Source organism: Gymnogyps californianus, chromosome 1 (genome assembly GCF_018139145.2).
Source record: "Gymnogyps californianus isolate 813 chromosome 1, ASM1813914v2, whole genome shotgun sequence".
In the NCBI taxonomy this organism is placed as follows: Eukaryota; Metazoa; Chordata; class Aves; order Accipitriformes; family Cathartidae; genus Gymnogyps; species Gymnogyps californianus.
Genome location: NC_059471.1, coordinates 105,178,905 through 105,323,083, shown reverse-complemented (window position 1 = coordinate 105,323,083; position 144,179 = coordinate 105,178,905). Strand labels below are relative to the sequence as shown.

Below are 144,179 nucleotides of genomic sequence, written 5' to 3'. Positions count from 1 at the left end.
GGAGAGAAGTTCCCGCACTATTTTGGCAACCTTTTTAAACACTAAATTTACTTTCAAATATTTCCCTGCCCCTCACTCCCAAAGAAAATGTCAGCTGAGAAGAAAAAAAAAAGTCTCATCCCAAACTGCTAGTAGTCAGGAAGTGTAAAAGTGACAGTGATGACTCATATCACGTACATCAGGCACACTGAAAACAGAAGATAGGAACAGCAAAATAGGAAGATGAGTGTCTTGTGGCCTATTTGAAGTGCTTTAAATCTGCAGTTTATAAAACAGCAGGTGGGAACAGGTGTCTAGAAATAACTAGCCAATGGATAAAATGCCGAGGGATATCTCCCCCAAATCATATATTGTTTCAAGGATAAAATACAGCTATTTTGGTACAGAGGTCCACAAAAACCACAAATAAAAAAGTTCCAAACCTCAAACCATTAAAAACATAAACAGGCTGCCACCTTTCTCCTGGACATTGAAAGTTTTTCTTCTCCAGGCAAATACAAAACTGCTTGTCTACCACAGGGCAATATTTTTTTCTCATACAAATGCCCACAACAGTGGTATTTATACCACTTTTGTCCTGACAAAGAATGGCAGATCTAGGTTTTGGGGCAGGTCCTAGAGAAATATGCATTGGCCAGTGAAAGAGTAGACAGAACTCTGGGGGCGATGGTAAACCACAGGAAAATAGCATCTGAAGCAACACTAAGGCTGTCCAGCTTGTCTGCTCTTACCACCTCAGATTAAAGAGAAAATACCATTATTTACTGATGCTTTTTACACCTAAGAGTCAGTCCCAGGAGTAGTAACTCAGCTGACAGGAGTAATACTAACTTAGGACAGAATTTTCCAGCCTGGTCCTACGCCACTTCCTTTCTGCTATGGTACAGATGAAGTCAGCACGTTATTGAATCCACATTTACACTCTGTCAAGCACTATTCCGAAATAAGTGCTCCTTACAAGCATGGAGAGCTAGCACATTCACTGTGCCTTATATCTGCTTGTGTTCAACCCTACCTTTTCTGTGAATCCCCAAATGAAAATAACCATAGAAGAATTTACGCTGGAAGGGACATGTTGAGCACACACTCAGTCGAATTGTCCACATTGTAAATAAAGCCATTAACAGTCTTGGCCGTGGTATTGATCCCTGAGGCATGCCACTAGTAATCAGCTGCCAGCTGGACTTTGTACTGCTGATCACCACCCTTTGAGCCCAGTGGTCCAGCCAAATTTCCACCCACCTTATTGTCCACTTATTCAATCCAGATCTCACCAATTTGGCAGCAGGAATACTGCAAGAAACAGCGTCAAAGGCATCGCTAAAGTCAAGGTATACAACACCCACTGCTCTCTCTTTCATCGCGCAGCCAGTGATCGTGTCATAGAGAGCAGGCAGGCTGGTCAGGCATAATAACAAAATATTTCTTCTTCAAATAATCTTTGCTTCCTCTCTTCTTCTGGGGTGTAAACTAAACAGAAAAACATGCAAATCCCAGATGTAAATTTGCCCAGTAAATGTGCATGCAATGCATTATTACAGGCATACATTACTGTAACACCAAAAGTCTCAAATTCAAACCCAGGGTGCTATTACAGAGAGATGAAGAAATCTTTGCTCAAAGAGAATATACAGTCAAGGACCAAACCTTAACATAAATGACTTGTGATTTCCTTTTACCAGTGTAATACTATTCCTCTTGGGAATGATTGTGCAAAGTATTGCTTGCTAAAGTAGGTAGTTGTTTAAGGTTAAGTTGCTAAAAGGTAGTTGTTTAAGAGTCAGCTTACAGTTTTGTTAATCTAAGAATTCACACAGCTAATAACCTTAGAAAGAATTATCAAATGCTACATTTCCACTGTGTATTACAATCAAGGGTACAGTGTTACACATTTTTGCATACCTATCCAGTAAACGTTGTTAGGCAACTGAAACTTGTGTTTGAGGGACTAAGGCTTATGCTTCAGCTAGAGATGCTTGCCCAAGCTTTCCAAAACACAGAATCTTCAACAATCTTTTTCACACCTACAAGCAATGTTTTAGAGAAGAACAGATTGTTTATCTGTATGATAGACATGTTATGCCCTCTGAGGCACACAAATCATTACCATTACTAATCAAGGATGATCTCCAGGGTACAGGTAGTGATTTCTTTCTGCAGAGGTTTTTGTTGGCTCCATTGGCTTATAGGGAACTCAGCAGCTACACGAGTGCTGAGAATCCACTGCAAATCCATCATAGTTGTAAAACTCATTGTAAGATAGCAATAAACCCAAAAAAAGTTATTTCCTTCTTTCTCTCCCAACTCAGTCAGAGAACATCCAAAATACAGCAAACCCTGTAGAGAAAATGAGATAAATTGGTTTCAGATGACTTGTCCCTATAAATCAACTTGGACCTCAACAACAGAAGTGGACATGAAAATCTTTCTGAGTTTTCATGGACACTAAAGTACTGCAAAGAAATTTCATGTCCAATTTCAGCAGAAATGTTTCTTCGTCTGTTTTGTCCAGATAATTCCTTATTCACAGAAGTTTGGCTAAGTCAAAGGTAAATGACTTTCAACCATGTCTGATTCTACCTTAAATGTTTCATACGGTTTCTGTTGCCAGAGCTCAGGAGATGCATCACGTAGAGTCATCTGCCAGGATGGACTGACAGCGATCTGAATCCATTCATAAGTCCTGACTCATTTAGGCACAAGCAAAATAGGCCAAACTCCAGCGCGTTCTTAAAACTGAGACGTTCAGTATTCTTGGTGCATCCCAGCTCTCTGTCATGCAGCCTGGACAGACAAGGCATAGCACTGGCCTCCACATAATATAACCACCTACCATGTTCTAGTTTTAAACCTTTCTTGGAGATGGGAGCAGGCGTTGTGTCTGAGCTGCAGCCAGAGGAACGGTAGACAGGGCCTGGCAGGTGCCTGCCCAGCTCAGGCTCCTCCAATGTGCAGGGTGAACACGGCGGTGATATTGCACACAACTTCCCAGCCTCCTCCTTTTAAACACGGTGACGGCACTGGACTGCTTGCAGAGCTGAATCCAGAGCTTTGCCAAACGGAGACAGCCTCATTAGCCATCCCCCTGGAGGGGTTTCTGCGCTGGTTTGAGTGGGAACTGGATTGAAGCCTTTTTAGTTTTCAAAAAGAGTAAGGGACAAGTGACTGTGCTACGATAAGGGAGCAGTGACAGATTAGGTCATCAGTTTTCCTTCTAAAGTTTTGGAAATTCAGTTTGCAAAATCATAGTCTAGAAGTACACATCAAGCAAGTCCAGTTCTTCTGTAGACAAAACTGAAGTAGCAGGACATACTGAATCAGGCCTTTGCCTGGGTTATACCTGAAATAAAGTGCTTATAAGCCTGTTGTAATAGGGGGGAACAGGAAAGATTATTCACTGTCAACAAAGGCTAGAAACAAAACACTGCAAGAACAGCGCAGATGGTTAAATAAGGGTTTCTCATGTAATGTTGCCTTATGTAAAAGTGTCCTCCTCTGTCCTCCAATGTCAACAGGAAACAGTTGCCTGTCCTTCAGCATGGCTTGAATACATTTTTATAGTACTATCCTGTGTTGGTGCGTTTAGATTTAAATCATATGCAAAGCTGAGTGCTTTACAATGATTAGGAGAATTTTCTTTTGAATTTGTAGGTTCACTTCATTCCAGAACAGGAAGCAGTTTTATTTACTTGCTTAATACAGCATCAGCATGATGAGCAGCATAGCTTTCTAGCTGCAAATGAAAAGGTTCGGAGATTAGCACTTTCCCCCAGTGGATGTTATGGCTCATATACCAAACAGCCCTGAATGGAGATGCTGGAGATGTTTCAGACCTTAAAACTGTAAAACTGTGTGTTAACTCAGATGAGTCTCGTATTTTATTACTACAGATAAAACATACAATTTAATTAAACGTGCACCTATAAAATGTAAGGTTCAGTTAACTCTCAGCTTTGTTTTAATACAACCTACATAGGTAACTAATGGTAATGTTATGTAAAGAATGAATAGCTTTTCAAGTCATAAAATGCCTCGGAGCTATGTTGTTTTCTCAATTTATAACAGCTCCAATTTCGAGCTCAGTTTCTGCTCACATCATCACTTAACCCTTCATCTTCTATGCTCTTCCTCACTTGTCTATACAGTTTATCTTTAGACACTATGATAAATCCATTACCACAGCTGTTTTCTGCATCATAAATGTAAATGAATTGCAACCTGTACGCATGCAAACCCAAGGCTGAATTTTAAATAGGGGAGATACAATATTTAAAAGAATGCATATATAGTGTTACAGTCAGAACATCAAGAGCAGCAGAGCCAATGAAAGTAAATTTGGGTATGCTCTTTACCTGGGTGCATATTTGAAAGTCAAAGGAATTGAGTCACAGGATGTTATTTTCTTATGTGTAACCAGATGCCTCAAGGATTCATCTTTTACTTTGGTACCCAGTGAAAGTTTTTTTTGTTTTGATCAACAAGCCTGAGTAGGGTGCTTTTCATCCTGATGCTGATATGACTTATAACTTTTGCTGTCAAAATAAAGTCTAAAGCATTGCTGCTGTGCAAACATATATTCGTATCCACTTAGCAAGGTCAAGAGACCTGATCTTCAGCTGGGATAAACAGAAGAAAATGAAAACGCTATAGTTGTTCTGAATTAAATCAACTGATGAGCCATCCAAGATCTCCTTACACCAAGTACCTGTACTATTACCCATCTACCATACATTTAAAATACCTTTCCTGAAAACAAGAAGCATAGGCCTCCTTTCTCCAAGACATTGTTTTTCTTTGCTAAGGCAGCCTTAGAATATCGCCTTTTCAGATGCTCATTCTTCAGCCATTTCTCCTCAGAAGAGCGATATTTCAACTTCAATAAATAATATTGGAGGGTTTTTTTAAGAAAATAACAGCCCAAATTCTCCCAAATTCAGTTGGGCATACTGAACACCATGTTTTCTGTAAAACAGGAGCAAAACAAAAGCAACTGTACTCTTTGAGGCAGTGAGTAGTACATTGGATGACCAGAGCAGTTTATGCTATAGATACTTTTGTCTGATTTAGGATTCTTCCTTAGCACATTCAGTAGGCAGCATCTCTGAAGCACACCTTTCTTCCTTCACTTCTCTCATCAGTGCTTCCTCCCTCATGCCTGGCTGGTTTGCAGAAACCCTCAGCACGCAGATGATCAGCAAAGAGATGCAAGTGCCAAGAGCAACAGAAAGTTCAGGTAGCACAGTACAAAACACCAGGCTTGGGGAGAAGAAAGCAAGGGCAAGTCAGAGAACATGGTGCCCTGCCTCTCCGGGGTTTGGGGTACTAATACTCCCCCTTCTTGCTCAGGACCAGGTCAGGCAACTCCACCTCACACATCATTACAGAGCACCAGCGTAACACCAGGGGCCTTAGTGCCCAGAGGAAAGCTCAGTGCCGGGTCTCTACGTTCCCTTCAGAGGAGTTTTTGCTGGCCAAACACGTGCATGGTACAAATCGTCTCCTGCACTGCTTGGAGCTCATGCCCTGAGAGAGTTGGTGTTATCCTCACACCCCTGCCTTCTTAATTTGCTCTGTTTTAGGGAAGTTATTCTGACACGTAGCAGGGTTGCCTAAAGCTATGTCTCTCCCTTTGTGTCATACAGAGGTGAGCCATAGTAGAGACCTAAGGCAGTTGTGGAACTGGCCTTTTGTCCAGATTTATTAACTGTAATTACAACAACATCCGTTCCTTTGGCTTTTATATATTAGTTTCTTGCTGGTTTACAACCTTTTTTGCCAATGAAATAATGCTGATTGACTCAAAGGACGGCTCATCAAATAATATTTTTCTCATCTGCAGCCCCTCAGATTTCTAGTTAATGAACATATTTAATTAAATTAATCAGAAGTAGACTTAATACAGTTTACATGATAAAAGAGATATTACTGCATTAATGAAAACATTTTAATTGGCATTTGGCAGATGTTAAAGGAAATGCATTCCAAGGCTATACTGACTGCATTATTTTTTCTATCCTGTAGAAAGGCCAGTCATCTAATTATCTGCCTTGTGACAGCAACAAAAATCTGCATCTTTACAATATGGGAATTCATCATTCCTTAACTGCTACCCTGAAGGCACATCAAAATCTTTCCCAATCAAAATCATTAGTCAATTTTGAAAGTCAAGTCTAGAACCATAAAGAAATAAAAAAACCTCAAACTTTTGTTGTAAGCTGAAAAAAGTCTCATGAAAATTTCCACTGAATTTTGGTTAGTGAAAAAATGTAAAGACAAAACCTGCTTTCTATCACTGCTTTATAAATGTTTAATTTCAAACTTGTGAGAACAGCTTTTATTGATTTATCTTCCTTCTGGTGTGCCTTCCAAACCAACCATCGACACACATGCACAGGGTTAGGGAAACAATTGGAGCGTTGGATAAAATCAGTGTTTTCCTTTCCCTCTGCTTCCTGTTCCTCACCAGGCCCTCCCTATCTGCCTCTTTCCTAGCAGCAGGTGATGGGGGAATTAAAACCAACTGGAATGAAGGGCAGACAGATTTTTCCACCCAAACTGAAAACAGTTTGTTAGAATGATCCCAAAGGAGAAAAGAAATCCATGTGAAAAGCAATCTTTTCTCCCTTGATGTTTCACATGGAGAAACAACATTTTCAGCCAGTTCAGTCCTAGCATGTTTGTCTGTGTATATTTAGAAATATACTCAACATTTGTTCTCCTGCTGCCACCTGCTCTCCAGAGCTTCAGGTTTAGGTTAGAGAAGTAGTAAGGCACAATACCTAGGAAAAGATAGTACCTGTAATGATCATAACCATTTATTTAAGTGAAAAGGAACATTTTATGCTGTGTTTAAATGGGATGGCACAATTTTTACTCCTAAATGTGGCTTAGGCTTTAGTTTGAATGTCAATAATACTCTAAAGTTATTCACTTTTACCACTATTTGGTGGTTTAGTTTTTATAACTGCAGTTATAGTTCTCTAGATCTTTGCTTTACAGGAATGAAAATCTTCCACAGTACATTTAATTTCATTCAAAGCATGCCACTTGACTCCGTTTCAATCCCTAGACAGCCGAGGATGGTACCGCTGACTCTATATTACCGAGAAGCACAGGGTTAGAGCATTCAGAGGGCAATTTGAGGCACTGGGGGGAAAGGCAACACTACTATTCCCCTCAGGTCTGTGAATTTAGTTCCTCAGTTTTCCATTTCTACCCCTCCCTCCTTCCGCCCTCCCTAAGCAAACTATTTTGATTTGGCCGTAATACACAGCTCATTTGGGATAACAAAAAACAGGTATTTCACCAGATTTATTCTTCACTGGAAAACATTCAGCATCTCCTGGGGACCAGTGTGCCAAGAGGGGCCTCCTTGTCGGACTCAGCATGGTATGCTCAGATACAGAAGTAAAAGTACTAAATGCCCTGATTTTATGGCTACGGGTCAGGTTAAGGATCAGGAGATAGCAGATGCAGCATATGCCTCAGTTTGTATTCCCAATACTGGCTAAAATAATTAAAAAAAAAAAGCGAGTGTGGTGGCTGTGCGGCAGCCAGCCTGCCAGCCAGTGCAAATGGGCTGATTCATCCAGGCCGAGACTCTCGCCAGGAGAAAGAAACAGCACAAATTTATGCACATGGGACGAATGGCAATCCCCTGCCCGGGGGGGGCATAACTGCTCGTGTAGCAAAACTCATCTTCTCTCACACGACCCGTAGACTTTTAAGGAGGCTCACGATATTTTCACTGCGGGACTGCGATTCAGACAGGAGTTTCCCCCCGGAGCTCAATGCAGTCTTTCTGGAAACAGTCTGCACAGTAAGGGCGAACGCTGCCTGCAGGGCTGTTGGGCAGCTCCACCTTCACCATTTCTGAACATCCCTCCCCAGGGCACTCCTGCCTGCCCCACCTCGTTCCTGCTTGCCATCTGGGCCCAGCAGAGAACAGACGTGGCAGCTCTAGGCTTCTCCCTGGCCTAGAGCCTGGGTCTCCCCTCCACCCCACAGTGTGGCACTGGCAGAGGTGGGCATCCTGCTTGGATGGAGATATAGGACCTCAACACCCTCAGTGGCAGCACAGCCCAGCAACCCCAGGGCTGTGCCATGCTGGAGGGGGAACCATACTCACCACAGGGGTAGCCTCAGGAGAGGCTTTCCTGGTCCTGCCTGGTATCCTTTCTGATACCCGTCCTGGTGGATATGAGGCTTTAAATGGCCCATGAGCCGGCACATGGCACGGACCACAGTCTGTGCAAAGGCAGGAGCAGGCTCTCCTCAGGACCCGGGTCTCTGCTTGGGGGCCAACCAGAGTGTCTCAGCTTTGAAGGACTGAGTATCTACTTTTTCATAGGGATCCCAGCTGTTTAGGACAGGTGGCCGCCAGCACAGGACACACACCACAGCAAGGCCCTGGGCACTGCTCCCCCCACCACCGCTTGGAGGTGGGGAGGGAGGGCAGGAAAGGTTTGTGGTGGGTGGGCAGCGGGGTACAGCCAGGTCCCAGGGGGCCCTCGCTGTGGGGCTGCAAGGCTGGGGGGAAGGTGCAAACCCAAGAGCAGCAGTGCAGGGCGGGGGGTGCTGCCTGGAGGTAACTGTGGGGGCTTTGGGGCAGGGGTGGTGACCGGGGACACTTTGCTGGGGTGCACCTGGTGCTTCCTGGAGGCTGTGTGATAGACACCCAGAGCGCCTAAGCCGAGGCAGCCCTTAATAATTTAATAGAACAGCAAAGATGTTATCAAAACTATCTTTCTAAATCCATCATTCCCTGCTTTTCACTCTTTGGGTATGTATCTAAGTATACATCACGCTACCAGTAATCACAAAGCGATTAGTATCTGCCCATCAATATTAGCAACACACCTGCATGTAACAGCACTTATCTCTTGTCTATGAGACATCTCAAATGATTACCTGCCTAGAATGCTTTGCCGAGTAAGTCTATGAAATAAATGTCCTGGCTAAGGTTTTCTAGATGAGACACACTAATCTTCCATTACTTTTCACGGAAAATGTATGGCATACCTAGTCTGAAAACCCAAACCCCTGTGGCAGCAGTTTTGAACTTCGGTGGAGTGCTGACAGTAAATAGAAAGTTACTTACAAGACCTGAGCAGCAGCTGCAATATTGTAAAGGCAGGCTTCAATTCATTAAAACAAAATTTTAAGTAGAAAAGTAAATTTTGCAGCTGCTAACTAGCACAGAATTTTCCAAAACTTTTTCTTAGGTTGAGAATTAAAAAGTACATAAGAACAGAAGTCAATAGTCACATTTTTCTTAATTTCATATACCAGTGCATTTATATAAACGACTGAGTCATTCCTTTCTCTTGTAGGCACTATGAAATTCATTAATTTACTCTTTTCATAGAATCATAGAATGGTTTGGGTTGGAAGGGACCTTTAAAGATCATCTAGTTCCAACCCCCCTGCCATGGGCAAGGACACCTTCCATTAGATCAGGTTGCTCAAAGTCCCGTCCAACCTGACTTTGAACACTTCCAATGATGGGGCATCCACAACTTCTCTGGGCAACCTGTTCCAGTGTCTCACCACCCTCATTCTAAAAAATTCGTTCCTTCTATCTGATCTGAATCAACCCTCTTTTAGTTTAAAACCGTTACGCCTTATCCTGTCACTACAGGACCTGGTAAAAAGTCTCTCTCAGTCTTTCTTATAAGCCCCCTTTATATATTGAAAGACCACAATAAGGTCTCCCTGGAGCCTTCTCTTCTCCAGACTGAACAATCCCAACTCTCTCAGCCCTTCTTACTAGGAGAGGTGTTCCATCCCTCTGACTATCTTTATGGCCCTCCTCTGGACCCGCTCCAACAGGTCCATGTCTATCTTGTGCTGGGGACCCCAGAGCTGCAGTACTGCAGGTGGGGTCTCACAAGAGTGGAGTGGAGGGGGAGAATCATCTCCCTCGACCTGCTGGCCGTGCTTCTTTTTATGCAGTTTTTTTCAGCTCCTCCTTGTTATGTGACAATAGCCCAAGAACATCACTTTTCCCTTTTATCATCTCACATTGTACTGAACAAGTGTCCACAGCAAAATAAGAACAAGAGAAATTTCAGGGTTGTTTCTCTTTTGCTTGCAAGCTTCTTCCAGAATCCTCCATTATCCCTTTTTAAGTAGATTTCTAAGTTTTATAAAAACAAAACTAAGGATATTAAATCTTTACCAGACTACCTCTAGAAAAATACCAATGTTATTTTTACAGCATTCATGACAAATACTTGGTGCATCTCAGCACACAAGTGCTCCTGCTGCAAGCACTCGTCAGCTTTCACTGGGAATATCAACATGGGGACTATCAAATCCAAAAGCTTATTTGGGTCCCTGGAAAGTATTTTCACAAAAGATGTTAAGGCAGTTTTGGGCTCTAATGGTTAAAACAGATTTAACCATGTCATAAATCCCTTGAGGCAAACTATACTGGCCACAGAGCAGGGACAATGATTGCTAACAAGACAAAACACAAAAGAAAGTAACATTTACCTTTTTTTCTGAATAATATTGTGAAATTTAAGAAAATTCTTACTCAGAAGATTGAAGATAATGTACTGCCTATGGGTTATAATCAGGGCCTTATGGTAATTAGGGTGTTTATTAGGATGTGGTAAACAAACCATCCTCAAGCCCATGAAGACAAATACCCATGTATCTATAATACCAAATAGGAATGTTACCACCTGATAAGTTGTAAGGAAAAAGATTAAAGAAAAAAGTGCATGTAGGAGAAAATAAAACAGTCTACTGCTTTAAAACTCACTGGATCAAATGCATTACTGATATAAGTTTATCGAGATCAATTGAGTCATATGATGAATGGAGTGGTTAATTGAACAGAGATGATGAGGAAAAATTAGGTGTCTCTGTTTTTTTAACAAAAGGAAAAAGCAGGCTATCCTAAGTAAAGAATAAACAGAATAAAGAGTTTAAGAGTGGGAAAAGCTTATTCCTTCTTTTTTATTGAATGAATAGGAAAACAGATTAATTCTGGGAGCTGGTCATGATACAACCTGCTTGCTTACACTTCATAAACCCTGCATCCACAGGATCCTTGATGACCTCTTATTAGGCAGCTTCTCCACTCCAATGTATTCCATAAGCAAAGCAAAACAGAGGTGGTTGCTTGGAGTCTAGCTGCACTGAAGCTACTCAACTAGAAACCACCCTCCTATTGTAAAAGGTTATAATCCATAATGAATCACTTCATTAATGCAATCAATGAGTTACTGATCATGAGTTACATCATAATAATTCTATGCCCAACATCTTAAAACTTAGGCCATGAGAAAATGAAGTAAAAGTAAAGTGGAAGAGGCAGGAGCTGAGCAGTTACTCGGACTCACTTTCTTAAAGCAAAACCAAACAGCTTCGTGGATGTTGGAAAGATGTAGCATAAAAAAGCTATTGTATGACTCATTGTATCATGCTCATCACAAGTATGAATAATTTCTTAATAAGCAGTGAGAAATCAGAGCAATACTAGTAAGAATCCAACAGCTGCACCAAGCATAAAATTTCTGTACCTTGCACGGCATACAATTCAGCAGAACAAACAGATTCTGACGTATACAGTCCTTAAATCTATTATGTCTCAACCCATCTGCTAGTGCAAGAGCATACATGGGGGCCTGAGGTATTTTTCTTCTCCTTCAGCATACTGGTTACTCATATAGATGGTAGGACACATGGTAGGTAGGAGGCTCTTCCGAGCTGTTTCATTCCTGTCCTGCACAGATAGAGTACACACGAGTCAGAGATTATCATAAGCCCTGCGCTGATCCAAATCTTGAGCAATGGGAAGATAAGGGCAAGCTGGGAAAATCACGTTGCACAGGTGGTAGCATCGTTCCAACAGACCTCCAGTCTTCAATTCCTAAACTATTAATATTAAAGATTTATAAGTGTGTAACAAATGAAATTGTTATTTGCAAAGTCTTTTTTCCAGTTAAGCAATTTAATACACCAATGAATTAGCAAACAGAAGGAAACAGAAAATAAATTAGAACATCATACTTGTGTTTACATTAAATGGTCACTTGTATTAATGCTTATAGCTGGTTTATCTAAGGGCAACATCCTATGATTCATTATTCATCAATATTAATGAACCTTTTGTCCTTTAATTTTGATAAAGAGTTTTGCCCACTACGTAACTTGAGTACAATTTTTGAAGGATGTTTTGAGAACGTCAAGGAGCTGAAACAGAAGACGACCATTGACAAGGGAAGACTATGTTACAGAGAAGATGTGTCCCTTTGTTTGTAAATAAAAACACACAGTTAAATACCAATAGAAGTTATTTTATCTACTGCCATTAGATCAACCATAAAGTCAATCCTTACTTGCACCTCCTGAAACCCATACTCCAGTAGACACTCTCAGAAGGCTCCTGACAACCACTGGCAGATCTGGATGTGTTAAGAGAATAGTAGTGGCTGCAGGCTTGGTAGAAAAAGTGGATGCTGCTACTACCCTTTGTTATATAAAATATCAAAACTCCCATTCTGCTAGGGCCTGTTCAGCCTCTTTACTTCAAGAGAATGGTCTGATCACCAGGATAATGGCTGTCATCCATGGGAGAAGAAAGGAAAAGAAACCTCCATCCATGGGGATTTTCAAGACCTGCCTGCAGAAAGCCCTGAGCAGCCTGGCCTGATCCCAGAGCTGGTCCTGCTTTGGGCAGAAGGTTGAACCAGAGACCTCCTGGGGGCCCTTCCCACCCAAGGGATTCCATGAAAAAGGAAGCATAGGAATAAGGAGCTGTAATCCCTATCCCTTTTGCTGGAACTGTGAAAGATCTGAGAAAGCAAATAATTTGAGTACCTATATGTCCAAAATAGTCATCTCATAGAAAATGAGAAGGACCCATGTTCCAGTGTATATTACCAAAGACTTTGCACACTCGGCAGTTAAAACTTGCAACTGGATACACAAAAACTTTTATTGAGTGATGTTTTAAAAGAGAAAACAATCCTTTCTCTATTCTTGCAAGGAAACAAAGAAAACTACTATTAAACACAGGTATTGGACTTGGGATCCTAACTGGAGGAAGACATGGAGCCACAAGTAAACTCCAGAGCCCTAGAGGCAGAATTCATGAGATGCCCTTATCCTCATTTTCTTTAAGATTACATCTAGACAGAATACAGACTGAGGAGCTGTATAGTTTTTGGATCCCTCCCGTGGTCCCAGCTCTTCCTATTGCAGCACATGAGAAGCCAGCACATACCACTACTCCACTGAGGCCAAGTGCCTAGAAATTCACTGTGGCAGTATCCAAATTGTGGGGACACTGCAGTCTCAGTGCTTGACAACAAAACAAAGATCAAATTAAAGAAAAAGCTGTGTTCCTTCCTCTCACTTGCAAAACTCAGCTCTTTTGTGCAAAACAGCTTTCATGTCTAGTCTGCATAGGTAAATAGGAACAGGAGCTTCATAATCCCAGTTTTAGGTTGCATAGAATAGCTTTTAGGTAGCTAAATTACATTCTGAAGTGCTAAACATTGCTATATTTTTCTTATACAGAGGCTGTTTAATTGGATTCCCTGTACCACAGTAGCCTAGCTCTGGAGTCAGAGGTGTCTGCTGTTAGAACATCAGAAGGTAAAGCAGTTTTTCTATATAATATATAGTACCTCAGTGATCTTTTTGGTGGAATGAGATACAAAAAGACCTATTTAACTGACTCGTATGATGCCTGATAGCTGAAGCTAGAGAAATTCAGGCAAAAAATCACATCTCACTAGATGAAGGGTATTTATTCTCTATCCAAGCAAATCTGTAAATCAACATTAAATGCTTAGAAGATAGGTTCAGGCAGAAGGTAAGGGTTTGATGCAAAAAACATTTGGTAAAGTTATGGACTGAGCTCCGCAAGACAGCAAATTATTCCAGTAATGCCTTCAGGGCATTAGTCATTTTGCTAGCAGCAGTGTTACCACCACCAGGCCACTACCGTTAAAACCTGCATGAAACAGAACTTCAACTAGAAACCAATAATCAGGCCTTTTCTTCACAGACTGATCTATTTTTCAGAACCTAATCTGTGAAACAAATAGATCAAATCCCCTCTTGTTTGATCCTTTCTAAAGCCTCTTTTCCTCATAAGGGGTCCATTCCCATTCACTCCGTGAACATCTCCAAATAGATCTCATAGTCAAGGAGCACAAATATCCCTCCTCTGCTCTTTTTGTCTTCTCTTTTATGGGGCTCTGCGCTGGCTTTTTAATTGCGATCCAGGCTCCCTGCAGACTGCCACCTTGTTCCATAAACGTTTGTCTGGGCAGCCTCTCATTATTCACAGCTTGGGTAAGTCCATGTCCATTAGTGGATATTAAGCCACAATCAGGAACTTTAACAACTGTTGTATGGGTTCTGTGTCTCTAAAATAGTCTTTAAGCATATTTTGGCACTTTTTTGGTGCTCTTTGTGCACTAAGATTAAATTCTGACTTTGGGACAGAATTCTGTCCTTGCCTGCCCTGTTGTAGAGAATTTTGATTGTGCTTGATATTTTTGTAAAACAATCACTGTGTAAGTACCAAAGATATCAAACCTATCAGTCCTGTTTTGACTCAGGGTGACACCATTGCTCTCTGAAAGCTTTCCTATGCTAGGACGAGACATTATGACAGTAAGAAAATGTCTTTAAAATTATCACACCATTGGGCCTCATAGAAATCATTCATTTGTACTTAACTCTGAAGAACTTAGCCTGTTTGCCTCTGTTTCCTAATGTAAAAATAGGAGATACTTGGCACAGACTTTCATATTCTGTTACAAAAGGCAGTCTGCAATATTTCACTTCATTCTTTTATGTTCCCACTTTCTTCAAGAGTACTTCTTGCTGTCCCATTTCTTCTGAATATAGAAGAGCTGTAATTCCAACTCAGTGGCCATGCTTCAAGTTTCCTAGTTCATACAGCATAAGGTAAAAGTTAGAGACCTTGTGGATATGCTTTGGTTAAAACTGTTAACATTATAGGTCCTAGACAATATGCAATTTTAGAATAAAAGACCACAGTAGAGATTTCTCAGGATGTAGATATATACACATATATTTTCTTCAGTAGTATAGTGTACTGAGGTGGCCTCAAGTTTTCACATCTCCACTATCAGTTCCTGTTCATGCATCATGATTTATCACCATCTCAGATATACCTATGCAATATGAGATCATGTTGTAATCCTGATAAGCACAGCAATCCACTTTTTATGGAAAAAAAGCCCTTTCTGGTGCTGGTCTGCAACCAGTTGCAATTGCATGCCTGAAAGGGCTGTCAACTTCAAGAGAGCACACAGGGCAAGGAAGGGCTTAAGCCTCTTAAAACTGCTTTGCCTCTAGAGAAAAATGTAATTTTAAAAGATGTGATTAAATCTGAATACCTCACATATGGTGTCTCCAATACTATGATTCAGCTGAAAACATTTAAAGTAGGAAGGTAAAAATTTGAGTTTAGAAATGTCCAGTTCAATAATGGTGTTTACAGTAGATGCAAGCCACTGCCTTTATCCCCATTTCTGTGTACCAGTATAGCTGCTGATTTAGCAAAGTAATTAAACCATGCCTAATTTTAAGCATGTGAGGAGTCCCATTGGGTTCAAAGAGATTATTCATATGCTTAAGTACATTGCTGAATCAGTGCTGAAATGAAAATAGTTACATAATTACAGGATTATATGAACATAGAGTTGCAAATGTGATGTTTAAAAGAGAAAGGCTAATTTACAGGATGATAGGAACATTTAATTGCAGTTTAGAGATGGAAGGAAATCCACAACCATAAATGATGATACAAAACACAGCATGTCTTTTACAATCACTGTGGCATCTTTAACTTTGAAAGCTTAAACTGAGAACCCAAGCAGGTGTGTGAACAGCACAGTGCTGCAAACAAATTTTCACATACAGCCATTGTATATTCCATTCTGTACCTGTACACTTCTATATAAAAATATCTGCTTTTCAACATTCTTGGGTTTTTACTCTAACCCAACACCAGTTTCGCTGCACTGTAATACTCAGGTTGTAACTCAATAATTTCACAAGCCATTCCATTATCACAGCTATAGGAGCAGAAATCTCTTAACAGACTACTGGGCTATATTGCTTTTTTCTTTTTTTTTAATCATCTGTCACTGATTAAACCCAGCATCTGTGGCCATACCCACAGATTTTAGGGACTTATTATCCAGAGTAGGATCCAGAGCTAAGCACCAAGTCTACCAATAGTAGAAGGCAGCCCTGCCTTGCAAGTAGGGACTATCTCATGTTGCAATGGTGGGTGACATGGGTGCCACCCTGCTGCCCACAACACCCTTCTTGTATAGTTTTCCACTTTTTGTTCCTACAGGGAAGGACAAGTTGCTCATGAAGCCTCTGAGCTTTCTCTACTGCAGATGGCAACACAATGTGTTCAGACAAAACCTTCACATGAACCGCTTCAGGCCTGCACAGCCTCCGTGAAGTGAGGGTAGACGCATCATCTGCTGACCAAATATAAGTTGCCCTGTTTGCAATTCAGAGCCTTCAAAGGTGGTCTAAAGATCAGAACAGAAAACCTTTGTGTGCCTGAGTCCTGTCCCCCTCTGGATTTCACATCCCTGAATTGTGCCTACAGAGAGGTTTCTCCCTCTCTTCTGTTTATAACCCACAAGCAGCTTCTGAAGGGAGAGGTCTACAATTACCCGTTGAAAGAATGGGCATGGCCTATCTTCACAGTCATCTAGCTGGCCACATGCTGTTCTCAGTCATATCTAGTTAAGTCACTGAGGTTGCCTCAACGTAAGCCTACAATTTGACCTCGGCTGTGCTGTTGTGCACGCCTAGCTTCCTCAGTTGAATAGCTGGTGACTGTAGAGGAGATCAGCAATGTCTAACAATATTAATGAAACTGGAAGCTGTAACTATATATAACAAGTTTGTAAGGCTTTGTTTGCATGGCTGTTTCCTTCCTCTTTAAATTTCTCACCACTGCGTAACACTGACACCATTCTATCAGATACAGCAATTTTTCAAGGGGTGGCAGTTCAAATGTGGACAGGTCACTGCTCTGCTTTGCAAATCAATACAGTTTGGAATAAATCTCAATAAACCATGTCTGTGTGAGGGTAGAATAAGATAGGCAAAGCCCACAAGAAAATCTAGTGCATTAAGAGGAAGTAATTGAGACACTCCTTTGTTTGTTTGGTTAGCAGGCAGAACAAGTTTTGGGTGGTTTTATGAGAACGCCTGACGTGTGATACTTATTTTTATTTGCTCTTCAATTCCATTGAGTGCTTGCTCTAAAAGAGCACAAGGCTATCAAAGCAGCCCAAAACAGTAAACCAGTAAAAACTTCACAACAAAGAGTTAAAAACCACGTCAATGTGAAATATATTTGCAGAAAATCTTGGTAGTGTTAAGCTGTATCATGCCTCACAAAATGGTTTCCCAAACATATAAACTTGCAGAAATATTAGCAAAGATCACCAAGATCAACTGAAGTTGAGACAACTGTTTTCTGTGGTAAAACAGAAATACCCAAAGCTTGCTGACAGATACAGTATATTGTGCTTTATGCTTTACCTGTTAGAAGAGCATAGTGTCGATTTTCCACCATTTAAATCAAAGTTTTTGAAGGACAAAAGCCTGTTCTTAGAAGACAGAAACAAGTTACTAAGTTTCAGAGTACAAACCTGGCACTGAAAGCTGCGCTTTCATAGTCCTTGTTACACTATTGTGACTTCAGTACTTGGTATCCTCTGTTCCTGAGATGAAGGATCACATTCATGTCTGGGAGTTTCTGGAATTACAGACTCATGACTGTGCTGTAAGAGTAAATCCCTGTGCTTGATACTCTGTCTTTCACCTCACTGCGTCATGTAAGAATAGATGATTGAGGGTGCATTTAATCTAGTCAATGTAATCCCAGTAGCAGGAATAGTTGTGGGCACTTATCTCTGCTGAAGAGTATTTTTGCTCAGGTAGGTTTGCCAGCTTTTTGTGGTGGACTTTAACTCCTGAGAAATTAGCTAGGTCTGAGAATGCGTATAGGTGACTTTTTGCTGTTTCTCTCCTCCTGAGTTACCTCCTCTAAACAGTGCAAAGTGGTCAGTTTTGTTATGAATAAATTGCTGATTATGCTTGCAAAAAAATCAAAGCCAGACTCAAGCAGCAGGGGTTTCTCATCAGGGGAGGACCGTAGCTGTGGGGGGCCACTCAGCCCAGGCCTCCTGCCAGAACCCCACAGCAGCTCCCTGAAACAGCCAGGGATTTCTCTGGGCACCCATGCACACATACAAAGATCTTTATCTGAATGTGACAAGATACATTTTAAACTTGCACCCGTACCAAGAAGTCTTAAAGCAGCCTGACCTGCACAGAAGCAAGACCTGGGGGAGTTCAAAGGAAGTGATTTTCAATTTTAAAAGAATTCCTAATCATCTGATACTCTCCCCAACAGAAACACAGCAGCAGCACCCTCGTCGTGATTGCAGGAATTACTACCCAAGCAGCTGGCAAAAGAAACAAAATGGCATTGTCTCGTCAGTCAGGAAACAAGAGGAAAGTTTTGAGATCAATCACAGCTAACTTCCACAGCTCAAGTTTAAAGCACCAAATAACAATCCCTTGCACCCTGAGGTCTGTAAGCACTGAATAGAATTAAAAAATGAAAAATAGTTCACTTGAATTCATTCAAGCAAGCAGTTTCTTTTAAACAAAGACATAATGCTTATGTTTCATGAAAAAAGAGGAAAAATACAATTTAATGAGCTTCACTTATGAAGTAAGTGTGATTTTCACATCGTGAAGCCAAGTGTCACACTGTGAAGCCAAGTGTACTATGTCCTCACAGGTGGGCTCTGATGTCAAATATTCCCTTAGGCCAGTGTCACTGTTCTGCTGCCCCAGAAACATTCATCCCAATAAGAACCTTAGCAGCTTGGTGTTTTAAAGGCAAGTTGCAAAGGTTTTTTGATTTTTTTTTCCCCCTAATTATTTTCTAAAAGTTAAAAACATATGCTAGGTCTTTATGCAGTAAGAAAACACACCCTTTTAATCTTTCAATTTTTTTTCTAGTGCTACTGTTTTTTTTAAAATTTGAAAGTGATTAAAGCAGTGGTTTTAATAAAAATTGGCAAATTACAAACAAATCTCTCAAAGCTACATCTGTTAAGCCAAGAATATGTACAAACATCATAATCTTGCAATTCTTTGGTTTATTTCAGTAAACTCTGATTAAAAGCTTCTTACATGGTTTAAATAATTGGCTAAAGTAGTTGTGGCACAGTCCTAGTTCCTCGCAGTCAGATATACCAGAATTCAGTTCTATGACAAAAGTGTTAGCTGAAGGAAGAAAAGGAAATTCATCACGAAATTTTCTTGCTCTAACTTGGAAATACCCTTGGTACATAACCCCATCATCAAATATCAACGATCTGATTACTGAACATCAAAAGTTCAACATAAATTACCTTCCTTCTGCATAAGAGTTAAGTTTTCTGCTCTGGGATTAGGATAAATTGTTTTTAGAAAAAAGAACAAATAAGCTTTGCAAAAAGTCTGGTATTTCCATTTTTAGTGAGCTTTCCTCAACCTCATGAGAATAAGTCTGCAGAACACCAACTGACTGCAAAAGCATTTAACTGATTATCAGTGAAACCCTTCTAACTTTGCAATTACCTTTGATTAGCAAAGAGCACTTAAGGAAACATGATCACCAACTTTGCCTAGAAATTTTCCTCTAGATTTCAGCATGAGAGAAGTGAGCAGTGCACCAGGAGCTGAAGGGTAGCAAGGGAAAGCACTGATAAAAAACATCATAGAATGGTTTGGGTTGGAAGGGACCTTTAAAGATCACCTAAGTTCCAACCCCAATGCCATGGACAGGGACACCTTCCACTAGACCAGGCTGCTCAAAGCCCCATCCAACCTGGCCTTGAACACCTCCAGGGAGGGGGCATCCACAGCCTCTATGAGCAACCTGTTCCAGTGTCTCACCACCCTCACAGTGAAGAACTTCTTCCTTACATCTAGTCTAAATCTACCCTCTTTCAGTTTAAAGCCATTACCCCTTGTGCTATCACTACATGCCCTTGTAAAAAGTCCCTCTCCAGCCTTCTCTTGTAGGCCCCCTTTAGGTACTGGAAGGCTGCTATAAGGTCTCTCCGGAGCCTTCTCTTCTCCAGGCTGAACAACCCCAACTCTCTCAGCCTGTCTTCATAGGAGAGATGCTCCAGCTCTCTGATCACCTCTGTGGCCCTCCTCTGGACTCACTCCAACAAGTCCATGTCCTTCTTAGGTTGGGGGCCCCAGAGCTGAACGCAGTACTCCAGGTGGGGTCTCACAAGAGTGGAGTAGAGCGGGAGAATCACCTCCCTTGACCTGCTGGCCATGCTTCTTTTGATGCAGCCCAGGATATGGTTGGCTTTCTGGGCTGCAAGTGCACATTGCTGGGTCATGTTGAGCTTCTCATCAACCAACACCCCCAAGTCCTTCTCCGCCCAGCCTGTATTTGTGCTCAGGATTGGCCCAACCCATGTGCAGGACCTTGCACTTGGCCTTGTTGAATTTCATGAGGTTCACACAGTCCCACTCCTCAAGCCTGTCAAGGTCCCTCTGGATGCCATCCCTTCCCTCCAGTGTGTGGACCACACTACACAGCTTGGTGTCATCGGCAAAGTTGCTGAGGGTGCACTCAATCCCACTGTCCATGTCACCGACAAAGATGTTAAACAGTGCTGGTCCCAATACCGACCCCTGAGGAACACCACTCATCACTGGTCTCCACTTGGACATCGAGCCATTGACCGCAACTCTTTGAGTGTGACCATCCAGCCAATTCCTTATCCACTGAGTGGTCCATCTGTCAAATCCCTGTCTCTCCAGTTTAGAGACAAGGATGTCGTGCGGGACAGTGTCAAATGCTTTGCACAAGTCCAGGTAGATGACATCAGTTGCTCTTCCCTTATCCACCAACACTGTAACTGTCGTAGAAGGCTACCAAATTTGTCAGGCATGTTTTGCCATTAGTGAAGCCATGTTGGCTGTCACCAATCACCTCCTTATTTTCCATGTGCCTTAGCATAGTTTCCAGGAGGATCCGCTCCATGATCTTGCTGGGCACAGAGGTGAGACTGACTGGCCTGTAGCTCCCCAGGTCTTCCTTTTTTCCCTTTTTAAAAATGGGGGTTATGTTTCCCCTTTTCCAGTCAGTGGGAACTTCACCAGACTGCCACGACTTCTCAAATATGATGGATAGTGGCTTAGCCACTTCATCTGCCAGTTCCATCAGGACCCGTGGATGCATCTCATCAGGTTCCATGGACTTGTGCACCTTCAGGTTCCTTAGATGGTCTTGAACCTGATCTTCTCCTACAGTGGGCAGTTCTTCATTCTCCCAGTCCCTGCCTTTGCCTTCCGTGACTTGGGTGGTGTGGCTGGAGCACTTGCTGGTGAAGACTGAGGCGAAAAAGTCGTTGAGTACCTCAGCCTGCTCCATATCCTGGGTAACCAGGTCTCCCGCTTCCTTCTGGAGAGGGCCCACATTTTCCCTAGTCTCCCTTTTATCACTGATGTACCTATAGAAGCTTTTCTTGTTGCCCTTGACATCCCTGGCCAGATCGAATTCTATCAGGGCTTTAGCTTTCCTAACCTGATCCCTGGCTGCTCGGACAATTTCTCTGTATTCCTCCCAGGCTGCCTGTCCTTGCTTCTACCCTCTGTAGGCTTCCTTTTTGTGTTTGAGTTTGTCCAGGAGCTCCTTGGTCATCCATGCAGGCCTCCTGGCATTTTCACCTGACTTCCTCTTTGTTGGGATGCATCACTCCTGAGCTTGGAGAAGGTGATCCTTGAATATTAACCAGCTTTCCTGGGCTCCTCTTCCCTCCAGGGCCGTATCCCATGGTACTCTACCAAGCAGATCCCTGAAGAGGCCAAAGTCTGCTCTCCTGAAGTCCAGGGTAGTGAGCTTGCTGTGCGCCCTCCTCGCTGCCCTAAGGGTCTTGAACTCCACCATTTCATGGCCACTGCAGCCAAGGCTGCCCTTGAGCTTCACATTCCCCACCAACCCGTCTTTGTTGGCTCCTCTGTCACTTGGAGAAGGGAGTTATCATCAATGCATTCCAGGAACCTCCTGGATTGCTTATGCCCTGCTGTGTTGTCCCTCCAACAGATATCGGGGTGGTTGAAGTCCCCCATGAGGACCAGGGCTTGTGAACGTGAGGCTGCTCCTATCTGTCTATAGAGGGCCTCATCCGCTTGGTCTTCCTGGTCGGGTGGCCTGTAGCAGACCCCCACTATAATGTCACCTGTCCCTCCCCTCCCTTTAATCCTGACCCATAAGCTCTCCATTGGCTCCTCATCCATCCCCAGGTGGAGCTCCATGCACTCCAGCTGGTTATTGATATAGAGGGCAACACCCCCTCCTCATCTCCCCTGCCTGTCCTTCCTAAAGAGCCTGTATCCTTCCATTGCAACACTCCAGTCATAGGAGCCATCCCACCACGTCTCCATGATACCAGTAAGATCATAGCCCTGTTAGTCCTCATTGTTATGTTAATGTAACGTTAGTCCTTCATCCTGATTTCTGCTGGGATAGAGTTAACTTTCTTCCTAGTAGCTGGTATAGTGCAGTGTTTTGGATTTAGTAGGAAAATAATGTTGATAACACACTGATGTTTTTAGTTGTTGCTAAGTCGTGTTTATACTTAGTCAAGGATTTTTCAGCTTCTCATGCCCAGCCAGCAAGAAGGCTGGAGGGGCACAAGAAGCTGGGAGGGGACACAGCCAGGACAGCTGACCCAAACTGGCCAAAGGGATATTCCATACCATATGACATCATACCCAGTATATAAACCAGGGGGAGCTGGCCGGGAGGGGCGGATCACTGCTTGGGAACTAACTGGGCATCAGTTGGCGAGCAGTGAGCAATTGCATTGTGCGTCACTTGTTTTGTATAGTCTAATTCTTTTAGTATTATTATTGTCATTATTTTTCCTCCTTTTCTGTCCTATTAAACTGTCTTTATCTCAACCCACGATGGTATTTTTTTTTTTTGCTTTGGGGTTCCCCCCTGCCCACCCCGATTCTCTCCCCCATCCCACTGGATCGGGGGAGTGAGCGAGCAGCTGTGTGGTGCTTAGTTGCCGGCTGGGGTTAAACCACAACATCCTTATAGTACTTTTAAATTTGTAGGCTGGTTTTCTCCATTTTTGTATATCTATTTTAAGAGAAGATTAAAATCTTCATGAAGTAAGACCTGATGAGAAGTAAATAAAGCCCTTTATCATCTCTGGCTACATCCTGTCTCCTTAATCATACTTCCATTTCCCATACACATCTGTCAAAGATCAGCTGCTATCACAGCAGATAGGAAAAACAGGCTTCCAAAGCCAACACAGAGGGGCTGATCATGCAGGTTCTCTGTATTTGTGGGCTCCAGTGAGTTTTCATCTCCAGCTTCAAGCGATGGATTAACCGTTGTTGCTGCAGGGCAGTGGCAGACCAGGCATCAACAGCCAGCAACATCCCAGAGCGATATCCCAGCACAAGTGTAACCTGAGCATTTCCCAGGAAGAACAGATGAAGCTTGTGACAAAGTTCCCCTCAGCAAGATACATCTCAGCAGCCAGCAGCTCTCCCTCCGGCAATTCACAGAGTCCATCCTCCCTCGTTTTTGACAAGCTATCAGCATTCTTCTGGCCTTGCATTATATTTGGCTGCGTGGCAGCATCTTTGGGAGTTACAGTGAAGCTCTGAGCACATCTAGTCAGGAAATAAATGGTGCATAAAATGCCATAAAATCTGTTATGAACACACTGATGGGCCATGCAGCAGGTCCATCTCAGCAGCAGGCGAGAGCCATGAAGGCTCTTGGTATTCTAGCTGGAGACTGACCAACAAAGTTATTCCCTTCAGTCTGCAGATCTCCGGGTGTCAGAGGAAGCCGAGGCTCTGCAGGGGCAAGGGAAATGCTGGAGCTTCTTCTAGCTGTCCCTGACTGCACTTCAGGGACACTGTTCACATCTTTGTCTTTCAGGACAAGTGATATAATTTATAGGTAAAAGAATATAGTATATGAGCAGGGTAGAGATTACACACTGCTATAATACACTTCTGTTCTAGGTCAGCTCTATGATGTGCTTTGGGCTCTCCTCCCCAGCCCCCACCCCAAAGCCCAAATTGAGATTCCTCCTCTGAAGTTTTCATGATTCTCTCCTCATTTCTTTCTTCTGTCAGGCCACACGTTGAAGCAGCTTTGCTTATCAGCAGAAAGTAGCATTCCTCAATAATCCATTTTACTTTGGATTTCATTTAGGTAGATCTTCCACCAGCTCCAAAGAGCTCACCCTTGTAAGAGACAGCTCTGTCTCAAAATTTGAGTGAGGTCTGCTACTCCATCAAGTTTTCTTGAAAAATTACAGCATGATTTGTAGTTAAGTTTTTTAATGACTACTGTTTCTTAGGCATGGGAGAAATTACAGAATTAGAGAGATGTGAGCAATGTTTCCTTGGCTATAATGGTGACAAAAAAACTACGTAGGCTGAATACTTATATATCACAGAACATTGTAGATTCCATACTGATTTACAATACAGTAAATCAAGATTATCTAATCATTATTGCTACTTAGAACACCTATGGATTTTGGAAGCTTTATGCCCCTCACTATATCGTGCAAGGAACTAGAGTATTTGTGTGTGAAACAACTGACTCCAGCAAAGTCAGTGACGGTTTTGGAATGGAGTAGGAGTTTTTTGGGCAGCCAAGATTTCACCCCACTTTGTACTCCCATTAGTATAGCCTAGGACAGCATCAAAGCCAACCTAACTCCACACTTGTATTAATACAGGGCTGTCCTATGAAAGCATCACACAAATAGGAACATCCCGCAGAACTGGCCAGAAAGAAAAAATATTGTACTGAAGTGCCACAAAGTCCCTGAAGTAGCGCTCACAAAAGGTCAGTGAGGTTTCTCTTAAGGTACAGGATTACAAGTCTGGAAATACTCCTTTTGATGGCTGACTAGTACAGATTTCCAGGAACATTAAGTCACATATCCTCTTGGTTCTTCAGCGTTCCTCACTACAAGCTGTCAAGAATCCCCACCTCACAAGCACACTGAGAAACTAAATTGATTTTTTCAGGCATGTGCTGGTCACGGAACAGAAGGTACGCATGCATAGCGAGTTACTTCATGCAAGCTGAAATGGGTAGCATGACTTTTTCCTCCCTCAAAAGTACCCAGCAACTGTACTTAGCTTTTGTCAACCCTAATTCTGTGCAGATCAGATTTTTCTTTGTTGCAGCTTGTAAAGAGTTAATAGTTAAGCCAAAAGAAACAAACACTAAGAAAGAATAACACTATTATGGCTACATTACATCCTTTAACATACTCTTTTAGAAGGCTGAGTATACATATTTGAAGGAATACTTTTCAGACCATTAAGTACAATGCCTTCCCAAAGAAAACATTCGTGCCTGATCACTTCTAGAAATAGCTGGTATCTGAGGCTATGAGAGCAAATTGCCATGGATCAGGTTAAAGTAGGATTTGAAACCAGTCCAGCTAGGCTAGTGAAAAGGCTATATATTCACCCTCATTCTGAATTAAAGTGGATTTTTTTTTTTAACAACATAATGGGTTGAAAAGTCTTTGCTCCTTAGCAAGGAGGTATCAACAAATCAGAAACGTTAAATGCAAAACATTTCCTTGAATTTATAAAGTAGATTTTCTGTGCAACACATTAGGTGTAAAGCGGTATATAAAAATCACATCAGCTCGTGCAAGACTGTTTGGCATTCTGAGCCTTTTTTTACATTATGGTATTTGGGAAAAAATCCAGTAGATTTATTTTTAAAAAAAATGTGTAAGAAGGGTTAACACAGTAATTAAATACTTCTTTTAGGTGTTGTTTTATAGGCTTCCTTCTCTCTTCAGTTTTATGAGCACTGCTGGAAAAGCTGGATTATGATTTTGTTATTTTCCAGCCCTTCAGTGTTTCCCCTTTCCCCAAGGATCATTTTATTTGCAGTGAGAATTCATGAGAGAACCTCAGTAAAGCTAACGTTTTCAAAACATGCAGTTTTGGATCCTACAATGCCTTCAGCAGGCATCTCACTTTCCTGCTGAGCTCAGGAGGAAAGCTGCAGACATGGTCAGTGGGAAGATTAATGTTCCAAGAGACTTTTTTAAAAAAGGAATAAGGCAAGATATTGGCACACATTTCCTATCTGTTTGGTTTAACAATTAAGATAAACCAAATAAAAGCTTATTGCACCATATGCTTAAAATAAAAAATTTAGTGTTAAGAAAACATGATATTATTTCAACTGAGAAAGCATATCCGTCTCTGTCACTGTGTTCTATGCATGCATATGCAGGACAGATCTAATCAGTGGCTGAAGTCATGCTGTGTCAAGACTAAAATATTACATTTATTAGATTTCATGGATGTAGCAAAGGTTTGTTTTTCTGGGGAGCTATTTATAACATCTTATAATGAAGGTAAGAGGTTCCCTTCTCTGCGATCATGCAAATATTCATTCAGAAGGATTAAATCTTCTGAATTATAACTTGGAAACACTAAGCTCTGCTGTGAGTTTGTTGGCAAACCCGGCTCTGAATATAGTGGGTTTGTATCTCAATGGAATACCTGTATCAGTCACATTTGTAACTCCAGCTGCCTTTAGGGTTTCACAGAGTTGGCTTTGTGCTTCCATTACACAGAAGCTAGGTGTCTGACAGCCACTTGAAAGTCAATTTGTAGTTGTTTATGCCTATCTCACTAGACCTGCTCCTCATGGTATTAGCCAGAGGGACAGCAGCAAACATGTAGCACAACATTTCAAGTGGCCCATGAAAGGGAGACAATGGGGAGCTTTACAGGCTGTTACTAGCAATCCTGCATTTCCACTTGGCAGGACTTGGACACACACAGAGGAATTCATTTGCATGTGGGGCAAAAATCACTAAGAGCTGGACTGGCTTAGGATTCCCTGGAAGATCATTACTGTATTTCAACACTTACACATTATTCTCTTTATGGTTGTCTAGCCACCCCCATTTTACATTTACTACATTTTATCTTTTAGGGATGAATTAAAACCAGCAGCTCTGCTTCTTCCCCTGCCTGTAAAATAAACCCCCAAACATAGTTATAACTGCTTTTATCTTCTGAGTCTTACCTATCATATCCTTTTCATTCTCCAAGATGACACTGCTGTTGCCAAGTCTGGGGTGACACTACATTCAGTTCCTGTTTTCATGAGACTTCATGCTTGTAAAATTTACCACAAAATCCATTTTGCTTCTTGCCAAAGGAATACACTCTAGTATACAAGCTGGCTTTAATTTTAAGTTACCTTTCTAGTCTATATGATGTGAAGTAAACTTAAAATGGAATAGTATAAACAGATGTAATGATTCCTCCAAGCTTGTAGTGAGGCCAAAAAACCACCTAGGGTAAGAAGCAAGGATTGACCAATTCACTTTATAAAGTGAAACTGACAATTATGAACAAGTTATTCTAGCTTGAAATTATCCTTCAGTCTCTTTCCAGGCCATGTTTGGCTGTTCGGTGTTTGACTTTCACAGAACATCAAGTCCATTATCTGTATTTTGTGCCTTTTAACATCACCCACACAGTCCATGTGGGACACCATGTAACACCAATCCAACAGTGGGGAGGAGATAATTCTACACCTCAAGAGAAGAATGTCTCATAACAGTATTAAATACACTTACATGTATGTGGACCCCCCTGAACCCATCATTTTACAGGCCCTACCGGCTGGAACAACGTCCAAGTTGGAGGGACCAGGAGCATCTGCAGAGCTCTAGGTTTGGGATGCAAGTGGGGTGTTCATCATGTGTGTTAGACTTCAGTATAGATCACTGAGAAGAGTCTAGTGTGTTCATGAGGACAAGGAGAACCACCCCTCTGTGCTCCCTCACCTCCCCCCAGCCCCCCATTTTGCTTGGGGAGTAGGGCTTGGGGATGAACTGCAGAGCACAGCTGTACCACCATATCAACATAGTTTTAATCTGCCTCTAGTTAAAAATATATTAACACATCAAAGTCACAGAATCTCCTCCTACTATCACCTCCCACAAAAAAAGGTCGATCAAAATAAAATAAGAAAAGGTCATAGTGCTGGAGAAACGGAAGCAAATTTTTGCATACCATAAGAATACTCCAAGTGGATTAACATGAAATAGAAGTACATTTAATGTAGCACTGTGGTACACATAATGAAAGAGAAGGTAAATCAGCCATCTTTTATCATTCTTGAAGACAGCATCTAGCATCAGTCAAAGCCTGGGGTAACAGCCCAATAGTATATCAAAATAAGCATCACATATGCTCAATTTCTGCCCCATTTGCTGAATACGTCAACTCAGAATCCAGATGTTACAATAGCAAACCTCACCATCTCCTTTCCAGCAACTGGAAGCTTGGCAACAAATAGAACAGTAGCATTCATTCCTGAGTGAAGAGCTGTACCAAGGTTAAGGGCTATGATGACAATGTTGCCAAAGCTTGATCTTGGGAGTATTCAAAGGTAAACTTTTATCTCTAGAAATATATGTGTCCTCCAAGATGGACTCAGATTGTCTAAATTAAACTCCTGCTTTTAATCTGCTTCTAGAAGATCCAGCCTCTAAGATTGAGTAATTTCTTATCGTAGACATAATGTGTCATTTTCTTTAATGACTGTCCTACTAAAAGGTTGGTCTTTCCTCCATGCACTTGGAATTCCAAGTTTTCTTCAGTATTAAATTGTGCTTTCAGCTTAATCCAGTATTGCCTCTTTTTCCAAAGCCTCATTTGCACTGGGCGGGTAAACTTCAAGTTCAGATTCAAAGTCTTGATGGTTGGAGGGGAAAAAAAATTAGGGAAACCTTCCACAGTGCCAGGTCAACATCCAAGTATATACTTTGAGTAGATGCTTAAGTCTCATTAAGGTCTACTTCTCTGTATACAGATAGTGGCTCAGAACATTTCCTAGTTAAGTCCCTCAAACCAGCATACTGGCTGCTTCTTTTCCGCTTCCAAGACAACATGTCAGGAAGTACATTTGATCAACACATCATACCAGCCTTGCATTTAGAAAGTCTTCTTGAAACCATCCTTTGCATGCACTGTGAGAACTAAAGCCATGTGACAAGACAACTTTAACCAGCGTTTGGGAAAAGAGCTGCCCACACACTCACAAAAAAACCCCCACAAACATGTGATGCTATACACTTATTCCACACAAAGACATAAAGTTGGAAATTTGTTTTTAGAGAAGAAGAGTTTTCCTCCAGCTATACAGAAGAATCCTTAGGTTTTATTCTAGGATAGAATTGAGATTCACAATACACACCTTTTTAAATTAAGCCGTGATTATCAGCACTGTGTATAGGCAGTATTTAAAGAGTTTATTCCCATTTATTGAAGTACTCCAGTGGTTATTTGCATTACAGTACTTTCTTTGTCTCTTTCATCAAGTCACATAGTATTTCGATGTACAATTGTTAGAAGTGAAATCTCTGTACTTACATTTTATGCTTATGTACTGTGCTGGTTTTAGCTGAGACAGAGTTAATTTTCTTCATAGTAGCTAGTATGGGGCTATGTTTTGGATTTGTGCTGAAAACAGTGTTGATAATACAGCAATGTTTTAGCTATTGCTGAGCAGTGCTTATACAGAGCAAGGCCTTTTCTGCCTCTCACACCACCCCACCAGCGAGTAGGCTGGGGGTGCACAAGGAGTTGGGAGGGGACACAGCTGGGACAGCTGACCCCAACAGACCAAAGGGATATTCCATACCATATGATGTCATGCTCAGCATATAAAGCTGGGGGAAGAAAGAAGGGGGGACATTTGGAATGATGGTGTTTGTCTTCCTAAGTAACCATTATGTGTGATGGAGCCCTGCTTTCCTGGAGATGGCTGAACACCTGCCTGCCGATGGGAAGTGGTGAATGAATTCCTTGCTTTGCTGTGCTTGCATGAGCAGCTTTTGCTTTACCTATTAAACTGTCTTTACCTCAACCCATGAGTTTTCTCACTTTTACTCTTTCAATTCTCTCCCCCATCCCACCGGGGGTGGGGAGTGAGCAAGCAGCTGTGTGGTGCTTAGTTACCAGCTGGGGTTAAACCACAACATGTACAAGAGACATCCCACAGCAAGAAAGGGGCTGGACTGGGCCTCATGTGATTAAAGCTGGTTAATGGTCTGTGCACCAGATCCCACTTCAAGATGATTTCCAATTAGAAAGAAATACATTTGGACTAATCCAGTCTTTCACTGCCAATTTAGTACCCAGACAAATCATTATCAAGGGCTGAAACAGTGAAATGCTAAACACAGGGCCATGGAAGTAGAAGGCCACCTTTAACCAGAAAGCATCCCAAAATGATGACCAGAAAGCAGCAAAGGCACCTCAGAGGGTGTCAGCCATTCAAGACAGCCAGGTAAGTGATCATTCACTTTGCCTGTCTCCTGCAACCCCTATCTGCTGGGGAGCAGCAGGCAGCCGGGGCTGGTACCAGAGACCAGCAGCAGCCCTGACAGAGAGGCAGCCAAAGGAAAAACCCTGCAGGACCGGAGTCACGCTTCTTGCTGCTTCTCCAGCAAGCAGCAGGGATGACTTGTAACAGGGCTCTAGTGGGTCAGGGTGCCTCTGTGGGTGCTGCCGTCACTGCCGCCGCCTCCTCCTCCTCCGTCTGCAGGACTGTGACCCCTGCACTTCAAGGTGCTGGCAGCACTTTGACAGTAATAAGATGGATGCTCTTGGCTGCTCGCACATTTTCCGGAATAGCCACTCATTCCCGACCAGTACGGAAAACTCAATAAGTATGAATTTCACGTCTCTGGAAGATTTACCTTCTATTAATACAAGCTACATCCCAAACTCATGTATTCCAGTGGTCATTTAGAAGAACTCGCTGGAAAAACAGCTGTTTGTGAAGAATGAGAGGAAAGATATGGTCTTAAAGTACACTGTAGCAAGCACAGTCTGGTACTTTTGAGGTGTTTTAGCAGTAAGAGGTTTGGCTAGTTATAAGACAACTTATACTGAGAACATCTGGCATCTCTAATGAAATACTTGGTATTTCTCCTAACTGGTCTTATAATTAGATCTCATTCTTACATGAAATAAAGTTCAAACCACTAACCAGTAAGCATAGATGAAATCAATCCTGCTGAATGCCATTTGATACCAGGATATGTCCTATTTGCCTTCCAGGCAATGCCCCAAAATACACTAAGAGTTCTTGTATTGCCCTTTTCTTTCTTATTCATGGGTAAGCCTCACTGTGGAACAGCAGTTTTTCCCTCCATGGAGCAGGTGAATAAAATTATTATCGACACCTTTTCTAGTGGAATTAATATGCTATTGCCTCCAGAATGATAAGGTTGAAGGATTAAACCCAAGAAGTGGTTGTTCCTCTTAATCTAATACATACCAGAAACACCAAAACAGCAGTCATCATGCAATAACTGGCTTCCTGAAACACGGCAGATCCAAAATCTTTACACCAGCTCCTGTCTGATCAGAAGAATAATAAATGGAAGAGGCAAGAGTTCCCTCATTGCTACTGTTAATAAACATAATATTTAAAAATATATATCTTTGGATACCCATTCATGTTTCATCCTTGAAACCCAAACAACAATTCCATTTACTACAGAGAGATTAGGTATTCAAGAAATGTGAAGTGCCAGGAAATGAATCCAGAGTTTATTTTAATAGATTCATTGTTACCTGCAGACACAGACTAAGCAAACATTTCCTTCAGCAATAAAGTCAATAGCAGCCTTTCCAGCTGCTGTAATGACTGCCTTTTTTGACATCTCAGTTGACAGTGGTTTGCTCCATATTAGTTTGTTGAACTGACACCCACACAATAATAGAGAAAACTCAGACAGTTTTAATTTTAATCTCCACACTCTAAACAGATGAGCAGTTTCCTCACATATTCATGGTATAATTAAGAAGTTATATCAAACAAAATATGATTATCAGACAGGGACCTGAATTACCGAGCACTTCAGAGATCCATAAGGCAGAAGCTGGCAATGACCGAGGACTCATCCCTATTTAGGCACACAGCTCCCTGCCGCAGCCCATGGAGCTGTCTGCAACAGGGTACAGCACTGAAGCTCTGCAGAGGTTGTCAGAGTTTTGTCACATGGTAAGTATTTACTTACAAAAAATGAGCTGTGAGTGTATTAAGGGGCAATACTAGGCAGTTGAAGAATTAAGAAAGGAGGGGGAGGAAGACTTCCACAGCATACATCTTCCTGACATGTGTTTTGTGAGATACTACTGGATTTGTTCCACAGCTATCCCTCCCTCTGATTTTGTTTGCTCTCATTTTTATCACTAGCATTGTTTACATCAGAAATGCAGAAGCATGAAAAAGAAGTTATAGAAAATGGTACTAACAGCAGAAAACTTTAGCTTTCCTATTCCTTGAACTTTTTCTTCCCTGTGCATGCTGGGGAGGGAGCAAACTTCATATTACCTTCTGGGTCTTGCAGGCCAAGGAGTGTGCTGGCACATGATTCACCTCCCAGCTGTAGGGATTCTCCTGTCCATTTGAATTACTGTGCTGCTGTGATGGGGAATAATTTATTTCTGTGCCTTCCCCTCCCCCCTCCAGGACTTTTACACACTCATACACAAAGGTACATGCTTGCTCACATGCACATATGTATGTGTAAATACATGCTTACACACAAAGCAGGTCTTGTTTCTGTGGCACTAAAGCAAAAAGATTCTGTTACATATCAGAAAAGAAAACCCAGCAAGCAATTATAGGTCTAAAGCTAAATGAATGACTTGCTACACTAGTGTGTAAATAAGAAGTCTTAATGGATACCACAGCCAAAGCATATATCACTGAGGAACTCCAGAAACAAAAGTGTTGATCAGCAGGATACTACTAGTGTCGTCACTCCAGCAAAGAGTCAGATTTAAAAATGATTTCTTGCTTTCTTGAAACAGGAACCAGAAACTCAAGAACTTCACCAGTCTGGAGTTCTTGTAGTTACAGTAGTGCCAGAGAACCACCACAACTTATAGATACATTCTGATGTATCTATACCCTTCTATGTACCCTTCAGCTGATTTCATTGCTCTCACAACAGTAGAGCTCAATGGATGTTACCCAGAGCTACAGGTTATGCTAAGAATGATTCCTGAAGTTGCCATAATTCCTTGTGGCTTAAAGCTTATTTTTTTATCACATACTTAATGAAAGCCTTTTCTCTGCATTGAAACAGCCAAAAGAGATTTACATTGCTTTTCTTGTCTTTCATGTGAAATTTCAAGAGCTGCAGATCTCTCATCAAGGCATATTCCCCAATAACATGCAGGGAGAAACCAGGGGAATACTCCCCTCTACTAACTGTGGCATTCTAGGTATAAATCAATAACAAAGCCACAAACAGCCAGTATCATTTGGGTACCCTCTGCCTAACCTACCTGCTACTTCAGAAGATGTATGGATCCACCAGTCCTAGGTCATCTCTGCCAGCCCCACACTGCCCTTCCAAGGAACCCAAAAAAGCTGAAATAACATGAGAACTGATATTTAAGCAACTGAATCCCACCCCAGGTGTTTAGACTACACATTTTATCTAGGATCCATCTGCAGGTAATGAAAAGAACAAGGTGTCTTCAGCAGGTGATTCATCTAACTTAACAGCTATCTAAAACAGCTACCCTGTAATGGGTAGTTTGTAATTCAGGAGCTCAGAGTCTCAGATAGCCTAAACAAGGCATATTTTAAGAGAGATGTCCTAATACTTGCTATTGCTATGAAGGTCAGTAAAGTTCATATTTATCTATCTTAAAGATAGTAGCAAGGAAAAAAAAAAAGGGGGGGGGGGGGGAGAAAAAAGCCTAAGTAAAAAAAGCCCAGACCCTCAAAAAGCAGGGCATACTTCCTTTTCAGATAATCTTCTTTTTTATAGGCAGTATTGTCCTCTTTCTAGCAAAGTATTTAAGTCAGAGAGCAATGACGGCATAGGCTGTCAGATCTCTGATACACATAATCACTTCTATGGTCTGGTTTCCCTTCTCATCAATATAGTTTAGGCAACATGACAGATGTAGCTTTTATTTGTTTTCTTGTTTACTTTAATGGCATCAGGGTGACTTGCTGCCTGCATGAAGGCCATTTCATTGGCCTTTAAAAAAAAAACAAGGTGGCAAATTGACAGTGGCCTGAACAAAAGGCAGGAACGGATTATTCAGCTACCAAGTATCAAATTATATTTTTGTTATCATGCATCCCTGGGTACGTAAACCTCAAATTTTGTGGAGAATTTCAAACAAAGAAAAGAAACAAAAATCCCTGTTTGCTCAGTGCATATATATACACCAGAGAAAGGACCTGCCACAGACCCAAAATCTATGGCAATTTTCGAAATCAAAGCCAATATGCATAGGTTGGAGGTGTACTAGTGAATCAAACCTATCCATGACTGTCCCCTGGCTCTAGGGCCAGGAGCCACAGAGCACCCTGAGCCCACCGAGGACCCTGAGCCCCAGCTCCCCCGCATCGCCTGGCTGCGGGCAGGCTGTTGATGGGCTCCCTGGTCCACGCTAACTCCCATAGTCGTACCCAGGAACTGTTTGTTCACTGGGGCTGGTGTGAGGCTCGGTGCCCCTCTGGTCACCACACGGAAGGAAAGGCTGCGGAGGTGAAGAGGACCCAAACTGCCGGTGTTGAGCCCTGGTGCTGGCAGGGCTGCTGCCCACAAGAGCCAGGCATCCGCAACAGGAGCAAGGGAGCTGTTGCAGGAGCATCTGGAAATACAGCAGTGAGATTTTCCTGAGCAAGATGAGGATCCAGTTGTGCAAATGGTAGAGAAGTGTATGCTGGGAAAACAGGAGTTTTTTCACACCCTGAGACTCAGCTGGGTGCTACCCAAAATCTGCATCAGTAGTCAGACATTCAGTGTTGGCTACAACTGAAGGGGAGCCAGCAAAAAAGACCACAGATACTGCCTGTGCTCAGGGATGACAAATGAGACAAAATAAATGAAGTTTTGAATGAAATCTGTGACTGGGTTGAAGAAAGACCCACGTGTTTCTCTTCAATATTTTCTAGAAGTGCTAGTATCTCAAGAACACCTTGGGTTGTTTTAAGCCTTTTCATGAGTCTTTCTATAGCTGCTTCTCCCGTTTAACATTAATAATCCCAAGGCTGTTCAACTCTTGCTGTATGCGAACACGAGGATACTAACCAAAGCCCACAGAAGATTTTCATATGTCTGAGCTGTACTGATTGATCTTTTTCTCACTGAGACTGGGATTTGGGGGCAAATGCTGACTATTAGACTAAAGAAGCACTGTAAGTGTTCAGTAGAGATGATGTTTTATTTAACCAAGAAACAGCTAAGAAAGAGCCAGTGTTATTTTACAATACTTTATCCCAGAATTCACAGAAACTTTGTGTTCTTTACTTCCAAAACATCAGTAAATTCTGCAGTGTCCCATGAAGAGGATGCCTTCTTCTGCTATAAATGTGAAATCTTATTCAGAAAAGAGGCCCAGTTATTTATTTTAGAGAGACAATACAAAGCAAAGGCTCACCATAAGAGCTTTTGGTTCCTTGGGCTGCTTATTTAAAACAAGGCTTACAGTATAAAGCAAGAATATAAAAATACCTGTGCTTGGAGTACAACTTCAGGGAGGACAGAGAACAGCAGGATCACTTCTAATAGTGTTCCCTCTTCATATGTGCCTTTGAAAATGTAGCAAAGATATCCTGTATCCTCTCTCTTTCTCGAGCAGCTGAGGGAACCATTTTGGGTCATAGCTTCTCAGACTTTTGACATCCCTTATTAAGTTGAGACACGTAGAGATATTTACAATGATACCACTCTTTTAGGTTCCAAAGGATTTGTTTATCACATAATCATTTATGGCTAAAAAACAATTAGATGTTGAAATTAAATCATTTTGTATATAGCATTGTGAATATAAATGGACACTTTGATCACTGGCTGACACAATGGATTGTCTCCCTGAGAATAATTTGGGTATTAGACTTATGTGTGCTTGCCCGCCATCATGCCTATAATAAGTTAAGCTACTTAATATGATTAGCTTCCAAAATGGAATTTACTGAACCAGAGAAGGCAGGAGAAAATGAGGAAATAAAGTTTTCCTTACTGCTGAGTACTACGAATACTGCCTGTCATTTTGGCTATGGGAATCTGAGTTTTGTCTTGTTTTAATTTCTGGCACAGAACAGAAGTCACACAAACACCATCTTCTCTTCAGATGACTGTTTAAGTGATAGGGTATAAGAAGCTCAAATTTAGATTTGGTTTGTGAGAAGATAATTCACACTGTACGTCAGCTCTACCAGAGGCATCGTACAGAGATAGAAGACTGTCAGAGTCAAGGTTGCTGAGTTGTTCTAATGAGGTCCATGTCCTCTGGATCCACAGAGATAAATCTGAGACCTGGCTTTCGTCTCCAGCTTAGTATGAACTAGAATCTTATTGTCTGCCTGCCTTTCTGTAGAGAGGTCAAGAGCCATGGCTGTCCCTGTTTCCCCAAAGAAGCAACCTTCTCTTCATGAAAAGACTGACAAGTTATAGTGCAAGGTTCAGCTTGATGCAATTTCAGAGAGTCCAGACATGAAATATCTGTAACGTAAAGAAAAATAAAAGACTTTCAGGTTTGATAATCAGAAAAAAACAGGAGGAACATTATTAACTATAGCCATTTCCATTGGCAGCAGTGGTATTAATTAATGTTGCCAAAGCAAGAAATTGATCTTATAGTCATTAAAAAGTTGCAAAAGTAGCTTCAGTGTAAGCAATGTCCTGTTCAGCTGAGTTTTTAGTGGTTTAACTTTCATACAGCATAAATATACAAATAAGCCATTAATTGATGTTCAGATTAGCGAGGATCTGAAAGAGGAGGAAGAAGTTGGCTTCTTCCCTAGTGTTACCTGGAAGGTAGCCTTTAGCATGGACAGGATGGGGCAGATCTGTACTGGGAAGGCGTTTAGCCGTAGGGACATCAGCTGAGCTGTGCATGGTTGTGCAGGTCAGACTCCGGTTCCTGCAGTCAGGAATGAGGAAGCACATTTTTTTCTTTTGAAGGAAACCAGTTCTGAGAAAAGGCATAAGACTAGCAGGAACACAAACTTGTTGAATCCCAGGGAAGAAAGTTTTATGCAAATATAAGTCATGTTTTGCTTAGAATTAAGCTTCTGGAGTTATTCACTCCCTGATTAAGCTGTGTGAAGAATTACGCCAATTAAATGGAACAGACTGTAAGGGAGAACTTCCCTGTCGCAGTGTTTTATCTGGGTGCTGCTTGTGGCAGGAGTATTTCAAGTAGTTGTAAACTTTTTAAAAATTTGTGTTTATTTATTCATACTTTCAGTCTCAAAAATCTTCAACTGAAGGCAAATGGGAGGTCAGGGATACATGGATGCGTAATAATCAAAAGCTTCTAAGAAAGCACTTCTTCTGGGAAAGGCAGACAGCAACCCTTTATTTTTACCAAGACAGATATAATTATTGCAGTTCTGTTTGTACAGTTTTATTGGAGATTCTTTTGAAAATCATAATAGGAGGGAGAAGAAAAGATGGCCTTTCACCAAAAGCTAGGAGAACCTGAAAAAGCTCTTACTTATCACTGCATAAAAGGAATACGCTGTTCAAGAGAGGTCTGCAAGCTGGCCTCCCACTGCTTTGAGCCTAATTTGGTTGGAGAGAAACAGAAAAATAGTGGCCCTTGAAAACTCAAAATTGCACCGCAAAAATCTGGTTTAATGTTAACACAGACCTTCAGCTGCCATTGCCACAGTCAGATGTTTTAGAAGTATTAATTTTCCTGTACCGATGATAAAATGTTATGAGAGTATTTGTCCAGTGAGTACTTAGTGGCTTTTTTTTCAGTTAAGTACATTATCTCATCTGTTTCAGAACATTTTTCTTTCAGAGAAACCGTATGACATTAGACTGCTGTGAGTATGACTGCCTGCCAAGTCTCCTTTGTCTCTTCAATATTTAATTACAAGTCCAAAGAATGACACAAATGTAGGAAACTGTAGTCTGAAAAGCTGTGCTTACTGCAACCCATTTTTCTCAACAAGGAGAACAACAAAGTCAGAGCAAGGTTTTTGGCCGAGCCAAACAATGAAAACATTTTTGCATGAATATTAATTTGTATTTTCTAAGGCTTCAGCTGGTTACACCGGTTCTGCCTGCTTTCCATGAACTTCAGATTTCTTGTCGAGAACATTCATCTTGGAAATGAGGTCCCATAGGAGTTATGCCAACCTGCATAGCCAAGTGACCCATGTGGCATGGCTGTGGGTGTAACTCCACCTCCACAGCGTTACCTCACTCTGATCTCTCCACCAACCTGCTGAGGTCTGCTCCTGGAGCAACCTCACACTTGTTACCACTTTGGCCATGCTCTTGATACAAGTGCATATTCACTGTGCTGATCCAACAGATCTGCATGAGTTCAGGCATGTCCTCATCCTCCCTACAATAATCCCTGTATGGTGTGGTATAACTCAAAGAATTGTTTTGAAAAGCAGGATCAACCCATTTTGATATAAAGAGAAAGGACTTGAGAACAAACCATCCACATGAATCACTCTGTTACATTTAGAAGCTCATCATCAGGTGACGCACCAGTCTGGTCCCTTAGCTGATCACCTTCCTTGAGGGAAGATGAATTTTTAGCATCTGTCAGAGCCTTCATATTCGTCCCTGTTTCTGTTCTCCAGACCATCAAGGAATGAGTTCCTGCAGGTTCAAAGGGAGACTGAACCAGAATCTAGAGACCTTTTTCCCCGCTTTCTGCCTGTTTCCTCAGACTCTTTGGGTGATTTAAGCCAACACAGTTATGTGGCAAACCATTTTACAGTGCTAATGCACAGTTACAGAGCAATCCCCAGCTCACTTGAGTGTATGATGTCCCACAAAATACAGTTTTATTATTATTTGCCCTGCCATCATTTATGCAGAATGCTTTGGTTCTGAAGGAAAATTAGGGACAATAAGAAAATTAAAATAGTGACACAGAGCTAAAGAAAGGAGGACAAAATTTGCCCCAGTAGGACTCTTAAGGTCAAGAAAAACAAGGATATCTCTGGTTACTCTCCAAGCAATTCTCTCAAAAGGCCTACAGAGCTGTACCATCTTTTGTTAAACCACCTATCTTTGCCCTTTTTATAGTCCTGAACAGTAATTTATTCCTGGATTCGCTGAAATATTAAGGGTTTTTTGAGGCACACGACTGTATTGATCCCAAGTGAAGCAGAGGACAACTCACCACGACAGGGACTTACCTGGCCCAGGGAACTGACCCATGAATCAGCCTTACTGATGATGGGTTTCCTTAGGCTACGAGCTTGTCGTGGTTTAGGCCCAGCCGGCAACAAAGCACCACGCAGCTGCTCGCTCACTCCTCCCCGCTGGCGGGATGGGGAGGAGAAAATACAACAAAAGGGCTCGTGAGCCTTTGACCTCGTGACCAATTATGGTCACATGCAAAACAGACTCGACTTGGGGAAAAATGAGTCAATTTCATTTGTTACTAATCAAATCAGAGTACGATAATGAGAAATAGAACCATACCTTAAAAACACACTTTCCCCCACCCCTCCCTTCTTCCTGGGCTCAGCTTTGCTCCCAATGCCTCTACCTCCTCCCCCCCAGAAGCACAGGAAGACAGGGGATGGGGGTTGCCGTCAGTTCGTCACACGCTGTTTCTGCTGCTCCTTCCTCCTCGGGAGGAGGACTCCTCACACTCTTCCCCTGCTCCAGCGTGGGGTCTCTCCCACAGGGGTCAGCCCTCCACGAACTTCTCCAGCTCAAGTCCTTTCCACGCGCTGCAGTCCTCCACAAACTGCTCCAGCGTGGGCTTTCCCACGGAGTCACAGCCTTCTCTGGGCCCAGCCACCTGCTCCACCGTGGGGTCCTCCATGGGCTGCAGGGGAATCTCTGCTCCACCGTTAACCTCCATGGGCTGCCGGGAGACAGCCTGCCGTCTCACCATGGGCTGCAGGGGAATCTCTGCTCTGGCGTACCTCCTCCCTCTCCTTCTTCACTGACCTTGGTGTCTGCATGGTTGTTTCTGTTACATCCCACTCCTCTCTCTGTTGCAGGTTTTTCAGCAGTCTTTTCCCCTTCTTAAATATGCTATCCCAGAGGTGCTACCACTGTCACTGATGGGCTTGGCCTTGGCAAGTGGCAGGTCTGACTTGGAGCCAGGGAAGCTTCTAGCAGCTTCTCACAGGAGCCACCCCTGTAGCGCCTCCCCCGCCACACAAACCCAACAGCGCGCTCAACTCAGTTTTTCACTCAGCGAGCCTCAGTTCCAACACTGATACTCAGTTCTTTCATTTTACTTTCTATACGGGCAGCCTAGGCAAGCCTTTTTAGAGCCAGGCCCTCCTGGCCTTCTAACACTCCCTTGGGCGACAAATGTCCATCCTAGAGGGAGTGTCTTGAGGCAAGGCAGGACTTCGAGGGAGTTTTAAGCGAGCTTGCAGAGCGTCGTTCAGTTTTTGCTGGGGAACATTATTTCCTCTGCAAAACTCCTCCACGTTCTATAAGCCAGAGCTGGGGAATTCACAATTATTTTTTTGCAAAAGCTATTTTTTAAAATTGTCAGAATCATTCTGTCTTCATCTGTACCCACAGGCAGATTTCTACAGAGGGCTATCCGCTGTTGTGGTTAAAGACAAAGGTCTTTTCTACTTTGCAAAGACCTCTGTATGGTCTGTCTTTCATGAATGCGCCCCCCCGCCCCCCCCCCCCAGCCCCTTTTCCCTGGTTGTTACCAGTAGTACAGATGATGTGAGTGGCAGTCTCCTAAAACCTTTTTGGCTAGCAGACAGGGGCACACCACTCCACTAAGCTGTTCAAGTTCTTTAAAAAGGGCCTCACCAGAACCATACCTGAACCACTTGCCGACTTTGAGTGGTTCTGTTTCACAATGCCCCTGTTACAGCGAAATGCCATCCCTACCTTACAGACAGGGAACTGAAGCACAGCAAAGATTAGATGTTGCAAATCACAGCTGCAGCAGAATTACAAGCAAAAGCAAAGTACATCCTAGGTGAGTGTCCTATTCATTCAACTATTAACAGTTACATATTTGGAGAGGAAAAAGCGGGTAAAATAATGAGGGAAGGAGACATTAATAGAAAGAACGGAACCATGGGAAAGAAAGATTTATCATCAACTGATTTTACTGCGTAATCAGGCAATTGCTCTCCATTTTGACTGCTTAAGAGTGTCCCCTGTCGCATAACCGAAATGGCATTTGGGGCAAGCTTTCATATTTCATTTACTGCTGCTGCGAGTGTGGGATGTATGGGAACGAGAAGGGCTACTGGATGAGGGGGCAATATCTGCTCTGACCCAGGACCCCAGGGGAAAGCAGAAAGAGAAAAGTGGGACAGTGCAAAGAAAACCTCTGGTTAGTGGTTTGAGAACGCGTCCTGTAAATAGGTTAAACACTGATCACTGGCCAGCTGCTTCTAAACACTGCAAGTGTATGCAGCTCCGGGTATTGCTTACTCAAACTGAGGCACTTGGAGTCAGATTTTTGTTCTGAGGAAATGGCTCAGAGCTTCAGGCACTCAAGTTTCAGAAACTCAGGCCAAACTCAATTTGAACATTAAAAAAAGAACAGAAAAATAAGAAAAGGAAAACCAGCTATTCTGCAAAGTGAGCTAGGGCCACTGTCCCTTGGTTATCTTGTAAACAGGGTTATCAACAAATACTGACCGTTGGGAAGCTGGCTGAAACTCAAACAAAGGCTGTATTTAGATAATTATATAAACTGTACTTTTCTAGATTATTCCTGCTCCCATTTTAATCAAGTTTTCTTTTGCAATAAAACCAAAAAACTAGACATCTAACTACCATCTCCCAAGACAATGCTATTATTATAAAAGAAAAGGAGATTTAGAGAGTTAATAATAAAGTATAGATTATGTTTTCTTGAGCAAAACCAATCACTTCATAACATATTGCTCGCAATAAAGAGTAAGCCTCAGATTTCGTGCAGCAATATTAATTACTAAGGAGAGAGAATGAAAGAAATCACGTCAGATTAAGATTCTTCTGAATCACAGCAGAGAAGATAGAGTGCATCTTCTGAATAAACAGATTATGTTACAGGGAGCAAAATTAGCAGGCAATCTTTAGCAATGCCTGCCTTTAACAGTTCTCCATATGACTTCTTGTGGGCAGGCCCAGGGGAGAACAACTGATGGCAGAATGATTATTTCAGCTTCCCGTGTTATTATTCTGCAGCCTTTCTCAGAGCGAGGGGATATTAACTATTCCACCTCTTCTCTGCGCTGCGGAGAAATTAGGCTTCACATCAGCATGTAATGTACGTGTAACAAATAATTGCTTATCGCAAAAGCTTTTTGATCTGAAACTATGAGAAATGGCACGCAGAAGAGAAAGGACTTCGTGTATTACTGCTGGAGGAATGACACATTTCAAATAATTGATGTAAAATAAGATTGCCATCAAGAAAGCAATGTAATAACCACAGGTTCTCATACATGAAAGACCAAGGTACGCGCTTTACATGTTGCAGTGAGAATATTTCCACTGATTTTGGTGGACTCAGCCATTCTCCCGTGCAGACCAGGATAGAGCCCTCGACAGCGCAGCACCCCCAGGGCAGCACAAGCCAGTGTTACTGGGGCTGGGCCATTCTCTTGCTCTTCGGCTAACGCTGCCTTTTAGGAGTTGGTTCTTTAATTAATGTATACACATTTCATCCCTAATGGAAACAAGGTTTGTGCAGGCCCTGGGCTCTGGAGGAATTTGTTGCAGGCTGCCTCTGAAGAAAGCTCTGTTTTCTGCCAAGGTAGCAAGAAAACTAATAATGTCCGTGGTGCCGGAGCCTGCCAGTCTGCACATGTCTTCCCAAGCCCCTCCTGAAGTCACCAGCAACCCAGTAGTTACCCCAGCTTCATGCCTTTGAATGTCTCAACCTTGACTTAATACTCTTTCCAGTCTGCTGAGGAGAGCGAGGAACAGATCAGACATCCTCAGAGGGGTCCACGTTGCTGAGACACATCCTCCATAGGCTGGAGCACCTGAAGGACTGCTGGTGTTGGGGCAATGGCCCAGCGCTGGCGTGGTGGGAGGCGGGAGAGATGAAGGACCCCTCCGCAGGCTGCTCTCAGAGGATAGGGTGCTGCATGGGGAGTGGGGGCACCAGCAGGAGCACGAGCAGGCAGGCAGCCCCACTTGTAATGCCAGCTCGGTGGCAGGGAGCAGAAATGTTGGCCCCAGAGCTATCATGTATCAGGGCTAGGGAGACGAGTACCACACCGCCAGCCTGCCCTGGATGCCAGAAACTCTTGCAGTTTACTTGTAAGAATCTCTCCTATCCTAGAAACCCGGTGGGGAATCCATATTAAAAAAAGAAAAGAAGAAGGTTCTGAAATACTAACTTTTTCCTTAAAATGCAGTGAGGTTACACCACCTCATGCCTATGTGGCATTCACAGAAATGTCTCTCCTTCTTTTCGTCAGCTGAAAAACCCTTTGCTTTGCCGAGCTCTGCAGAGATCCTGAAATGCACCGTTGTTATTTGGTGACAAGAACGGGGTCAAGCATGAGAGAAGCTCTTCTTCCTCTAACCTTTAGAGGTGTTTTTGTAAAGTCATGGAGTTAACTATCCCTCCTAGAAAGATGACTAAAATAAATGTACCAGGTTTTTATTCAGAGCTGGTGGGTAGACTATGCTGTACACTGTCTGTGCTCTGCCCTGCAAAAGGCACTCCTTCTGTGCCCTTGTGGTGGGCAAGGCTTGCCCATGCCCATTTATCACACAGTGTTTCTGTTAAGAACTCCTGTTTAGCCTAGGTGTTTCTCCAAAGTTTCATACAACAGAGAAACAGCAGCTGCCTAGAGATAATGACATAACATCTTGCCCTTTGGGAAATACCACCTAATAAGAATTTACGCACTCTTTGAAAAATGGGTAAGAGAACATTTTTCTTTTTTTAAAGAAACATTTATGTTTAAATCCTTATTAACGAAGCGACTGACTTATATTGTGCTTGTAGTGGTGCCCTACCTTGTATTTGGGGGCAAGATCTCATCTGGTGTGTATCAACCCAAAGCCGCTGGAGGCTGAGCTGGCACTGGAAGAAGAGATAACCATGTGAATTTGAACTCCAAACAAGGCAAGCACCTCTCTGGAGGAACGGAGGGATTCTGCCTACTCCGCTACTCGCCGTGTCCCCCAGCACCACCGTGCCTCAACAAATTCCTCTCACAGCACTCTCTGGGAATGGGGAGCTTACAGAAAAAAAAACACAATAAATTGCTATTCATCATAACAAATATGGTCCTTTATTTCTGAAATTCTGTGATAGTTCCTAGTTATTTCTTCACTGTTTTCACTAGAAGAGTCAAACAACCTTTAAGGCAATGAGATGGCTTTTGTGTTGACTTGGTTTTATTTAGGTTTGTGTCTGCAAGGTCCCCAAAAGGGGAAAGGGCTCTGCCTTCGAGAGTAACGTAAGAGAGATGTACAGAGTTTCCTTGCCTTTCTGAGAAGCATTTACAACTAAATGGTAGACAGTACATGTGAAGCAGTACAACTTTCCTTTGTTGTAACTACGGTATAAGGTACTTAATTCCCATACAGTTACTCCCACCCAGGAAGAACAGTGCAATGTAGCCAAATGAGGCATCCTCATGCCATTAGAAACCCTAGTTTAGTTATATGTTGGGGAGTGGAGAAAAGGGGAAAAAAAATCTCAGTTACTAAAGCAGTTATTAAAATAAAATAGGAATGTTTCAGCTCAAGATGAAGCATGAAGTCAGAAATAAGATATTTGATGGCATGGAGAACTGAATGCTGGATGATGGGTAGCCCCCAAATCACAGACCAGTGGTCCCTGCTCCACAGGAGAGTTTGCCAGAGCAAACGTGTTTGCTGTCGTTTCTTCTGGGGATTGCCACGATTTGAGCTTGGGCACCCATGAGTAGACTGCCCAGTGACAGCAAACAAGCACAGGTCTCACCGTATAATATTTCCACCTGCAAGTTTTTTTTGATATTTTCTTGTGCTTGCTTTGATGTGACACAATGAAGGACTGTGTCTGTGGATGATCCAGTCATCTTGTGTTGGGATTTCACCTGTCAGCGCATTCACCATCCTCTCTCAAAAAAGAGAAACAAAGGGCTCAAAGCTGCTCACCGTACTGAGAGGAGGAATCACACTCAAATCAGAAGAGTTGGGGCCAAGGGACTTTTACTCATGTACTCATACTTTTGCTCAACAGGCAGCTTTCGGAGGAAAGGGAGAAGGAACTGATGTGTGAAAATCAACTACAGACATAAAAAGATAATTTGCCACACTACCTGCTGACTTCAATCTCATTAAACACATTTCCGGCAATGTTTCACGAAGAAGCTGGCATATCCCAGCTGGATATGAGGTGCCAGGCACCAGGGATGGAGGCAGTCCAAGGAGAGGGGCTGGCGGGGGTGCCCAGCCCACCCCACCGCTGTGCGACGACAGTGCAGACCAGCTCCATCATCTCCCCCTGCCCCAGAGTCCCCAACGCACAGGGTCCCCACCAAATGCAGATGCCGATGGCACCGTCACAGAGAGCGAGGCACTGTGGTGCTGTGCCTTGTTGCAACAGGGCAGCCATCAGGATCCATCCTGTTTGGTGCATAAAAATTGAAGTTACAGCTTCGGTTCGGGTTTAAATGGGAAGGGAGCTCTTCCTTTCTTCAGCTCAGTTGAGATCTTTAAAAGACTGTATGTTCCCTATGTGAAAGATGGGTATTTGCCTATTTTTTTGAAGCTGTGAGATAGCTAATTATCTCACTGAAAAAGTGAGGGGCGGGGAGTGGCTCCTGTTTGGAGAGTGTGGTTGAGGAAAGGAAAGTTGCTGTCAATATTAAAACAAACAACCCTGACTTTTATTTCCACTTGATTTTGCAATAAGATAACTAGGACTGGTTATTAGCTTAGCCTGTGGTAAAACATCCTTTTTTTTCTTCCTTTTTTTCAGCAACCTTTATTTAAGCCTGGAGATTTCCTGGACAGAAATATGAATGCACTCAGAATAAATCTGAATTTTCTGGAAAGCTCTGCGAAGATGCAGTAAATCTCTTTCAAGGATAAAATTAATTTACCACAAGGAGCAGGCAATCGGCAGCATCTGAACTGAAGACCTCTCTGCCCCTTCCCAGACCCATCAGGCCTGCGGGGTGTGCAGGCAGCCATGTGGCAGGCGGCAGCCTTCCTGCCTGTGACCCTTGCGTGGTGGCCTCAATGGGTCTGCTGCGTATTCCCAGCAAAACTCTGGAAAGTCCTCAAAATCTGCCAAGAAAAACCCTCTGGGTGGATAAGGAAGACACAGGAAAAATCCATGAAAACTTGGAGACGAGGTCATCTTAGCCCAAGTGAACTACAAACCCAGAGTAGGTGGAAAGCTTTCCTGTATTACAGTGATTTCATTACTCTTGCCCCCAGGTCGTGAAAATTTATTCAGCATTCAACAATCGTGGAAAAAAAAGGGGGGAAACCCCCCCCTTCTTTTCCCAAAACCACACGCCAGCTGCTCATTTCAGGGTAAACAAACCAAATTAAAGAAAACCATCCTATCCAACTGGTATTCACCCTTCACTTATCAAAAGACAACCTTCTTGTAGGCTGTCTGTTGTACAACCTACAACATCAGGTACAAAGTTTAAAAAAGGGACGCCTCCCAACCCACTTAGATGGTTTTAAATTCCTTCTGGTCTTGATTGACGACACCCTTGCAGCGCGCAAGGGTAACGATGCTTCCTTCCACTAAGAGGCTTAGGGTAGGTTTGGTGGCCTGCAGTCATCACAAGAACTGATGTCGGTGGCATGGTCTCAGCAAAAGGTTTAGATAGTTAAGTCTCTGCATCACACTCCAGCCCAGGAAAAATTAAATTTCAAGATCAGTGACAGAGCCAATGGTGAGCCTTAGCCAAGCTCAGAAATACCACACAGGTAACAGAAAACATGTTAATCACCGGTGAAGCCAAATACACCAATGGAGCTTCATCTTCCATGTGAATGGATGCTCAGACCAAAAGGTTTCTTTAAAAGGCATTACCTCTCTCACCGTACTCTGTTCTCACGCTGCCTTTGGTGGGATATCAGATCTCACTCGACTCAATACAGCCAATTCAAATTTACCAGTAACAACATGAGCAAGGGCAGCAGCAAAGACGCAGGGGCAAGGGGCTTCCAGCAGCGGTCTTGGAGTGTGGTGCAGCCTCTCCAGAGCCTCTGCGTACCTCCCCGTTGCGGGTCTGACTGTTGTGTCCTCTCTGCTGCCCTCCCAGGTGTACAACGTGTGAAAATCACACTTCCGCCTTGCCACGCAGACCTGACCTGAAGTCTTGCCAGCACATTTCAATGAACGACGCTAGCAAGACGCTTTTAACTGTCGACCTTGTATTCAATATTTCCGTGGGCAAAACTGAATATTTTGTCATGCCTGATTACATTTTTAAGCTCAAGTCTTCACTCAGACCCTAACTAGATGCTGAGTAATTTTCTTCCTGAATTACACAGACTAGCAAATCATAGGTAAAAGAAACCATTTAAAAAAAAAGCTATTTGGTGATTGCGTTGTCTCTAATAAATAGAGACTGTGAAAAGGTATTATGTTCAGTATCAATTATTCATATTTCCAACAAGTAACTGACACATCCTCAAGTTACGACTGCCATCCACACTGGCTATAAAATACCATTTTCACTATGATTGGAATGGCTGTTACTGGCTGTCAATTAAAATATATATCATGTACCAGGCAATAGAAGCTGACACCACCAGGAAGAAATAACACTTGACAGCCACTTGGGAAATATATAGGCAAGAGAAGACTGAAAATTGCTGAAGATCTTTATCTACAGCTTCTTACTTTTAAACACTGACCTCCAAGATATGAAGAACAGAAAGATTTATCTGCACTTGAAAATTTCCCTTACCTCCTGTTGTTCTGTTTCCTTTTCATAACCAGGATAAATGAAATATTTCTAAATTACAGATTGCATCATGCATATTTTAAAGAAGCAGCACCGAAGTCACTCCCACTGCCCAGCATGAGAAATTCCCCTTAGCAGAAATCCTTGTCTGTCACTTTCCAGCCCTGGTACCCAGGGTGGACTGAAGCTAATTACCTGAAGTGAGGAAGTCTTCAGGTGAAGCCTGGGAAGACTTATCATTTTGTTTGTTTAGCCCTCAGATCCACTCGAATTGGCCTTTCATAGCAATATATTATTCATACAAGAAGAAGGATTTTTTTTTCAGAAGATGGGAAGTCAAACAAAATATTCTCAACTCTTGGGTAGGTACCCAGATACAGACAATTTACACAAAGTAACTATACTGTCTCAAAATTAACCGTCTAGAGATTGCAGAGTTGGCCATATAATTGCCTAACAGTTCCCTAGGCTGGATGCAGATGCTCAGAGCTGTGTCTGTTCCCTCTGTCCGCACTGTCACCGGGCTCTGCAGGAGGGCAAGGATAGGCAGAGCTACTGCCAGAGGTCAGCCTGTACTCCGCTTTCTTACTCCTGGGGCATGGAAGAAGCGAATGGCAGAGACTTAATTGCCCTTTTCAACTGCAAAGGTTGAAAATACCAGCTCATCAAATTGATATAAAATGAGTAAGTGTATTTCTGGATGTAGATCCCACTTTGCTTAATCCAAGTTCATCATGCATGCAAGTCTTATGTGAGGGTCATGGTGAACAGGGCACAGAGAAGCCAGACACTTTGCTCTGCCTAGACCAGAATTATTCTTCCATCGCAGACAGAACCAATCACTGTTGTCCTATTTCATTTATGAAAACTCTCACCAGGTACCTTCACTATCATGATCAAAGTAAGTCTATTATCCATGGATGGAGACAGACGTTAAAACTTCAGTGACTCTTGAGCTCCAACTAGTGGGATGCTTTGTTTTCCCTCACTTCCCATAAGCCAAGATCTAAGATCTGAATCAGTCCCTTTTATTATCCTTATTCATGTCAGAAGGATTACTGTCCAAGCTTACCACTGAGTAGATCAGGCTTAAAAAGGAACTTCTCTGCACTCAGCAGCTAGAGAAAGAACATATGTTGGGCCCTTGATCTTTTTTTAAATGAATATGACAGCTGTGGAAGGGATAGGAACATCAGGATGCTACTCTTCTGGCTTTAAAGATAAGCATCAATAAACCTACATGTTTGTGACTTTTCCCAGGCTTCTTGATTGTCAGGTCAATCTTACCTTTCCGCAGGACTCCAATCCTTGAGATATACAGCATCCCCTCTCTGCACCACATCACTAGTCACAGCTTGTCCTCAATTTCACTCACAGAAGCTGACCAGAAATTATAATCAGCAATAAACACCAGCAACCAAAAGGAAATGTGGATTTTAACGACAGATTTTTCAGTGAAAGTAAGTATTGGCTCTTGCCAAGCTGACTCACTGCCGTGTCCCCCATTTGTTTTGCCACCCCGCAGGTGCTGCACACCAGCCTCTGCAGAACCAGGGAGCAGCTGCTTGTACAGTGGGGCATGAGGACTCACGGCTGGGGAGAGGGAGCCCTCCCCAGTAGGGAAGGGTCACTAAACTGCCCCAGTTTGATTGTATCACATAGTGAGAGCCAGTGGCAACCTTGTTTTACTCTACCAGTCTCTCAGATGTGTCGGGGACCATTTATACCTTGCTATAGTCTCTTGTAGACTATGAAGATGGATATACAGCGATAGCGTAGCTGTGGCAGACCTCTTAAACATAGGTTCACAGTTTGTCGGTAAGGAGCCCAAATCTATCACCCAGCTGGGATGGTTTATCTCCAAGTTCATCACTATGTGTACACACATGTATCAGCCGATTTCCCAATCCTGAATCAGGCGGCTGATCCCCCACCCTCCACCTCAGAGGAAGAGCACCACCAAATGAGGAACAGCAATGCAGCACATATGTATTTCTTTTCATTCCTAAATCTCAAGAATTTACCTGATGAGGTCTCAGCTGAGGCACAGCAGTGGAGACTGCACTACCACAGCACTTCTTTGATGAACGCCCACAAGAACTCTGCCTTGTTTTTTAAACACAGAAATAATGATGATGGTAATTGACAAGGGCAGCCTCAGATGATTTCACACATTCTTGTTATGTGAGAGAGCAGGTACAGAAGGAACCTTATCTCTTAGCTGTCAATAAACGGCAGGTACCCTGGTATCCCTTTATGCCTTGGCAAGTAATCAATGACCCCAAGCCCATTACCATAACAAAGTGGCTCACTGCTATGATGCTCAGCCTCAAACAAGGGCCAGTCGCAAGTACACAGATTTATTCCACATGTATGTTCTGCATATCCCGCCGTACAATCTATATAATCTGTAGTTGTCGAGTTATTGTTCAAGTTTCAGGGTATAATGAAAGAGTTTGAGTCCCACTACATGGGTTCACTGGATTCCCAGCCATAGATTAACATTTTGTTTAATTAAGCACAGCCTAGTCACCAACAAGTTACTGCCTGTATAAGACCAAGGGACATTAGATATCTAAAAATTAAGCCAGGAACTGTATTATACTTCAACAAAAAGGGTAAAAACAATTTGCCCGTTGAGCAATTGTTCATAAAGGTCCAGATGCAAAGCGGGGGCTACAGGTACCGAAATCCCAAGGCAGCCCCAAGGAACGTTTAGGCTTTGCAGTTGCACAGACGCCCACAACACACCCTCCCCTCCTGGTAAAGATGCTCTACAGCAAAGGAAAACAGAAACATTCAGAAAAGAGGAGACTTGCTATCAACTTGATAGGTGGCAATACACAGGGAAAAAGACAACCCTCAGAGCTGAGCTAAACCAGAAAGCAGATGTGGGCATGACTTCTTTTCCCATTTCCCTTTCTTCTTTCTAAACTTACTGACCACATTTGGATTTTTGGAAACTGAGAGTGGAGTTTCATCACAAGCGAAGCTTGGGCTGAGGGTGATCTCAGGATGGCTGCGGAACAGCGGGCCTTCCTCCCCTGCAGAGGAGGCGATGTTTAAAACCAGGGTACGGATGACTCTTGCAGAGCCCAGCCTCCCCAGGCAGCTCCTAGCGGTGGTGATGCAGGGGGGCAGGGGAAGGGGTCTGCTTGGAAAATGCTTTCCTGTGATCAGCGCTCTTCGGAAAAGCTCTTTGGCAAGCAGCAGTAAAATAAGGACACAGCCCTGAGGGATCTTGAGGGAGCATGTAAAATAAGGGCAATGAGATGAGTCACTGGTGAATATGCTATAATATAAAAAAGACGGGGCAATACGGATAAACTGGCAAAAGGTGGTAGCAGTCTCCAGATTAGTTCCTGTAATGGAGTACTTCCCGTCAATACAACATGGGATCTGTTGAGAGAAATTTGGGGATTGCTTACCAGCCATGAAAGAATGGTTTTGCCTGTGTTCCTGAAAATGAACATATCATAGATGTGTTGCGGAGGTTACGGGCTAAGATGGCCAGCTTGGCATTAATGCAGGAAAGGAGGACTGCCTTGAAGTCTCCCCCGCAGCAGGTTTCCTGCAAGTGAGCAGTGGGGTCAGGTGAAGTCTCAGGCCTGGGGAAAACCAGCGTACAGAGTTCCCACTTCAGCCTCCCTCCTGCAGGCTTCAGCTGTTTAAAATCAGCTGCCTTTGCTGGCAGCAGGCCAGCTCGCCTCCATGAAGGAACCGGCTCCATATGCTAGGCTGACAAAAAAACTGTACTTTCTTCAGAAACACCTAAGTCTTTGGCTTTCCTTTTGTTTCTGTTGGCTTTAGTCCATTCTTAGTCATCACTGTGATAGCAACGGCATCCAAAGCCTGCCCTTTCCTACTCTCCACTAAGGATGCAAAATACTAATGGTGCATAGCGTAACAAAAATAATTAACATTTTCCATTTCCAGTGCTGTGTAAATATTGACCATCTAACCGTCACAGAAAACCGGACAGACAAACGTTTCTGCTCTAGTTACTGCCTCCAGCACCTTGACTTACATGATCCCGAGCCGGAGCTCCCCGGATCCTTCTCTGGGCTGTTCTCCCGATTGCGTGGCAGCTCTTCAGCACACTCTGTGCTCATTGCTTTCGCTCTTCCTGCAGTGACAGTCACTGGCAACAGCACCAGTGAGCCGTCCTCTGTAGGTCATACAAAATCAAGAAGTCTTGACCATTTTGGTTTTCCCCATCTCTCTTTCCCTTTTGTAAAGCGAGGGACCATCACCTTTCCTTTCTTTAGCCGTCTGCTTGTTCGTCTCTTTCGGCTGCACACCAGAATCATGACAGAGAGGGAGGGGTGTTTTTACAACGGGTGCACTACAATCCAGGCTTGGACCAGGGCTCTCCTTTTCAGACCCCCAACATTGCTGCAATATAAAAACCACCGCTAGACTGGGTGTACACATTGGAAAGTAATAATAGGGACCACTTGATAAAAGGTCCTGGTCATTATTTTCTCAAGGTGTTTTGTCGAAGCACTGACATTTTAGTGAAACTGAAGAAATATATTCAATTTCCCTTAATTCTTTTGTGCAATTTCTGCCTCAGGTGTTATATACTATTACTGTGTGCTGTTAAATACCTGTTGCGTTTTATTTCAAGGTGACTAAAATAATTATTTTTCTAGTTACTAAAGCATTTGGAGAGCTTCCAGGATGAAAGTGAATACAGAAATGCCAAACATTTACTATTCTAATAGATAGCCATCAGTGCTTTATGAACTATCCCATTACATCCAAAAAATATCATTGCAATTTCACAAAGGGTCTTGAGAACATTTGCTATCAACTGAAAGACTCCATTTCTACTATACCAAGACCACTGTTAATATCGATCCAGGTGCTCTATGGAGCAATCTAATCTTTTCATTGTGGCACTATTGAAAATCTGGTCTAGTACACTGGTAAAACTGCATCTTTCAAAGTTACCAGTATTAAAAAAGCAAATCATTACATTTTTCATTAATTAAAAAAGGCTTATAATAGCATTAACGATCCTTTCATTGGAGTGTGTCATTTAGGTAATGGCAGCCTAGCACATTAACTTCCCTTGGCTTTGCCTTGGCCTTTTAACTCCTCCAACTGATTATTACCTAATTTGTAAAGTCTCCCAAATGGGTCATTAGCTCTTAAATAGATTTCTCCTGCTGTTTGGTATATACCCTAGAAACAGTAGGCTGTCAGAGAGATAACTGGTTTCGAAGTAGCTCTTTCTGGGAAAAAAAAAAAGTTACAGAAACGCCAGATTAAATTAAGTTTGTGAAATGAATCATGGCTTGAAATATCCCCGATACATGATTAACTAAGACATCACACAGAAATTTTTTTTTTCCACAAAAGAGAACTGGCATCAGAGCGTATGCAACCATACGTGCCCTTCTAAGCACCTGCAACTCCTGCTGCTTCCAATCCCTAACAGCTATCGCGCAACCAGGCAGTCAGCTAATGTGCTAAACTAGGAAACCAAGGAGAACGGCTCATGGGACCAGGTCCTGTACCGCTGACACGGTGACCTTCCCTCTCTGCCTCCCCAGCTCAGCCTAGAAATGGTGAACCAAAGGCAGAGAACCTGAGACCACAAGAAAATCAGTAGCTTTTGGTCCAAGCATATGAACTGCCCAGGGCAACGCTACATTCACTGACCAAATTAGTGATCATGTCCACTGCCAAGCGAGAAAAGCAAAAGATCATTTGGCCTTTCTCAGCCATAGATTACATTTTCGTATTTTTTTCTGACTTTACGATATGATGTAGGGCATGAGACTGAAATAAGTCAGTGTGACTAAGTAAAGACTCTTTGTACTAACCCAGTTATCTGGAAGCTATTCACATGAAACAGAATAAATGACTACTGGCCAGCAGTATCTGCACTGCAGGAACTTTGAATACGGAGGTGTTGAGCAAATCACATGTTTCCACACAACGAAAATAACACTTAAGGTATAACACCACTTCGACTTTTTCAACTAAACTCAACTAATATAACTTTACTATTAGCAAATGCTTCCATTTGTTTATGCAGCAACTCCTCTGTTCTGTTCTTTTACTTTCATAAATCTTTCAGACTCCCTCCTCCTCTCTGGCTCTCTCAGTTTTACTTATTTTCAAGGCAATCATCACCTCTTCCTGAAAATAGGCTACTCTGTACTAGTTTTACCTGGTTTGCTGAAAGGGCAACACCTTTATGTTTTATGCCCTTAGCAAGGACAAGAGATGTGGTGTCCTTTGAAATTAAAATCATTTTCTGGTACGGCCCAATATATGTGGATCTGCAGAACATTAATTAACATACTAGCATCAACATCCTCACTAGTGTTTTCATAGCAAACACATAGCGCTCTATCACGATGAAATTCTCAATTTCCTATTTCCATAATTTTCCACTGGAATAAGGCACGTATACATTGTAGGTACTTCAGTTACTATGACATTCATGCAATATCATCAGAGGCAACACACAATTGCAAAGCTGAAAAACAGAGGACTCCGTGATCAAAGACTTTTAGTTATTTTCCAGAAATGCCTTTTTATTTAAGAAATCTGCTTTATAACTTGTTCTGACAAATGTCACGACTGGAGAAATTCTTCCTCTAAGGGAAGATTTATGATCTATAGGATAGTTTTCTTTCTCTGTATTTTTCAGGAGACTGGATTCATCAAATACAAACTGCTCTTTGATTTGTGTGTCTGCATGTTCAGCACAAAGAAATGAAATACAAGAATGGGAAAAATGACAATACTCTTTATCTATAGGTAACTTTTTGGCACACAAATATCATCCGGTGTGATCAACTGGAAAATGCTGAGGTATAGCATAGAACAATGTGGTAGGAACAGGACTTCCCGCAGAGAAAACTATGCTTATTCTGTTCTTCACGCTGGCCACCATGTTGGCAGGCACATCAATACCCCAGCAGATGGTTTTGAGTAGGGACTGCCAGAACACCGCACGCAGAAGGTCGCCCTTCATGGGAGGATTTCAACTGAGGAACATCCGTCTCTTGAGAGGTCAAGGTACAAGCTGAAATGTTGCAGGACATAGCCCAGAGCAGAAATAATTGTAAGGATAACCTAGTTCAGGACTTGTCACCTCGGAACAGCAAAACAGAAATGAGAATATAACTCTCCTTCCTTGGAGAAGACTCCAAGGAACCAGCAGCAATCAAAACCTGTGACGCAGCTCAGTTTTTCTCTGACAGGGTTACAAATGCCTAGGTAGCTAATGGGCCTGTGACTCAAGGCTCAGTTTGGCCAAGGGCCACAACACAGATCTTCTGAACTTACATTGGCGAGAACTGAGGCCTTTTGCGCTTGCAAGTGGGGTTCCAAGAGGATAAGCTTAGTCAGCCTGGAAAGGACAAATACAACTACAAAATCTGAGCAAGAACAGCCAATAAGGTCTTGTTTACAAGAAAGCCTCTGAATAACTTCTGTGCTCAAAGTTATAAGGTTGCTTGAGTTCTTCCCTGAATCAGGACTGAATGCCAAAAATATCAGACTTAGGGGGTGATGAGAGGCTGCCAGTTGACTTCACTGGGATACGGTACCATCTTTTGCAAGCTGCTTTTTTATTCATTAATACATTGATACACCTGAAAAGAAGATGAGGGCTACACTGGAAAACTTTTAAATGCATTCTGATGTCCGGGAATCAGTGGTAACCTGCAGTCTCTCCCTCCAAAATGGAGCTGATGCCACAGCTGTCCCGAACTCTAGGTGCCGTATTTTTGTCACCTTCCGCTACTTTGGCTGTAGCATTCTCAAAATGCCCAGCCACCCAACTCAAACCAAGGGCGTTCAGCACTTTTAAATCCCCAAAGAGAACCACTGTCTTTGTGGTTCACATATAAAACAGAAAAATACTAGTCTTACCGTTGAAGGATGATGCTTTAGGTAATGGGATACTCTATTCTGAAGTCAAACAGCTGCTGCTGAATTACAGTTAGCCCCATAAGTATATGGAACATTTTAAATCATAAAGGTCTGTACTTTATATAGCAGAGATTAAGTGATTTTGAACAATATGTGTGACATGCAAAAAGTATTATTTGGTGACTTACAGTTTTAAAATGCCCAAGACAACATTCAAAAGTAATCTGATGCTCACAGTCTCTATGCTTATCTCTTTGGCTAGGCTGAATATTGTTATTACTGGTAAACAATATGATTAAAAAAAAAATAGTCTTTACGCAATCCAATTGAGACAAATCTATGATGTTTTAATATTTGGTTTGTATTTCTTCTCCCACTTGTGAGTTTCCCTGATTCAGTACTTTTTTAAAAACATCAGAGTATCATTTGCTGATAAAAAAGGCATTTAGCATATTTCCAATGTATACAGTGTTTAAGTCCAGGTAAAAGTAAATCAGCTATAAATTAGTGTATTTCACATACAAAAATGGTCTTTATGTTTACATTTTAGGCCACAAACTAGTCTCAAACTGTTTAAAAGTAGGCACTTAAAACAAGCTGCACTTGGCCAAAACCAATATCCATCATTTTTTGGTTACTGAATAATTCTGACAGCGCTTCTCTTTGTAATATGCTTATCAGACCAATATGCACAGCTGATCATTGGGTATTATCAGCCTGAAGTAGAAACGGAGAATAGCTTGTCTTCCTTGTTCTTCCTTATTCCCCTCCTTTCAAGGAAAGGCATAACACATACTTGAAGACAACAGTTGGAGTTTTCTCCCAGCCTAAGCTCCAGCAGCTGCCCCTTGTGCTTTCGAAACAGCTTGTTGAACCATTTGCACCACTTGCATGTTCTTACATGGGAAGACCCCCGCTCCCACGCACTGCAACGGGCTGCAGCTGAAGCTAAGCACTGACGCTAAGCACCACTCGTCAGGCACTAACTTACAGAAACTGTTTCTTTGGTCATGCATTGTTTAATCATGCAACGTGATGGTCCGGAGTGGACAGTACTTTTCTTCATCCTGAGCCATGGCAACCCTCCCAGGTCATCTCAACACCTGGCCATATGTGTTGATGCACACCCCATCCTATTTGTCCCTGAGCTGGTAATACTTGTCCCAACGGTGCTGGCTGTTTCAACAGGCAGTTAATTATCCGTGTGAAGCCATGTAATTATTTCCCTGAATATCCAGGGTATGGAGGGGGTGGGGGATACTGTATCGAAGTCTGTGGGGTTGGAGTATAAGGTGGAGGTAGGTCAGCTGGGTACTCCATTTCGTATTCGTAACTGTACGGTGGTGGAGCCACTGAAATGGGAGAAAAAAGAAGACATAGTTAAAAATCTTTTTTTCAGATGCAGGCCCCCAAGTATTTTCTAGTTGACATTCAGACTTCCATACAACAGATGTAAAGTCTCCTGGCAATGCGCTCACTTTTTTTTCAGACTGTCATTACACAGTCACTTTATATCAATGCAAGTCCTTGCTTATTGCCCTTTCCTTCACTGCTTAGCCGTGTGCCCACTGACATGTTGCGCTGGTAACAGTGTTTGAGTGGCCATATGGCAGATGATACCAGGGTGATGTGGCAGAGCTAAACTTTGCCAGAGGAGGAAGGCTGGGTTTTTATCAGATCCATTCCCTTCCACCCCCTTCAGCAGCAGCATGGATTTATGTAGTCTCAAAATGACGGGGTAGCCAGGGCTTTCGCTCTTCTCCACAGACCTCTCAAACACCCTCTGGATCCCCAGGAGATGTGTGACATGCCACGCCATGCCAAACACAGCAGCATCACACCTCCCAGGGCAAACGCTGGACATCTTCCCAGGATGTTCCCAGGGCTTGGGCTGAGGAAGAACAAAGCTTTCGCCTTGTTCACACCAACAGAGACATCTAAGGAGAGCCCAGCATTTGTAAATTGGGTCAGGCATTTAGAAAACAACAAAAATATTCACAAACAGCTGAAAACATTTTCTCAACTACTTCTACTAACCTTAGAGAAGAAGGATTAATTCAGTGATCAAAAAGACAGTAAATGCTGCAGAATGATAGCATGGTCAGAACTGAAGGCTCCATATTAAGACCCCATTACAGTAGTCTCCACAAATTTTAAGGTCCAGAGTCTCCTCATGTCACCATGTTACTGTTAAGGTCCAGAGTCTGCTCATGTCTCTGTTTATGTCACCACAGATGCTTCCCTATCCCCTCCCTAGATGTCTCAAGCAGACTGGCAGTGAAATAGCACTTGAACAGAGAGGAAACAGAAACCCAGGATGTTTGTGAGGGGGGGAAGAGACTCAAATCCCAGTGCGCCACGAAAAGCACTCCCTGCTCTCTGAAAGCCCGGCTGTTGCTGTGGCTGAGGCCAAAGGAAGGGCATCCTCTCGCTTGCCGTTCCTGTCCAAAACAGGTAACGGCAGGGGGGAGGGTTGGTCACAAACCCTGCAGCCAAAGCCAGGTCAGTCATTGCTCCAGAAGTGTTCATGACAGTGGGGAACACAGAAATCATTTCAGAGCCTCCCCATCCTCCAAAAACTGCTGCTGCTGAGAGGAAGAACTGCTCGAACTAATGTTTGCACCAGGAACCGGAGCGTGTACAGTCAAACTGCCTGGAGGTAGAGAGATAGGGGTGAGTCATTGCAGGAGCAGACTTGGGGAGGAAAAGACTACAGCCCCGGAGTCTTCATTTTGCTCTTGTTTTTACAGCCTGCAGTGACTATTACATTCTGAAGTAGCTCTTCAGCAGTTCATGGTTGAGAATATTGCAGCTTTCTCTCATTACTCATCTCTCTATACAAAACAATGTTGCAATGATAAGGCTGATTATACATGGTTTTAGTTTAACTGGAAAGTAAGAGCATGAGGGAGAAAACAGACACTGAGAGCAGTGAATGTGATAAAGTAACACATAATAAATATTGCATAGCTTGCCTATAAGTATACATAATGCACCTGGGGTTTGCTGCAACCTTTGCAACAGGAGGGAATATAAAGGCAGGGAATCTGTAAGAGTGGGATGAGGGGACTTCATCCATGAAACACCATTGCCTTTTATTACAGTGAACTCTCAAGTTACCCCAAGGCAATCGCTCCTGGATTTGTAATTAACAATGTCACTGAAGCAGAGACATAGCTGCATTGCATAAACACCGTTGTTATGCTGCTTCCAGGGTCAGCTTTGCTCTTCAACAATGTGGCCACTTTCACATGGTGGGGAGTCCAGGCAAATGAGCCTTGCAGACCCCAGCTGGCTCGATGCAGATCCACCTTTGGTGCTCCTGTACCCCCAATCCTAGACTGGCGCAAGTTCACAAGTGCGGTGCAGAGAGTGGCTCTGCACAGAGCTAGCTCAGGTACAGCCTGATGTACCAGTTCCCACTCACTACAGGCACAACTGCACTGGAGCAGACCCATGAGGGGTCCCTACTGTCCCCTGGGGTGCCCCAGAGCCTGTGACAGCTTATTAGCTCAGTGCCAGATCTGACTTAAGCTCTGTGCCTCCCCTCGTGCTGCCCTGCACCTAAAAAACTGTTACACCAAAACAATGTTAACCCACAGACAAGCCTGCATTGAGCACGTCCAGCACTCAGCTAACTTTGTCCAAGGCACAACGGGCATCTCTGCACTGTGCTCCAAGTTCCTATCAGTTCAGGCACGGTGCCAGGCAGATGCACAGAGCTAGCTCAGATCCAGCACTGCATGCCAGCCAGCAGTCCCTCCTGGGACACACAGCAGAGAACACCCTGCAAAGACGCCTGTGTGCCTTTGTAGAAGTCATCTGGGATCGTGCAGCACCCAGCAGGGCTTGTGAGCTCTGGCCGACTACCAGCCAGCTCGGGCTGCATTAGACTCCACATGGCACCACTCGAAGCCTTTGTGCTATGATCCACAGACCTTATTGTCCAGGTTTTCCCCTCTCTGCGGTATGGCGGGCCCCCATTATATCGGACAATGAAAGGGAGCTGCCTGCATGTGAACAAGAGCAAATACAAGAACGAGAACACAAAAGAATAACTGATCCGTCACCAGAGAGCCTCTGACACAGGGAGAAGGTCTACCCTGCACAATGCAGCACCGCCCTGAGCGAAGTCTCAACATGCCACTGCGGGCACCACAAGCCATACAGCTGTGTGAGTATGGCACCTGGCCAGATCTCATTAGCCCACTGAGTAGCTGAATAAATTAGCCCAGGCAGAGTGCTGCACTGACGAACGCTGCGCACGCTGAGCTGTCTTGTGTTTCTCAGCAGGGAGTCGTGCCGTTCCCCTGCGGACTGTGAAGAGCCTCCTGCTGTATTCACATCCCCCATTTACTGTGGAGCCATAACTATCCAAAGATACGCTCCTACCATGAACACAGGCACTCCTGCAGGGGTGTCATTTTGCTTTCTTACCTGGGTACGTGCTGATAGTGTTGATGTGCGTAGTTCTGATGACCCCTACTCGAGTCCCACGGTTGTTCTTCATGCACATGCAGATACAGATGGCAATCCCGGCAATCACTCCCATTATAAATACTATACCAAAAACAATTCCAGCTATTGCCGTGCCTCTGCAAGGGGAATGGAAACATGCGGTCAGTCTCAGCCAAATAATGTTTACAAAACAAAATTCTTTTCTCAGGAGTGGCCCCCATTTGAGAAAAAAAGTGCATATTGATTACTGAAAATGCTGCAAATTTTGATCCATCAGGGCATCTGAATAGAAGAAATGAAAGATCTCCAAGACCAAAATGAGAAACTCTTTCAAAGTTGCCTTTGCAATTGTGCCAGAACACTCTGCTGATTTACCGTACATTAAATCCTCTCATTCCAGGGCCATCTGAATTTAACAACTTTTAAATATTACCAAGAATAATTTCTTCCCTTTCCCCTCATCACGCAAGACTTTTTTTTTCCTAAAGGCATTGGTATGATTTTCTTTTGAAAAGAAAGAGTAAGTTATCCCCAGTAATATATTCCAGAAGCGTCCCAAAGCGCCTGCATGCTGTGCTTCCACAGGAATGGTTTTGTCATTGTTTTATCTTAGGTCAAAAAGTCCTTCTGCTGTGCTTCTGAGCTCACAGATTAAGGAGAGCCTCCTCTTCTTGAGGATGAGCAGCAAGAAGCAAAGCGAATGCCCACTCTTTCACACTGCTGCTGCCGCAGCCAGCACAAGTATTTGAGGCTTAAACAATTTCTTTTAAAACGGTCCAGAGGAAAGAATTTAGCTCAGCCCCTGAAGTAATGAATCAGACTTTCCTTGAAATGATACAGAGAAAGGAAAGGAAGCCTTACTGCACTGACACACGGGAGAAAAACCTCCCCAAGAGGCACTGAAGAGCTCCCAATAATATTGAGGGCAAAATCAGCCTTTCTGATGAACCCTAGTTCACTCAGGTTTGTTGTCAGGCACAGGCAGTGAAGCATATGTTATATGAAAGATGGTATTTATAGCCTACCCTTTTATGAAAAAAACCCAGTGACTTGCCAGAAATATTCTTACTCTGTGCATCTCTTCATCTTCCAGCAAAGATTTCAAATAGCAACCTTGCTGGCAACTTTTTTACTGGACATTTTAATCAATCCAAACTGGTAGTTTGTCAACATGAATAAGCTCCATTAGGAATTATTGCAATGTAGAGAATAAAACAGGCACTGCAGTACTACAAAGACAAATATTAAAAGGTGTCTAAACCATAGTTTAGCTTCCCCATACAAGCGTGGGAACACATAGCAGGCCTGATTTTCAAAATGCTGATAGCCTACTGGCTTCCAAAAAGTCAGCAAGAGTCAGGATGGACTCAATATTTGAAAAATCAGACCTTCTACTTAGAAACCTAAACATGAATTTAAGAGCTTGTTTTTAGGCCCCAACTTTTCAGGAACTTGGCCAAGATTTGCAGTACAATTACTGAATTGCATAGCATAAGTAAACACAGACAATTTGCTGTCTTACTAAAATACGCTGCCAGGGAGCTAAATTGCTCTCTACTGTTATGTAGCAATGAATGAAGAGTGTGCAGGGAGAGTAAACCTGTTAATATTTTGCAGAATATATAAAGGCCTAATTTACAAAACCCTAACTCATGGCAGCAAGCACCTGGCCATAAAACCAGTAACTCAAAACACTGATGTGATCAAGTGCTTTGGTATTAACCACCATAAGTAACTGAGAAACACCTCCCCACCCCCTCCACATCCTCGATAGTTTGCATCTAACAAAAAGAAAGTCTGATGCTCTTGGAAGATGTGACCAAGAGACCTCCAGTTTTCCCATCCTGCTCTCTCTGGGAACGTTATCACTACCTTGAGAGAAACTGCTGTATGAGAAAACAGTTTGATTCAGGAGACACTTTAACACAATACTGTCTTCATTCCAGAAAGTTTTCTTATAATATCACAATTAAAAAATCAGGCATAATGCACGGTACCCCCATTATAAACAACAGTGAATCACTACTGCTTTTGCTACATCCACCTAGCGGATGAATCGCTGTGCCCTTTGTTGGGAGCACTGCATCACAGAGTCGCAGGGAACTCTGTTACACTGAAATAATCCCTCTCCCAGGTCGAAGACGCAGAACCAGCCACTGCTGACCTCTGGCCTCAGGTCCTGCATTGCATTTCTGCTTTGTACATGGTCCACTGCTGCCCAGCTCCTGCATCCCAGGTATGCTCTGCCTGGCTGATCTGCTCAAATCCCAGAAATCACAACAGTTTCTTGCACATCTAACCAGCTGCACCCTGAGGAAAACCCAGCCTCCATCCTAAAGGCTGACAGAAGTGGGTAACACACAGCACACGTTACCTTCCCAGTGCTAAATTAGAAGTTCTATATTAATAAAGCCCACTTTAAACACAGTTTAAATAGAGTTTGTCTCAGCTGTCTCCAAAGGCAAAGGTGTCCCATTTGTTCCTGAAGTGGTCAGCCAGATGCCATTCGGTCATCTGCCCTGAGCGATGGGTTGCACTCTTCATGCACCAGTGCCTACCGGACACCCCAGCCTCACACCCAAAGCCCACCCTCCCCTTCTGCATGAACAGCAACTGCTCCAAAGCAATATTGCTCCACTAATTTAAATGATGATTCCGTGATACTTTACATAAGAAATAAAAGTATTCATAAGGAAAGGAAAAAAGATGACAAAGGGTCTGATACCATCATCAAAAGGAGTTTCCACCTTTCCTGAGATATTAAGCAGATACTTACACACCTGCCAGCTTGCTTTGGGTGACAGAACTGAGATCCGAGGACTCACTTGCAGTCCTATAGCTTTTCCTAGTGACCCTTTGGCGGTGTTGGCTGACTGGCACTACCTTGCCTCTGCAAAGAAACAGAGGCAGGCCAAGACACCGCTGTAGAAAGCCCCTGTCTATCTGCCTGCACGTGAAATTCAAAAAGGGCTGAAGTCCACTGGCAAAACTTCCCAGCTGGAAAAGGCCGCTCAGTCTAAACACAACTATACTGGAAAGCAAAAACCACTTCTGCCAGGCTAGCAAACCCAGGTCAGTAAGCAAAATAAGGAATATTCACTAAAGCATTCTTTTGCTGGTCCCCACTGTAGCTCCTGCTGGTATAGCCATGAACCAGAAACAAAAATGGTCACCAAAGAAAATATTCACCAGCTTAGCTTTGCTGACAAAACTAAGTCTTGCAAGTCTTGCTCATGGTTCTGAAATCAGGATAAAAAGCCGTTTAAATAGCTAGACCCACCACTGCTTGTGGATTCAGGTTTTCACACTGCAGTGGTAAATTTAGACCACCTATGGATGGTTACGCAAAGAGAGCCTGAGATATGGAGCAAAAGATGTAGGTCACTTTTTAAATCTGGTTACAGCCTAACTGAGTACCAGCAGAAAGGCACTCGCTGGTCTCAGTAGGCTTCAGATCAGAGCCAGTGCCACGCACGTGAAACTGTTCCAGGAATCAAGTGTTTGAGTTGAAAAGGATCTGTTTGAGAGGACTTCAGGAGATTACTCTCCCGAATATATATATAACAGAATATATATAACGCTATACCACTCTCTGACGGTGAGTCAAAGCGTAAACCCATCCTGATTCAGAGACCTGCAGCCCCCGCCACTCACAACGGCCCCCAGTGAAACTAGGAGCACTCTGCCTCTAAACATCAGGCTGCACCTTCTCAGCACCAAATCCTGGCAGGATGACGGTCATGCAGTAGCTGTTCTGGGCACACAGCACAAAAATAAATGCTTGCTCTTTTTGTGGAAAGCCTACAGAATGACTAGAACGTATGAAGAAAAATATGCATGTATTTGTTATAAAATGGTGGTTTCTCTTTGTGCTATTAGTGAATTTTTGAAAATAAATATCCTATAAGTAAATATCCCTTATTTTATATTAAAAAATGCTTGCTTTGTCTCTCTTTCTCTCACTGATATTTTAGACTTCTGTATAGACACACAGAGGGATACAGCAATTTTTCATGCTATCACCACCGTAGAGCTGTTCAAGGCAAAGTGCCTAAGAGAAAAAGGACACTGTAAAGCAAAAGAAGACCTAGAAACCACACAGCAGAGTCACATAGCAACTAGGAAGTTTGAAATAAAGGAAAAACTTTGAAATGGAACAATTTGAAGGAAAACATTATGCAAAGTCCTTTACAGAAGCAAAGCCAATGAAGAGAAAAAGACTGCCACAGAAAAACAATGCACAAAAAAGTAAAGACGGAGAGGGGGAAAAGTAATTTTAAAGCTGTGGAAATGTCAAGAGACATTGTCGGGATAAAAATCAGATAGTCGAAGAACCAGCTTTCCACCTGCTTTTAGCACCATCCCGCTGGAAAGAATATAAATCTCATTCACAGCTTAACATTTCTGGCCCAGCAGAACCCCGTGCAGGGGATCAGGCCCTTTGCTGGGTGGCACCAAGGCCTTGGCAATGCTGGAGCCAGGCAGGGCTCTCACTGCTCTTGCACCCGGTGCGGCTGAGGTGCCCGGGGTCAGAGAACCTGTCCCTCGGGGGAAGCGGTAACTTGGGTGTTTTACACAAGTGGCAGAGGTGTCACCAGCGGTTGCTCCAGCCTGCGACGGCTAGGGTTCAGATGACTGGAGAAAAGGAGAGAGACTGAAGAGCAGCCCTGCTCCTTCAGGTCTTAATGAGTGGGAATGGAGTTCATTTAGTGCCCCTTCCCCCTCCAGAAGGCTACTACTTTGGGAGTTAGGCAAGCAAAGTGGATGTCAAACTTCCTCAAGATGAATACTGCCTCCGCGGTCATTTCCACTTTGGGGACAGTGTGGATCTTGGAGGCCTAAAAATTTTATGGCTCAATAGGTTAGTGTTTCCTGAAGGAAGAATGATTACTGAATAGGCATCAATTTTTAAATGCATTGCCAAAATTTGGGAGCCAGCTATACACGGCCTGCACTGCTGTATGGCAGGGAGTTTGTAGTCCCTTGGCCTCTGTTTTTCCTTCTTGGGTTCTGCTCTAACTTCACATGTGGTATGGCATGGAGCATAAAACTTTGCCGGGGAGCCCGGTTTATTAGTACAAAACTGCAAAGAAAAGAAAAAAACTTTTGGTCAGGTTTTCCAGAAAGCTCACAGACTGTAATGCAAAATGTTTTAATCCCACCGCCACCAAGACAGTTCCTCCTGAGTCTGCCCCCTCCGCCCCTGCTTCCCACCCAGGGATCCTCAGCAAAGCGCATGTCCCAAAAACTCCCTGCATCACTGCAGCCGAGGGATGCTGCGCAGCATGTCCCCCTGGCCTCCTCCTGCCTCTGAGGTGTCCTCAGCATGGGGGCACACACAGGTCTGGCTCCAGTTATGGGTCAGGGCAAACCAGGCGAGGCACAGGGGGACAGATGCCTGCCAGCCTGGCCTCACTGCACCAGAGACCTCCAGCCACGTCCTTGCACCCCAATGCTGCTTCAGCCTCCCCCAAAACCCTCCTGTTGAGGCTTGGGTTGCCCTCCTCCCCTCACGTTTGCACTCATGCCTCCACACCTGCACCTCCTCAGAGTGCCGGGACAGCCCCAGCTGCTGGCACCGCTCTCCTCCGAGGATGCTGTGGGGACAGTTTCCATTCGCACATCCTCCTGCGTCCCCACCTGGCAGCACCCCTTGCCCCCTGGGTGCCTCGGAAGGAGCGGGTGCTGCCCAGTGCTCTGCTGGCTGTCCCCGCACCCCCGACTCTGCAGCGTTGGGTTGTGCAACCCTCACACCCCTGCCCTTTTTGCATTTGTTGTCCTTCACAAGCAGATGGTTTCTCTTGATTCCCGTTTTCCTTTAGCCCTTCCCCTCCCTGGAACACCTTTAAAGGCTTTCTTAAACTGGAGAAGCCACTACAGGCAAGTAGCCAAGAAGACGCCTCGGGAAGAGCATAAGAAAAGGAAGGAAACTTTCTCTCCTGGCCTCCTTCAATGATTTGCAGCTCAGCAACTTTCTGACCCAGACAGGTTGGTTTGTTTTTTAACTGTATGATTCCGTGGATTTCTCCTCTGCAAACCTGCCCAGCCTCATCTTGAGCTCATGTAAATTTTAGCATCCACAGCCTCACGTGGCAAAGAGCTCCCCAGCTTAATTACGTATCTGAAGAACGGTCTCCTCTGGTCTATTCTGAACTGAACACCCAGTAAATTCACCTGAGCCCACCCCTTCTGCACTGCCTGTGATTTTAGAGACCTTTAGCATCACGCCCGGCAGCCAACTCTTCCCCATCCTGCAGGAGCCCCGTCCTACTTGGCTGTTCTGTGTACAGGGACCGCTTCATGCCTCTGATCACCTCGGCCACCCCTCCTTGCACTTTTTCTCATCCTCTTCTGTTGTTTTCTGAGCTGCAGCAGAAGCACGTACGACACAGAGGAACAATAATGTCTGCTGTTTCCTTCTCTATTTTCTTCTTAAATAACCCACGGTATTAGATCTGTTTGTTCTTGACTGTCAAACAGTCGGGAACTAAGGTTTTATGGCACTATTTACCATAATACCAAGTCTCATTTCTGAGAGGTAATGTCAGCCCAGAGCCCATCAATTCCTGTGGGAGTTTGGGTTGTTTTTCCCTGTAGGCATTACATAGTGTTTATGGGCCCTGGATTTCCTGCCATGGTGCCTGGACTTGTGTCCTCTACCGGAGGACACAGGCTAAAGCCAGCGCAGGTGAACTTAAGCCACCAGTTTTTCCAAAGCCCAGCTCACTCTGTAATACTCTATCAATTTAGAAACTACCATTGCAGAAGTGACAGAGCTCCGCACCAGAGATGCATTTATATTGGCATAAAGGTCTTTTCATCCCGTAATAGCTCACGTTAGCAATTTTACAGCAATTTGACCGAGTATGGCAAGAAGTTGTTAGAAGCATGTGAAGATCAGTATTCCCCCTCTGCCTTCACTATATTCCATTACCATATCATTGCAAGAAAGATGTACCATTCTCAGTCTTCACTTTGCTCAGCTGATCTCTTCCATCTCATCATCTTTCCTAATTTCCAGTACTTTTTTAGTTCTCCAATTAATTTATTGCCAACTTTCTGTATCTATGATTTGCTGGCACTGCATCTCTAGAATAATATTAATAATAATGCATGCAATACATTTTGGAATACTACTGCTAATACTAATAAATACCCTTTAATTTTTTTCCCCTTCCAGGCATTAAAAAAGAAGCTGATAAGGGATTTTTTAAAACTCTCTCTGAGACAAAATAAAATAAAAAAAAATCAATGATCTTTGATCTTCCAATCCAGCCACTGACATTTTGAAAAAAGTACTCTTTGGACTCTTAATCAGACTTGATGTTACTTGGAGGGAGGAGGTGTTGGGCTATTTATTTAATTTGGTTGGCAAACCCTGGTTTACTTGGACCGATAGCAGAAATGCAGTGGGGTCACGCGCCGTTTTCTCCTGCCTCTGCCAAAGCAGGCAGACCTGTTCGGGGGGGGGTTTACCCCCTCCATGGTTGTCCCCTTATTTTCATAAGGACAAAAGCACGTAGTGAGTGATCTTCTAAGAGACTGGCTTTGCTCTCCAGGGCATTTTGGCTTTACGGCTGGGGTACCTTGAGAACCCCATGGCAAAAGCTGATGGAGGAGCAACTGAATCAGCTGGGGTACCCCATGGCTGAGCCAGCAGCCTTCTCACCACAGAGTTTTACAGCCCTGGAACGCAAACACCAGGGTAGCATGGACTGAAAAGCCATTCAACTTGAGAATCAGTTAAACAGTCGGCTAGCTGCTGCCTCCTGTTTTCAATTAAATAATTAGTTTACAGAGTAGCAACTCAAATGGACCAGGCTTGCCTTTGAGGCTTTACTTTGCAAGTTGTACTTATACAAAATTCCAACTAGTACTTCCTTTAAATACACGTTTTACCGCAGGGCGGAAGGAGATGATTGTCTGCCTCCGTAAACAAATCCCGCCTGCCTGTTAAAACTGGGTACAGGCTGTACTTGGACAGTATTTCCCTTCTTTTGCTCCTACTCGGTTGTATTTAAGGTGTGTTGTTAATGTTTAATTCCTTCCAAACAGTTTCTTCTGTGCCGTTCCCTCTCTACCTCGCTATACTTGCAAGATTATTACTCAAGCACCAAAATACCCTGAGTAGCAGCTGTACAATGAAAAGGTAGTGAGTAATCATCCCAATTCCTCACCTCCCTCCTCCCAGCTCCTTGTGGACAGGTCATCCCTTTGAGACTGCTCCATATTGTTAAGCTACATAATCTTGCAAAGGGTTAAAGGATAGTACGTTCTGTCTTTTAGTATTGCCAGTGCCTGAGCAATAGCCTACCTTCTACAGCTTGTTAAAAGGCTGCTGAGCCACTGAAGCGTAACTGTGGCACACTTGCAAAACCAGAGAGAAAATCATATAAACTGAAAACCAAAAGAATATGTAATTACAGCTTGTTCTGGTTTGGGCTATCGTCGGACAGACTTTTCAGACAATTTGCCTTTTGAGAAATATGTAGACATTTTATGCTTACTTCCTTTATGCCAAACCATACGCTTTTCTCCCCACCACACTGCCGGAGGTGCTGCTTGGCCAGTAGTGCTGCAAAGTGCTTCAAATAAGCGATCCTGGAAAGCCAACGTAGCTGCTACAGTAAAGGGAGAGTAGAGAAAGCGAGCTCTTCCTCTAGCTGGTTCCCAAACTGCTTCCCCTGCCTGTGAACGACAGGCCTGAGATCCTCCCGCTGCCCTAGACAGAGGGTGTGGAGAGAGGGATGGCATCACTTCCACCCTGCTTAAGACTCAGTGCAGGGCTGGCTCAGAAATAATTTTATGGACAGAGGGAATGATGCATGAAATATAGCTGGGAGGTGCATGCCGCAATATAGCAAGCACAATACGTAATACACAGTGGTGTTATTAACTGATCACGGCTAAGCAAATACATTTTGATCAGTCCCAGCCTGTCCAGCATTTTCATCAGACTAATACGTGCACACATGCAGATGCTGGTTTTGAAACACTGAGTCTATCTGTCTGGCAGTTCAGAAATTTCAGAACATTGCCAGAACGTGAAAAAAAACCCCAACAATGCATATTTAAATTAAAACAAGAGATTAAAAAAAGTCAGAAATACAGAAGTAATGGGGGGGAAGCTTTTTTTTGACCTTTTATGTGAAAGAATTCTGATTAAGATATTGCAAGGTTTCCAGTTACCACTTTTCACCCTCAGGCTCTCCTGCTGCTTCTCTGTCCTTGTTTTGCAGCAGCTCCTCTCGCCCCACCTTTCCCTCTCAGACATCCTGTGCTGTTCCCTGCAGTCATGACCTTCCCTCACTCTGTAATGTGCTTCACATGCTTCCCTGGAAAGGAAACAGAAGCCATAATGCAATTTCCACTTTCCAAAACGTTCCTCATTGTGCTCATGAATCCAAGGCCCAACCTGACGTTGACTTAAATAGAAAATTATGGCACAATTGTACGTAATGTAGCCTTTGCTTTAATTTAGGGATTTTTATTCTTCTTACGCCTGCAGTTTGCATTGCTGGCTGAGCCTGCCATTTAAAACGCTTTCTGACTCAACAGCAACGGGAGAGGCTGAAATTGCTGCCCCACTTCCAGCCCTTTGAGCATCAAAGCGTGAGAGGTCCCGACGATATGGTGGGCTCCCAAGAAGACCACAAAGTTAGTAACCCCCAGTAACAGCTCACTTTTGGCAGCTGGGTTACTGAGTATAAACACATAGGAGAATCCCAGGAATATTATTTTTCTGGTAATTCTTAACATACTCTTTCTGACGGTGATTTTATTTATACCAGCTTCTGCAAACGCTTGACTTTGCACACACCATGAGCTCAGCGCAGGAGAATCCCGCAGCTCCCCTCCCGGGAAGCTCTTGCTGTAGGAGCCTGACTTACTATTGTGACTTCCGGACCTCTTGCCTGTCAGATCCTGAAATCTCTGAGCTATTGACAGTCAAACCTACCTAGTTTTACGCAGGCATGCATCTAGAGCGTATTTTTACCTGGCCTGAAGCCAAGCCTGTAAATTCACGGTTGCCATAAAGGTTGATAGTTCGGCACCTTTTAGCATGCCTGCTGCCTGCTTTGTGCCTGTAACAAACCCTGAAGCCATCCATCCATGATGTGATTTTGATGTGCCAGGAAAATCCTGCACAGGGCTAACTGTTTTTTGGTCAGTGAAACAAGTGAGCAGGCACTAAGGGAAAGGGCCAAAAGACAGGGCTCTTAACTCTTGCTCCATGAGGCAGAGGAGCACCAAGGCAGGATGGAGGTGACCCACAGATTAATTAATTTTAAAAGAGAAAGAATCATGATGGCTGTAATTAAAAAGAGCAGTTCCTCACGATTTCCAAGGCAATGGGCTAAACAGAGAAGTAAACACTAGATATGGAAATCAAAGGAGAGTTCTGCCACGCTCCAGGACGTCTTCTGTGTCCTCCCTTCATTTTCTTGCTGTTGGCCTTCACGTCTGTCTTCATAGTTTCACACCACTCTGCCCATTCCGATCAACTTCACTTGCAAAGTTTTGCACAGTGAAGGCTGGTCCTTACTAGTACTTAATTTTCTTGACATAAGACTGTGTCCTTCTCAACAGCCTTGTGTGTGCCATCTAGCCACTACCCCAAGCACAGCGGCACGAGCTGTAGTTGCTGGCAGAGCTGTGAGCTAACCATCCTCTGCTGTCACATTTCCTTTAGCTGGAACAAAGAAACCAATGAAAGAGAATGAATTGGTTGTTGGGAGAAAACCCTCTACCCCTTAACATGACAACCACACCTTTTCATTGCAGTTTCTGAAAAATAACAACAAAACCAACAACAAAAATAGTAGTAGCACTCTCTGTGTTTCATTTGGGTGGCAGGGTGAAAGAGGATAGGCATCAGGGTGACTTTCCTCAGCTGTTAAGAGCTGGGACCCGATTCCTGGACAAGGCACCCTCCAGGCATTTCACAGAAGTGCTCGTGTTGGCACAGCAGAGACCAGGGCCGGGTGGCTCAGGAGGGCAGCGCTGGAAAAGACTTCCCCTGCCTGTTCCTGGTGGCAGCACAAACTCATACCAAACTCAACTGACTGTGTATGTCTCGCTGGAACTCAATGACTGAGTGAATCAAGGTAAAAACAGGTTACTTCCCTGCCAGTTAAATCCCTTCCATGACAGGGTTGTCTTTCAGAAGCAAAATGCCACTGAATATAACTCTAAGACAATGTTGTTGTTTGGTTTGCTAATGAGAAACCTGTTTGTATTATGTAAACGTGGCTCTTCTAGGCTGTGACCCTGGACTTTCTAGGTTCCCCTCAGGGGCTCCCAAAGAAGGCCATAGTTCAAGCATTCAGTCTCAAAATACTCTTAACAGAGGCAAAAGCCCAAACTTGGTATCTTGCATTCAGTCTGTGCTTCATATAAAATTGCATGGTGCTGACATGCAAGACCTCCTTCCCAATTATGGAAAAATTGAGGCCAACAGAAACATTTTTTCCCTTCTTGGTGGTCAGCTCTGAAGACAAAAGTAACCTAGATGCCAATCTAGTAGCTTATGTAAATTGCTAACTAAGACATATTTTTAATATTGAAAGATTTATGCCTAGATGCAATGTAGCCCCTAAATAAACACTTGGTGAATCATTGCAAAGAAGTGCACTATCAGCTCCTGACAGAGACAGCACGAGCCAAATATGAGCTTTCAGAGGAATGAAGACCACAGAGTGCAGAGGGAAAAGCTACGAAGCAAATGCCACAGACCAGATATTACAAAACCGATTGCAGCTCTTTCTTGTGCGAACTGAACTGGAAGAGCATCATAGAGACCCTCATCCCTGAAATGCTCCCTGCTCATTCAGCCCATTTTTCAGGAATCCATCATTCTCCCTCAAGGGGGATCACAGATCTTCCTCTGGCATCCTAGGATATATCCTCATCACCTATTTAAAAGTTGCATGGGACCTCAGATGATCCAGAGTAACTTCTTTTCAGGAACACAGTTTCTTCATAAATTGCCTCTCTGAAATAAGTACTGTCTTGGGAGAGATCAGTAGACACCTGAACGCAGCAACGCCAGGAGCGCAAACCGTATTTATCCACAACATCACTGGAAAAGCATCCAAAAAGTATAAGCAAATTGGAGGCTTTGGCTCCCCCCTGCACCTTCTGGAAAGACCAGCAATGCTCCTGCTCCTTTTAATGGAATGTTGTGTGGACACCAGCACCATGAGGGAGGGAGCACCGGGACCCACTTGCTGAAGCAGTGTCAGGGCTGGTGCCACTTACCTGGTGACTACATCTGCAACTAGAAAACAGCTTCGATGGCGAAAAGCCAAGCCCCTTCCAGTTCCTGCAAAGCTCAATGCATGTGACACTCAATTCATGGTCCTTTTCTAACTAACAGTATTGTGTCAGTTGTACTCTTTCACTGACATTAGAGCGCTATAAATTAGTCCTGGAGCAGAAGCTTATTAACTCTTCCTTTTTTTTTTTAATTCTTGGAGATTGAGGGAGGAAGAAAGAGAGAATTTTGCCATTTTATGCAACAAAGAGGAAGATTGTAACCAAAAATCTTTTTTCACAACAACAAAGTGAAAATAACATAGAATAAGACAAAGCAATAAAATATCTTAAAAATAACAGATGCCTGCAAACAACACTACTTCATGGACCTGAAAAAAAGGTTTTTGACTTTTTCAGAAATCTGATTCCCAGAACATAAACTGTGGCCCCAAAATGCATTTATGATTTATTAAATTTCAACTCAAATTGGAAGATTTTACTGCTTTTAGAATTCTGTCTGTTAGACAGACAAATGAAAAAGATGTAGGATTTTTTTGGACATTGAATAATCTGAAGTGGTTCCTGGAAGATCTGCGAGAAAAAGTCTGGATTAAGAGATTAAAAACCCAGCGTCATAAATTATTTGATTCCATTTTAAAAAGAAAATCATAAATTATGTGCATTGCCTGAGTAACAGTGCAATAGCTTTTTAAAAAGGCAGTGCTAGCTAGTACTGTATATTTTGAGTCTAAATAAATCTATCTGGGCTTTGAATTATCCAGCATAGGGATTTTTTCCTCATATCTTCCAATAAAAATAATAAGACATTGAGAGTTTAATTTTAGAAATTCTGGAGCAGAGTGAAAGAAAAAAAATGGTTTTTATCTTCTCTTTCCATCTCCTTTTTCTAATGTACTTTAATATTCAACTCTTAGCCCTGTGAAAGCAATAAAAGAGCCTCTTCTGCATTCTTTTCTGCATCAGATTTATAGCACCAATACCATTTTTCCTTCTCATTCTCTCTTCCCAGGTGCTGTGTCAGAGCTTATGAGGACCACAAAGACCCACTGAGTCTAAGGCAGTGGACATTCTGGCTCTAAGTCACCCTTTGCAAAAACCTACAATGAACTTGAAAGTATTTACATAAGTCTTTGCAGGATTCAAACCTTATTATGTAGCATAAGCAAATTATGGTTTTAGTGGTTTGGAATACCCTCATTAAGCATGCATGAAGTGCCATTTACAAATGTAAAATGAGTTAAGTGCTTGGGTATATGAATCATTTTATGTTTCTGGAGAAAAGGACTATGAGTCAGTAAACTAAAAAAACCTGAAAATTAAACTGTAGTTATAAAAACATGCTGTGGCTCTTACAGGTTCCATAAAATGATGAAAGTTGCTTCATCTGAAGGCAGCTATGCTGAGGATGCAGAAGTCACTGCATGATAAAAACGTGCACACGCTACATTAAGTAACGTTGAGCTAGATTTGACCTCTTCCACCTCAGGTGCTGTTTTGGGGCTGGAGAAAAGCCAGTTACTGATGAATCAGCAATAATTTCCCTTGCAAGCGCATGAAATCCTTGCTCATCTGCCTGCATGGCCTGGACGAAGGACAGGGAAACCCCACCGAGCAGCGAGGGAGAGCAGACCAAGGACCCAGCCCCTTCCTCCCCTTTCCCAGGAGATGGTACATTGTTTATTCCTGTAGAGCTGTGCAGAAGAGACACCCCTTTGCCCTGGTCCCTTCCTCACAGTTTCGCTGTCACTTTACCTTGCTTTTTATGCTAATGAGATGTAGCAAATAAAGTGCCCTGATTTCTTCAGGCACAGAGCCCAATGCCTTTTCCCCTCTCATGCAGGGAAGGTGAGAAGCGCTTTCCCTGAGGGCCTCGCTTGGAAACCTCAGGAATGAACGTAAACATATGCTTAGGTTTAAATATCACACTCCCAATGAAGTCAACAGACTTCATGTGCTTTGCTGAATAAAAGCCTAAATCCACTGTCTGTCAGACAATTAAAATGTTATCCTTCCATTTTAGTTTTGCCTAAGGTAACAGCTTTGACGCTCGCTCGCTCGACTATTTGAAACGAAACGCTCTGCTCCCTCCTCTTGGAAATGCAAGGAAGCCTGGCAGAAGGCTCTCCCATGCTGTGATTATCACATTTGACAGTAGTTAAACACAACCGGGAACACCAAAGCGCAGTCAACCTTCAGGTGTCCTTTGCCATACTGCACGCTCTAGTAAGTTCATGCACTTTAACTGGGCTGAGCGTTCGTCATGGCTCTGCGAAACAACAACGGCATCCACAAGCCAGAAGGGCTCATATCCATGCAAATATCTCTGGCAGCAAAAATAGAGATGTAGTGATAATCTGAGCTATTTTGACAGAAGGATCTGTAAACATAACATTTTGTGAAGTTTTCCTTGAGGCTTTAAGTACTGCTGTTATGTCACGACCTGTTACTAATCTAAACTTTACACCATTTTGCAACAGTGTGAAGGAAGTGACTGAATGCCATTATATGCCTTGCAAAATATTCAACATCAAAAGCATCCACAAACACTAAACCACATATTAATACAATTAAGATATATGGTCACAGGGTCATTTTTTTTTCCAAGTCTCACAGTCCATTACAGTCATTTCAGACATGCATGCAACTGTTGGAAAGAGCAGACAGGTCAGTCAACAGCACGGTGAAGTAACACAGAAAAATGTTTCCCCTGGAAAACAGACCGAATTCTGTCTCTTGGCGTAAGCAAACTATGTACCCCACTGATTAAACAAGAATTACACTCTTGAATCAAGATGTGTACTTTAGCCTACACAGATAACTAATATACTGAACAGAAACACTGTGATACATGCAAGGACATATACTCTGCCACACAGCAGCTCCCCAAAAGAACTCCAGTCTGGAAACACCATCACTTAAGAAGGGATCAAAAAAAGCTGTTTCACCTCGCACCAAAAATGGCATATGCAGGGTCAATTTTGAGATATATTACTAGAATTAACACACCTGTAGAGGAAGCTTGCAAAAGAAAACATTTTCAACAATCAGAAGAGTATGGCTCTGTAACAGCTTTCCAGTAGATGCAGCAGAGGTTAGCTACTTGAGAGGTGTGAATATTGAGCTTGGCACATTTAGGAAAGCAGTCACGTGATGGGTTGCCTGTGATAGTGGGAGCCTGGTTGCAGTGACCCGGGAGTGCAACACAAGCAAAAGTTCTGAATTCAGAGCTAAGCTGCAGTGGGTATAAAAAAAAAACCACGCAAAGACATCAAAAGGACTCACGTCTCTCTGAGTCAGTGCTAAGTCACCAAAGCTCTGGGAAAGCTCTGGGCTCAGAGATTGAGGGAGGGATCTAATTAGCAGCCTCCATTCCAAACGTCTCTAGATTTTCAATTCTTTTCTTTCTGAAGCAGCTGCATGCATCAACTGTTCCCATACAAAACACAGGAACACTCTTATATTAAGCAAACACTTACTCCAGCACAGATATTTTTATCCTGTCAGGACAAACAGAGGTGAGATAGTACCCTCGGACGGGTCTCGTGGCATGGGAGTGGCATTCTTGGTCACCTGCCTGATGTTTCCAGAAGCATGCCATGGGCCGACCAATCTGAACTGCCAACTCAATTAAACTAATAATACTGTACAGCAAATTTTCTGAGGTACGAAGTAGGATTATGCTTCCCAACTCTGGGGAAGACAAGTAGTAAATGAAAGAAGAACAGAGTAATGTGAAGCAAAAAGGCAGATGGTACAGTAAGGCAAAGAAAGTAAAAAATGGGAATCTAAGAGCAACTACATTGAAGAACCAAAGAGACTAATATAAGAAAGCATTAACTGGTCATCTCTGTGCCGCTAAGGATCTCTCCTTGTGCTTTTCAAACTTCAAAGGCTACTCGCATGCAAACAGGCCGAGTGGAATGCAAAGGTCCTGACGCAACAAAACACTTCATCACTTAGAGTTGAACATATGTTTAAATGCTTTGTGGCACTGGGACTCCAGCGCTTAAGGGGAACGAGGAAAGCAGGAACAGAAAAATAAGTGGCAGTATGTTGGACTTGGCAGAAGCAGCAGAACGCACTGTGTCTAATACGTGACATGAGCTGAAACGGAAGGAGGCTGGGAACAGAGTTCAGAATTAACAGGGTTTTAAGTACCAACAGCCTAGATGACATAATGGCCAAGAAGGTCTAATCCTGAGGTTAAGTGAAGCTAATGAGGCACACTGATTTCTCTAAAATGGATCAGAGTTTTACAAGCAGTGGTGCTCTACCTTTGGATTGCACCTCGCTTTTCAAACACTGGCCTTGCCACTTCTCACCCTTTATGTGAATAGTGAACATCTCAACCACACTGAAGGTTTGGGACAGGCACGCTTTAGGAACAGGACATGGCAATGGCACACACATTGTGGGAGTGAGCAAGGGTGGGGGCAATGGGAGTGTCCAAATTCCGGTCACTTGACATGACATCATCCAGAAGTGTAAGAAATACACCAGAAACCCACGGCTGCATCACCTGGCACACACATATTCCCATCACACAATGAGATCCCATCATGGGAAGCCACTACGTTTTGGCCACGTCATGAAGATACATCCAGGCACAAATTGCAAAAAAGGCAATGGAGAATGAGAACAGCAGTCGAGTAAGGTGTCAGCTGCATTAATTATCAAATTAGCCACTCTCATATTTGAGGAAATTTAATCACTGCACAAAAGCAAAACACCACCAGGAACACTAAAGAAAAATCTTAAGACTTCAAAAAAAGGAGGAAAGCAAAACAGTACTGCATATAATGAAGTAACTAGAGAAAACAGTGAAAAACACGAAGGTGTTTTATCATACAGTTCTCATTTTCAGGCTTTTGCAATGGACAGCTTACACTTCTTGGCAGTCTCGCTATTTCATAGTTCAGCTATATATGTCTACCTGAACAAAAAACATGACTTAACAATCAGGTAAATGCATTTTTATCTGCCTGTCTTTAATGCTACCCTCTTGTCTACAGCACTGAATAGAAGGTAAAGTCGATACGAAACCCATAAAGCAAGAGAATACAATGACTGGTGTGTATGACTTAATGGTGTAATTTAAAGGACGTATTTCCTGCCATAAAAATGCACTTGTGCCTTTCTTATGACCTCCCAGCTTGTGAGTAATGAAGTATGTGATCTTCTAGCTACTTAATTATTGTAATGTTTCTGTAGTTTGGTTTTGCTTAGGAATTATTTAATAATCCTTTTTTCCACAGTCTTTCTACTCTGCTTTATCACATAGATAATTACAAAGAAAGAGATTTACAGCTTCTTTTTTTCTGATCAGAGAGCTCATGCGGATAAAGTAACATATATGCTTGAATGTTTTATAAGACCTTAATTTCAAACATCAGGATATCACTTGATTTTCAGCCTTCATCTCCTGCACTCACCAAAGACGACAAAGCTTCTAACAGGACTGCGACAATGACAAACCACCTTTATTTTTAAGAAGCAATTTGCATTTTTTAAAGTGAATATAAGAAAGTAAAATAAAAAGTAGTCTCTCTGTATTTCTAACATCTAAGATATTTATTTCAGAACTACCGTTCAGTACATGCTTCATAGTACAGTCACCACAGTAAGATATAAATATTGCTGCTGCCAAAGAAGTAGCATGAAGTATCCAAGGAATCATTTCAGTCCCACTGTGCTTTTGCTTTCCTTTATCAGCAACTTATCGTGAAAGGTGTTTCATCTATTTCAAAATGTTTTTATAACCCCCTCATTTCTTTAATGGGTCTGGGGATTATGAACAGACCCTCCCACCACAAGGGAATCCGATAATGCTCAGATAAACATCTGCTTAGAGACTGAAGGTTGTGCTAGACCCATTACCAGATTACAAGTGGTCTGGAGACGCTGTTGTAAACACTAACTTTTGGGAAGCAGAGAAACAGATAAATTAAATCCTTCCATTTCAAAACAGCAATTTGACAAAGTGCTTTTTCTTATTTCCCCCCTTCAAAAACAGGGTTCAGGAGATTTCAGAGAAAAAGGTTTTCACTACTAATGAGAGGCTTAGCTGAAAGCTCATATGACTTAAACCGTGGTGTTCCTTTCTTCCTATTTAATTGTCAGAGGGAACAGCCACGTTTTAATTTTGCCTTTTCCTCATTTACTAATTGCACAGAAAGCTGTTTCATTTAGCTTATTTAGTTCCTTACAGAATTAAACTCTACAAAAACAAAATGTAAATCATGCTCAATCATTGACAGTTTAGACTACCAGCAAGCAGTTAGGTCTGATTTGAAGTGAGAGAGAGTTTAAATTCATATCCAATACAGAAGTCATGATCAAATACTCTGCTCTTCCTAGCCTTACGGCTGTGCTGGACTTCCAGAGATGCACACCAAGATAGGGGTTTTTACTGCTTTTGACTGGTGTTTTGCACCGTGCTTCTGGTCCCACTACTCAACCTTCAGCCTCAGGTGAACAAGCCATCTCAGGGTGAGGGAGAGCAGGAGGCGGGGAGAGAGAAGATCTCCTTCCCAGCTTCCTGAAGAGCCTCACCTCTTTTTAATTAATCAACACCATGCATGTGTAACAATATTCACAATATGGAAAATAGCTTCTCCTTTCTTTCCAGAGGACAAAAAAGTTGTTTCAGATCCCCAGCTGGCTTGAGAGAACGTAGGTCTATGAAAGTTGACAAATATTAATGCAGACACTCACCAGCCAAGGACCTAGCTCAGAGGGTTTCAGAATAATTTCTCCTCAGTAGCATTCAAATGACATTTACTGTACTTCCTCCATGTAAAACTATGGTCAATGAGAGAAGAAATAGTTTCTCCAACTTCTACAGCACTGTACCGAGCAGGTACCCACACTGCAGCCCATTAAGGAGCGCATGCTGGAGCAGGGGAAAAGTGTGAGGAGGAAGGAGCAGCAGAGAAGAGCTGCTATGGACACACCACACCTCCCATTCCCCACCCCCTTGTGCCGCTGAAAGTGGGGAGGCAGAGGAGCTGGGGATGAAGGAGTGAAGTTGAGCCTGGGATAAAGCCCGGGGGAGGAGGTAAGGGGAAGGTGTTCTAGTTTTTGTCTTTGTTTCTCACCATCCAACTCTATATTAAATAGCAATGGCAATAAATTAAATTAATTTTCCCTGGTCAAGTCTGTTTTGCCCATGATGGTAATTGGTAAGTGATCTCCCTGTCCTCACCTCAACCCACAGGGTCTGCCATCTTATTTTCTTTCCCTGTCATGTTCAGGAGAGTGAGAGAGCAGCTGGGTAGGCATCTGGCAGCCATCCAAGGTCAAACTGCCACAAGCAGATAAATAATCTAGAGCCCTGAATCTAATATTCTTCAACGATTCAGGCTCTCAGAGAGAGATGTTCCAAGATATCCAGGTACTCAACACCCGTGCCAGGAGGAGTCAGATTTTTAGCTGATTGGAAGGGAGGATCTATCTTGGAAACCCCCAGGACTGGCCCTTAGCTGCCCACTCCACCTCCTCCCCAGAGATTCCCATCCACACTGCAGGGACTGTTCAGGTTTCTGCTGATTACTTACTCAACTGCCACAAATTACATCCTGATGTATTAAGAAAACACAAAACTGGAGAAAGTTTACCTTAAGTGCATGAAGCTTGACTGCCATTTTAGGGCAGGGGGCATATTTTTTCATTGAATGTCTGGGCTTTCTTTTTTTTTTGGTAATGTTGATGTGACCCCCGAACCAGGGCAGTAGAAAGTTCTGCCTCTTCCAAAATTTTCTGCTTGGTGAGAGCAAATACAAAGCAATTCACTATAGAGATATCAGAACTGGCACAGACCAGCAAAGAATACATTATATTTAAAAATGTAACACGCAGGTGCTCAGAGGTTAAGCTCACCTATTCTGGTCTCAAGCTGACATGACGTAGAATCAGAGGTAGAACAGCTTTTGTGAACCGAGCTGAGGGAACAGGCCATTCATTAAAATGTCATACTCAAACACTGGAGATAAGTGACAATAGCTTAAATAGAAAGCAAAAATGGAATGAGGGGCAAAAAATTTCCCTATTTAGCAGTCCAATAACATTTAAAAAGACTTGACAGTAGCTGGTTAACCATCATTTCCAGAAAAAACAAAAATCTCCATGATTTAATGTGGAAAGAGAAAAATAAAGGCAACCCCAACACTACAAAAGAAAAGGAAACACATTCTCTGTCTTTAAGGCTAGACTCAGCAAACACCTGTGTATCATCTAAATTTATGAAGATAAAGCTAGATCACACCTTTCACAAATACCTGTGCCCACCCTACTAACCTTCCACAGGGAAACCTTAGGTGCTTTTTTTAGTATGTGTGCAGCATCCTACTATGTGGAGCTTTAAAGAAATTAAGTCAGTGCTAGAAGGCCAAAGCTGGGAAATGCAGCCAAGAAAATCATAGCCTAGAAGTTACAGTGGTGGTAGAAAGAAGATTTGCTACTCTCCTGGGGCTAACAGGCAGAAGCGGATGATATTTAGTCCTTTCCCACCCTACAAGTCTCCACTCCTGGGGACAGCATCTGAGTAAGTTCGACTGAAGCAATCAAATAAAAGGGAGATGTCATGCTGGAAGGGATAGCATGGCTGGACAAACTAGAGGTCACAGGCTGGATTTTGCCTCCAGTGCCTGTCTTCTCTTCACTATCTGAAAAGACAAATGGATTCTTTATACATTCACTCCTATGTAGCAGGTTTGCTTTGCCAAGATAAACACTAAAAATCACATTTTTTAAGTTGCAGAAGTTGATGCTGGTGTCCCTAACTGGGTCTTACAAATCTTGTTTAGGACAGCAAATTAGCTTTATAAAAGCACTCCTGTAAGGTAAGTGAACAACAAGCCAGTTTTACGAAAGAAGAGGAGGCACAAGAGGTTGAACTGCAGCAGTTCCTGAAAGTGAACCCAGGATTTCCAATCCTCATACATATTAGCTGCTTCCCACAGGCATCCATCTCCCTACTGCAAAATAAAGCTTTATAATTTCCAAGTGTTTTCCTGCATTGATGTGGAGATACTGAAAAGCAGCGCTAGAGGCTTCCTCAACAGTCAGAGCACAAAGATCTGTACAGAAATGCAGAGTCTGATGCAGGCTGTAGGATCCTTTCCTTTCCCTTAGCATATGCATTCAAAGGGTCTAACACATAAAGAATGTGCTCCAGAAATTGGTGCCACGCTGAAGAGCCCTCCAGTGATTCAGTCTGACTCCACGCTTGAATTTCCTTCACTATTCGCAAGGAGTTCTCACCCGAAGAGGCTGGCAGTCATAAACAAATGTACAGCAGTTTGTGGCTACCAGCAAATTTCCATGATCCGTTAGTTTGGATCTGGGCTAAATATGAACCGAAACTGAAGAAGTTACGGGTCAGGGCACTGATGTATAAGCAAGGCTGGCAATAAATGGGAAAGTGCAGCCCCAGAACGTACTACAGGTAGTTTCAATCTCATCCAGGCATCTCTATCCAAAAACAGACTTTGGGTTTATTGGGTGCTTCTCCTGCCTCAGGTGCTGTGGCAAACAGGATGCTTACTGAAACACTAACCCTTGATGTGCTCAATACGTAAGCATTGAGGGCTGCAGATAAGCTGCGTGTAGCTGCTGGAAGTAGTAAACTTCAGGCATTTCCCCTCTTTTGTACAGTAACCCTTAGATTTTTTTCTCCCCCTTTGACTGGAGGATGAATGGAACGAGTGAATCCAAGGCAGACTTACGCTCTAGGTTTGCTTGTTGTGTAGAAGTGGGGGAAAGGCCTCCAGCTTTCCCGAGGTCCAGGTAAATACAGAATACTTCTTTTACTTGGCACTAAGTCATGGGGCAAGAAGCTGGGTGGAATGGAGTCACCGCCTGGGGAGAAAAGACATAGGTCTTCTCACCTATCTGTTAATAAACAGGGAAAAAATCTGGTAGCCCATCCCATTCTTCACAGTGTTTTGCACTTTACCGTGGCCATTTGCATTCATGCGAAACAAGAGTAAAAAGTCTGCAAATTAGAAGGGTAGGAGTTTACACTCACTTTGCTCCTGTATAAACATGCAAGATGAAAAGCAGTGGCGGGGGAAAAAAAAAGTAAATCGGACATTCATGGTAGAAGTGGTAGGAAAAAGGAGATTGTAATGCTTCCATGAAATCCTCATGGCAGATTGAAGAGCCTTTTAAGCACAACACTGAGACTTTGCTATGATAAGACCCCGTCATGCCCTACGGGCTATGCATGGCCCCAAGTTCCTGTCAATCTCTGTGATGCTCCTTCTTTCACACAACTGGTGCTGTAGCAGAGAGTGAGTTATTTGACAAGCAACATGCATTTCTCAGATCATTATTACATGCTCAGACCTTAAAAACCAGGAGTGACATGGTGGCACAAATGTAACACAAGAAGACAGTACCTGCTCCCCTGGGAATCTTAATGGCACTGCTGTGCACTTTTGAACCAGGCAGAAAAGTCAAGCAGGTATGTAATAAAATATAAGTGAGCTTTTGTAGAACAAGTCTGATCAAAATCCCCGCCAATGTGTTTCCCCCCCTTCAACATTTCAGTTCTTTTAATCTTTGTGTCAAGTTCCCCATGTTTCAAACAAACCAGGAACTATTAATGCATTTTCTTTCATTTCGGGAACCAGGCAGGCTCTTGGCTCAGGACTTGGTGATTGGAAACAGTTATTTTGCCTCAGCATTGAGCCTGCATGAACATAAAATGCTTTGGAAGCCACGATGGCATTGGCAACATAATTCTTTCAATGGTATCTATGTGGTGTAAATCCAACCTTTTTTGAAATTCATTGCCTGCCAGGCAAAACTATTCATGCATAATACATATCTTGGAGTTGGACACAAGATTACTGACATTATATTACTCCCTATTTCCTTTGTTGTGGAAGCTCTGCATTCCTGGCAAACAGAAAAAAAAAAAAATCTTACATCTCTCATAAAGAAAGACCTCTCAACTATGTTTTTATTTACCATTTCTGAGCACTGACTCAAAGTTTGGCATCAGTATAAGAGTTACTCCTGTTCTTCCTTTTCATAGTTTTGAATTTGTTTGCATTGTTCATAAACTACCTTCAAAATGACATTAAGAGAGAGCACACTTTACAACAAGCACAACCACAGTACAAGTAACAGCATGTGTTACAAGAAGGTATGTATCAGCCATTCTTAGGGTAATTCTAGCTGTAGCAAAATAAAAAATGAAGCAACTCTTGAGGTAAGCCTGTAATTTTCCTCTGAAAGCTGTAAGTCTACATTCTGCTAATATTCTTCACACTTTTATGAGGTAAGACAGTGTCACATTTGAGCTTTCCTTTGCCATCTTTTTGAACCTAAGCTTCTCATTAACCACCTTGAAAACAAATATTTGTTCCCAGGAAGAAATATGTACATACACACTGTGTTGCATACATGTGGTAAGGGCAGTGCATCCTGGACACAACAGGGATCCAGATATTCAGGAAAAACAACTTCAAACCATGCCAGGCTAACTGCCTCTGTCTCAACGGTATAGTGCCTGCTCATGAGGTTTGCAGACTATGGAAATTTTGGCCTTATTGTGTGCAGTTCTTACCTCTGGGCACAGATGATCAGTGTCTGACCCGTGGGGCGTTTGCAGTGGAAATCCTCCTGGTTATGGGAAGTCCCAGGACCCAGCATCAGGTCTGCACTAAGATGGCCCATCCCTACCCCTCATCTCCATGAGCATGACAGAAGAATGGCCAAAGACGGCTTTGACAGATCGTAAAATGGTTTGGATTGGAAGGGACCTTTAAAGGTCATCTAGTCCAACTCCCCTGCAATGAGCAGGGACATCTTCAACTAGATCAGGTTGCTCAGAGCCCCGTCCAGCCTGACCTTGAATGTTTCCAGGGATGGGGCATCTACCACCTCTCTGGGCAACCGGTTCCAGTGTTTCACCACCCTCATTGTAAAAAATGTCTTCCTTATATCTAGTCTGAATCTACCCTCTTTTAGTTTAGAATCATTCAGGTAATTTCTAGGGGCTAGCAGTGGGTCAAATGTAAAAGAAACTCAGCCTTTGAGATAATTACAGACAGCCTGTAGCCACGTTCTTCTAAGTTGTCCCACTGGCCACTTGGGAGTGCGACAATTCACCTGTTCAAAGTTATTAAGGTGTTTCCAAGAAGGTGTTTTTGAGGAAGTCAGTATGATTTAAACTCTTGGCTTTGTATTAGATAATAGTACAGTGAGCATGATAAATATGCAGAATTAAATTGTGGGGCAGAAGTCAAGCTGGCAACGGCTGCTGGCATGGACCTACCGAACATTCAAGCCTCTGACCCAGGTGTATCAGATTCTCCCCCCATTGTTAATCACATCCGAGACAATATTTCTTTCAAGGATTATATGGAGTACAATGATAGTACAAGGAGTACAATGACAACATTTGTACTAGCAAATTATGCAAAATATCATGTGACAATTTCTTGGCAGTTTCAAAATAAGGAAATAGAGCTAAGAGGTCTTCAGGGTAGCTTTCCATTAGTGACAATACGTCCACTGATGGCATTTGGTTTTCCCATCTCACCATTGTGATTTTTTAAACAGAGTAATTGTCAAAATCCAGTCTGCTTTCACCTCAGAATCTCAAATGACAGGGCTTAAAGATTTCCTTGTTGCTTTGTTTAAGTTCTCCTTTCTTTCACTACACCTCCTTCCTCCTGATTTATATCCCTGTGCATAAGTGTTTGCTCAGTTAAAGCCTGTGACAGAAAGATGATACGGCTATTTCATGGGAGCTACTCAGTGAGGGCAATCCTGGGTCCACATATCACAGCTGTGGAGGGCTGTGTCCGCACCTGAGCAGCAGCATGTAAGGTGAGTTTGCAGGCTGCAACAGTGCTATGTGCCCTGGAAGCTCCTGTGCCCAGTTTTGTGAGGGTCCTGGGGTAATGGGGTTAAATAGGACAGGAAGGCAGTCAGCGTCGGAAAGCATCTGTTCCTGTTCCTGTATAGGGATGGGCTGCAATAAAAGCCACTGCTGATTGAGGTGCCTGCCACCTCTGCAATGCCTCTGAAAACGCAGTTACTCAGTTTTTCAAAGTGCAAAGCAACAAAGTGAGCGCTGCTACTGCCGAGCCAGTACCCCCCAGTCATGTTACCCGAGCTGCGGCTGTGCCCTTGGCTGCAGGGAGCAAACTTTTCAAAGGAAGACAGTTAAGTGCGATGGACACGTGGAGAAAGCCAGCCATATAACCCTGAGCAACAGCTTGCATCAGTGCAGAGAGAACACACAGTTGTAGCTATCTGGCACAGTTATGTTTTCTTCTCTCTTTGTCAGGACCTAAACAACCTGCCTTGGGGAGCAAGGACGAAGGAAAACAGTAGAGAAGATGGAGACCAGGGCAGTCCACAGGAAGACACAAACATGATTGCCAGAAGAGAAAAGAGCTTCTCTTACATGCTGAAGTTATTTTCCATTCTATTCAGAAGTAAACTTAGTCTTGTATCAGAAATATGTGACAGTCTCCCCTACCGTTTTGGCAAAAGTTACTTCTCCTTCTGAGCAGCCTTTCAGGATTATTTTCATTCTGCTGGTTTTCGCATTTGGCCAGGCTGATCTCCTGCCAAGGGCTGCTTGCTGAGCTCCCCACCCCTCTGACCCTCACAGGACCTCTACCATGCTTGCCTCTCATCTTAGGATCAGGAGCAAGAGGGTGGCCTGGACCGTCAGCCCTGGGAGAAGCCGACCTCTAAATGCACCAGCTAAAGGGAGCCATGCCACTGCCAAGAAGGGTCAGCAACAAATCACACTCCATTGCGTCTCACATGTAACCGTTTAAAGTCTCCACAGAAAGAAAAAACCTCTCCTTCCTACCATGTCCAGCAGGACGTTTCTTACTGATGACCCAGGCTGAAATAAAACACCAGGACCTATGCCAGTGCATGCAAAAGTCGAAGCAGATGCAAACCATGCACTGTTCTTCCAGGGATAAAGTGACACAACCCAGAAATTCAAGACCAGAACTTTCCATTTAAAAATTATGCCAGGACTTGTAAACCTGATGCAACCTCAGGATTTTTACCGTTCTGATTCATAAATCAGTGATTTCCATCCCAAGGGTAAAGAAAGGATTTATATTTGAAAGCGTATTTAGGATTTATTGGCAGGATTTGTGCTGTAAAGGCATGGAAGGATTTGTAAATCTAATTTCTCACTTATAAAAGCTTTTGAGGATTTTTGTGTGGTAAATCCAATTAATGCAATTTTAATGTCATGATTAAACATCAGGCAACCCTGCCCCCCAAATTTCAAACCATGTCACATCCTCATCAGTGAGAGCCACTGGAAAAGTAAGGGTGCCCTGCCATTGAGCAAGGTTGTCTAGAAAAGCCTCAGCTGCCTACCACGGAGACGGGAGAAAGAGCACAGCTTCCAGCCAGATTCCAGGGTTCTGGAACAGAAGAAACACTGATGGCACAGAGGTCTTCATCTTTTTTCTCAGTACCTTTTTTGCTTGCTCATCACCACCTCTCCTGAGCCACAGCAGGGAAACAGCCAGGGCTCTTAGCCCCAGAGAGGCTGACGGGAGACTACCTCCTCCTTCGGACTCAGCTGTGTCCCCTCTCCCAGCTCATCCAGGGCAGCAGATACAAGGGAAGGAAAGGATTTGGGTGGTGGGTGATCAGCCCACAGTTTGGGACAACTGTCTGCGGACCATGGCTGTCTCCAGGCTGACGAACCCAACGACACCTCCTGACGCTCTGACTCTGGTGGACTTCTCTTCTGTGTCTATCCCTGTCTGGGTCAGGGCACTCCCAAACACGCAGAGTGACAGCTCAGTTCACAGCGTTCACAGCACTGCTTCCCACCGGCACATCCTCACGCCAGAGATGCTCGTGCTTCAGTAAGGATGCTACCATCAAGCTTATTGCTACCCGAGAGACCAAGATCTGAACGCTGCTAATCCTTGAAACCCCAGCCTTCCCAAGCTGGAGAAGGTATGCTGCGTTATCTCTGCCGGGTTTATTTTGAGGACCTAAACTAATTTAGATCCTAAATAGATTTAGGTTTTGAAACTCTACTGGACTCAGGTGCCCAGGTGCTGGCAGGGGGGGCTGCAGGGCGGCCTCTGTGAGGAGAGGCTGGGGCTGCCCCTTGCCGGACACAGCCGGTTCCAGCCGGCTCCAACCGACCCACCGGAGGGCACGGCGGAGCCCTGCAGCCACAATGGCAGCGCATCGGGGAAAGCCTCTGTAAGGAAGGGTAGAATGCTGCCCGGCTGTGAGGGATGAGGGGAAAAGTGTGAAGAACAGCCCTGCCAGCACCGAGGGGAGAGGGGGAGGAGGGGCTCCAGGCACCCCAGCTGTGATCCCTTGCAGCCCCCGGGGAGTCCATGCTGGAGCAGGTATCCACACTGCAGCCGTGGAGGATCCCACACTGGAGCAAAATATGTCCTGAAGGAAGCTGCAGCGCATGGGAAGGACCCACGCTGGAGCAGGTTTGTCCTGCAGGACTGCAGCACGTGGAGAGCCCAGACTGGAGCAGGGGAAAAGTGTGCGGAGGAAGGAGCGGCAGAGAGGAGCTGTTATGCTCCAACTGCAACCCCCCATTCTCCAAAATTCCCCTGCACTGCTCGGAGGAGGGGCAGGCAGAGGAGTTGGGGATGAAGGAGTGAAGTTGAGCCTGGGAAAAGGGGAGGTGGCGGGGGTAAGGTGTTGTAGTTTTTGTCCTTGTTTGTCACAATCCAACTGTATTCTAACTGGCAATAAATTAATTAACCCCAGGTCAAGTCTGTTTTGCCCATGATGGTAAGTGGTAAGTGATCTCCCTGTCCTCATGTTGACCCGTGAGCTTTTTCATCTTATTTTCTTCTACCTGGCCACCTGTTGAAGAGAGGGAGAGAGCAGCTGGGTGGGCGTCTGGCAGCCAGCCAAGGTCAACCCACCACAGAAACACAGATGTTGGCACAATTCAGGCTGCTGAGGTAGCAGCACCCGTGCTATCCTTTTTCCATGACTAAAGTTTCACATTTTGTAATTCTTCCTTGCCAGCCTGTCAGTATTTTTACTTGTTAACCTAATTATGAGTTTACATTTTAGAGAAAAACAACCACCACCCTGTTCCTGATGTTTGAAAAAGCTAATGCAAGACAAAAGAATTCCAAGTACTCAATTATCCACAAGAAATGAGTTGATTACAGTAACGTTAACAACAACCAGTACCACATATGCACTTGGATTTTAACCAGAGTCTGTTTTCTGCATTCAAATCTGCTGATCAGTTTCTAGGTCTCCTGTGTCAGCAGCTAGAACGGCCTGTTTCTTTTCAAACAATGAAAATGACTTTTAAAGAAACCAAATTCCAACGTTAGGGCCAACTGTCTGCAGGGTAAGATCAGGGACCAAGTCCATTAGCTATGCCAGACCCTGCCAATCTGCATCTGTAAAGACTTGCATAGAGATGCAGTTAGTGGAGCAAGGGACCAGATATCAGGAGAAATGGGCTGTGAGTGGTGATATAATTCCATCTCTTGCTCATTTAAAATGTTTGGACAACTCACTTCATCTCATGGTGCCTCACTGCAAACATGGAGGGGGGTGAAAGAAATTATTTTCTGCTACTTCCAAAAGGAGCTGTAAAGCAGTATCTGGTTGCTAGCAGCTTTGGGATTGCAGGCAGTATAAAATGTGGAGGTAATTCTGATTTAATTTCACTCTTAAATTCTGTCAAAGTGCATCCAGTAAACAGGGAATATTCTTTATTATGACTAACAGTACCACAGGGTTTCAACCAAGACTATGAACCTACTCAGCCAGAAAAAAAAGAAAATAAAAAAGACTGTACATGCACGCTCACAGATTTGGGAACACTTGATTCCTTCAATGCATTTATAGGCTGAGCTGATGACAGCTTGCCCAAGGCTGCCTGGGACATCAGTGTCAGAGCCAAGAATTTACCTGTGACTTTCGCTAGTCCTAATCCAGCACCTCAGTCCAGCACTGAATCCTCCCCTTGACACTTTCACAAAATGAACCAAGAGGGAGGAAATCCCAGTATTAGCTGAGATAATTCTGATGAATCACAAAATCTATAGTCTGGCTAGAACATGTATTTCTCTCCCACGCATCAGAAACAGGGACAATGCAGATAATCCCCAACAAACCACTGGCTTGGTAAAACAATTAATTACTGACCTTATAAAGGTTTAACAGGATAAAAAATCCTGCTAACAGAACAGCACAATGTACAACTAAGTTTTATCTTTTGACGAAGAAACCTCATTTGTACTAAAATATTGGGTGATTTATATTTTCTGTTTCAACAGATCGTTTAAGATTTAACAGATTGCTGAATAAATTGTTTAAACATGCAAATCATCTGGGTATTTTGTAATATTTCTCCAAGGGCTTTTTCCCAGTAGTTCTCACCAGATCATGCAAATTACTAGTGATTCAGAAAAGGAAGCATATAATATTTTAATTGACAGAGTGTTTATTTCGGCTCCAGTTCTTTCACACCTTCCCTCTCAGATAACTAGAAACGTATGACCTCCAGGAATCCCCATATTCTGTGGGGCTCATGACAAAATTGAGTATTAGGAGAGATGGAGCACAGGAAATTAAGTGTTTTATGTAGATAAAATGAGCTGACTTGGGGAACACAAATAGTACTAAATTACACTATATAGTCTGCCCTGTACACTTAATTTCCATGATAAATGACGAGCTGTAATGGGCATTCATGCATTCCTTGCACAGCATCCCCAGAACTTCATTTTGCCTCTCCCCATGTCCTGCTTAGAGGCCGGCAGCCGCCGCTTCCCGACGGGTCCGGGGGCAGCTCTGCGAAGGGAGCGCCGGCCGTCGGGCTCGCCACCACCGCAGTGCTCGGGGTGGGGGCAGCTCACCCGCCCGTGGTTTCCGCCGCCACACGCTGCCGCAGCCAAACCCCATTTCCATGAAGCGCTCCCGACTTGATGCTCAGGGAATCTACCTTTCCACCCCAAAGCCACAGAAAGGAAAGGAGGTTTTCTCCTTCTTTCCCGTAACTGTCTCCTGAGACTAACTCTTTAATTACCCTGCTTAACCACCAGCAGCCCAAAATCTGAACCTCTGGGCCAGAAAAGGAAAAAAAAGAAAAAAGAAGGGGAGAAAAAAGGCAGCTTTTTTCTTAACAAGTCATGGACTGATTCCACTTACCCACTACCTGGTGAAAAGGGCAATGCATTTGTAATTGCATTACAGAGTGACATTAGGCACATCATCACTTTTTTTCCCTGTTTTCTTAAAGCTCAACCTCTGTACCAACCTAGAGAGCAAGCAACACAGACCGCAGTCAGTCCCTCCTAGCCAAATGGTTCCCCTCATACACTTCTGGTCAGAAGCAAACCCTGCAGTGGCAGATTTGGGTACGCCGGCTTCAGCATACGTGCAGTTCCCCAGTGATCCACTTCAATCAGAATCCGAAAAGAGCGATTCCAGCCCTGCAGCGTGGTGTGAGCTCTGCTACCGCATGCATTATTTCAGCATGAAATATTTATAAATTGGAGAACAGGGGCAGGCTCCTTCTTTAAAAAGTGTAATGAATTTTTTTTAAATGTATGAGTGCAACTTGTAAGAATCTGCAACTTCTTTGACATACTGGATTTAATAGCCCAGTCCCCACTCCTCATCCATACAAAAGGAGCTGAGATTTCACCTTGTAACTGATTTCTCTTTAAAAATTGAACTAAATAGGACTAATTTTGCTTTTCTTTACATTAGCTCTCAACACCACACCTGTATATTTTTTTGTAGAAAAGAAAAAACAGCATTTGTATCATAATTATCTTTCCCCTGGCAGCAGTTTGTATTCTGAAATTAAAACGGTGGTCACAGTCTACAGTGACACACTGTCACAAAACTGGTTCTTGGAAAGCCATAGGGGACTGATGGTAGCAAATCTGACAACTTAAGGGCCAAACCAGTATTCCCATAATACAAAGCAGTCAGTGGAAAAAGCCACTGACAGGTAGATTCCCTCACTCTACCAGATTACACCTGTAAAATGTAACTCCTGTTTTAGTTGGAAACCAGAAGGTGGGACTTCAAAAAAGCTGCAAGTAAATTGGTCCCTTGTGGGCACCGGGGTCCTCAGCGAGTGCCGCAGTCTTATGGCTTGGACGACTTGGGGCTGAAGAGCACAAATCTCTGCAAATTAACCTTCTGCTTTGACGTGTTACTCTACTAACAATTCTGCAGAAGCAGTTACACAGTTGACCTGTTCTCTGTAGCACTGATAAAGCTTTACTCTTTTTTTACCTACAGATTTAGAAATATTTACCAGCAGAGAACTAATTGACTCTCAGGAGAACAAACCCAATTTTACTTCCTTTGAAACATCAGGAAAATCATTCCAGATGCGTAGCACTTCGAAAGCAGGAATACAGCAATTGTTACTACCTAGCATTTCTGAAGTAATTTGATTATGGAATAACTAATTACTTTTATTTTTCATGAAACACGGGAGTGATTTCATATACATATATATTTTTGTATTTCCTATTTGGCAAAACAAAGGTTAACTGACCTTCCTTCCACTCAGCCCTAAAATATGTCCTATCTCTGTCACCTGCTAGTGTATACCTTAATTTATATTTCCTTCAAGCCTGCACTATAAATAGACTTCTACAGAGGTACTGCATGTGCAGAGATGCTTATAAATGCCAGGACCACTGTGAATCCAGCCCAGGGAGCCAAGAGACATGCATGGAGCTAAGCAACCAAGCATGCCGCGCAGCCTCTGCTGGCTAAGGGAGCACAGCTTTCATAGGGAATGGGCAATTCCTAAGCATCCTGGTTTAAACAGACCACAAAAAAAGCTTAAGTCCAGTGACAGAACTCTAAAAATTAGTTATAACTTGGATTATCTGGGGAATTTTAAATTCCTGGTTTGGAAACTGCACTGTTTCAACACCAGGACAGATGCACCACAGCTAAGTTAGCAGATGCAAATCCTCTGAAACAAGACATTTGCATCCCCTTAGTAAAGTGATAACAGGAGAGTACTATAGTGAGTTGCTAAAAAGATTACACTTTTACTTTATTAAGGGTAGCTGGTCTGGCTTTAACCACTTATCTCAGTACAAGGAATCTTCCAGGAAATCAACCGTTTGCTCAAGTTGATAAATTTTTTCCCACCTGGGGTCATCACTCCCCTTTGGTCATTCATTCCTACAGAGAATCATCTGCTTCACTGGCAGATACTGCAGTGAAAGGTACTATGTGGGGAACAAAACTCTGTACTTCATCTATTTCTATCTTGCTGGACATATCCTTACCACCACCAACAAAAAAGGCTCCGTTTCACTCAGTGCAGCACAGGCTGTGCTAAACCTATGCCATCTGGTGCAGACGCACACAGTAAGTACCTATTTAAATTTAGAGAGCAGTTACAGCATGACCTGCAGATCACGGCAGTAGATATTAATGTCTGAGCAACATTATGTGCTTCCATTATCACCCTGCCTTTTAAATGGAGCCCTAAAGCTGACAGCACACTAGCTATCTTTGCAGGCATTGTCTCTGTTACACACCGCCTTCTTCGTGGCAATATAATTCACTGGGAACTGCCAGACGTGGACTATACATTGCAATATTCACTGTCCTGCTTCCTGGCATTAAGCGAATAGATTCAAAATGTATCAGCTTTACATGAAAGCACCTCTCTTGGAGCCAAACTCTGCGGTCTTGTGTTTAGTATACGACTTTTGCTTCAGGTTCTAAATGGAGATTACACTGATTTTTAAATGCGCTGCTTGCAAGCTTGAGACATCCAAGGGAGCTGTAATAAAATATACTTCCATGTGATCAGTTCAGAAAAATTGCTGTAAGATCAGCAGCAAAATGATTTGATAGCTTCAGTCCACTTCCTGAACTGAAAGGGATCCAGCTCCCAATAACCATAACTGACTATTAAGCCACCATAACCCGTGCCAGTCATGATGATGACTGGTCGACTCAGCAGTAGGACTGAAAAGCAAATGCCATTTCTGCTCAGATGGAGGAGGAGAGGACAGCATTACCGCTAGGAAGGTGACAGTCCTCCAATCTCCTCCACCACAGCCCATGAAATGCAGTGTGAAACTTTCTGCTGATTCCCTGGGAGCTGAACTGGGACCCACGTTACAAACCAAGCAGATTTTAAAAGAAGTTCATTACAAACGAAAAAAAAAAAAAAGAAACCATCTACATGGGTTACAGCAAATCCATATACACTCAGCACAATCACTTGTACTTACAAAAATAAACTGTACTTTAAACAACAGTTTGGCCCTTGTAAAATGATTCAAGAAATGTTACAACACGCCTTAGCATAAAACTGCTCTGGTTCCCACTAAACACGAAGGCTTTCAGAAACTTGTACCAGCGTTGGAAAGGTTGCTTAGGTTCAGACATCACTACGTATTTCGCAGTAGATGCTTCTCCTTATGCCCCGTTCCTTTTGAGAACCAGCCCAGCGAGCTATCTGAGAGCTCATCCCCTCCTGCCTTGCCGACCCCTCTAGAGTAAAATGCCGCCTTCTCCTCCTCTTCCTCCTCGCTGCCCTGGTGAGGTGGGGTGGGAGACCTTGAGGATGGGTGGTCATCTCCATATGGGCATGGGTGAGCTGGGAACGTGGAGGAGCAAGCTGCCTTTCCACGTGCTGCTCACGCAGTCAGAGTGCCAGCAACCTGGCAGAAAGAGGAGGTGATTCATGAAATGGCTTCAGCCTGTTTCTCATATCCTGAAAACAGGCCAGGCTTCCAGAAGGAGAGGGATTAGGTGGATGAAGTTCCTCCACAAGGGATTAGGTGGATGATGTTCCTCCACAACCCCTTTCAGCTCCCACACTTTGCAGGTTACTCTGCAAGACAGAAGAAACGTCCCTGGGAACTGGTGCTTATATCTGGAGAATGACAACCTCTGCTACCCCTTTCCTGCCTCTCCTCAAACACAAAGCACCCCTGGAGGGGGCAGATATGCTCCACCATCACCCTTCATTTCTCATATCTGCCTGCTGAGCCCTGCTGCCACCTTTGAGAGCTCCTCTGAACAGACAGCTTACCATGAACTAATACAATTACGTAAACCAAACCGATCACTTGACAGAGCTATTAAATGACAAGATGCAAGCAACAACTGATTTTCCAGGTAATAATCAAACACTTGGAGAATTTAAAAAGAAGTAAAACAGTAAATTCACCCTGACTTTGGGCTGGAGAGGCTTTAAATCAAGGCAATGTCTTCTTAAAGTTGTTAGATCCGTGCAGTAAACCACAGGGAAGCTAGTCCCCTTCCAGCAGACAGTCTCTGGACAAATTTCTAGAGCCCATTCACTGTACAAAGTTGGATGGTACGACATCCTGGTTCATAAAGAGATGGAAGAATGCCACAAAGATTCTACGCTGATACGGCATTGCTATGATGATTGGACTCCAACCATCATTTCCACCTATTTTATTGCAGAGATTAAAATGGCACACATGAACCATGCATCAACCATTGCTGTGCACATGGACCAGAGGCATTTACTACCAGTCCAGTTCTACAGCCTCAATAAGATTCCTATTGACTTCAAGATAACTCAAGTTGGCATTTTCATGACCATTGGAAATCTGTTTTCAGACTGTAGAAATTAAGCCTGAGACAGACATATAATGGCAGATTAATTTTTTTTAAAAAGACAGTCTTGAAAATATCTTGCTAAAAATACAACTAAAAAAATCCTGTTTCATAGATTAAATATAACACTGCTATGAAAAATATGCTAAGTAGCTTAAGAGGATGAATATATTGTTACTGAAATCTATTTCAAACAGGATAGAGCTTATTTTCACTCTCTTCTTGACCTTTATTTGAGAAGATGCCCTGGAACTCTAGGTATTTTGTATTACGTCTGATGGCACTAATTCAAAGGAGTTTTCAACCTATATTCAACTATCAGAGATCACAGCGCAATCCAAACCCCCCCTCTCTCCCCCATTTAATTCACCACCTTGGATAGCTTTCAAAAATAGGAATGCAGTCACATCTGATGAAGAGTTTATTTATTATATTTCATGGTTTAGCAGAAATAATGTAAAGATGTTAGTGGAAAGTATGGAAGGATCAAGAATCAGAGTAATTGAGCAAGCAGAGAATGCAAGGGCTTTTTGAGGTGTGCGTGTGTGTTTTCTTTTTTTTTTTTTTTTTTAAAAGGAACAGGAAAGAGCCATGATGCCGAGACTAAAACGTCAGGAAGTAAGTGCACTGAAGTCAGGGTACACAAAGACATGCAGTTTTCCAATACCGGGGGTAAAATTTCGGTCACGGAAAGCAACTGTCCCAAAAGCCAGGGGTGACTCCACAGGAGACCACCTGCAGAAAGCCTGAGTCTTCTGAGGCCTCCCAGAACCTTTCCTCTGAAAGTAAGCCTCTTGCTGGGCACATGAGAATGGGATCTGGGATCCCTAAACACTTTTGAACATAGGGTCTGGAAAGCACTTTGTTATGTTTTTAATTAGCTTGCATAGATCACTTCTTGTTGTATTGTCACTGAATACCTGAAACACCACAATAAAAATGACAATTAGTATGCTGAAATTTTTGTTGTCTTTTCTTAATGTGCTAACATCACAGGAGAACACATCTTGTTTGTGTTCAGGTAAGTTATGCCACAAAAAACAAGAAAAAAGCATTCCTGCACTGCCTTGCTAGTTGTTGTTTGTTCCGGCCAGGAGGTACTTCCTCTGCAAGGAGAGGGCACACTCAGTTCTCTGGCTCTTGTGCTTCTGGTTTGAACTATCCAACTAATATTTTGCCTGGCACCAGCTGTGATGAGTTTTGCTTGTAATCAGTAACAGCTGGAATGAGGCCAGCAACATATTTCATATGAGCTGGTAAAGATTTTTGGCCATCAAAGGCCTGAGCCACTTGCAGGTCTGCAATCTCCCATATCAAGACCAGAGAGGGGCTTTTGCACTACTACATGCAATATGCATTAAGGGGCCAAGTTTAAATCTGTACAGAGATGTACATGTCCTTACACATTGAAAACATCTCCATGGAAGACACATACAAATGTTATAAACCCACTGCTCTGTGAAAACCATGTAATTGAAGGCTGCACCACAAAGTATACAAAAGAGGAACAAATTAAGGTCACAGAAAGCCCCTTAAATCTGTCATCTGAGAACTTCCACAGTGCATTCATTTAAAATGTATCTTTCTCACACACACACACATTTAGGACCAGGGATTTTGCATTTACATCCTAGGTCCTGATTGGCATTGGAAAATCTTCAGTGCCAGTACTAATCCCTGAAGAACCTCACTGCAAACAACCCTCATTACACAATAATTCTTTGCTGCCTCCACTTTTTGACATCAGCCACTTCTTAATCCTTTTAACTTCTTAATGAAGGAGTAGTTACACAATGGCATTGTCCCATGGAAGGTCACCGATCAGTCCCTTGAGAGCACTTCCCTGGCACGTGGCAGGGAGAAAAGGGCTGGGATCCTGCTCACAGGGACGGACAGCTCTGGGACAAACACCTTCTGGGAGGATGGGGCTCCCAGCCTGGGAGAAGCAGCAGCAGGCATTTAGGGCTGAGGAATAACACCGCTGCAATGCACAGTCTCCTCCAAAGAGATGTCCTGCTTGCAGTTCAGCTCCCTGGGCGGAGGCAGCAACAGCTCCCACCCAGGGGCTCCAGCCCGATGTGCCTCAGGACGGCTGATCCAGGCCTCCATGCATCCCTACAGCACGAGAGGCATAGCACTGACCCCCGGGGAACAGCAGCGATAATTCTGAGCCTATGCGAAGAACAGAAAGGAGAGCTTTTTCCTCTGAACCTTTACGGTCCTGCGGTGGACAAGCTGCGCTTCCTAGCCCAAACTGTTTTTGTTTTGGCTCCTGGCCCTGTTTGGAGCTGCTACAGCAGAAGAGCAAATGCCTGGTGAGGGGAGCTCTTCCAAGCAACGCGCTCGCGGCTGAAGCTTTTGTGTTGCTGCAGTCATCATGAGGGCTTTCCAAGTTCACTGGCAGGCCAGGCAGGTGGGACAGAGACAACAAGTAAAATCAGCTGGCTATTTTCTGAGGAAGAAGCAGCTAAAAACCACAAGAATAAAACAGGACTGGAAACAGTTGACTACAAAACAGGGGCCAGATTGAAGTTCAGCCTCAAGCGACTTCTTAAGTACGTCAGAGCTCAAAACCCAAAGCTGAAGATTTGAATTCACAGGGGCAGAAACCTCCAATCCCTGTTTTCTGGCACAGGCACCTGCACAGAAAGGTTTTTGTTGCTCTTGTGAAGCCAATATGAGGATTTTGTTGACAAAACCAAGGAAAAAGGTACTTCTCACACCTGAGCGTGGCCAGTGGAGCATAGGGAATCCTTACGGTGGCGGAGCTGCTGCAATGCTCTTCTGGACAGGCCAGAGACAGCCCAAAAGATTTTGTTTGCCAGTTTTGGAGGAGAATCTCATAGCTCTTCTCATGCTGGACCGTATTTTCAGCCAGTGCATGTCAGTATAAATCAAGTGACTTGAGGATTTTGCCCAGTTAATTGACAGTTTGTATCTCCTGACACAAGTTGAAAAAAAAAAATGAGAGTGATAAAAATATAGCAACAGCTATAGCGGTGCTACTGGTGGTTATGAAGGAGCTGGTAGTTCTGGCAGTTATTAAAACCATTCAACGCAAGTGACAGATAACAGTAATAAATCAGCTGACTTGTTTCACATATCCACACATCCAGTGTTTTTTTGTGAGCACAGCAAGTATTCAGCCTGGAAAAACAATGGCATCTCATTACAAAGCCCTATCAGCAACTGCAACATACATTAAATTATTGACACATAACGAAGCCAAAGTGCAAACACTGACTTGAGTCTTAGTTCCTTCAGATTTAAACAACGGCTGCTAATTGGTAACTTGCTTTCCAGTTACCAGTCTCACAGAGCAGTAACTGCTTTTGTATTAGCTAAAAGAGGTACCGCATCCTCCCTCAACGCAAGGGCTGTATCCTGATGGGGTAGCCTTGGGAGCCTACCTGGAAGGTGCAAGAGGGCACCTGTGCAGCAAGAGCACGTCCTCACCACCCATGAGGCCTCCGCGTCCTCCCCATCGAGGTTCCAGCCTCTCCTGGGAGGCCCCTCTGGCCACCCCCCCTACTCACCAGGTGAAGGCTGAGCACCAGGCTGGACCAACACACCCGAAACTGTGCCCTCCCCAGAGCACAGCACCATGGGCAGGACAGGGAGGACAAAATGCAGGTGTCCACCTGGGACGGGCAGCGGGGTCAGGCCCCCGCCAAGCGAGCATGCTCTGGGGAACAGCTCCTAGCTACCGAGGTACAGTCTGCCCTTTTCCTTCAATTATGGAGCACAAACGCCGTGAACAATTCTTTAAACCCCAGTATATGACAAGGTATAGCAAGAGAGTACCAAGCAGCAGTTTTCCATCTTTGACACAGCCCCTGCTCTCCCCCAGGCAGTCCGGGCAGCTGGAAGCTCCTCAGAAAGAGTCCCGGTGATTTTCTGAATGAGCCAGCAAGCCTCCCCCCCAGGGAGCAACCTCCCCATGTTTTAAGCAACAAGAACTTCCAAGTAACGCAACTCCTTCAAGGAAGAGATGAGTCAACTTTTAATGAGAGTCTAACCTAGTCATTGCACGTTCCTGGGGTTATTTGGGATTGCAAGTAGCTCCGCGATGACAACAACTCTCTGGAAGGAAAATAAACCAGAAGTATATAAAAACATAACTGATGCTGTCTCAAAGGTACCTGACTGTATCTGTACCTGAGAGATTTCAAATGACCCGGAGATAAACTACAGGCATTATTTTTCTGGACTCCTAAAAATATCTGACGATCTAGTGGACACTCAGCACAGAGCCCAGGGAGAAGCCCCGGGCTGGCAATCACAACAGCTTCCCTGCAGCCTCCCACCACCCACCTGCCCAAGTGGGATCCCCTGGTAAGGCTTCCCAGACCTTTGGAGGGGATCGCAGAGCTCTTCAGGTGCCTACCGGGGCATCCTTCTGGGTAACTACTCACAGATACGCAGAACAAAACCTCCCTTGTAGGAGGTAAAAAAAGACCCTCCCTCCTTTAATCAAGGATCCACAGCTCAAAAACCAAAACAACGTTGCTCTGTAACTTGCTAAATTGGAGTGATGTAAACCAGGGCTGTTTCCCTAGCAGCGCACGGCCCAGTTCACATGCAGAGGTGACTGTCCCCGCTGGATAAACAACACTGATCACCGTCTGCTGTGCAAACGCCAGCCTGGAGGTCAGCTTGTAAGCAGCTGCTGTCAGCCTGTGATTGCAGAGGCATACGGGAGAGAGATCCCGTACCTACCAGCTTGCTGAGAGCTTCAAAATGTTTGATCAGCCCAGGCCCAAAACAGAACAAATTCTTTCTTCTGTGGCTAATGTGAAAAGACTTTCCCAGGTCATCAAATCCATCCCATGCTAGCACAGGCAGCCATGCCACAGAGACCGTTTCATCATCACCTACTTCAGAAGAAAGGATGACTGGGGAGGGGTGTGAGGAGCAACCAGGAAAAACTTCCTCTCTTGGTATGGAATTTTAATGCAAAATAAATTATGTTAGAAGACAGTGATAATGTAAGCTTATCAAATACAGACGTTAAATACCATAGCTTCCCTCCTAATCTCAGCACGTTATCTTACTGTAGCATATTATTTGAAATATACAGCAGACATGCCACTATGTTTACAGCACCCCTGTCTTACAGCAATTTTGAAAGCATTATTGTCAAGCTGACATTTTATTACATTTCTGGAAATATGCTAATTCAATCATTAAGTTTTGTTCAACAATCGTGAAGGCTCAGGAACAAAGATGCATTGTGCTCCATTGTTGAAAATGGAGAATGAGGGCCATAATTTTTCATCCATCCCCTTGAAGCTCTCCACTGGAATTTCATATCAAATTATCCCTGCAAGGAGCCACGGGAAGAAAGCAATGCGAACTAAGCAGACTGGTGATCCTGTCATCCATTTTCATAATTTCAGTTTATGTAAATAGGCCATCTATTTCCAAGCCAAACACAGGGTTACCGCCATGGACTGAACAAATAATATTAGCTTTCAGCCGTGTAAATATATTAGCTATCATCGGACACAGCCTCACTGAGGTCTTTGGGGACTGGGACCATGCAGCATAGCAAGTGGTTGGCACACTGCGGTGCAGGGGAAGCTGTGCCCCAGAGCAGAGATGTCGGCAAAGGCAGACAAAAATAACTCTTCTCTTAAAAGAATGCAACATTGGCACATGAGAAAATAGGTTTGTGGGAAGGTTACTAACACCAAGGCTTCTCACTCACAGCTGAGAGCACTTTTGTGCTGGACATGGCACACAAGGACTCCTCACACGCAAGGCCAGTCTCCATCCCAAGAGGTTTTCATCTGAATACACTTATCCATGGCATATTCAATGTCTATATTCAGGCATCAAACTTTGGCTCCAAGTAATCAAAATTCTGCCCCAAACCGAAATAGTTCATCTTTATTTGTGGTAGTTGATACTGCTTTTAGGACTGAGGAGCCCATCACCAGCAGGAGCACGCTCTACGTGGATGGCACACAGGCAACGCCCAGACACTGTTGCCTTGCCTGACAGGATATTGTGAGCATAAGACTGAAACAACTGACAATCGTAAGTATTTTGAAACCCTCAGAAGATAATATCCTACACAAGTGGAAAGCAAAGATGATTACAAAAAAGCTGTATTCTTTATACAAAATATTGCACTAACAAAATTCTTGTAACTCTTCCAGGAAAATCTCAAAGATTCCAAGAGATATATTTCAACAAGGTCTTGTACAAAATACTCTTAGAGTTGCTTTAGTCCCAACAATGAAAAGTGAAGTGTGAAATTTATGCTGGCTGCTTATTTTCTCTCCTCTTGGTTTACATTTCCAAAGCAGCAGATGAGGAGAGGCCCAAAAGCTCAGGGACTTGAAGGATTTGATCCAAACAAAAGAATTAAGAGCTGCTGTCGTGTACCGTTTAAACACCATCATATTATAAGTGCTACTTACACCTAAGTAATTAATTTTGGGTCTCTCCACTGCTTGTCTTCCATTTCTGAATTCTCCTCAGTCTGCTATCAGAATATTTCTGCTTCTCTTTTTCTCCACAGGTCTCTTGCAGAGGCATCGTGATACGAGAACAAGTGCTCTGCAGCGCTCCTCCCTCCTCCCTGTTCACCACCCCAGCCAAAGTCTCAGAGGCAGGCTGGCCTGGAGCGCTCCTGGCAAGGGGGGTCTCGCAGGCTCCACAGCGTCTTGAACTCCAAACGCCGAGTGCTGCCGACAGGCACCACCCATGCGGTGCTTCAACAATACAGATACCAGAACAGGATCGTAACATCAGCCGGTACTCTAGATGGTTTTAGCGTTGTAGGAAAATGGCAAAGTCGAATTTCAGAAGAAAATACATTATAAGATAATAATTGTCTGTATACACACACACACACACATACATACACATCTATACACATACATGCATCACGTAGGAAAGATTATAGGCAGCAGCTGCAATCCCCTGCCCTCTGCTTGACAACCTTCCTGTTCTCTCCAGTTTATGTTACCTTACCTGGAGTGTTGCAAACTGCTCCTGGGGGGCTCTGTCCTCTGGAGTGCAAGGCATCCTCTGGTGAAGCTGATGCCTCGCCTTCCATGGAGGGACATGCCACTCTCCAAGGCTAACTGCTTCCCTCCTGTCCCAAATGATTATTTCTATTCTGTTCCTTTTACTGGGGACGAGGAGGGAGCACCAGTGGGGAGGGGAGGGAAGGGAAGGAAAAGAAGGGGCACTGCTTACATCCAGGCCCTCTCTTACCCTGCTGTTGGAAGGAAAAAGTCAAATGCATGGGCACAACAGGAATAAGCAGCACATAGTATCAGAGATCAAAACTGCAGCTAATGTGATAGCATAAGGACACACATTTGGGACTGCATTTTATATGTTATTCCTAGTTTACTAACACTGGTGCCCCATGGACTGCTGAGCAGCTGGAAAGAGCTACAGGGCAGCAGTACCCTAATTACACCTTCATTAGATCATCTTGACCATGGACTGTATGAAGGACTGGAGCAGAGATAGTTTGCACAGTCCCTTTACACTTCAAGAGCAGCGTAGCAAGTCCACAAGGTACCTAAAAATAAGGTTCACTGCGTCTTGGCTGATGAGCAGATGTTTCAACAATAGCTGTAGATCCTTAGTACCTCTTGTGCTTGTGCCAAACTGTACCACGGGCCTCAGTAAAGAGAGAGAAGCTGGAACATTCAGCATTAAACCAAGCCTCCCTTGTGAGCAAAAGGAATAACTCCATTTAATGATAGCAGTAAAAATCTCTTATCTGTGTGGATGAGCCAACAGAGGGAGACATGATGATGAAACATGCCTGCCCAGTTTGTGGTATTAGTGCCTCTCCATGCCATACTAAATACTTATGTACGGAGTAAGTCCCAGGAGAAATCTTGTATTTTACAAAAATAATTCATTACGGGGGGGGGGGAGGGGGAGTTTTTTTTGATAGTGGAAGTGATTCTGAAAGTAAACATCACAAGTTTTTTCTTTTTTAAATAGAGAAAAATCATTGAGAAAACTTCACTGAATTTCTAAAGATTATATTAACTGTGGAATTTCTATCTAGTTGTGGTTATAAATCTCAAAGGAACTTGTGGCTGCCCTGTGAATTAATAGTTCATTTCCTTTAATTTTTAATAGCTCACTTATAAACGCCTAACTTCGTTTCTGTCCCTTGAAGAGGCACATTAAGATTAGAATGAGAGTTTATCTTTCTAGGACAATATTGTTCAAATATTGAATTAGTGATACAGGTTTTATTTGGATTGGCTGCAATTATACTGTATGCAGCATCAAATGGCCCTCTTGCACAGCTTTTGACCCTGAAGTATCTTCATTAATAACCCTGCTCTGAGTTGGTGTGGTATTACTTACTACAGAGCAACCAGTACAAAATGCAACAGACTAATCCTCTGAGAATCCCGTGAGCTCAGTGAAATCTCAGAATTAGCCAATAAAACAGAAACTCTCCAGCTGGGGGGAGGGGAGGCACTTATGCATTGAACGTGCAGGGAGTGGATGAGTCCACTGAGGTGGGATTTGTCCTGTGTATCTCCTGACCCTCCAGCAGCGGCACACCTTATTAAGCAGCGCTTGAACTGGGAGCAAGGGAGCATAAAGTGGCAGTGCACGTGGAACATACCATGGTGATTAAAAAAAAAAAAAAGAAAGAAAAAAACGTTGGATTCAACAAGGTACTTGAGCTTACAACTTGTCCCATTAGAGCCAAGTGCATGAAATCCCCACTGAAGTAACTAGCTTATTGATTTCAACGGATGAGGACTCTATCCATTGCATCTGCTCACTGCCTTGAAGTTACAAATGCATTTAACTACTTTGCTGAACTGGTGCCTAGCAGACTGTCTGAATTCTCTCGAAAGCTTTGGATGTACAGATGACTGAACAAAGTTACAGTTTCTTATCAAATTCAGAGGTGGACCTTTCCCCCCACTTGAAAAAAGGAAAGGTGGGGGGAGGGGCGGGTATAAAATAACAGAGAGAAGGTAAAATTCTTATGAAGAAAGGACAGTCCTCTTGTGATCAACATAATCCCCAGGCTCAGTCTTTACATCAGTCTTACTAAGTGTTAAGAAAACATTTATCTTTTACATGACTGAAACTTATGGGAAAATCCTACAGGCTTCCAAAACAGACCACTGTAAGTGATAAACACAAAATTATCTCTCCTTTTCACCAAAAAATCTTTTCAAAATAAACAGTGCAGTATAAGCAAGCTAATTTCACTGAATTCCTTATGAATGTTTTTTTTCCCCCCTTAGAGTTTTCTGTAAGCCACAGAGAGCATTTCAGTGATTTATACCTTAATGCTTCCATTTTCAGGCCAAATTCTAACAATCTTCCAAATGATGAAAAACAGATGATCCACAGGGATATCAACAACTCAAGTTTTAGCACAAAACCATGCTAGCCTTTTTTCTTATGAACTGAACTTGCATGTTTACAAAGACTTCCAGTTTTCACTCAAAAAAGTATTCTAGTTCTTATAGCTACCTACTAAAATAAAACCCCCTAAACTTCCCAAAACGATCAAACAAACAAAAGAAGCCGGTCCCATTAGTCCCAAACATTCAAAACAGTTAGTCAGACACCCAAAAAAAAAGAAGAAAAAAAGAGGTGGGAGACTTGAAGCAGGAGCTATCTTTTGAGAGCTGCTGTTTGGCAAGCAAAACAGTTTTTTCCCATTTTGAGCTGCTTGTCACAACACAGGGTCAGAAATGAAAACACAAAGGGCTAAAGAAGAGGCGCCCTGTGTTTTAATTCTGGTGCTGACAAGGGTTTCCTCTGCAGCCGTCGTCAAGAGCAGATACTGCTCTGGTCGTAAATCTGATCGCACATTCTCTGCTGAAGGATATGAACTGGGACAATAGGCATGGAACAAAAAACAACTGGAAGTTCAAACACTTTGCAAAGGTCACATTTCGAATACCAGTTCTCTCTCCAACAGATCTTATAATCAAAACGTGGTCCTAGATCTTTCTCTAAGCTGTGGTTAATCAACCCCCTGCACAGAGAGAGTTGGATGTCTCTCTTGCGGAGGTTTTCCCAGGCTGAAGCATGAATAGCATGCTTCCACAGGTACTCCAGATGTTGAACACCAAGGATTAAAAGGCTGAACTGCTATTCACCTCTTAGACAGAATGAAAGGGAAATGGTTTTAGTCTAATTATCAGTCTTGCCCTTACCAATGACATGTTTATAGCCAGCCCCCAGCACAAATATCCTCAGGCTCTGCTCTGTGTGCTCATTCAGGAAGACTCTCCTGATCAGAAGCCACAACTCAAGCCAAATGGAAAAAATCATTATTGAACCAGGCCTTTGGCACACCTCTGGCATTGCATCAGAAGTCACAGAGCCAGAGGCATGAAATGGCAACTGCCAGGTAAACTACAGTTTTACATATTGTCCCAAAGGGCTTCAATCATGGGAAATTCTGAACATTATGTCGATGGAGAAGAACACAATTTTATTTTAAGCAGAGTACCATACAACCGTAGTGCAGACATAGAACCATCCCCAACCCATATGCTGCTTCACATATTTACTGTGGGATGCCTGAAAGTGTCTAATTTTAATTATTTGGAACCTACAGCGAATGCCAAGCTTCCTGAATTTTTTTTATTCACTATGAACTCCAGAGGCTACATCTTTATATTCCTAACTCTTAAAATGTTAATTCTGTCCTTTGGTGCACTCCTCCTCCACACCAACCCTCCATCCCATATTCTCATATCAAGTGAATCAGCTTAAGGGACATTCTCCCTTTCACAAAGAAATATGGCATTCTCTGAGGTCAGCAGCTGTTCTCAAAAGTACTACTGGATATACAGTACTCCATGTCAAATGCCACACTTAAGATACACTACACATGGCTTTTTCTTCAGGTTTGCAGGCTGAGGCATGCACACAATTTTTATGCTAAATGTATTCTCTGCCTCTTTTCCTCCCATTCTCTCCGTCTGCCTTCCTTCCTTCCTGGCCACATTGTGCAACCTCTAGACTTAGAACAAAACAAAAAACCCACCCAAAACCCTCACCCCGTCCAACATACATTAAGTTCATGTAAATAAGACCTCATATCTCAGCGGTCACTGAACGGGCTGTTGTGTCCTCATTATCTCTGGTAAGATTTTTACTCTCTTGCAAATCACCATCCACTACCCGTAATGAGATCACAGTTCTCTAAAGCTTTTATTTACTTTTTCCTCCAGTTACTTTTGAAGTCCTTGGAATCACCTGTTTTATTTTCTTTTGTTTTTCTAAATAAAAGTTGCCTTAGAGTAAGTCATTCTGAAGACATTTAGCAAGAAACTTCAGACACTTTGCAATGTAATGTAGCATCACTGCATCTTAGCTTTTTTCTGCTGCTTAAGCCAATATTCCAGTTTACTCCCCTTAAAGACTTACCCAGGAAAATACGGATCGATCACCAGGGCTGAGTATTTTATCAATGAGTTTTCTTAAATACTGTGGGCCAAATCTGTGTGTAAGTCCCTTCATTTCCACTGAATATTCAACTGGCCCGGCGGTATTCATTTGAAAGAATAGCTGGACTATTTGTCCTCTTTGCTCCATTATTTACCTGGAATCTGGGATTATTACACATCAACTCACAGCTGCTGGCCGTGAAGTGCTGCAAAAGAGCAAAGGCAGCATCCAGAACCACCCCCGACAGCAGGCAACTACTGACTTCTCTGCCCAGATTGCTCCCTGTGGCTCAGAAGTCACCTGTGGGTGATGATAAACACAAGGCACAACATGGTGGAAAAGACTAAACTGGAAATTAGCCCACAGAAAATCCAACAGCCACCAAGATAACCCCGAGGGCCAGACAATTTGGGGCCTCTCAGAAGCAAATACAAAGAGCACTGTCAGAAACACAAACTCACATTTGGGTTCTGCAGAAGAAACCCCTTTCATACTGACTCCCACCTCTGAGGAGCTCTGGGGTTTGAGGCTGGAGCTGAAGGCAACAACCAGGTGTCTCCAACTCCTCTGAGTGACAGAAGGGAAAATGCCGCCGGTTGGTTAGTTAGGGAGATACTGTTGTTGTGGGCAAAGCTGGAGCATCTGTCACGGAGGAAACATGCTGCAGTCCTCACAGTCCCTAGCCTGGTAGCAAGCTGCAGAAGCAGACGCAGCACAGGGAAACTGATAAAAGGTCAGTCACAAATGACTCAATAGCTTAGAAACTACCTTCTGACGAGGAGGGCAGTTTGAGTTTCTTGACTCAAAGGGCTGGGATGATGCTGAAGGCTGGGAAGGGTGCCTCCAAGCCTTCTTCTGGTGGGGAGTGAAAAGGTGGGCAGGAGGAACAATCTGAGCACTCAAGCATCCCTGCACCTTCTCCTTCATCCCACAGACACAGCTCTGTTATGTTGCACAAGTCCAAACATAAATCTGTAATTCGTCCAAGAAAAAAACATTTTTAGAAGGGCTAACTATTAAGCGCTAGATGCCAAGCAAATAAACAGGAGGAAATGCATATGCATCAGAGGAAATAATGACAAGCTGTAGCCATTGAAAACTAGTAGGAAAGGAAATATAGCTGGAACGTTAATGCTGTAACAACTTGCTCTGAAAGGGTATGATGAAGGGGGGGAGGAGATGCTCATGGGATTACAGATGACTCAATCACAGACCTTGAATGCTTACAGATTATACCTGTAGTCCAACTAAAGACGGAGTTACCAAACATCTCTTACAGGCCCTGAAATCCTAATACTAGAGTGAGCCGATAACTCTGCATCTGTTCTTCATGTGTAGAAAGAAAAACAGGCTAATCACAGATGCACACAGCCTGGAGGATGTTTGCTGAAAACCTCATCTGACTAAAGAAAAAAAATTCCCCGGTGTCCTAAAAAGATGATTATTTCTTAAAATAGAAAATTCTAAAACCCTACATGGAATATCTCAATGTTGAATCTCATTTTAATGAGTGAAGAGAGTTAATTAATCACGTAAAAGCTACAAGCAACTTAAGTATCAATGATCATGATCTCGTCACACTGACTTTGTTTTAAAATCAGCATATACATTATTGCCTGGTGTTTATAGTCTGTTTGCACAATCGCTGGCATATGGGTCTAGAAAGAGAAGAGTGAGAGGCGTGAAACAAAACAGAGAATTGTTTAAAAGAACCTACTGCATGCCAAAAGGCTTTTCCAAAACTGCAAGAGAGAGTTATGCTTGTGAAAAAAACCATCCCAGAGAAGATAAAGAGCAGAAACTTCAGAAAGACATGCAGATTTATAAAGAATGGAGAGAGCAGAGAAATTAGTGGTAGACAAATGAAGAAGCATAGGCAACCTCTAAAGAAGCAGAGGAGCCAATACAACACTGAGGACTACTAATGGTGTTTGAGACAGTGAAAAGGCACGTCTGAGAGCACCCACGCAGATCAAGTCCATTGTTTGGTGCAGACAGGATCAAAAATGATGACACGGGAAAAGGAGGATATTTAACGAACAGCATTACGTGGAATTATCAGGACACGTAGTTTGTTGGATTAAAAATGGTTCTTTAAAAGATTTCAATACACAGTTGTTAACAGAAAAACACAAGCAGATAGGTCACTAGTGGCCATTTCCAAATTCCAGGGATCGTGTCTTCTTCTAACGGTTCTTCTAACCAATTTCATCAGTTTGTCATTTGGGGGTGAGGGAACATGAAACTTCTGCGGGAAAAGTTTGCACATTAAAAAAAAAAGACCGATATAGTGCCAAATAATCAAAAGGGAAGGTTATTCTTAGGGACCACAGTTAAAGTCACAATAACATCTTTTGCAATGCAACTAAGTGTAAGGTAGTAACCCTAGCAAAGAACGGTTTGCAGGCTTAAAGCAGTAGACATGCTTTGAAGACCGTGACTTAAGGACTTAGAGATGGAACAAATTGCTAAGTTCATTTATGTCTTCTGTGATCATCACAGATAGCTGCTTCAAAATAGGTACTCAAAGAAAGATATAGGAAAAAAATGATCCTAGCAAGGCTTCTGTCAAAACCCTGTGCTCCGCCCTGCTAACCCCACTTCAAGAAGGAAGTGAAAATACTAGAGGGAGCTCAAAGGAAGGCCAAAGAATTGACCCCTGAGCAGGGCAAAGCAAAACAAAGCAAATCTTACATGTGAGGCTGACAGAGTTCACCCAGCTCTGTGATAAGGTTGAGAGCTGTCATGATGACTATTTAGGGCCACATTTCAAACTCGCAGATAAGTTAAGAGCTGACAGTGGGAATTTCAACTTTCGTTTCCCAGCAGAATTTCCCAGCCATGTTAGTAAATGAACTGTAGAACAGTTTACCAGGACAGATGGTCAACTCATTAATGCCTGAAGTTTTCAAAATCAGATTACACATGTTTAAAGAAGACACACCCAAAACAACTTCTAGGGGGGGAAAAAAAAAAAACTATGGCTCAACCACGCAAAATGTCAGGTCAGAGGAGTATAATGACTCCTGACTGGTCTTCAAGTTTATGAATTGGAGTACTTAACCATACAAAATTAGAAGAATCAAATGTCTCCTTCGAGACATGTTGTGGCAAACAGCACTTGTAGGAGCCCCTCCAGTATTCAAAACCATCCAGATACACACAATCCTTTCCAATGTAGCAGAGCCACTTGCACTCAGCTCTAATTCAATAGCTGTTTACATTCGTTAAATAAACATACAAAAGACTAGGTGTCAACCTGGCACTGAAGGCATGGTTTGAACTTTTCAGCAGTCACTCTAAAGAATTCCCTGGTCAATCCTTCCCAAAGCACAGCTCTGACATTAGGCTAGACAAATGCCAGTGATGTTCCCATGGAAGTGGGAGATAAAATCCTCTTGCTCTATGGGAAGCCTCCTTCTTATAATGTGATATCCTATGCTATTGTGTCCATCACTCCTAACCACATGTGAGCTGGAATAAGGTATTCAAAAACAGCACCTCCTTCCACACATGTAAATGGGAAAGCAATTTTGGAATGAGAAAAGAAAAAAAATATCAAAGCAGACATTCCCTAGGTGAGTGGGAAAAAAAAACACTTGTCATTCTCCAACAGTAATCAATCTTAAGTAGATGCTTTTTTATTTCCAGAGGAATGAAGGATTCTGGTGCTCCATCATCATTTTATTTACTTTAGCCCAGGAAGTGTCTGATCTGCTTTAAAAACTATGGATCAATTCTGTATTAAAATACCATCACTCTGCCTACTCCTTCAAAGCGCTATAAAATATGCTGAAGGGAACACTAGCATGTTCCCCAGGTACCATGGCTCAAACAAAACCTGCAACAGAGGAGTCCTTCTAGAAAAAGCAACTACCACCTTCCCACTCACTCCTCCCCAAGCACTGAGCAGTCCATATGACATACCTCTTTTTCCTTTTCTGGTTTTAGTCAAGAATATAAACCAAAAATACGTCACAGACTGCATGCTAAAGGTTATGGAATTTACTGATGGGGCTGATAAAACAGAAGGTAAGATGCCCTATCTTGAAGAACAACATTTTATGTTTTGTTTAGGTTTGTCCTCGCACAGGAATGTAATACTTACGGGTTGTCACTTAAATTAAGCCCAGAGCCTAGAGTCAGGTCCACTACCACACAAGCTTCTCTTCCTCACTAATGCAGAGCTAAACAGCTGCCGGGAGCTGGAGCCTATGTTTTTAATCAACAGTTTACTGCTGTATTTTTCTCTAGATAGGAAATACTCATAACCACCCCATTTCACCTGCTGTGTTTTTTTTAAGCACTGTGAAACATGCTATTCATACTGCAGTGTTAAAGGGTCAGATTACCCTCACCTAGCATCTATTCAATAAATCCCACCAAAAGCCAAAACACCATTTAACAAAACCAAACAAGTCAATAAAAAGAAAAGAAAGAAAGAAAAAAAAGTACTCAAAGCAAAAAGAATCTCAAATCCAAGTCATTTGAATAGTGGTTTGACTCAGGTATTGTAACAAAGCATTTCAACAAAACCCATGAGATTTCTATTCACAGTCCTTTTCATCTGAAGAGCTTGAAACAAAGTTCTCACCAGCTCTAAAGCTTACTTCCACAAATTATATTATTGTACACAAGCTAAGGACCCTCAATTTTAGCAAGCTCTCTGGTATGCTTCAAAAATATATGCAACATGAGACTTTAGAGGAATACCGATGTTTGTTACCAGCAAGGAAAAAACCAAACCAAACCACCCCAAACCCAGCCACTGTTTATTGCCAAAACACAGTTTCCTGCAACCCAAGTTTACATCAAGTCCATGAACACAGCACATCAGTTTTTTCCTAAGGCGCAAATATACTTACGAAAGGACATTCCCAATGTAGGCATAATATGAACAGCAGTAGGGAGTAGTCCCATCACAGCAGTAAGCTTTGCAGTCATTATCACACTGAGCCAGACAATCTTCTGTTGAATAAAAATAACATTCATGTGGTCAAACAGCAGCAACAACAAAATGCTGTACAGCACAGCTTTAAAGAAAATGCAATCTAACAGCTTTATACAATCACAGGACTTCACTCGAGGTGCAACCTGACCCTGTAATCCTAATGGCAGCCCATTCCCACTCATTCTGCATTTCAGTAGGAAGTTCAGAGTTAGGTGCTTTGTGTATGGGTATTTTGTAGCTGGCCATATCAGTTCCTTCTCATATTTAATAATTTAAAATAAAAAAGAGCATTCTGAAACATTAAGACACCACGGATCACTTTTTTCCATTCCAGCAAGAAGTCCAGAGGGAAACCTGAGGCCGGTCTCGCTGAGCTGCAGGAGAGGAGAAGAAAGCTGTCTAGGAACCGGCCACCTCCCCCAGTCCCTGCTCAGCCCCAGCCCTGGGAGTAAATTAGAGCTGCCTGGGGCTCCCTCATCCCCTGCCAGCTGGCAGCAGCTCCCCTCGCTCCGCTCCAGGGCCATGGCCAGCGTGGCACGGCGGGCACCCAGCACGGGGGCCAGCGGCACCCTCTCTGCCCCACTGCCAAAGACCGTCCTGCCCAGCCGGGGCCACAAACGTTTCCAGCAGCGATGCTCTGCCGGACTGAGGAACAATGCAAATTGTGAAACAACAGTACGAGAGCTCTTTACAATTAAGAAGCACAGAAGAACATGTATCCTTTTATTGCCGTGAGAAGCTATTTTAAAGCTATCGACCTCTTGTGCTGTTGCGACTCTGTTTTCAAAGCCCTAAGTCAGGTCCCCCCAAGCAAATAACACGGGTAGTCTCTGGATACTGCCACTGCACTGTAAAAATGTCCTCGGGGATCCCACGCTTCCCGAATGTCATCCTGGACTCTCCTTCCCCACCACCAGGACGTCAGCTGCAGCCTGGACAAATCCAAACAGACTCCCTGCCCCACACACCGTCACCCTTGGTGACCTCTTTGGTCACAGACACACTGCCACGGCAGGGACCTGAAAACAAAGATGACAAACTATGCTTCTGCATTCCCAATACACTGTGGCTCCCGTTCCCGAGGCAGCAGATCACGCTAAGGGGTTCCCACTCTCTCAGTCCCATTACTGCCTGTTATTTGTGCTGGCCCAACTTTTGGCGTGCCGGGATCCAGGCAACCCTACCTCATCTCAGCTGCTGCCACGCTCCCGTTCCTGCCCCACCTCTGGCTGCAAGTTCCCACCTTGCACCGAGGCTCCTTTGCACATTGACTGCGTAGTGAATGGCTCGTGCTGCTCATCCATCCCAAAACCTTAACCTTGCTCATTAGATTTTAGCAGGTCAGCTCTGTGAACCTGCTCATGCTTGGTCTCTGCTTGAAAACGAGCACCAAGCGAGGGTGAGGGCCGGAGAGGGCTGTGCAACGCAGCACATGGGTCAGTTCATGCAGCTGTGCCCTAAACCTGTGCAGTCACCCCTGTACTAAAGAAACGCACATGCACAAAAAAGCGGAACAACTGACCCATCGATCTGAAGACCAGCCCCCCAACAAGTGAATTGGGGCAGCCGGAGGGATGGCAATCTCCAGAAGGAAAGGGGAGGCCAGCAACTAGCATGGGCCCTGCTGTGAAGGAGCAGCAGCGGGGGGGCGACCGCCGTGCCCGTGTGCCAGACTCCCCATGCCAAGGCTTTTGCACTGTTACCCTTGCAGGACAACCCACGCCAGCAGCTTCAGGCTTTTGCACTGTTACCCATTTCTGGCACGAGCGCTTGTGCCTCCGGCTGTGCCCCTAAGGCGCCCGGCAAGCACAGCTACCCGACCAGAAGCCAGCGCAGCAGCCGCCGCCTGTGGCTCCCACGCCCGCTTGCTCACCAAACCCGGCGGCACCGAGGGGTGCCCTCCCCGGGGCCAGGACACCTCACGGCGTCTCTCCGGAAGGGCGCGGATCTAACCTCCCCGCAGGCCGAGAGGGACTCGGGCACAGCACGCTCTGCCCGGGAGAGCTCCGCTGAGGCAGCGCGGGGAGCCTCTTCCAACTCCGGCTGCCAACTCAACCACCGACAACAAGGAAAAGCCCGTGCGTCTGCCTCGAACCGCCGGGCCCCGCGACCCGCGGCGGCTGCCGGCGGCGGGCAGCGCGGGTGCCACCGCCGGGCCCCGGCCCTCGCCGCCCTGCCGGCCCCGCTCGCACCCGCTGCCTGCGGCTTCGCGCCTCCCCCCTGCCCCACGTACCCGCCCGGCCCCGCTGACCTGCCAGGAGGAGGAGGAGGAGGAGGACGAAAGCGGGGAGCAGCACCCCCCAGGCGGGGCGCCCCTCGGCCCGGCCGCGCCGCCCCGCTGCCTCCATGCCGGCGGCGGGCGCGGAGCCGCCGACCGCCCCGTCGCGGCGCGGAGCGGAGCGGAGGCGGGCCGGGGGCGGCGGCGGCGGCGGGCCGGGGTGGGGAGGGTGGCGGTGGCGGGCGGCGCCGTCGGGGCCGGGCCGGGCCCGCTGCCCCCCGCCGCGCCGGGGCCGCCCCCGGGCTGGCCCGGCGGCGCCGTGGGTGGCGGCGGCGGGGCCGCCCCGTCGCGGCCCCTCACGCTTCCCCGCCTCCCGCCGCCTTTGTCCGCTTCGGGCCCCGCTCGGCCGGGCCGGGGACCGCGGCGGGGAGCCGCGAAGGGGTGTGAAAGGCTGCGCCCGTCTTCCTCCCGCTGCCTCGCTCAGACGCTGTATTCGAGGGGGTTTCTGCTGGGATTAAAGTCGTGGTTGTTTGTAAACTGGGATTAAAATCGTGATTTGTTTGCAAGCGCGAGAGCAGAATCGGTCCGTGGGACGGGGTGCGCCCTGGTAAAGGTGGGGTGCCAGCCATACTGGCGGCTGTAACGACGGCAAAACCAGACTTCTTCCAGCGCGGCTGCCCGTGCCCATCGCTCTCTCCCTGAGCTAGCTCGGCAGTCTGCTGCCGCGGGGAGCCACAGCATGACCGTGCCGCTGACTAAAAACCCCAAACACGCTTGTCCATGCTATTCAGTATTAAAGATTTTCCATGACCAGGCCAGAACCATGCTCTGTCTGAAGTATCTTTCAAGAGTCATTTTTTATAACTGTTTAAATGGTGCCCTACTAACCCATGCATGTAACTAACCCCGCGCGAGAATTCCCACAGATGGGGCCCAGAGGCCAAAATAATTCACCCCGTGGTCTCACAAAACAAAAGGGTTCGCTCTGACTTTGCATGAAGAGCTGCAAGTCGAGGAATGCCCTTTGAAAGGTTGAAGTATGCACACAAAAATGAGAAACATCCACAGGTGTTTCTGCTCATAAAGGGCTTCCTGCTGCTAGCAGCTTAGAGGGGAAGGCTGACGCAGAAACATAATGAAATTTTTTTTAAAGGATTTAGCTATTCTATGCTGACGACAACAACAAAACCCCAAACCACCAGTCCAAATCACTAGAAAGCCAGTTGTTTTGTTTATCAACGCACAGATGAGTGGTTTTTTTAAATGTATGCCAGAACCTGACCATCAACAAAGAAAAACAACTTTTCGTGTTTTTAACTGCCCTGTAGTGTGTATCCCTTAGTTTATGCAACAGCCTGAATTAAATGTATAAAAGGAAATTTCAGTTATGTTAGCTGCTGAGAGTAAAACTCGTACCAGGTGGAGTAACTTAATTTCAAAGGAATTGCATCTGCTCCCTCTGTCTTCGTCTGGTCACAGGCCACGGTTTGTCCCTGAACAAATCCTGAAAAAATAATCCGGTTTTGCCAATAGATAGCATTGGTAGTAAAGGAAAAGAATTTATCAGATAAAGGAGGCTCAGTTCTGGTAGGTAACTCCCACAAACTCTGACATCTCCAGGTTTTTAATTTTAATTATTCATCTTCAATCACCATGCCAGCCTGCCGTAGAAAAGCCTTTTGTTGGTATTTATTTTCTGTTCTTCCATTTTTGTTGTTGATTCCTTCCCTTGCAGCTCCCTCCCCTTCATAGATCTCTCAGCAAGTCACATTTCAGTGTTTCCCAAAAATGCCGGGTAAAATTGTCCAGTAGTTGTAAGCCAGCGTGGCGTGCTTGACATCAGTACTGATTTGCACATAACAACCTATGGACCTTCTGTAGCTGTTACTTTTTTCTGTCAGCAGGGGACAAGTCCTTTGAACCTCTCTAACACTCCCCAGCCCTAATTATTACTTCTCAAGAACTGCCCTTTGGACAAACGATTGAAAGGTCCATCTGACAAAGAGAAATATCTCTGTCCTCTTTCCACTGCTCCCAGCATCATGGAGGGCATTTGTAGAAGGCTGAGAAGAGGGAGAATGATGTCAGGGCGGTATTCTCTGGTTGTGCTGGGGTGAGGTGAGGGCCTTCTGGGACCAAAAGCTATTTCTTGTTCTCAGAAAGAGATTTTAAAGGAAGACTACTTCGTAGCAAAGAACAACAAAGATTAGAGCTAAGGTCCTAACCACAATGATACTCCTTAGAAAACTCTGTATCAGCACCACATGATGGCAAAATCATCTCTTATCAGAAGTGTTTTTTGAAAGATGGTGTTGAAAAGCATGCAGGATTGATAAAATTATGTTAAGTGTACAAGCCCTGAAGTGCCAATCTTCAGGCACAGTTCAAGGAGAAAATCCCGCTCCCAGTGCACTAGTGTTTTGAAACTCACTATAATCAGGCATCTCTGTCTCCAGAAGCTTAATTAGCAGTTTAGAAACAGTAATTATCACACATAGAGCACTAGAGGAAACTTAATAGAGAAAAAAGCCACATGCTTAGGACAAGCATTTAAACTTCTTTACCTCTAGACTACCTCTAGAGAAATCACTTCAAAACAATTAACAGGATATCTTGTATACATACTAAAGATGTCTCTTGCTGAACTCAAGCTGTTAACTGGCTCAACATGAGGAATGATACATCTTCTGCATGTTTTCCAGCATGTAACCAGCCGACCACCTTCAGAGCACCTCCAAAAGAGCCTGGATATACTTTGCGGCAGCAGGGGAGCTGTTGAGTCCGGCAAACCCCTGGTTCTGGAAAGAGGGGAGGCTGGGAAGATGTCTTTTTGTCTCTGCCCCGTGTTATCCAGTAATGGCATTGAGGGGTGGTCTCATCTTCTGAGTGTTAGCCACCTCTGAGCACCACCTTCTCCTCCTGGCTCTGCAAGATTCGGGTGCATGGTTCTCAGTCAGGAGCGGTGCTTGTATCTGCTCTGGTACCTGGGAGAAGTGTAAGTATCACCCTTGTTTTCCTGTAGGTTCCTGTGTCAATGTCCAGCAGCAGGGAGTACAACAGATACGCTGTACTTCAGATGGCAAATATCACTTCATTGTACGTTTCATTTAGTATCTTCTTTTTTCCTATACCATGAAAGAACAACCAGGATTAGCTGACAGAGGGCATACTCCAACCTCTGCTGAAGTTAATGAAAGACTTCCCAATGACTCCACTCTTAGCTGGACCGGGCTTTTAATTTCTGGTTCCCTCCTGTCTCCCTTTACTTATCTTGCCACTAGTCAAAAAGACTTAATCTTTTCTCCTCCTTTAAATGGAAATCTTTTTGCACTTCTAATCAGTTTCATTGCCACTTTGGGATGCATTTTCCTGCTAAATCTTTTTCTGAGGATGGCCTGAATACTAAATGCAATATTTAAAATGGATTTTCAATATCAAACTCTGTCCTCCTTTGACAGAGTGCCATGTCTTTTCCTGACCGCTCCATTAGCATGCATTAGGTCTATTGTAGTATCGGCATATAGTTACACGTACACTATTAATTACTGTAACACAAAAAAATACATGCTTGCTTTCTTTTTCAAAAATGTTGTCTATGATTACATTGCTACTTATCTCCACACAAGCCACTTTATTATCTCCTTTGGGGTTTCTGATTTCTGCCAGTATCTTTGACACTGGAGAATTTATCACAGAGCTCCTAGAAGGCTACGGGACAGTCTTGTTCTTCTCTTCACAGACTGCCGGTCTCTGTCACATGAGGAATGTACTCAACACTCCTGCCTGTTGCTGTGTAAAGCTCGCAAAAAGCGTAACGCAGGAATGCCATTATTCCTAGGCAGCAAACAACATCTCTTATGGCCCCTTCAGTTATATGTACCGTGTTAAGGTAGATGTCATCTCTGCAGTATAGCGCTTACATTCTACAGAATTATTCTAATTCTACAGGTAGAAATACATTATTTTTGTAAACTTGCATAAAAGCTAGTGAACTCTTTACCTACATTTTGCCTCCAGAAAAGATCAAGGCAGCAGAGAAGAAGATAGGTGGATGTTTTTTTAATTATTTGCAAGGCAGACATTTCCCTGTTCATATCATCTTCATGCATTTGCCTACAGGAAGGGAAATAGTGGAACACCTTTGGCATTATTTCTACTAAGAGCAAGGAGTGTCTCAAAAACACTGGGTGCTTTCTGGTAGAGCACCAGACAGTGATTTATAAACCTACGCTGACAGTAGGCATCTGCTGAAAGGCTGAATTTCATGCAGACTTGATAAACACTATTTAAAAATACAGGCACTTGTGTGCTTTATTGGTTTCCTTAATGAAACATTTCTTTAATAAACTAATCAGTAGTGCTTGGTGAAGCTTAGCGAAGAGTAACAACATCTGGGGAAAATTCACTAATCACAGAAGTCTTGGGTTTAGGCATTAGCATTGATGTTTTTTCTTGTCCAAACCCCCTCCCTCCCAAACAACCTATTTTTTTCATAATTCAGTATGAGAATTCAGAATCTGAGTAATGAAATAGTCTTTCTTAAATATCTAGATTGCTTTTGAGAATGTATGATTTTACTGGATCAAAATCAGAAATAAAGGAACTTAATCCAAACTAGACTTTTATTTCCTTTTGAAACTTAAGCATTAGCCATTAAACACTCATGACATAAAATCTGTGGTTGAAATGAGTTAACTATCAAAGTAAAAGGTACTAGGAGAGCTAGCTTATCATCTGACTAATAATCCTCTTTTTTTGTGTGTGTTAAATTTCAGGGGTTTTATTTTGAAAATTTTATCCTGCACACGGTTTTAGGGGACAAAATGGTAAGTTTTTGTGAACAGCATGCTTTTTTAGAATGACAGTGAGGAAGACATGTAAAGGGATGAGCAACAAGATGGAGATTACCAAGCTAAAATGTGGTATCAATGTCCTGGTCACTGTTATTTTTCACATTCCTTCTAGAGAGCCTTTTAAATGATCAGCCAAACCTTCAATTACGTAGAGAAGCATTGAAATAGCATGGAGAGCTCTGTACCAAATTATCTCAGTGCCAGGAAAAGTGATGTACCCCAGAAAGCAATAAATCCCTATAGTTTGTCAGGGGCTATTACCAGCAGCCAAGATTTAGCATTATTCTAATACTTAGTTTTCTGCCTTAGGAAAAATCCAGCAGCCCAGGATTCAGGGAACCATGAATACGACTGAAAGCTCTCTCTCACATTGATTCAGGGCTGCTACACCTAAGAATTTGGCCTGGAATTTTTAAAATATATAAAATACTTGTAGAAAACATTTAGAAATTACTAAATATTATCTCCTCTTTAATAAAGTTGATTGTTTACAAGTACATATTACTGTGCCGTAAACTTCATAGGAAATGTTGGCCTCTGTCATGTTCAGTGCAAACAAAGTAACACCTCTGAAGACATGACAGAGGCTAACATTAAAGAACTATTTCCGAGAAGCAGATGAATGTCCCCACTTAAGAAACAATGATCTCAGTGAACTTCAAGTTTCTGTGCCAAACAGAACGCTTTTTTAGTTTTAAACAGAATCATTCAGAGCACAGTCACGATGCCTCTACCATTCAATGCTGAGTGGGATTTTAAAAGCTTATGTATGTTGGGGACAGGTAGATGAATGTTTCATTGGATCAGTGGTTGCTGGTGAAGGATGCATTGGAGTCCAAAGAACAGCTCTGTCTGGTATGGTACATTTTCCCTTATAAAGTCTGCTCTATCTTGTGCTTTCCCAACACATCATGTATTATCTCAGTTTGTCTTTGTATTTTGGAACTATGATAAGAGCAGAATGAAGGGGTAGTAGGAAGGTCTCTGGGTTTTGGGGTTTTCCCCCCCTCATATAATGAACCTACTGAAATTATTTTTCCTAAGAAAGGTACAGTGCAAACAACCAAATGTCACCTTTTCCTGCAGCATCCAGCACATAGGGTGAGTAGCCTCAAGTTCCCGTATCAGTGTCCGTTGTAATTACTGATGCTTGGCTGGTATTTCTGACCTTCAGAGAATTTTGTCTTTGTGAAAAATACCACTAAATTTACTTTTCTTCTTTGCTAAACAGATCTATATAGGAAAACGTTTTATAGAAACAAATACCAGACTATAGATTATTCATTTCAGTCTGCTGGTAAACTGGATTACAAATTAATACATCTATTTACTTGAATAAAGATGAAATAGCAAGTAGCAGAAACCAGCTAAGACTGGTGGCAAATGAAGAGGAGCACACTGGGTAGGAATTATAGCTTGTTGTGTTTAGGAGGGAGGAAATAGTTATTCTATATTTAGGAGGGAGGAAATAGTTATTCTGCTGATCCTTTAGTCCCTGGCCTACAGTTACAAGGGTTGAAGCAGGTAGCCTTCTGTAGTGCTATGTTCTTACATATTTGCTTGGGCAAAGATAGCTATTTGCTATTTTTAAAGGCCATCTTGTATAACGTCTTTTTAATCCTCATGGTTGCAACAAAATATCTGTGGCTCCCAATGCTTGTCAACGTTGTGTGACTTGACAGGAACCATTGCATTGGAGAAAGCTTAACTTTTCCTCTTGAAGCCTAAGGGAGTATAGACATAGCCAATCTGAAAGGATGGCAGTCCAACATGCTGCTCATGGAAATGGTGGTGGAACATCGCTAGCCCAGCAGATACCCTATGCTGATGGGCCCTGGTCATTCCCTTCAGTATCTTATTTTCATGGATTGAAACAGTAGAGTGGTATTTGGTAACATTACTTTATTAAACTCTCACACAAGAACCCAGTGCCTATTAGCTGGACTCAGTGCCTTGCCTTTCAAAATTCTTTTGGCCTGTATGTCTACACCTCAAATTCTTATATAAGCTGATATGAGGGACAGCAGTGGTAGATGAGGAGTTGGTGAGATGGGGAAGAGAAAGAAACCCAACTACCATAATCACAATTCTACAACTCTGAAAGGGCTGAAAGTCACATGTCTGAAGGTGGCCACTTTTATTAGCTTCAGTATTAGAATTGCTGTAGTCAAAACACAGTTGCTCTTCCTTGAGCAACTTCAGGATGTGGAAGCAAATCTTTGGCTATTTCTGTCTTACATAAGGATGCTTTCAGAAGTGGCAGCGTGCTCTCATTGAAAAACAGAACAAAATGTTCCAAACTTTTCAGTTAAAGAAGATGACAAATGGTTTGGAGCCGGGTAGAACTCATTCAAGTTGGAGGCAGAGAGAAGGGTCAAGACAGGACCATCTATATTCAGCAATGTTCCTAATCATCATGGCCAGTGGCACTGGGATTACTATTCAGACTGTATGCTCATTAGCACCTTGGCAGCTTGCTAGTTCACTAGAACTGGCAATAGAAACAAGTGATTTGTATTAATAATCTGTGGGGAAAAAACACATCCTCACAATTGCTAGATGTTTTTCAGCTTCCCAGAAAAGCTCAGCTGCACAACTTGTGTCTCCTATTTTCAGTGCTCTATGCAAGCATCTTTGAATCAATCCCCATGAAGTAGAGGACATTAGAATAAAAATATTGCCAGGATTCTTACAGTGGTGTTCTGCTCCCTGGTCTGTAAGGAAATAAGGTAGAGAGACTACATGGCTTTTCTAATCCATTATGAGAAGTCAGTGACAGAATCCAGATTTGAATCTAAATGATCCTGAGCTCCTCCTTCAAGTGCAGTCATGAATGATATCTTGAATACAGCACTAGAAATATTAGGTAGACTGGTTTCATCAACAGCTTCTGGTGAGAAAGTTAAGACAAAACTGGCCATACCTTGCCATCACATTCTGGCCACACATAAATGAAAAAAGCTGCTTCAAGAACTATGGCTCTGCTCAGGTTCAAAATGCAGAGATTGTGTAACCCCATATAAAAGCTATAAACATGTTGTTGTTCTTCCTAGTAATATGCTAAATGCACACATATATGCATGTATATGTATTATATATATGTGTGTATATATAGATATTTTTACATGCATACATACACACACACACACACACACACACGTATATATAAAAATAGGCAACATGCCTGAGTTCCAATAAACAAGCATACAAAAATACCCAGCCATTTGGAAGTTTAGTGAAGCTGGAGGCAGGAAACGGAAGTGCAGTGCAGAATTCATACGTATCACCCGTGTTATAACTGAAGAGTGGTTGGATGTTGCAGAAAAAGGACAAGGGACACAGCCTAATGGTATCCTCTTAACGTTGTTGTTGTTCTGTTAGTCAGCGGTGGGTAACCCCAAGCCTTACCCCTCACTTCCAAGCCTCACAAAAGGTTACAGCAGGATTTCAGAAGAGTGAGTAGTAGTAAGTCTCCTCCGTAGCAGACAGCAGGAAACGCCAGTTCTGGTTGTTCTGGTTCTTGGCGGTCTGGCCTTTGGGTACATGAGCAGCTCAAGATGCTCATTGTGGAGACGCAGTGCTTCTGGCTAAGGCTAGGAGGCAATGTCTGTGGGAGGCACTGGATTCAGAGGAGGAAACTGCAGTGGTCAAAGACTCTCCCCATGCTCTTCCGTGGTGGCACTGTGTTCTAGCCCTTATGCGAGGTGGCCACAGGCTTCCTCCTCAAACCCTGAGATCTGACAGTCTTCAAGTCCTGGGGCTAGAGACAGAGAAAAAGCACAGGGATTCAGAAGTAAGTGCCAAGGACTAATAAATGGAAGATTAAAGCTCACCCTTCTGAGAAATGCCCCACAGACATCTCACAATGACTTCTTGCCATAAGAAGGACTTCATGGAATCAAGGAGCTGTTAACACAAATAAAAAATATCATTAATAATAACATGTCTAACAAGTGACAAATGCACCTTCTTTATTCTTCCAAGGCACTTGGGTCTTTGGAGGTCCTGCTCTCTCCTAGAGAGATCAAGGCTCAGAGGCTTTTGTTTAAGGAATAATTTTTGAAGAGGAAAACATTTTCTAGAGATTTCGTGGCCAGCTACCATAACAGTTCAGGTGATCCATTTTCAAGCGATGGCCCACTTTTCATGGTATGCCTTAACTTTGGGGGTGGAAAGTTTTCAATCTCTTAACATTTTTTTAAGGCTTTTCTTTTGAATTGGGAGGCAGCTTGCATGCAATATCACCCTTGCCAGCAGCACAACAGCTGTTAATTGTATTCTGCAGAGTTCGTCATGTGGTGACACAAGATGTGGAACTGAAAAGCAAAGGGCTGGAACAGCACAGGCGTGTAATCATAAGGGGAGGCCATTATAATCAAGCCATATACATTCCATTTCGGAACTGAAAAAATTATCTTTTCAGAGTGATGAAAGACTTGGTAAAATGAATTGTAGGAATTAAGCCAAGAGATTACTAACTTAATCAGAAGAGAAGGCATCTCCGTGTACATTTAGATTTAATTGCATCTATCCAGAATTATCCTGTTATAATGGATCACACAATGGATTACCCAATATACAATTACTAATTATTTTTTATAAAGGGTAGGGAAAAAGTGAGCGCTTCCCTCCTGTATTAATCCACGTGCACTGAATGCAGTAGGGGCAACATTTTGTCAAGTACTTCAGCCCTCACCTGTAGGGACATTCTTTCTGAAGCTCCTATTTAGACACCAGAATGGGTCAGCTTGTGAAAACTGTTGCAGCACAGGACTTTGTCCTCACCATGTCATGAAAGCAACACTCTGTGCAGACTTATTTAGGGTCCCAGGAAAGTGGGCGATGGAGGAGGAAGGGACATACTCTACATCCATGTATTGATGCTGAGTGGCTAAAAATCTGTTCTGTTGGAAAATTGTGTCACTACAGCTCTTCAGCACCTAGCTTGTCCATGTGCCAAATTTGATAGGTATGGGACTTTACTAAGAACACACCAATGCAATCATGTAATTCACTTACAGGAGAGCTGCCTAGACTCTCCTACCAGCTCGGAGCAATTCCTATGAAAACCAATGGCATTATGTCAATATGGACAGCTGTAACTGAGCTCAGTCCTGCAAACACCTTGCACCACAACTTCCTCCAAAAGAAGCCACCTCCCATTCTGCTCCTGGTATCCCCTTCTCTTGTTCTGGCTTGGGAATTGGCGGGATCACCTGGTGAGGAGGACTGGGAGACTGCTCTGAGTTAACCATTGCTTTTTTTTTTTTTAAACTTTTCTGGTTGGGTGATTTTCTGAGAGCAAAATTGGGCCAGATGTCTGTGCAAGGCACAACATATATAATGAGCATATCCTTTCCAATTCTTTTGTTCTATCTGGAGTCCCTGTCTGTCTAAGATACCAGCCTTCCACATTGTATTCATTATTTCTCTTCCTGTCAGACATTCCTGTGATAAAGCACGAGTTTAAAATTCCATTCACCTGTTTACAGTCATCAGAGGTAATTATTGTAACTGGTTGATGACCGATGAGGGTCACTTCAGGGAAATCAGCTGGAAAACTGAAGCTATGAAAGGTTATTTTTAATCAATTCCTCTCCTGAAAATCTTCTCCAAAGGTCTGTTACTTTTGGTTGTATACCCAGCTAGTAATGCAACACCGATTAAAAAAAAAAGTAGCAATGAATACAAGTAATCTCAAAGATGTTTCACAGCCTATGCATAAGTTTACATGTCACTAGTTACAATAAAGTGATTGTCAATGAAAATTAGGATTTGCAGACATTTATCACACAATGATTGATATTTTCTCTATTCAGAACAGAAAATATTTCTACCTATAAAAAAAGTTGACATCTTAATTATAACCACTGTATTACACCAGCTGGCCACATGCAGTTTTACTAAAACATTAAAAAAGAAGTTGGCACATATAATACATATGTGTTCATAACCATAACTCTCAAAAGAAATACTGTTTTGGCTTCCTAAAGGCCATACTATTGGTCAATAATATCTGTGTCCATATGACAAGCAGTCAAGGAGTGACCTCTTCAGGAAACAGTGATATTCTAACTCCTGTTTGACAGAGATATCCTTACAGGGCATGATGGCACCTGGGATAATAAAAAAAAAAAAGGAAAATAGCCATAAAAAAGCAGTGTTCTTGAGGATTAGGTAAATCCTGCTTTAGCATTCAGATTAAAAAAAACCCACTAAATTAATGAAAGATATTTGAAACATGCCATTTATGTTTGGAATTTGGGACTAGAGCCACTGCTGTTGTAAACTGCTGTAGAGCCACTGAAATCTGAGCAGTTACACCAGTCTACAGCAAATAAGGATCTGGCTCATGATGTTTATGCACAAAGCTTGTAGAAGGTGCAAACTGCAGGAAAACATAGGGAAACCACAGGATCAAATCCCAATTACTTTTTGGAAGCCACAATGAGAAACAGAAAGAATAATGGGAACAGAGGGCTGAAAGCAAAAAATGAGAGTTATTCTCAGAAGTGGCAAGGATTTCCTTTGTGAGCTCCCTAACTTTTGTATTCCTTGTTTATCAAACCATAAATTAAATTGGACAATAACAGCTACCCACAGAGTGCTTAGTTCACTATTGTTTTGAGAGATATACATTGAAAACCATCAACAGAATCTGCAATAGAAGGTAAGTTATATCTTATGGCTCAAATTCTACAGGTATAATAAATCAATAAGTAATAAATTTAAATGTATAACACTTTTTGCATTGTCAGCATGACAGAAAAAGAAGGAAGGATTTTTTGATAACACAAAGATTACTGATGAACTTGTGCTATAGTAAACATCATAACCAAAATTCAGAGAAGAAAAATCTTGGTCGCTTGCCAACAGAGAATGTAAAAATGAGGCTTTTAAAACTTTTCTTATTGTTTGTTCCATTATTATACCAGGATAAAAGAAGTCTTTACTAATATGCTGTGCAAGTGAATGCATAGTTCATGGTAGCATCCATGTCTGAAGGCTGGAAACTAGCTGAATATAATATCCAAGGCCATTTGTTATTTGGAGGAAGAAAGAGAATCAGCATCATCCACGTTTTCCAGAACAGAGGTCATTTTACAGATTTTAATAGGCTTGGATTTTAAAGGTCTGTTTCCTACAAGAGCTGCTTTTTTATTGCCATTCTCTCTGTTGAGTAAAGAAAAAAGAAGCATTACTTTGAGCCCAGGGATTCCTGTTCAGTCTTTTCTTCAAATTCTACAACAAAGACTGCCACCACCATCCTCCTAGTTTCAAAAATGCTTCTTGCCTAAATTCTGTGTTCCACAAAAGCCTTTAAACAATCCCTGTAAAAATGCAGTTGGTTACGCTGAGAGAGGGCAATATTAAAAATCTACAATGGTATTTTACTCGTTTGTCAAATATAACTGCTTTTCTTCCTTCTAACAGTAAACAACTTGTCTAATTGTTGTAAGCCATTTATGGGTATCTACGATGTGATGAATCTGGGCATTCATCAGTTTGGGCATACTCTTCTTCCGTACAGAACTAAAAAGATGAAAAAGCCTCATTTTTTATATTTCTAGGAATGGTCTCATTACTTCCACTAGTACGGGACTACCTGTTTGGTAAAGTTAAGCTTGTGCTTAAAAGCATTGCTGGATCAACACCTAAAAGTTGTAACTTTTACCAGATTGTTTACTTTTGCAGATCATTGCTCAAGGACCAATCCATTTACAATGGTGGTCCTGCATATTTTATAGAAAATTACGCTATTTAAGTGGCATTTTAAGGCATTTTAAATTGCATACGTAACACATAAAAGTATAATAAAAACATTTTAGAAGTCTCTAGAAATTATTTAAAAGAGATCACTCTTCAGTGTTGATGTTTTCAAAATTGATATAAACTGAGAATCTGCTTAAGCAGGGCGCTCAAACCCATCCTTAATGTTGGTTCACCTCAAAGGAAGAAAACATGTGTATAAGTATTTGCTAAATAAGGATGAGCTTAATTCATAAAAGCTTCCATGAAATGGTCCTGAAAACAAATGGAAAAGCTCAGTGGAAAAGCTGGGATGTTCCTTTTCCTATAGTGTCAGGCTTTCACATCCAGCTACTATTAGCTGTCTTGCATGTTTATCCTGTCATTAGTCAGGACAGGTATACCATATATTTATATATCATTCTCATGTTAAGGCAAATTATTTTTGTGGCAGATTTTTATAACTCTCAAGATGCTGATATATGCTTCATGGTAGGGATTTGGGAAGCTTGGAGAAGCCCCAAGAGAGGCAGCAACAGGCAGAAGGTAAAAGTGATGCACTCTAGATGCAATTTTTTTGTATGACTAAGACTTCCATGACATGTTGGATAACATATTTTTCTTCATGCACACCCCACTAACAATTCAAAATATATGCGCAATTCAGTTGAATAAATGAAACATTATTACATACAAAGGTGAACAAGAGTACTGTCTGTAGAAAATTTAATGGACTTGAATGACTCTCTTAAATGGTAAATAAAAATTTGAATAAAAAGTATAATTGCCTATTTACCAGATAGACTAGAGTAACTTCTGTATTGTCATTCTGGTCTGCTGAGTACATAATATGCTTTAAAAAAGCTTAATTACATACTTAGCTGATAGACTAATAGCTCTGGTGGGAGTAATTTTGCTCTATTAAGTATGAATAAATATGTATTTACCCAAGATGGAGCCTTCCTAGTCTCCTGAATGAAAGGTAAGAATTGTTGGTTTCTACCCAAACATGAAAGAATAATAATTAAAAGAAACCCAAAACCAGAAAAAGGGCAAAATAAGGTATTTTACCTACTAGAATAACTACATAAATACATGAAAAAGATTTCACAGACAATAAAGCATTAAAGTAACACTTTTCCAGTCTCTCCCCAGATAGTGTTCCAGCTATAAATATCCACAGGTGAGAAGGCAACTCCCCTTACGTCTTTAAAATGCCAACAGCCATATAGTAATTTCCCTCCTTGCAGGACAAATTGTGCTACAGAGAATACATGGGCCTGCCAGCTGGGAGGTATTTGCGTTCTGTGGGGCACGGTAGACATCAAGAGAGACCCTGAGGAGACAGTCCTTCCAGATGCCCTGAGCAGCTGCGTAAGCAGCTCCACACCAACCTGTTCAGCACCCACGGACAGGTGCACCCCATGCGGTTTGAATGTGCTAGAGAAATGCCCAGCATCCCTTTGCATCCCAGGGCAGCTAGGTGCTGTAAGTCTAATTCAACACCCTGCTCCAAGCAGGGCTGACTTCAAAGTCAAATGAGGTTGGTCAGTCTTTGTACAGCCACGTTTCGAATATTTCCAAGGATGGAGGTTCTGAAAATTCACTGGGCAACCTGAGCCAGTGTGTAAACACCATCATTGTGATCTTTTTACCGTATGGTTGGAATTTCCCTCGCTGTGACTTGTGAACATTGCCTCCTGTCCTTTTGCTGTGCACCTCCAACCATTCTGAGTCTGTCTCTTCTATAAACCCCAGAAGATCGCTGAAGAAGGCAATTGGTCCCCTGGCCACCCTGAAGCCATCTCTTCTCCAGTCTGAACAAACCAGGTTCCCTCAGCCTCTCCTTGCACATCACGTGCACCAGCCCCGTAGTGTCCTAGTGATCTGTCCCCAGACTTACTCCAGTGCGTTGGTGTTTCTCTTGCCAGTCCTCCAGCTGGGGTCTTAAAAGAGCTGTGTGTAGGAGAAGCACCACTTCCCTCGACCTGCTGGTGACACTCTTTCTAACTTGGCCCAGTATGCGGTGGGCCTGCATTGCTGCAAGGGTGCACTGCTGCTCACGTTCAACCTGTCGGCCACCAGCACCCCCAGCTCCTTCTCTGCAAAGCTGCCTCCTGACCGGTCAGTTCTCAGCCCGGGCTGCTTCACAGGATTGTTCGATCCCAGGTGAAAGACTGCGCTTGTCTTTGTTGAACTACAGGAGGATTTTTTCAGCCTGTTTCTCCAGCTGGTGAGGTCTCTCTGCATGCAGCTCTCCTGTCTGCCTTGTCAACCACTTACCCTTGGTTTGGTGTTATCCACAAAGCTGAATTCTGTCACATCACCCAGGTCATAGGTGGAAATGTTGAACAGTTGGGCTCAGTAGTCAGCCCTGAGGAACACTGACAGTAATCAGCTGCGAGCTCGATTTTGAACCGCTGAGTACTATCATTTGAGCCCAATGCTCTTGTCAGCTTTTCACCCGTTTTACAGTCCACTCACCCAGTCCATACTCTTCAAACTGGCTATAAGGATGAGAAATAATAAATGTTTTTTGCACTTTATCACTCTGAGTCCATACCATGACTCCATACAGATGCTGAATGAAAAGAGAGAGAAAAAAATGATCCTTGTAGCAATCCATAATTGCAGAATGCAGCTTGCCATCCTCCTTATGTATTCAGTACATTCCTCTATTTAAGTGCACACCCTTGGACATATGTCATTTTTCTGATGAAAAACTACAGTACTGCATGACCAAGAGTGTGAGTTCCTGCACAGAAGCTTGGAACCATGAAAATGGCCCTCCATCATCATCAGGAAGGCATACATTAAGATTTTTTAATCTCTCTTCTGGTCCAAATCTAGGTTGTGCCAAGTCTAAGATACATTTAGACAACACAAGGAGTATATTTGCCTCTGCCTTTTCACTTTTTTTTCCCAAGAGTTTGCTGTGGAATGGCATGTACAGCACTGACAGTAGCTGATTAGAGGCAATGGATGGAGAATTAGCTTCTCCACTCGCAACTGACCTGTTGAGAATTTGAGGTTGAAAGGAGTTCTTCCCTCGTTTTGATCAAGAATTGCACCAGGAGCTCAGGAATATCAGAAAGGGAATAGGCTAGATTTGTAGCTCAAGGATCAAGACTCTTTAGGGAAGACTGCTATCTTTTAAGAGCAAGCATATACGAAACTGAGATAGAGATGGCCTAACTGTCTGTATAGGAAGCACAGATCCAGGCTACAGAGGAAAACTTGCTAAAAGTGTGTATTATCCCACTTCTAATGTGATGGAATAATGGTTTAACATAAGAATGCCTGGTCCAAGCCAGGGTGGATGTCTGCTTTATTCAGTACTATGTCTCCGGTGGTGACTAAGAAGGGATGCATAGGATGGAGTATGAGGAAGAGACAAAACCACACTGCAATGCTTCTCCAATCTGAGACTCAGACTTGTTTTGTTTGATAATCCTTGAAGGACCTTTTTTGTATGAATGTGTCTGAATTTCTTTTTGAACCCCCAAGAAAGCTTATGGCACTCACAGCCTCCAGCAGTAAGGGATTCCACACCTGAGCTATGGATTGTATAGGAAGGTGACTCCTTTTGTTTGCTTTGAGCCTGTTGCTTTTACGATTCATTTGACGCCCCTTTGTCCTTATACTGGGAAGCAGTGAATAATCGTCCTTTATTTACCTCTGCATTATCATGACTTTATAGATATCATAAAGGTCATTTATATTCCAGGCTGAAGGGTTCTAGTCTGCTTAATCTCTTCTTGTATGGAAGCCCCGCACCTTAACTATCTATGTTACCTTTTGCTGCACATTTTCTAATAGTACTGTATTCTCTTGAGATGGGAGGATGAAGGTTATGCATCCTACTGAGGATGCAGCTACCATCTAGATCTATACAGCAGCCTAGTGATGTTTGTTCTTTTGTTCTCTGTTCTATTTGCTTTTTTGACCGCTGCCAAGCTTTGAGCTGACATTTTCACAGAACTATTTATTATAATTCCAAGATCTCTTTTCTGAATGGTAATTGCTAGTTCAGAGCCCATCATTCTATATGCAAAGTAAGGGTTGTTTTTCCTCTTCTGAATCACCTCACAAACAGTGAAATTCATATGCCGTTTTATTCACCCATCATTCTTCTAATAAGCTTCTGCAGCCTGTCACAGTTGGCTTTTTTTCTTTTCTTTTGACCATTGCCCTGAAAAATTTAGTATCATCTGCAAATTGACACTGCACTCTGTACTCATTTTTAGATCATTTAGGGATATGTTAGACAGCATAGGTCCTAGCACAAATTTCTGCAACCTCTCCCCTTTTGCAAAAATGTCATTTGTTCCTACCTTTTGTTTTCTGCCTTTTAGTAAAGTACTAATCCATGAGAGGACTTTCTGCTTTCAGTCTGTAGCAACTGAGTCTCTTGAAGAGCTTTCTGCTTGGGGAGAAGGAGGAAATCTTGCTGAAAGCCTTCTGGAGATGAAGTAGACCGTGAGCCTGTGATGCTCGTCTGTGTGCTCAGTCCACACAATTCACTTCAGAGGACTCATGCAGGTTTGTGAGGCATGACTTGTCTCCACAAAAAAATAATGTGATCTTCCCCAATGTCATATTTGTCTGTGCATTTATGAATTTGGTTCTTTAGTGCAGCTTCTGTCAGTTTGCCCTACACTGATATCAGGCTTACAGGTCTTCATTTGCCAGTATAAAAAGAAGAAACAACAAAAATGATGCTGCTAAAAGCTGTTGGGGAAACGAAGTGGCCATGTTTTGTCTTCTGCTCTAACTCACCTCTGGTAAGTTCTCTGTCCCAGTAGATATACTCCCTGCTATAGTGTATGATAGGGTCCTACAATAGCTATTCTCCCCTTACAATGATCTGAGATGCACTTAATGAGAAGAATGAGGAAGCTCCTCATGCAAGGACGTGGCTGACCTTGGAGTCCTCATGCAGATCCTAAACAGCACTGTCATGAATAAAAGTTTTGCACATGCAAAGACTGATTAAAAAACCCCACCAGTAAAGACCTCAGATTTTTTCTGGTTGTTTATGGACACAGCTATGTATTGATGTTTACCGAAGCACACCTTAATATATCTTTTCCCCTGTCCTTCAGTATTTTAAAAAGGTAAATAGTAGTTTCATAGGATACTTGGAGCTTTATGCATGCTATATGACAATAAGGTTGCCATGGAGACTTCTCATCCTTGAATACTGGTGTAATTAATGTAGAAGAATTCAGCTCCTTTTATCTGCATGAGAGTTACAAGACAGTCTCTTCTTTTTTGTCGACTTTTTTTCCTAGTGAATATGCATGCTTTGTGTAACAGAGCAAGGCGTGTAAATCTGCAGTCTCCTGACCTCTGAAACAATGCAGAAAATATAGAAATACAATGTTCACCGCTGCAAGTAAAGACCGAGATTACAGCCTGTGTGAAAAATGCATCAGTAGCAACACAATAGCAGCTACTTGCAGTAGGAGGCATACAAAGCAGGAGGAAAGCCGGAAACATGATGAATCACAAAATGGCAGCTCCCCTCCGACACTTCTCTTCCTTGTAGTATCAGTAATAATTTGTCACGTATGATATGGAAATATCTCTTTAATTAATTCATTGATAGCTTAGTAGTCACCCAACATACAAAAACTTGACCTGGAAAATTTCCTTTACTCAACATTGCAGAAGTAAATGTGTTGTTGTTTGGAGATTATCACCAAAAGCAACATGTTGCATTGACAATATAATGCTTTGAAAAAAAAAAAAGCTGCATATTTAAAAGCTATTGGATGAAGAAAGGGATGTTGGCTTTAAGTCAGATGAAAGATTCTCTTGCAGTTCTGTATAATTCTTTATTTACATTTAGGATGCTCTCCAAGGCTGGACCAAAGTTTGGCTGCCTTACATATTAAGGCCACTTAGTTTTTTCCTTCCATCCTGTCTATCATTAGGGATTCAGATCCTGCCTGGACTAGATGATTCTTTTCACTGCAGAACTAATGAAACCATGACTGCACAAGAGACAAGAAAATGAGCTATTACAACGAAATAGGGTTTCAACACAATTGCTTAAAAGTAATTTTTGTTTTGCTTTTGTTAACACCTATTTAATTTCAGCACTCATGTTCTCTATAAATCAGCCAGGTTCTGTTAAAATTTCTACACTCTTAGCGTTTCACTTAAGAATTTGAAATAAACAACCATTAGACTGTCTCCCAACAAAAAAACCACGTTATTTCTGGTTTTATATATTCCAGGGTATGCTGTCAGTAGAAAGTAATATATGTTCTCAAGTCATGTTAATTAACTCAGCTCAAACGCTGAAAGATAATCTCTCATGCTGAGCTACTTAATGGTCTTTTTTTCCTCATGGAGACATAAACTAAGGTACAAATCAGGCAGAATTTAAGGCCAACTGTAAAAAACATAGAAAACATCACCTTTCAAACTCTTTGATATTCCATCTCATATTCAGTAGAGCTTCCAGCAGTCACAAGATTTCTTTTTTCACCTGTATACTTCCATCTTCTTTGCTATTTTTGAAGTGGAAATACAGGAGAAATAGCTACTGATAAAAGCCACACAACTCGGTCCTTGTTACTTTATTTTGTGAGACTAATTGAGGTAAGCAAATCTCATCTTTCCCTTCAACACATGGTCCAGTTTTACATCTACAATGAAGTTGTCAAGTAGACTTAAAAGGAAACAGACTTCAGGAGCAGCAGTCACTTCTAGCACACAGGTAAGAGAGGCCAGACCAAGCCACAGCACTGCAGTGGGCAGAGCACAACCAACAGGCTATTGGTAAAAACATACTTTCAGAGGACATACCACTTCTGCTCCCTGCAACAGTTGGCCCTTAACCAGAAGCCTTTTGAGCAGGGCCTGGGCTGGAAAACAGAAGATGTGATCTCAGTTTCTGGCTCCCTCACAAGCTTCTTGGGGCCCATGTATTCAAAGGGTTTTCAAGGACCTGACACCCCGTGAACAGAAGTGCCCAAAGACCTTGAGGACGCTGGGCTGGAGTTCCCTGTCCATCAGCGAGTCTGTTCTCATCCTCGTCCTTTCAACCTCTTCTTCATACTGTCTGTTAAGACTGAAAGAGTAATCCTTTATTCTGTACCTTATAGAGCACCTTAAATAACTGAAAAATAAAAATAAAAATAAAAATACCCATGTTATGGGTAAATTACTAGATGAGATGTACCCACAGATGATGTGGCTGGCACACTGCTCCTTGTCTTCATAGCAGTTCTTGTGAGCCAGATGGCCCCAGAGGGGTGCCTCATGCCATCTGAGTGGGACCCTATGTCGGCTGTATCAACGGAAAGGGAAGAGCACAGAAAGGCTGGAAACAAACCTTTTGAGGAGATGGGAGCTGTCAGACCTCTTCACACAGGGCTGCATTAGGTGTGTTGGACCCTAATATTATAGCTGCATTCTCCGTGGAAACATTTGGTGGTAAGCAAGAGAAAGACAGAGAGAGAGGGAGAGGAGGAGTGTCTCTGCATCCGTGACTGTGTCTCTGTGACTGGAGTGTTGTTGAGGTAACCATAATTTGATACCAGATATACAGCTTGTGTCTGCTCTTGATGCTCTTCTGGTGTAGCCATTAAGAAACTTAAAAGCCCAGATTCAAATTTCTGGAACCTGTCCACAGCTTGTTGTAAACCAGCTCTCATAGAAAATGTACATACGCTGTATTTTCATTTCACCTTTGGGTTAATTTGTAAGGGTCCTTCTGTCTTAATTTGCAGAATTCTTTTGAAAGTGATTACAAAATGATCCGGTAAACAACCAGAGCCAGCCACAGAGTGCCTGGCATCTCCAGTGAGATGAGTTACAATGACCCATATGGAATAAGAGATAGGACAGACTTTCCTGTCTGGGGGTATTTTACTGACAAGAGTTTTAAGATTTCATTTTCACTTATAGAAAAATGTTGTCAATAGAAGCAGATCTTCTTGTCATACGTTTAGACAGAAAAGTTATTAACAGCATTTGTTGTCCAAACATTGCAGGCGGTGAGCTCAATTTGGGCCACAGGGATAATTATGTGGTATAATTCATTCTGTGTTATTTCTGGCTCACAGAAGTTGAACAGAAAGGAGAAGCAAGAGTTTGTGCCTACCATTGCTGCATGGAAGGCATATTACTGTGCCGGTGCCCAAGTAGCCTGTTGGCAATTACAGCGCAAATGCACCGGTAACACTACTGCACTTTAGAGGGAAGCCCATGTCAGCAGCCAAATTTTATTTAGTGAGCAGTAAGCAAGAAACCAGAACTGCCGTACAGGCTGCTGTGAGAAGTCAGTATCAGATGGGACTGCAGAAAGACCATGTGTTGCCTGAAGCAGTTTTGTTCCTTATGTGGTTTATGTTATGCACGTGACACCTAACTCCACTCTGCTATCGGTCTAATCCTGTGCGAGGTTCTCCTGCGCAATTCCCAATGTCAGCACACGGTATGTTTTAGAAAGTAAGTCAGGAATGTTGCTAGCCATTGCAAATGCCCCGCAGTGGAAAATATCTGCCTTCGTGTGCTGTCAGCGTTTGTCAGTTCTGCCCTTGGGGACACTGGTGTCCCAGCCGGGCTGGGCTTGCCCTGATGGTGCCTGTGGGACAGGACCTGGCTGGAGAAGGAGCTCACCGAACTGTGCTGATGGCCCCACATCCCCCCTTCTTCCCCATGCAGGAATTGACTGAGGGCATTTAAGTTACCCATTGTTTTTTCTTTTTTAAATCTAAAAAAACCCCAAGGTATTTGGCTCTCTGTAAAGCCTGGCTTTTTTATTTCTAATCAGGATGAAGCACCTCAGATTTGCAGGTGACATTGATACCAAAACTGGGCGTTAAAGCAAAACCCAAAAATCAGGTGTACCTCCTACTCCTCTCTACCCGCAATGATACAGTCAAAGATTGCATTGGCTACATCAGTCGTGTGATTGCACGTTCAGCTGATCATCTGCTACCATGGCCTCCTACTGGAGTGTGACCTCCAGTCCCCACTCCCAGATGTGTGGCTGCACTTTGCCGTATCGAGACGAAGGTGGTTTGCTAGCTTGCCTCCCGCTTACCCAGATGACTCTGAATCAGTGACTTCGTCCTTTCCGCTGTTGGCTGCTGTCCTAGCACTCATGTTCACTGCAAACTTGGTTAGCAATGATTTTATAGAGCCTTACAGGTCACACTTCAAATGTTAAGTAGCACAAAACCAAGGCCAGCGATAAAGAGGTCTTCAGAGAGAGCCAGCAACCCCATGGCTTGTCCTTTTTTACAATTATATTTTGAGATAATGTCACTTAAGCCCGTTTAGATCCCTTTAGTGAATACCAAGTTGATTTTGAATCATTCTAATTTCTTGACCAAAATACAGAATAGTGTCCACTCAGGCAAACTGCACAAGCCTAAATACATTACCTCCGTATGTTCCGTTTATTAAAAATATTTATAATGTCCTAAAAAGTTTTTTTAAGAAACAAGTGTGTGTAGGCTGGTATGCTATGTCACAGCTTCAAAGAGACATAACAGATATACCATGTTTTTCTGGTATGGGTTAAAGACAGTGTTCCTGTGGAGGAATTTGCATTTGTATTTTGTCCAGTATCACTTTGTGCTATATACCTATAATAAGCTCCCAAGCATGGGGTAGTTATCTGAAAGATCTGGGATATTTTGGTTTTGCTTTTCAAAAAGTTTAATCCCAATTCTGCTACCTTCAGTCACACTCAGACATTATTCCTCAAGCATTTGCTTGAATTGATGGGGAATTCACAGATTAAGAGCACACTCAATGCAAGAAAAAGTATCAGGATCTTGTTCTAAATAGTAGAAATATATGAATGCATATGGTATTTGAACTATTGTTTTGAAAGTATATGACAGTAATAACCCATTACCTGCCCAACAACAAGTAGAAGTGATCAGTATTATCACAGGCAAAACATTTTTTCCTTCTCGATCAGTCAATTCTCCGGAAATCATCAAGCTTCCCTCTGCATTTTTCTGTCCCTGCCCCCACCCTCAAATTTAAATAACCGAGGAACACTTCTGAAATGATCTGCTGAAGCTTGTACACCATGTGCTTTAAAATCAATAAGAGTGCAAATTTCCTAATGCTGCTTGATTTCTTTTACAGCATCAAAATATTTTCAAAAGACTCACTGTGGCAGAAACAACTATTATGAGAAAAAATATAATGATAAAATCAGTTTCTAATAGCTAACAATGCTGACAGGCAGACACAAATGCAATATGGATCTTATGTTTTCCCAAAGCTATGCACCGCATTTTATGGTTTTAAAATGAGGACCTTCCACAATGAAAAATGAGATGAGTTTCCTCCTGATGTTTGCTCTTCTCACCATGAATTTCCCCATTAACTGCTGCTTTCTTTGGCAATCAGATCTTTTTATTTTCTAGGAAGTAAGTAAGTTGTCATTTTAGTAGAACAAAATGGACTGTTCATGGAGTAAATGACTTAGAAGTATGTTAAGAAAGGTGTCTGCCCCAACAGGGTCCTGTTCTTCAGCTCCCTCCTCCAGTAAATACTCTCACTGAAATAAACAGGATTGCTTTCATTGCAGGGGTTTTCAGAAATCTGTGTAATTGATCCCATTGCTTGGATCCAGTTGTGCAGTCTCTGATGCTGAAGATGAAGGACAGTGCTGGATCCAACAAATAGCAGAGTTAAGTCCCTGTGGCACGGGAAAGTCTTATTCCAAGATTCAAGGAAGAGGTTTTTTTGAGCAGCCACTGGGTAGTGCAAAACACTGGCAATGACAAAGCAATAACAGAATAATGATGTTGCTAATTGAGTTTCAGTATATTTTATTTGATTGGCTTAAAAGCAGTGAAAACACACACTGCTAAATACACTTTTGGCTGTTCCAAGTCATCCACAGAGCCCAGAAGGATTAGAGCTGAATTTCTAATGTTCCCAGAGAAGTCTTTTTTAAGCTCTCTTCTCCCCTTATTTCTATTAATCAAAAAGATTGTACAATGCTTATTTCAAAATTACTTTTAACGGCCAGTTCAATTTTGACAGCATGCTGTTATCCTTTTCTAATGCATTATCTTTTTGTATTTTATGGGTCACAGACTAGGATATATGAAAACTTTCCCTCATGCTGACAGCACAGGACAGCCAGACACAAATCCTTGTATCTATCTAAATTAGGCTATCAGACCACAAAGTTTCTGTTTTGTTTTATTACAGCTGCTCAGCACCCTGGCATAATTCAGACACCATCCCAATCATTTTCTTCACTTGATTCTCCCATAATTGTGAAAAAGGGGGTTAGGAAGAAGAAACCACAGTTCTTACTGTAACAACATGCTGTTCTCTTGCCTCTGGGTGCTTGAAACGCTAGTCTTGGATGCAAATTTGGATTTCCTATCTGGTTTTCCCCAGCTCTGGAGGCTTTGGGGACCTCACTGATTCTTCCCGTGCCTTGGTTTCCCAGCTGTGCAAGTAAGATACAAATATCACCTCTCTCTTGTTGGCAGAGTGCTAAGCAGAGAGTGCTCCAGTTGTAGTACCAACAACAAAATTAAGAAAACCCATCAAAGAGCTCTTATTTGTAACACCTGGCTCCAAATAGGTCTGAAAGCCTTTCAGCACCTTTCTTTAATAATAAAATGAACAGGCAGCATATTCATAAAAGACCCTAAGTCAGTACCAGCAGAGATAAACAGAACATTAGTGTGTTTCTACAGAGGAAGAGAGCTGATGGATTTTTTTCCCCCATTTTTTCTAAAACTTGAGAATTGAGTTTTCAGTTTAATTGCCAGTCAGAGGAGCTATGACAATTTCCTCCAGCTGAGAGGTCTGCCCACTACGGCTTTAGCATGGTCCCTGAGCTGTGCAATACACTGCTGAAGAAATGCAATTTTAGGGCTAGTATTAAGTTCTTTTATCACAAAGCTGTTGTCATATCAAATACAGCATCAGCGTGTGTCAAAGGAGAATCGTGAGAATAACAACACTGAAAAAGCCCCGTAATTCTATTTTTAGTGGGAGTAAAATCTCTTTGAAACGATTCCAAAGGACATGAAATGCAGAAAACTGAGTCATACTGCAATGATTAGAAAGAGATTGGTCCTTCTGATGAAAGTTTAGAAGCAACTGGGATTGCCGTGATCATGTCTGTTCATTTAATACAGGTTGGTTACAACAGTCTTTTGGACTAGTGTACCTAATGATTCAAAATCTTGCCTGCTGCAGGTAGAAGCCGTTAGCCATCCCACTCACAATTCTGCCATTTAAAACCACTCCGACTCAAATCCAGACGAGGTACTGGATAAGCCATATTGGTGGTCACCAAGTTTATGTCCAGGCTCCGAGGGCACTGACGGCCCTGATTGTCCCCGCCTGGCCCCCCTGAGGCTCTACCACCTGCCCATGGCCCAGGACCCCATCTCAGCCCCCCAGGGCTGTCAGCCCCTGCCCCAGTGATGCCGCAGCAGGGCTGGTCTCCAGCTCCCCACAGCCCTGCTCTGCCCGCCCAGGGGTCCCCCAAGCTGGGCCCACCCACAGGCCCACGCCTTGGCCCAGCCTCGGCTCATCCCCAGGGAGGTGCCCGATGCCCAGGGCTGGGACTGCCCCATGCCCCCGGCTGCCCTGCTCCTGGCTGGGGCGGTGGGACAGGCCCTGCCATCCCAGGGGAGCCCCTGCCATTCCCAGTACCCTAGTCCCCAGGGAGCCGACAACCCAGGCAGAGCCCTGACAATGTAGGCCCAGGGTCAACTTTCTGAATACAAGTTCTACATTAAAAGCAATTTTTGGTCAGAGTCTCAGTTTTCAAAGTTAAGGAAGATTTGCAAAAATTTTTCATCGCCACTGATGAAACCAGAAATATGGAAAAAGAAGTAGTCTCTGTAAGTCTTCAAACTGTGTAGGGAAATTCCAACTAGCCTGTTTTTCAGTGTCTTAATAAATGTGCTTATTCTGGATAGATCATGTAAACACTGCATATGTTAGGAGAAATCTAATGTCTTAGCTATGAAACATGTAAACAGAAGTTTGTGCTTCATCATTGAGATGTGTGTGCTCATGCACGCATGTGGTGACAGCACAGTGGAGCCTGGAAGCGCTGCTGCAGAGCAATGCGAGAGGGATCCCATTTCCCCCAATCAAAACCGACAATAAAAAGTATTCCTCAATACAATTCTTTGACAGTAAGGCAGAGACACATAAAGAAAGGAAAATCTCCTGCAGAACAGTTGTGATTATATAGACAGCGGCCTCTTATTAGAATATTAATCTTCATGAGGGCTAAACCCTTTTTGGAATAACTTCTCCCTTCCCCACAGATTTATTGTTCCTTGGAGAGAAGGAAAAGGTTTTCATAGGGCACATTTCAATAGCTCAGCAATTTCTTACTTTATGTATTAATCTTTCCATGAATCAAATAAGTGTATAATGGTTTAAAGGGAAGACTTTGCATGGGCAGAGTACTGTCTGGAAGCTGATACTGCAATGGGTTTGTTAATGAAGTGACAAGCATCCATGTAGTAAAAGACCTAATAGCAAACTTGCAGTCAATGATGTGTAACTTCAGCTGGATGAAAAACACAGTGGAGTGTAGATGTCTGAGTGAGAAAAGCAACCACAAATGTTATAATCAAGAATATCATTAAGCAAAGTCTAAACATGTAAATGGGAAGAGCACATTTGCTGCACTGCACTACATTTCTCCATACAGGTCGGTCCTATAACATAAGGAAATTCACTTGTGGGAACTTTGCATGATTTATTGCGGAGTCACACTCATGCTTTGTTTGTTTACTCATTGTGTGCTTGGCATGGAACATGCTACTTTGGAGAGGGAAATGCCTAACAGAGCTTCCACATTACAAACACATATGCTGCCCTATTATTTTGAGAGCTCAGCATGGTGCCCTTTTCCCCGTGGTGGATTCCTTCTGTTAGACAGGAAACACCCACATATTGCCAGTCTTCATCAACCCCTGCATCTTTCAGGGTGGTTCCAGGGAGGAAATAGATAGCAACTTCTCCATTCCACATTTACAAGTTTCTTATTCTCTTCCTAACATACTGTGTTTCAGGGAACAAGGAATCGATTCCTCACTGATTAAAGAAAAAATTATGAAGCCATTAACTAAATTCCCGTAGTTATAATAAGGAATCAGACTCTATTATGCCTACAAAAGGCTGTTATGAAGAACATCAACAAGGATGGCCAAGGATGGAAGAAGATCTGTAGGAAAAGAGAGAAGAAACACAAGCATGCAGGGCTATTCAGGTATAAAAGGGAAGCTGACATTAATTTGTCAATGGGGAGAAGTTGTTATGTTTGAACAGGGAAGTGGAGGCACAAGCTGAATTTGAGGTAGTTGGCATAAGGACAGACAGTCTGCCTCGTGAGCAAAAGAGAAAACCAAAAGAAACCTGACAACAATCTCATCAGAAACTTTGTGGACAAATGTGTAAACCCATTTGTTCATTTATTCTGTATATAACTATGGTCTTTATTCAGACAGAATTTTCAACTAGCAAGCTAGTGCATGGCACCAGGAGCCATTGATGTATTGCAAATGACCAACATGCAGAACATGTTTTATCCTAAGTGCCAGCATAACATTGAATTGCAGTATTAAATTCTGATTTTTTTAATCTTTTAAAGATCTTTTATTTTTTTTCAGCCTTAAATTAGGTTACCTAGCTTTTATTGTGGCTATTGCAAGTGAGCATCAGAAGTCACTGTGTTAGCTTGTCTTTTATATAGCTCTTGTCACTGGGAGGCTTTGCGTAGACATCACAGGTGGTGAGGTAGTAGGCAAACAATAATTCTGAAAGAGTTTTTCACAGGAAACATAGACAAGGGGAAAATATTGAAATGCACATGAGAGCAGCTGCCTGATGGGCCGGAAACCCAACACTAGTCTAGTATTTTGGATCCAAATAACTCCTCCCTAGGACACCAGAGAGGCTTGTTTGCCTTTGAATCTGAGCACATGGACAGTAGTGTATGGACCACAGGTAGAAAACAGTGTAGATACTTTTCCTCCTTTTTCTCATTAATTACTCAAGAGACTGAAACGGCAACGACACAATGGTAAATACATCCCTACAGATTCAAAAGAATTATGTACCTCCACCATAACAACAGATTGAACAGATGGGAATTTCACAGCACCTTAGTAATGAAGCAGGAATAGGCCAATGGGCCTTAACAATAGCTACAAGTTTTTCAGCACCTTCTGGGCAGGGATCTCAAGAGTACTCTAACCTTATACTACCTTTCTGAGTTATGCTTTAATATCTCAAGTAAGTATGCAGAAAAATGGAAGCACCAAGTATTACATGACTGAGATAATAAGCAAAATCAATAACAGATCTAGAAATGGAACCTGGGGTTTGTAACTTCCAACCTTGTTTTCTCAACACACTCTCTAAAATGGAATTGTTTGCTCAGCACTCTTTCAAAATTTGGAGCAAAAAGCAATCTAACTGAACATCACCCCACATTAGGTCCTGATAGGTGTTTTGTACAAAAATCACCTGTTCTGGCTTTCTGTCCATAGCTAGAGTAATGTAAGTCTGAATTGGCAGCTTGCCAAATGAAGTAGGAAGAGTAATCAGTGTCTCAGAAACATCCTCCACATCACTGGGCCTAAAGAAATTTCAACATGAAAGAAGGAAAGCTTATGTTCTTTCCTGCCCTATTATTTTGGATGTGTTGGGTTGAAAGTTCAGAATCTGTTTCAAATCTTTTCCATGCCTAGAATGGCATATTTCACAGAATTAGAACCATGCAAACCTCAGTCCTGCCAAAACACCAGTACATGTGCTGTCATGGGGAAATCTGCTGATGTCCACTGACTCGTCATGAATATAGTTCTTGTCGCTGCTTCAGGTTAAGAGGTTCTGAATAGTTTTGATTAATGCTTCTTGACTGGTTGAAAACAAGAAAAGAATGACTATACATTTGGATAATCAAATTCCCTCATGGAATATAAATCAAAACATAATAAATTTATTAATTGTCATAAGAAGGGAGATGAAGAGTCCAAAAGATTGCTTGCATACTTATTGTCCCAAATCCCTTGATGGTTAGCAAATTGCAAAAGATTCCAGGCTTTCACCAAAATGTAAGTCAGATTAAAATGTGAAACCTTACAGTTTACTGGATATAAAAGTTCATAATCCATTTTTAATAGTTTGAGATTAATTTCAGTTATGTATTTCCTATTAATCTGCTGAAGTACAGAGCTGTAATCTGGAGAGAAAATAATGATATTTTGAATTCACTATATTAAATCGTCTTGTCTGGACTTGCTGCTCTCGTTTTCAGTTCTGAAACTCCAGGAATTATGTGTAAGACATATAGTTCTAGATTAATTATTTTTAACACTCTTTTCCCCTGTAATTCTTCTTTTAAAACCAACCTATTAAAAAAATAGTTTCTTACCCCACAACTTCCAAAATTCAATTGAGAAGTGAAAAACCCACCAAACCACCAAAACTCTATTCCAACTTATATAACAAAGCATCCTATTCACTGCTTTATTAACACATCCTGTATCTTGTATTAAGATGGCAACCTTTTCTTGATTTTATAGATTAGAACTAAATTCTAAAAGCTATAAGGAAACATAGACTTACTGTATCTGATTTTGAGATACAGAAGTCTAGCACGGAGTTCAGATGTCAAAGGAAGTGTCTGTACAAGTTGCAGCACAATGTTGAGACACACTAGCTATTTTTAAACAAGAAACAACCAACCTAAAACACATGGACCTCTAGGCTACCATGGTTGCCTGCTTCCAGAACCTGACCTACCTTACTGAAAACTACCTGTAATGTTACTGTATTAATGCTGTGAATGTAGGATATTGTATATCTTCTCTTCCATTGAAAACTGCAGGGGGAGTCACACCACTTGCCTTCAAAATTGTGTATTTCCTTGCAAAATGGTAAAATAAATGATGAAGTGTTAAGTTCATACACTTTAAACGTAATGACGTTCAAAATTCAAAAGAATCCATTCAGACATGGTCTGCAATAACACAGCAGGGAAAAGAAGAACCAGTCCGGTATACAAAATAAAGTGAAGCAGAATCTGGGAATTTAGAAGAAATTAATATGTATATTAAAAAAAAAAAACAAATAAAATATAACCTACCCATACCCAGTCAGTGACACACACACAGAGGAAAAAAACTAACTACTACTAACTACTATTTCTTTCCTTCTTAGGCAAGAAGTCAAATGATCTGCTTGAATGCAAGGAGATTCTCAGGAAGGACAACAGCCCTCTCCTTTTCAACATATTCCTCAGAGCTCCTGAAGAGAATAGGAGAAAAATCATTAGAGCTATGAGGAACTTCCTCTCTGTTGTACTCCCAGAGCATGGCCAATATTATATTCCTTTAGAGATTACCACCTAGAGGCAGTGGAGGATAGTGTACATCTCCCATACTCCAGCCAGCCCCTCTACCTTACTTAGTATCACTACTGCAGCAAGGCCATCATTTATACTGGCTTTATAGCGACATATATATGATGCACAGCAGAGAATATACCTAAAGCACTGATCTTAGCTTGTAACCTTAAAAAAAAATAAATCTTAGGATGGTAATGCTGGATCTTTCTGATGGAAACCCTAGGATCCCTATGAAACAGTTTATAACACTTAAACCTCTACGAAAGATTATTAGTGATAATTGTCCTTGTCCTAGTGAAAACTGCGTGCCCTTGATT

General features: G+C 43.0%; 1 protein-coding gene across 1 annotated transcript; it reads right to left on the bottom strand.

The window, feature by feature from the left end:
- Positions 1–55,203: 55,203 nt before the first annotated feature.
- Positions 55,204–113,992, bottom strand: CYYR1 (cysteine and tyrosine rich 1). The gene is made up of 4 exons (XM_050901071.1): positions 113,878–113,992; positions 111,559–111,661; positions 60,356–60,513; positions 55,204–57,270 (listed from the first exon to the last, which is right to left on the bottom strand). Exons 1-4 carry the CDS (start codon positions 113,990–113,992, stop codon positions 57,137–57,139), a joined length of 510 nt encoding a protein of 169 aa, XP_050757028.1. The 3' UTR covers positions 55,204–57,136.
- Positions 113,993–144,179: the final 30,187 nt, after the last annotated feature.

Bases quoted from the DNA above. Each gene is read 5' to 3' on its own strand.
- CYYR1 (XM_050901071.1), bottom strand. From the start codon at position 113,992: ATGGAGGCAGCGGGGCGGCGCGGCCGGGCCGAGGGGCGCCCCGCCTGG. The intron at 60,514-111,558 runs GTAAGTATATTT...TTCCCCTTGCAG, and splicing joins TACATTGGGAATGTCCTTTC to AGGCACGGCAATAGCTGGAA. The intron at 57,271-60,355 runs GTAAGAAAGCAA...CTCCCATTTCAG, and splicing joins CACTATCAGCACGTACCCAG to TGGCTCCACCACCGTACAGT.